The sequence below is a fragment of the Peromyscus maniculatus genome, chromosome 7 (genome assembly GCF_049852395.1).
Source record: "Peromyscus maniculatus bairdii isolate BWxNUB_F1_BW_parent chromosome 7, HU_Pman_BW_mat_3.1, whole genome shotgun sequence".
NCBI lineage: Eukaryota > Metazoa > Chordata > Mammalia > Rodentia > Cricetidae > Peromyscus > Peromyscus maniculatus.
In genome coordinates, this window is record NC_134858.1 from 67,611,567 (window position 1) to 67,755,745 (window position 144,179).

General features: G+C 46.1%; 1 protein-coding gene and 1 pseudogene across 1 annotated transcript; one reads left to right on the forward strand and one right to left on the reverse strand.

Moving 5' to 3' along the window:
• The first annotated feature begins 10,122 nt into the window (after positions 1 to 10,122).
• LOC102915876 (large ribosomal subunit protein uL29 pseudogene) lies at positions 10,123 to 10,591 on the forward strand (annotated as a pseudogene).
• A 17,816-nt stretch (positions 10,592 to 28,407) lies between these two features.
• Fam81a (family with sequence similarity 81 member A) lies at positions 28,408 to 79,788 on the reverse strand. The gene is made up of 9 exons (XM_006979282.4): positions 79,627 to 79,788; positions 63,111 to 63,207; positions 61,901 to 62,174; positions 48,377 to 48,495; positions 41,964 to 42,093; positions 40,448 to 40,554; positions 36,554 to 36,689; positions 34,386 to 34,581; positions 28,408 to 30,760 (listed from the first exon to the last, which is right to left on the reverse strand). Exons 2-9 carry the CDS (start codon positions 63,119 to 63,121, stop codon positions 30,636 to 30,638), a joined length of 1,098 nt encoding a protein of 365 aa, XP_006979344.1. The 5' UTR covers positions 63,122 to 63,207; positions 79,627 to 79,788; the 3' UTR covers positions 28,408 to 30,635.
• Between the last annotated feature and the right edge of the window lie 64,391 nt (positions 79,789 to 144,179).

The window sequence follows — 144,179 nt, forward strand, 5'->3', positions numbered from 1 at the left end:
GATGGGATCTCACTATATTGCCTAGGCTGGTCTTGTTGTGGGGAACCACCAGAAAGACTGCTTAGACATGGATGGAAGCCAATAGAAAGTCTTTATTAGCCAGGCAGCAACTACCATGGGTGTTCAGGATCCCAGTGTAGCTCTGAGCCTTTCTCAGGGGAGCTTTAAAGCACAAAAACCATGTTCTGGCCGGGCAGTGGTGGCACACACCTTTAATCCCAGCACTCGGGAGGCAGAGCCAGGCAGATCTCTGTGAGTTCGAGGCTAGCCTGGTCTACAGAGTGAGATCCAGGACAGGCTCCAAAGCTACACAGAGAAACCCTGTCTCGAAAAAACAAACAAACCAACCCATGTTTCGAGTCAACATACTTCAGGTAACAAGAACAGTTAGCCAGAAGCAGAACTACAGAGGCCAAAAAGCAAGGTTAGTACATTTAGAGACTTTTCTAGAACTATGAATGTTGATGGATTAGTCCTTTGTTTTAGTTTTGGCTGGTGATGCTGTCTATGTGCTGAGTTTTTTTTTGTTTTTGTTTTTGTTTTTGTTTTTTTGTTTTTGTTTTTGTTTTTCGAGATAGGGTTTCTCTGTGTAGCTTTGCGCTTGGTAGTCCAGGCTGGCCTCGAACTGTGCTGAGGTTTACAGCCTGAATGGCACTTTCATCATGGAGTCAGTTGTGCTAAGGTCTGGGGCCCTGTTACAGCCTTGGACACTGATCTCAAATGTCCTCTCCCTAAATCCTCTCAAATGCTGGAATTATAAGTGTGTGCTACCATGCTTGGCAAACTGGGTGATTTTTCTATCATTAAGATACTTTTGCCAGACGTGGTATCACATACCTTTAATCCCAGCACTCTGGAGACAGAGGCAGATGGGTTCCAAGTTCCAAGCCAGCCAAGGCTACATAGTGAGATCTTGCCTCAAAACAAACAAACAAAACAACACTTTTTTTAAAAAAAGTTTTTAAATTTGTACTTAAGTGTATGTGTCTTGGCATGGGTATGCATATATGTATGTAGATGCCGTCATAGACCAGAAGACATCAGATCCGTGGACCTGAAGTTACAGATGGTTGTGAGCTGTCCTTGTGGATGCTGGGAACCAAACCTGGGTCCTCTGCAAGAGCAACAAGTGTTTTTTAGTCCAGAATCACCTCTCTAGTCCTGGACAGTTTTTTGTTCTTCTCATTTTAGTGGGGGGGGGGGGAGGGAGACAGAGAGAGAGAAAGAGAGAGAGAGAGAGAGAGAGAGAGAGAGAGAGAGAGAGAGAGAGAGATTATACCTTTGTTTATGGTACAAACCTGCAGCTTTCTACACCACAGCCCTAGATTAGATTTTTATTCATTTTATCAATCAATTTTTTATCTATCTATCTATCTATCTATCTATCTATCTATCTATCTATCTATCATCTATCTACCTACCTACCTATCTACTTATTTTTGGTTTTTTGAGACAAGATTTCTCTGTGTAGCTTTGGTTGTCCTGAAAATCGCTCTGTAGAGTCAATCTATTTTTTTTAGAGTTTAATCTGTTCACATTTAGCAAAATTACAATAAAAGAGTTTCCATCTTTGTTGCTGTTTGCTTTCCATAGGCCTTAAAGTTAGTCTTTTGTCCTTTATTTCCAGCAGCGCTAACTCCTTCTTATTAATCCTTTTGGAGTGAAACATTTCAGTTCCTTTCTCATTTGCTTTTATGTGTCCTGTGACTGTTTTCTTTGTGATGACCACAGGAAGTATGTTCAGCTAAAGTTACAGCCTCTGAACTTGAGTTCCTTTCAGCTCAACTTTTGAACATGCTCTGCTCCCCTAACAACTGTTCATAGCCTCTCAGTGGTTGTTTTCCTGAAATTACTTTCTGTGCTCAAAATAGAAGCTAATAATTATTTGAAGTGCATTATTATCCTAAATTATATAAAAAGCAAAATGTGGAGTAATACATCAAAGGTAAAGCAATGCCAGGTTTTTTATTACTTTTACTTATGTGTGAGTGTGCGGGGAAGTGTGTGTGCATATGCCACCATGCATGTATGAAGAATCAGAGGACCACTTATGGAAAGTGGTTCTCTGGGTCCATCATATGAGACCAAAGGATTCAACTGAGGTCACTGTGCTTAGCAGCAAGTACCTTTACCCTCTTTGGTCCTCTTGCCAGCCCATAGTATCAGGGTTTGTTGTTGTTGTTGTTGTTTGTGGTGGTGGTGTGTGAGTGTGTGTGTATGTGTGTTTGGGGAGATTGTTACTGATATTTTTAGAGATAACTTTTATAGTGTTTGAATTGTTAAGGCTGTGGGACTTTTTAAGTTTGTAAAATGCCTTATATTATGATGTCTTTATTAATGTGTGGTCTTGGGGATGAACAAGAAAGGAATGACTTACCAGCAATGTGCTTGTGTGTCGGAGTCTTGTGCTGGCTAGTTTTGTCAACTTGACACAAACTATAGTTATCTGAGAGGAGGAAACCAAGGTTGAGAAAATGCCTCCAAAAGGTCTGGCTGTAGGCAAGCTTGTGGGGGTATATTTCTTGATTAGTGATTGATGTGGGAGGCACCATTGTGGGTGGTACCACCCCTTGGCTGGTGGTTCTGGGTTGTATAAGAAAGCAGGATGAGCAAGCCACAGGGAGCAAGCCAGTAAGCAGCAGTCCTCTGCATCAGCTCCTGCCTCCAGGTTTCTGCCCTGTTTGAGTTCCTGTCCTGACTTCCTTCAGTAATGAATGGTGATGTGGAAGTGTAAGCCAAATAAACCCTTTCTTCCCCAACTTGCCTTTTGGTCATGGTGTTTTGTCTCAGCAATAGAAATCCCAAGAAAGATGGTAATGCAATTTAGAAGCTTTATCCTTTTCTGAGATGTGTAACGTCATGAATATTCCTCTAAATGCTAAAGTTATATATAGTCAGAAGTACTGATACTATGTGTTTTAATCTTTCTTCACTTTCTATCTTCTAATTCCACTCTCGATTTTTTTCATTAAAAACTTTCTTACACTTATTTATTTGTTGGGGGTTGGGTGGGCATGCTTATGACACAGAGTGTGCATGGATGGATTAGTGGACTGTAATACCCAGATCATGGGGACCAAAAACAAAACAAAACAAACAAAAAAAAAAAAAAACCCACCACGGAGACCAAATCCCATATGTAAAAGCAAAGAGCCTTTATTTCAAGCTTGACCTTGGTCTCTCTGTCTGTCTGACACAGTGGTGAGAGCAGAGAGTGCCAAGCCCAGGCAGGGTGGGGTTTTTATCATAATAGAGGATGGGGTGAGGGGACTTCCAGGGTTCAGGACCCTGATTGGCTAACATTGCCTAGGGGTATCTGTAAAAGGGGAAATAGGTATGTGCTAGGTTCAGGGACACCTGGCGATCTTATCTAATTTTATCTGATGAAATGTTTGGGATGTCAGGTTCTTATCCTTCGACATTGGCCCATCCATGGGTGGATCCCTGGGTGGTGTCAGTTTATGGCTTTTCCTGGATCAGGGTGTTGCCCGCAAGTAAGCCTGTCATGGCAGCTGTGTGGTCAAGCTGCTTTGCCCTCCCCCCCCCCCCCCCCCCCCCCCCGGACAACTTGCAGGAGCTGGTTTATCCCTTCCACTCTGGGGGTTCCTGGGGTGGAACTCACCAGGCTTGGGAGCAAGTGCTTTACCCACTGAAACATCTCAGCTGCCGTTGATTCCTTTTTTTTTTTGTTAGTTATTTTGAAGAATGTTAGTGTCTGAGAACTTGGAGATTTTCCTGTCTTTCTGTGTGTGTGTGTGTGTGTGTGTGTGTGTGTGTGTGTGTGTGTGTGTGTGTGCTGTTTCCTTTTATTTGTTCTGTGACTCAATGTCTCCAGCTCAGGCTGGCCTTGAACTCACTCTAGCCAAGGATAACCTTGAACTTCTGACCCTCCTGCCTCTACGTCCTTCCTGAGTGCTGGGATTTCAGGGATGCACACCATACCTGGCTTATGCAGTGCTGGCCATCAAACCCATGCTTTGTTCTTCTGACGGAGATGTGTCCCAAGACTTTGTGTGGTCTTTGATCCTAGTGAGGTGTTTTGCTATTGCACTTACTAGATTGTGAGTGTGTGTGCATGCACATGCATATGCATATAGGCAGGTGCAGCACAAAGCATCTGTCCCCAGGAAATGACAGCCACTAACCATCAGGCATATGGACTTTGAGCTAATTGAAAGTACCATGAGTGAAGGGTGAGAGCACACAATATTGCTATTTGCTGTCTTACATTAGATAAGCGTGTCTAATATTTTAGATAAGTGTTTATGATCCAATATTACATGGATTATTGCCCTGAATGCTGTCAGTCATTGACCACAACATCATCACATAGTAGTGACTGTATAGATTCAATGCAATGGAGTCCAGAAAAGAAATCTCAGCAATGAAGTGGTTAAGATGGTTCTTAATTCATATGAATCAAATTCATAAGATTCAGGAAAAGGAACTCTACTAGATAAAACTGCTGGAGACCTGCTTCAGGGTATATGTCTGTCTGTCTGTCTGTCTGTCTGTGTGTTTTCAGGTACCAAAGAGGATGTGTGGAGTTGGGGGTGGGGGCCACAGACACAGTCTGAGGGTGAATCAGGATGGATGGCTGCCAGTAGTGTTTAATTGGAAAAAGACTAGCCCTTTTATTGCACATAGGATTAAAAGGGAGAAAAGGGACATGTGAGCTGGGGCTTAAAATCAGGGCTTGGGGGAGCTAGCCTTGACCTTGACAGTAGGCACCAGTCATATAAGAGGAGCCATCAATTTCTCTTGCCAGTGATAAGGAGAATGACTGCTTTAGCAAGCTGGACTCTCCTCAGGTCCTGAGGAGCCCCTGGGGGAACAGATACCCTTATCCAAATGCCTGACCTTGGGAAAAGGACTTCTGGGGAGCAGACACTTTACTATAACTTCTTAGTCTTACTTTATGGGCCTGTTCCCCTCATAATGCTCCCAAGAAGGGAAGGTCTTGATGTCTTAACTCTTTTCCCATTATACCTTACCATTCTGATTTCTCTACACTTGCTAACTCAACTCTTGCCTTTAAGGGCCTCAGGCTCTGAATCTGAACTGTAGCCATTTCCTCCTTGGGATCAGGTATGTTTAGTAAATCTCTAACTTTCCTGTTCATGGTGTAATTAGGAGAGCGCAATGGTTTCACAGTGGTGATTTTTTTCCCAAAGAATTATTTTGTTTGGAGAGGCTACCATTGTACACATTTTTATCATTTACCAAAGCCCACACAAAATTTCCAAAGGGAAAGGCATTAATATTGAGAATCCTTCGAAATGAAAGTAAAAAGTACTGGAGAAGTGTGGTCTGCTATGTCCAAATGCTGGAACTTTGTCAAGCAGCAATGGTCACCATGCGGTCCACACCATCTCCCTCCCCGGCCTTTATTTTTAATTTAAACGTTTGGAAATGGGGTTGAAGAGATCTAGTAGGGCTTGTCAGTCGCCAGAGGATGATTGGAAGGAGAAGGATGAGAATGAGCACAACAGTTAGAATAATGTCCAAAGTATTAAAAAATGACCAAAAGGTTTTTCCCATCACAAAGGAATTTAAAGATAATCCTTCTGCCACCAAGGAAACTGAGAGAAATTGTAATTTCACATGACTAATTGCAGTAATTTGGCCAGGTTTACATAACCAAAATGTCTGGATTATGTAGGTAGGGAAGAACCTCTGAGGGAAGGGTAGCCTAGCCCTTGGGCCGCAGAGTTCAGGGTAGAGGGCAGGGTAGATGAGCCATACTTCATAACAGATAGGTACTGAGGGATGATGGGGGAGCCTGGCAGCCTGGTCCAGCTTTGATATGTTCAATGGGCACTTTAGCCTTTTGTCCTGGATTTGAAACTTAACATCTCAATCTTTTTGCTGCTAATAAATGGTCAAGGACGACAAAAATCCAACTTACAAGAACCCTTTTTAAGTTCACAAAAAGAGGCAAAAAGTTTCAGATATGTTAGCATTGCCATTGTTTGTAATCTGTATTGAAATTCACACTGTAGAAAAGTCAGTTAACTGGTGTCCGTAAAACAGCTGGAGTAGATTCATGCCTTGAAATCCTAGCAAAAGCTATATAGCTTTGGGTTAAAAAGCATGGACATTTTTTCCTCTGTCCAGAGAGCCATAAAATCTTGAGCTCATGACTATGATAATCGTAGCTAGTGTTTACCAGAGCTAGATTGATAGCTTATCAGAATTCTCTATTGATTAATGTTAAACTCTGAACTTTTGAAGTCTCAATAAAACAATAGAATAGTGAGAGAAAAACCTGAGATATATATATATATATATATATATATATATATATATATATATATATATATCTCCACAAATTGTATCTACACACCTCAAAACATTCTCAGATCCCAAAGAGGATGTGTGGAGTTGGCGCGTGGCGGGGTGGTGGGGGGTGGGGGTGGTGTCACCAATGGTCACCATGCGGTCCGCACCACAAAACAAATTTAAAAGGAAAAAGTTGAAAAGCAGTATACAAGGTAATAGGTTTCCTTATAATGCTTCCATGTCTCCCAGTTATGGCTGGTTCCCCCGCCCCCACACACGCTTCGTTCTCTCCCTGGTCTCTCAGTCATCATCATACCTCCCAAACCACCCCCTTTTAGACCTTCCATCCCCAGTATTCCCTTCTACTTTGATATCCCCCATACCCCCCTCGTACAGCCTCTTCCCCCTCTCGGGGTCCCCTTTATGGTTTCCTACCCTCTGCCCACGCTCACTCAGACAGACACACTGCATAAAAACCAGAAGCTAGGATCCACATATGAGGGTGAGAATGGGGCATTTGTTTTTCTAGGCCTGGGTTACCTAACTTAGTGTTATGTTCTTCAGCTCCATCTATTCCTTCAAATTTCATCTTTCTTGAGATAGAAGGCCATCCCATTCTGTTTATGGATTACATTTTCACAAGCTGCTTAGTGCCACATTCTCATGACCCACTTGTCTGCTGACGTACACCTGGGGTGACTCCATTTCCTTACTAGTATGAATAGAGCAGTAATGAACACGGATGTGCAAATATATCTGTGGTAAGACATACAATCCTAAGCCGGGCGGTGGTGGCACACGCCTTTAATCCCAGCACTCGGGAGGCAGAGCCAGGTGGATCTCTGTGAGTTCGAGGCCAGCCTGGGCTACCAAGTGAGCTCCAGGAAAGGCGCAAAGCTACGCAGAGAAACCCTGTCTCGAAAAACCAAAAAAAAAAAAAAAAAAAAAAAAAAAAAAAGACATACAATCCTTTGGGAATATGCCCGGGAGTGGTATAAGGGGTCACACATATAATAGTTCTATTTTTAAAGAAAAAATATTTTAGAAACCTCTTCAATGGTTTTCATGGTGGCTATATCCATCCACACTCCCACCAACAGTGAATGATGGATCAGCCTTCCCCAAATTCCTCACCAGGATTTACTGTTTATTTTGTTGGTGACAGCTCTTCTGACTGGGGTGAGGTGGAATCTCAAAGTAGTTTTAATTTGTATTTCTGCGATGGCTAAGGACATTAAACACTTTAAAAACTAGTGATTGGTCATTCGTATTTTTAAAACTGTTCAGTTCATTAGCCCATTTATGGATTGACAGTTGGAATTGAGGGTGTTTATGTGGTGATACAGGGCACTGGAGGCCTTGGTGGGTTGGGCCAAGGTGCCCTGGTAGATAAGGGAGACACGCCATGCAGATGCTGAGGCAGGCTGCTGGTGTGGAGCGAGGGAAAGTTACTCACACTAGGCAGCCGCCAGCCATGCATGTAGGAAGTTTATTGGGGCAAGGGAGAAGGGAAAGGAGGGAAGGAGAAAGGGGAGGGATGGAGAGAGGGAGAGTGAGAGAGGGGGAGAGATGCACACCTCATGGCAATAGACAGAAAGACCGGGAGAGGAGAAGTTTTCTCTTAAAGTGGGCTTTATGTAAGACGACATCAGGACACTGGGTGGGTCAGGGTATTATCTGCTTATTGGCTAGGATTCCAAGAAGTGAGTCTGAATGCTAACATTTTAATCTGTGTGGTTCTTTATATATCCTTTATATAACCCATTCTTCGAAGTATATCTAGCAGAGATTTTTGTTGCTATTATCTGGTTAGCTGTTGGTTCATTCTGCTGATCATTTCTAAAGCTGGGCAGAAGCTTTTTAATGTCATGAAATCTCATTTGTCAATTCTTGGGGCTATTTCATATGGAACTGGAGTTCTAGTCAAAAAATATTGTCCCTGTGATTTCCTCTAACATCTTCAACATTTCAAAATTTTAAATTAAGGCCTTTGAGTCAATTTGAGTCGATTTTTATGCAGATGGATGTTAGTTTTGCCATGTTATTTATTGAATAGGTTATCTCTTTTCCCCAGTATATGTTTTTGATATCTTTGTCAAAAGTTAGATATCCTTAATTAGCTATGTGGGTTTATTTTGGGTCCTCTATCACGTTCTATTGGTTAACATGTCTACTTTGGCTTTAGTACTGTCTTTTGTGTTATTTTGTTATCTTTGTTGCTGTGACTCTGTAGGATAGTTTAAGGACAGGAAAGTGATACCTCTGACTCCCCAAACTTGTTCTTACATTACAAGAATATTACCTTTAATATTAATTACTTGTTCTATAAAATGCAATGACAATATATTACAACTGTCAACCCATATACTTAAGCAAGATTGTGATTACATTATGAATATATTTCTTCATTGATTTAATGGGTGTAGCCAGAGTAACAAACAAAGCTACTTAAATCAGGTCAGACATAGAGACCATAAAGTAAGGTCCACGAAATTAGTTTGTTGTTTTTATCTGTCTGTTTTTAAAGCTCTCCCCCTTCTTTGTTATCTAACCCACATTGTTACATTCTATCAAATGTATCTTGTTTGGAGGAAACTGAGTTAATAGAGAGATAATTAAACAGAACTTTCTCTCTATGCTACCATTAGTGGAAAGAGAATTTGGAAAATTTTGAGTTCTACTTAAATTTTTTTGAGATTTATTTTATTTTATGTGTATGAGTGTTTTGCATACATATATATGTATGTATACCACATGTATGCCTGGTGCCCATCGAGTTCAGAAATGGGCATCAGATCCCCTGAAACTGGAGTTACTAATCTCTGTGAGTCACCATATAGGTCCCGGGAACTGAACTTGGGTCCTCTGCAACAACAAGTGCTCTTAACTGCCAAGCCATCTCTCCAGCCCCTCTGAGCTCTTTTCACTCTTTGAATACGCCAAGTCACACCCAGGCACATCCTATCTTCAGTCTGGGGGCCACACAAGGTCAAGGAAAGCTATGAATAAAACCCAATGCAAAACTGTAAACTTGCTCAAACATTATGAGGCTTTGGTTTTGGGTTGTTTTGTTTTGGCCATTTCTTTTTAATTTTTATTATATTTTCTTTTATTTATTATTTTATTAATCAATTTACTTATGTATCACGGCACATATGTAAAGGTCAGAGGACAACATGGAGGAATAGATTCTCTCCTTCCATCCTGCATGTCCTGGGTGTCAAATCCAGGTCATCAGACTTCATCAGTTGAGCAATCTCGTTGGCTTCTTCTTTTCCTACTTCTTCCTCCTCTTCCTCATCTTCTAACTCTGTTTCACAGTTCTTGAGTATCAACTATATTGTAGATGACAATAGCACTCACTGTGTCAAAGTCTGGGCCCTGGTTGCCTCGCCTATAACAGGAAATAAACTTTCTGCTGTAGTCACAACCAGTTAAGGGTTGAAGGAGTTACAAGGCACAAAGTTTTCAAATTACTCAGTCAGGGTGGAGAAAACCCATGGTTCTAGTCCGGCATCTTCATTTCACTAGCTGGAAAGTGCCAGTCTGGGAGGGTCTGGGGCTGTAGTCAGGTGGAGACAAGATTAGAATCCTGGCTTCTCAGTGGCTCAGGGCCTTAACCAAGCTGCCATGGCACCGGCTGTGAGTGGGTCGGTAGTTAAGCTGGGACAGTTTTTCAAGCAGTCACTGGTGTGGCAGGGGCCAGGTCACAGGTGGGCTCAGGCATTGTCCATAGCCACTGGTGGTCTGCCCTGATTTTCTTATTGATCCAAGATTGATCCCGATGGGTCCATCTATGCCGTAGATGGTATGCCTTGCTTCCCTTAAGAACCTGAGAGAGCTCTCTTTCTCTCAGACCAGGCGGCCTCGGCGGTGAGCAGCTGAGCTATGGCCAAGATTAAGGCTCGGTACCTTCGCGGCAAGAAGAAGGAGGAGCTGCTAAAACAACTGGACGGTCTGAAGGTTGAGCTATCCCAACTTCGCGTCGCCAAGGTGACAGGCGGTGCCGCGTCCAAGCTCTCCAAGATACGAGTCATCCGCAAATCCATCGCCCGTGTCCTCACCGTCATTAACCAGACTCAAAAAGAAAACCTCAGGAAATTCTACAAGGGCAAGAAGTACAAGCCTCTGGACCTGCGACCCAAGAGGACTAGAGCCATGCGCCGCCGGCTCACCAAGCACGAGGAGAAGCTGAAGACCAAGAAGGAGCAGCGCAAGGAGAGGCTGTACCCGCTGCGCAAGTACGCAGTCAAGGCCTGATGGAAAGCAATAAAGCACAAGGCGGCTGGAAAAAAAAAAAAAAAAAAAAAAGAACCTGAGAGAGTTGTTCTAGAGGAAGTTTACACAGGCAGTCCTGAAAGCAATTATGTTCTAAAATGTTATCTGTTTGTTCAAGTCCTTTTACCTGCTGAGTAATCTCTCTAATCCCTAAGATATTATCAGAAGGTAGATTCTCAAATACACACAGATCTATTACCGAAGGCCATAGAACAGGCAGATTATATAAATCCCCAGCCCCATTCTTAACCCCCACAGTTTCTCAATGGCTTTCAATCAAGTTCAAATTCCTTTTCTTGACCCTCAAGATTCTGTCTGTAGTCACCAGTCATTGTCAACGCTCTGAGAACATGCCATCAACTTACTTGATGTCCTGCCCTCAGTCTGGACCTTGGTCATCCTCCACAAAGCATCTAGAGAGACCAAGATAAAACATCAATCAGATCCCATCTCTCCTCTACTGACCAGCATCCATTGATTCCTGCCCCAGGCAAAGCCTGGTGTTTGGCAAGTCATTGCTTACATAGTCTGCCTGCTACCATATATATGACCATTTCTTCTTTTCCTACCTCTCTCCCCTCATCTCGGGTCGTGGATCCCCTGGCCATTTCTCCCATACCAGCATCTCCTTCCCCAAAGCCTTTGTACTCACCTGTGTTCTCTTCTCCATGTGTATATCTTTGTCTCTGTGTGTGTGTGTGTGTGTGTGTGTGTGTGTGTGTGTGTGTGTGTGCGTGTGCACACACACATGCACATGCATGGGAGTCACTTCACGTGTACTATGTGGGACCCAGGGATTGAGCTCAGGCCATCTGGCTCTACAGCAAGAACCCAATGAGACATCTTTCTGGTCCCTAAATGCTCTTTTCCAGTGAAGGAAATGGCTGGCTCTCTCCTTAGTCTTCCCAGCATGGCCACTGGCCAATCACCCACTTTATAATCAACCCCTTTTCCCTGTTAATTGGCTGATTCCTTGTGTTTATTGTCTGCCTCCTTCCACTATGAACAAGTTGGTCTACTTTTCTTTCACTGATGTATCCAAAGTGCCTGGAGCAGAACATATCACACAGTAGGTATTTTATAAGCATTTCTTGACTGAATTATGGCCACAGGACCTCATGGATAGTAAGGGATGGAATTTGTTGAAGTACTTTATCTAGCTACCCACCCAACGAAAAGACAAGATGTAGGTAGACTGTCACGTTTCAGAGGGATGTTTTCAAAATTGGAGGAGTTTGGGAGGGGGCAGGGTGCATAAAAGTTTACTTAAGGAACTTAGGAGGAGAATCAACAAGAAAAAGGAATAGAATAATTCACTAAAGCAGACAAGAGTTTATGGGCAGGCCTGAGTCACAACGAAGCTACTCATTGTGGGAAAGGGCTGGCAGCTGTCAGGGCTCAACCCCCAATGTCAGCATCCAGGAGGAAGACGAAGAAATACTCACGCAACCAGCACACAAGGAATCAATAGAGGCATTAAAATAAATACAGATATATAGACAAGAGGGGCGAGATTAAACATTTACCTTGTGCTTCAGATAAATGTTTGGGCAGAACACAGAGGCTGGGGAGATATTGGGGAACTTGCTATGTCAGTGGGGCCAGATGGGACTCAGTGACTGTCTTTCCCCTGCTAAAGTCACCACTCCCTCCTCCTTGGCGTCATAGTGACCGCCAGGTTTACAGCTTGTGGCTGAACATGTGATTGATGGTATATGTTCTGACTAGATTCGGGTTTTCTGGGAATGCACTATCAGGACAGGTACCATCGACAGGTCATTTCCTTACTGGAACGACAGTGCATGGGTCACTGTGGGGTAGAGAATCATGAGGGGAAAGACCATTAGACACTCCCCATCAATCAAATAAGAGGAGCTATATTACCTCCAGCCCGCCATGTACACACTACCCATGGGCTCCTGGGCCACTGTGGAGAAGGCTTTCCGTTGCTTGGCTCCTCTACAGGGGGACGTGGAGTCTAGCTCTCATTTTGCTTTGAGGAGTTGTTATGTCCTCCGTTCTCCTCACAACGCTCCCTTCCTCACTGCCTCTTCTGCTCCTCTCCCCCACCCTTCCCCTCGTAGACTCCACAGGGTTTTTACCCACTTATGTTTCTCTAGTCCGTTTCCAGGGACCATCACAGGGAACACCTTTGAGTTGAAGGGTGTTCATTTGAAAAAAAAAAAAAAGTTTTTTCTTTCATCTGGAGTCTTGGCAAGTCAGTATTCATTCAGCTCCTTATCAACCTTACATCCAAGCCTCTCTTCAAATGGGGATTTCATTCAAATACCCATCAAGCACAACATAGCAACAAGAATTAAAAGCAAGATGATGGGACTGGAGAGATGGCTCAGCGGATACAGTGCTTGTTACACAATCATAAGGACCTGAGTTCAGATCCCCAGGAACCACTTAAAAACCAAGCATAACCATATCCGTAATCCATAGATGGAAGACAGAGACAGGTGGATGCCTGAGCTCACTGACTAACTAGTCTAGCCAATCAGTGGGCTCCAGGTTCACCTAAAAAAATTAAGGTAAATGTCTGGTGTGGTGGCACATGTCTTTAATCCCAGTACACAGAAGGCAGAAGCATGGGATCTCTGTAAGTTCAAGGCCAGCCCAGTCTACATAGTGAGACTCTATCTCTAAATACATATATATATGCATACATACATACATACCTTACATACATACATACATACATACATACATACATACATACATACCATAAATACAGTAGAGAGTGATAGAGGAAAACACATGATATCATCTTCTGGACTATACACACACATACACAGGCATGCACATGCACACACAAGTGACCTTCAAGAAAGCCACAAATTCAGCTCTAAATCTTCTAGCCAAAAAACTCCAAAAAGCGTGAATCCTGGGCTTAGTCTGATTCAAAATGAGCAAGGGGGTTGGAGCAACGACTCAGTGGTTAAAAACTCTTGCTGTTCTTCAGGTGCTAACCTGAGTTCCATTCCCAGCACCCACATCAGGTGGCTCACAATCACCCCCAACTCCAGCTCTAGGAGAATCCAATACCTCTATCCTGATCCCTGAGAGGACCCACACTCATGTGTGCACACACAGACACAGATACACACAGTTAAACATATTAAAAAAATAAATCTTAAAAAAAAAAAAACGAATAAGTAAAGCTGTCTGAGAAATGCATTTCTTCCTGGTGCCTTTCACCAGAAGTGTGTTTCAGCAAGAGGGGAATGGACATCTTCAGAAAGCCTTGGGTTTCATGGAGCTATGTCTACAGTGTCCTCTAAGGAAAGCACAAACTCTCACCACTGGGCCAGTTATTGACAGTACACACCCAAGCTTGCAATCCACAGAGGACTTTTGTTTAGCTAGGACTTTGTGATTTTTATGGCTATTGTTTCAAAGTCAGCGAATGCCCTTGGCAGGCAAGAGCATGCCTCAGCTCTTCATCCTCTGCTATTCTCAGCCCACCCACTTCATACATTATCCTACATGACTAGCCCATGGAGACACCCCACCACTGAGGACCCTCCATCCATCTAGTCATTCAACATATTTTGGGGGTGTGGTGCATATGGTGGCAGAGGTCCACTGAAGGGAGAGGGGGGGGAGAGAGAGAGAGAGAGAGAGAGAAAGAGAGAGAGAGAGAGAGAGAGAGAGAGAGAGAGAGAGAGAGAGAGAGAGGAAGAGACATACAGGGAGAATAAATAAGAGAATCCATCTCTTATTTGGAAAAAAGGAAACAATGAGCTATTCTTCAGGAATTTTCCCACAACCGTGGGTGGCTTCCTGCAGACTCGATAGCAGGACACCCAGGCAAACACCGGATATGGCACCATTTCCAGGAAAGCCATGGGATTCAACTGGTAGACCTGAGACCCCAAGAGCCTAAGCCGAGGAAGCAACCAAGGAGACACCAGGTCTCCTGCCTACCTCAGCCCACTCTACCAAATGTGCAGAGGCATGGGTCTGTGGGGCAGAGGGTGGAGAACTTTCTCTGGGCAGGCTGCAAGCACCTGTGGCCCTAAGGCAGGCATCCAAGGAGCCAGCGTAACAACGGTTTATCTCAGCTGCCTATGGGACATAGGTCTGAGCAGTTATTTCCTCATGCGCCCTCCAAGACAAACCATCAGCAAACCAACTGGAAAGTAACCGAAATCAATAACCAGCTTCCCGGGATTACAATAATCAGCTACGAGAAAAGCAGACTCTGTGCCAAGGAGCTTTGAACATGGTAAGAGCTTGGAGAACAATACTCTCCTTTTTGGTCCAAAGGTAAGCGTCTCCCTGTGTCCTAGTAGCTAGAAAATGCTCACCACAGGTGGCCCAAGACTCTGAAAAGGCACTGATGAAGAAAGAGGTGCCCCACCCCACCCGCCACCCCCTGCCACTCACTGGATGGGCAAACTGGGAAGTTACTGTGCTTATATAAACCATGCTCATCTGTAGTGTGGGGTCTATGGGATTATAAAGGTAAGAGACCCAGCTAGGGTCACTCGGTGTGTCTCAGTTCCCTCTCTGACAGAGGTAAGGACCCAAGCAGAACCCAGCTCCTCTCTCAAGCACAGCCTGCTGCTTTTCCTGACTCCCCTCTTTCGGGGACAGGCAGAGGAAGCCAGAGTCCTCTTGTCTGTGAGCAAGGTCCAGGAAATCTTCCCTGACTTAAGGTGCCCTGCCCATTTCTCCCCACACAGCTCCCTTCCCTGCTGTCTCCCATAGACACCTCCACCTGAGTGAGCACCCAGATGACCGCAGAAAACACTCCAGAATCTAAGCCAGCTAGGTTCTCATGAAAGCCCAGGTGCCTGGAAACTTGGAACTTGGGGAAATGATTCCCTACATCTTCCACTGAGTGTGGGTGTACACACTTGTTGTGTGTATATGTGTGGAGGCCAGAGGCTGTCATTTGTTGTCTTCTTTACACTCACTTTACACCTTTGTTTTTTTATTTATTTAATTTATTTATTTATTTTTGAAATAGGGTTTCACTAGGTAGCCCTGGCTGTCCTGGAACTCTCTATATAGACCAGGCTAGCCTTGAACTCACAGAGATCCACCTACCATTGCCTCCTGAGTGCTGAGACGTGGCCTGGCTACCACCCTATTTTTTGAGACAGTCTTCTACTGACTCCAGAGCTTGACAGTTCAGCCAGGCTGGTTGAATAGTGAGACCCGTGGGTGAGCCCCGTGAGTCCTCCCGTCTCCCCTCCATTGTTGTGATTACAGGCAGACACCACCACACCAGGATTTTTTTTTACATAGGTACGAGGGATTGAACTCGGGTCCTCATGTTTTCGTGGCAAGCACTTTATACACTGAGCTATTTTCTCAGCCCCTCTGAATGTTTCTCTACAGTAAATAAAGTAAGTGTAAGGTTGTCTAAAAGGGCCTTATGATTCAAAAGCACAAGTAGAGCAGACATTTCTTCGTGGATGAGAAGCATTTTTCTGGGTGTTTCATTTGCAAACGAAACCTCTCTTGGATAGAGATAACGTGAGTGCCCAAGGTCTCCTAGAGCTGGGAGAGGGAGGGATTGGTACGAAGAGGATTTCTGCATGCTGGTCTGGCTACACAAGACACAAGCGTTGTTGGGAACTAATGGGTAGAGAGAGGAGAGACTCAGACACATAAAGAGGAACTGAGTCACATGAACAATCCCTAGGGGCACCCCAAATCAATTCCCTCAGAAGGTATGAGCGAAGCGCCAGCCACTCTAAGGCTTCCTCGGGAGGTTACAGGGTCAGCCAGGGCTGAGAACCCTGCTTCGGAGGCTTAGTGTTCAGGCCTTACCATTGAGAGCACTGCTCAGATCAACGGGAGGCATGCTCAGTTACCTCAAGCTTCTCCAGCCAGTTTCAGGGCCCATTTGTTCTTGGCAGCTGCCTCCACCGCTGGCTCCTTTGGCGGCCATTACAGAACAATGGTTACAAATGTCATTCTGGGCTGACATGATGGCTCAGTGATAAAGGCGCTTGTTGTCGAGCCTAACCTGAGCTTGATCCCTGGAACCCACATGGTAGAAGGAGAGAACTGACTCCTGAAAGTTGTCCTTTACCTCCTATGCATGCACAATGGTACACACACACACACACACACACACACACACACACACACACACACGCTACTGTGTTTTTAAAAATTGAGTAGGAATAGAGAGTCTGAAGAGGACAAATCATGTGGATTATAAGAAGGATGAGTAGCTGGGGGTAGGGAAGGGCAGGATGGCAGCATGGATTTTGAAATGTACAATGGGTACTTGTGATGCTGAGGGAGCCTTGAGACCAGCAAGAGCTTTGATATGCTGACAGGTGCCACAGATAGCCATATGTCCCTGTAGCTGGAATTTTCTTTGGGCCACCAACCAGCTCACAAATAAAGACACAGAGACTTATTATTAATTATGAATGCTTGGCCTTAGCTTAGGCTTGTCATGATATTTTAACTTGATTTAACCTGTTTCTATTCATCCACATTTTGCCTCGGGACTTCTTACCTTTCTTTGATTCTGTATGTCCTACTTTCCTGCTTCCTCCGTGGCTGGCAGGCTGGCTGACCCCTGGCTACCCCCTGTTGTCTCTTTTTCTTTCTTCCCCAAGCCTAAATTCCCCCTGCTACTTACTCTCCATACCTGGGAGTCCCGCCTATGCCTCCTCCCTCACTTTTGGCTGTTCAGCTTTTTATTAGACCAATCAGGTGTCTTAGGAAGGCAAGGTAAAACAGCAACAGATCTTCACATAATTAAACAAATGCAACACACCTTTGCGTAGTTAAACAAATATTCTGCAACCTAAAGAAATGCAACACACCTTTGCGTAGTTAAACAAATATTCTGAAGCATGTCCCTGCTACCAGAGGTAAGGGAAATGACTCTTTGGAAGATGAGAACCAGTTTCACAAGTTCCTGTGGAATGTGGGCTTTTATCTCACTACCAGAAATCCTATAGTCCATTTTGAGCTCATTTCTAGACAAATGGACATCCTGAGACCCAATAACATGCACCTTTAATCCCAGAACTGGGGAGGCAGAAGCAAGGGGAGCTCTGTAAGTTCAAGGCCAGCCTGGCCACATAGAGAGTTCTAGGCCAGTCAGGGCTACGTAGTGAGACACTGTCTCAAAAAAAAAAAAAAAAAAAAAAAAAAAGTCACCCGTGTTGTGACTGATGAGAGAGAGCTGCAGTTCGCCACACACACCATGTAGCTGGCATTGAATATTATGTAGCCATCTCTAAGTGAGAGTGAATTCATTAATCCCAGTACCTACGCAGGAGGCTGAGACAGGAAGATTTTTAGCTTGTGGCCAGCCTGGGCCAAATAGTGAGATGTCCTCCCCAAAAGCAGGGCTTCTTTCCACAGGCCTAGCCCTGATCCAGTGTCGCTGTGGGCTCCTCATCCATCACCATCCGCTCCAGTGCTGGGTTTCTGTCCCTCTGCCCCTGAAGCAAGTGTTCCCTCAACCATCTGCGCTTCTTCCTCACCTGTGCCAGCAGAACCAAGTCTGAGCCCCACCCAGCCACCCAGGTACCCCGGATGTGCCCTTACGGTCAGGTCTGGGCTCTCGGGAAGTTTTCAGCTTCCCTTCGACTGCTGCAAACATTTATTTCGCAGTATCAGAGGCTACCATTAGTCATCACCCACTTTCTAGACTGACTCAGTGTTCTATTGCTGTGAAGAGACACCATGACCATGGCAACCCTCATAATGTTTTTGTGTATCCCTGACTGTCCTGGAATTCATTCCGTTGTTGAACGAAAACATTTCATTGGGGCTTGCTTACAGTTCCAGAGGTTTAGTCTGTTAGCCTCATAGAAGGGGGCATGGTGGCTGGCAGGCAGACACGGTATCGGAGAATTCTACAACCAGATCTGCAGGCAGCAGGCAGAGAGGGAGCACCAAGGCCTGGCTTGGGCTTCTGAAACCCGGAAGCCCACCCTCAGTGACACACTTTATCTGACACGACCACACCTACTCCTCCGAGGCCACACCTCCTGATCTGTCAAGTAGCGCCATTCCCTATTGACCAAGCATTCAAATCTATGAGCTTATGGGGGGCTGTTCCTATTCAAATCACCAGATAGACACTAGATAAGTAAGTTTGCGTTCTGAGAGGGGGTTAGTCCCTGAAGACTTGGAATTCACAGCTGAAAGAGGGGCCATCTCACTACCAGTTTTAGTGAGGGAAATTCAAAATAAAAGACCGCCTGAGAAGCTCTGCACAAAGCGCCAAGCCGCGGTGACCATTTACAGTGAATGGTAGAGGACACGTGGCAAGACGGGCAGTGAGGGAAGAGGCTAGAAGTGATACCCAGCAGGCTAGGACTTAGATGTGGGTCCACTGAGGATGGCTGCTACTGCATCTTGGTGACTGTGCCTAAAGGGCAGCTGCCTTTTGTAGCTGAACATCCTTGAAGCTACAGTTATGTTGTTCCTGCTAGCTCAGAAACCGGGACCTTGGCATTTTCCTGGTATCACAGTGTGTGTGTGTGTGTGTGTGTGTACACGCACATATGGAGGTCAAAGGACAACTTGAAAGAGTCTGTTCTCTCCACTGTGTGGTGAATCACACTCAGGAAGGCAGGTGTGGCAGCCAGCACGTTTACCCATACCCAGAAGGCTCACTTCCTGTGTTTCTGAAGGAAAGAACTAGTCAAAGCTAAGCGAAGCAGACACTCTAAAGACAGATTGGAGTGGGCTGCCCCAAGGCAAGAAGTTGTCCAGTGAGTTCTGCACTGTGGATTGTAAAGAAGTTTTTATGAATATTTATGAGGTGGGTGATATATTCATGGTATAAGTGATTATCTTTTCCTTCCCAAATCATGATGGACCAGTTCTCCCTTTTCAGTTATTTCTTCCCATGAACCTCTAGAAAAGGCTACAAAGGGGAGCACATCAACTCCACAATGCTCATGATATTGTGATGACGTCAGGTCTTGTGAGGATTCAGTCCCTCTGTTTAGCGTACAGAGGTGGAAGAACACCATCCATTCCGGCCATCAGGAGACGCGGCCACCAACATACCATTCCCTGTGTTTTTCTTCTGTCACTTCATGTGTGCCTCCCTGCCCATCTGGTATCAAAAGGCAAGAGTTTCACACACAGATGTTTCAAATTCTTTCGCTTGCAGAAAGTAGCTCTCAAGTCCAACAAATGCAGACCTGTGTGCACTGTACCACAGCACAAGGCTCCAACACAGGGCTGTCTTGCTAGAAGCTACCAGAACATCATAGATTGTGGCAGGAAACCACACAGTCTGAAGTCCAAGAGCTGGGTGCTCAGCTCCTCTTCACTCCCTAAGTACCCTGAACTAAGCTAGAGATCTCATGTTCCTATTGTAAAACGGAGACAGGAATTTCTTACTCACTGGGCCGTGAAATGAGATAATGTACTTTAAGTATCTGACGCACAGATGGCAGTCAATTAAAATAAGGAAGGTTGGGGCCACCCAGATGGCTCAGCCTATAAAGGCACTTGTCACCAAACCTGAGTTCCTAAGTTCAATCCCTCGGATCCATGTGGTCAAGGAGGGAACAGACCCCCAAAATTGTCCTCTGACGCCTCACAAGCTACAGGATGCTCATCTCCAATCCCCTGTCGCTTCCCCCTCCCCCAACAAATAAACGTAATAAAACTTTAGAAACAAATAAACAGCCTCTCTATCTGAGAATGAGAACAGTAATGCAGTGATGTTAGAAGGGCTGTGGGCGGGGGTGGGGGGGAGGGGTGAGGGGGGGTGAGTGGTTTGTGAGTCACCAAGTCTTACACCTGGATCAACCTTAGGACAGTTGAAGGAGGGAAGGGGGCGGGGGGGGGGGGGGGGGGGCGTTGGTTCTTGAAACTTTAACTTACTCTGCCATCTGGTGGTAACGCTGTGGCTCTGGGTTTATTTCTAAAACAGCTGGTTCCTGGGTCTTAGGAAATCAGATAACTCTACGTACGCTCTCTAGATTTTGAAACCTGCAAAATACATATTTTTCACATTACACAAAATGATATATGAAACAGGCGAAATGCCCCCAAAGCACTTTGGAGGGGTTGGAAGGCTTCATTCAGTGGTCCCAATAGTCTTACCTTCCTTTTGGGATTTTTTTACCCCCAAATACAGACTCTTCAAAAAGATTATGTAATAAAATTGCATTCATTGGTTCATTTTGTTCTTTTTTCCATTGCTTTTTAAATCACATGTAACTTTTTTAAGGATTGAATTCCTTTCTGTTTTATCTGTATGAGTATTTTGGGCTGCATGTGTGTCTGTGTGCCATGTGCATGTCTAGTGCCTTCAGAGGTGAAAAGAAGGCATTGGATGCCCTGGAACTTGAGTTGCTGGTGGTTGTGAGCCACCATGTGGGTGCTAGGAGCTGAACCCAGGTCCTCTGCAAGAACAGCAAGTGTACTTAGCCACTGAGCCGTCTCTCCAGCCCCAATTTATTTTGTTTTTACTTATGTGTATGTGTCTGAGTGTACGCCATGTATAAACGGGTTCCCACAGAGGCCAGAAGAAGGTAGGGCGCTGGATCTCCTGGAGCTGGGGTTAACAGCGTTCGTGAGCTGCCTGATGGAGGTTCTGGGAGCTGAACTTGAGTCCTCTGCAAGAGCCATCTCTCCGGCCTCCTAAATGACATCTATTTATTTTGTGTGCGTATATGTGGACTTGCATGTGCCGTGATAGTGGTGTACATGTGGATGATAGAGGGTAGCTTGCTAGAATTGGCTCTCTTCCTCTACCACGTGAGTCCTGGGGACCAAACTCGGGTATCAAGCTTGGCAGCAGACACATTCACCCACAGAGCCATCTCACCAGACTGTTGTAGAATATTATTTTAAGATGTGCTACATTTGATTACTATCTTCTAGGCAACAAACCTCTGGTCCTGTGTGTGAGAGAGGTTCTAGATGAAGTACATTGAAGTGGGGAGACACCTCCTAGGTATGGGTGACACAGTTCCATGGGCTGGGGGCATGGACTGACTAAAACAGAGAAAATAAGCCAGGCACCGGCATCCGTCCACTTTCCTCCTGACTGCAGACACACTGACAAGCAGCCAAGCCTCTGCTGCCGTGATGGCCTCTACCTTTATGGACTGACTGTGCTTGAGCTGTGAGCCAAGATCAACCTTCCTATCCTAAATGGCTTTTGTCCGGCATGTTGCCACAGCCGCGTATAAAGTAACTAAGACACTGTAGTATTTTCAGCTAGCATGCAAAATAGTAGGTTTCATTATGACATGTCCATGCCTCTATGCCATTATAATCATTCTAAAACTCGTCTCTCCCTCCCTCCTCACCTCCCTCAACCAATTCTCCCCCCCATAGTCCTCACTTCTGCTTTTATGTCCCACGTGTTCTACTACCCCCCCACACATACCTTAAAATCTCTTCCTCATGTCTCAATCTCTAGTTTTTGTGTCTATTTATTTATTCCCATAGTGTGTGTGTGAGGGCCAGACGACAACTTTGTGGAGTCGGTTCTTGCCTTCTGCCTTTTACCTGGGTTCTAGGGATGAAACTCAGTTGGTTGGGTTTACACAGCAAGCCCCATCCCCGCCCCCAGGAACCCCCACCCCCACCCCCCAGCCAGCCAGAGCATGGCAGACATGGCTCTGGCAGGTCAGCCCTTCTCCCCATTCCCTCTTCCTTGCTAAGAACTATTAGATCACACTCCTAAAGCTAGCCACCTGATTTGCCCACTTCCTCCCCCTAAGGTGGACTGCCCAGGTCCCCCTATCAAAGAATTGAAGTCCACTAATCAAAAGCCCCCTTTTGGCTGCCCAAATTAACATGACCAATTAAAATTAAACCCCTCATCCTATCATGGGGTTTCCCTTTTACCTTTATAAACTGCCATTTACCTATGGACCACACCTGTCTCCTCTCTATCTGAGAGGCAGTCAGTCCTCTGTTCCTCTAGGACAAATATTCCTCCCCCTCTCCCTTGTCCCCTCCCCCCTTCTCCCTCATCCTCTATCTCCTGTCTTTGTCTCTTATTCCCTTCCCTTTGTCCCTCTGGGTCAAATAAATCTCCTTTGTGCTGAGAACTTGGTATTGGGGTGTCTCTTGCCAATACCGGTCCCATGCAGGGCCTGGCAGCACTCACTTGTTTGTTTTCTGTTCCCACCACCTCCTGTGAGACTCACACCTCTGTGAGAAGAACTGTTAATCTGCAGAGCTGGTACTGTTCACACTATAGCTACCGCCCGCTTCCTGTACTGTCATGTATAGCTCCTAGAAAATCTTCTCTACCATTAGTTTGTTGTTCCAGAAAGAGCTGAGCCCCCCCCCCCCCCCCCCCCCCGCCCCATTCTCCCAGGCCCCTTCACTGAGGCAGGAATTAAGGAATGCTTTGCTTCTGCAGATTCCTTAGCAGTTTCCATTCTTGCCATGAGGGGGTAGCAAACACCTTTTCCTCTCTCTCTCTCTCTCTCTCTCTCTCTCTCCTTCCTCTCTCCTCTCTCTCTATATATATATCCTTCAACCTTCACAGTTCATTCAGATCTTTGTGGCTCTACCTAGTCCCAAGAAAAGCTGAGTCCACAAAATTTTCAAAGTAAGCAAAGAATGACAGGAATAAAAACAGACCAGAGACCATCCAAAGTGATCAGATACGCCCAAGACAAGCTAATCATATTTAATGATTGCTGCATTTAGTCCCAGATTTCCATATAGCCGGTCAGGGGCAGGGTTAAGGTAAGGCGAGAGAAGCCCTGAACTTAATGCAAAATGCAAAGGAGAGAGAGCCAGAGGTCTCAGTCATCAGGCTAAATAACACTTGGTTAAAATATGCCTAAAATTAAAAATTAACCAAAAAGCCTGACAAATAAAATATCCAGTATTTATAAATTGTTGCATGAGAGTGTGAAGAATGGCCTCAGATGACACAGACTTTATTTAAATTAAAAAAATTGTTTTATGTGTATGGGTGTTTTGTCTGCTGGCATATCTGTGTATTACATGTGTGCCTGGATAGCTAGCATCTGATCCGCAGGAAGTAGAGTTTCAGTCAGTTGTGAGCCACCATGGAAATGGAGATGCTGGGAATTGAAACTGGGTCCTCTGAAAGAGCAGCAAGTCTCTTGATGCCGAACCATCAGCTCTAGGCATTTACTTAAGAAAATTTTGTCCAAGTGTGTGTGTGTTGTGCATGTGTGTGTGCAGGCGCACTCGTGTGTGTGTGTGTGTGTGTGTGTGTGTGTGTGTGTGTGTACATATGGAGGTCAGAGGTTGATCTCAGGATGGTCTCCTCTGTCGATCTCTACCTTATTTTTCTGTGACAGGGTCTCTCCTGAATAACTTCTCTCAATTTCAACCAGACTGGCTGGCTTGTGAGCCCCTGAGATCCACCTGTCTGCCCTCTCAGAGACGGGGTGCCTGGCTTTTTCCATGGGGACTAGGGATCCAAAGTCAGGTTTTCCTGACTGTGAAGCAAGCCCTTTACCCCCCCCCCCAGAGCCACCTCCCCAGACTCTGTTCAACAATCTAAAATTACTACACATCAGTTGTACAAACCAATATGTATCATGAGATTTTCATACATATATAGAATGTACTTGGTTATATTCACCGCTCATTGACCTCTCTAATTCCCACTCACCCCAGATAGTCTCCCTTCTACTTTAGTGCCTTTGAAACAAAATTCTACATTTTATGTATAAAGAGAAAATAGGTGATATTTGCCTTTCTGAGTCTGACTTAGAGCGATGAACGTGGTCATCTCTCTGCAAATGGTGTAGCTCTGCTCTCCATCGTGGTTGGGGATTATGCCCCCTTCCTTTCTTCATTTACACATTGGTGGGCACCTAGGCTGATCCCATGACTCACTGGTGTGCACAGTACCGTCATAAACACAGAAGTACAGGCACTCCTGTTTTGTGTGGACTTTGACTGCTTCCCAAAGTAGGATGGCTGGATCATATGGAAGTTATTAACTTTTATATTGATTTCCAGAGTGGGTGAGCTAGTTCACATCCCTATAACAGTATATGTTCCTTTAAAAATGACTTATGAACATTTGTTATTTTTGTGTGTATAGATATTTTACATCCCTGTGTAGCATCTGTGTGCAGTGCCCACAGAGGCCAGAAGACGGCGTTGGATCCTCTGGGACTGGAGTTACCACCATATGGATGCTGGGAATTAAATCTGGGTCCTCTGCAAGAACAGCCAGTGCTCTGAACTGTGAGCCACCTCTCCACCCACAAGGGTTCCTTTTTACCCTCTTCTTGCTCGTGTTTGACCATGGTATTTTGTCTTTTGAGACAATTTCACTGTGTAACACAAGCCAGACTCGAACATTCCATTCTCCTGCCTGTGGTGCCATGCCTGGCTATTGCTTGGCTTCTATTTTTAAAATTTATTTTTATTATTTTTTTAAATCATGTGTGTACATGCATGCACATGCACACACACACATACATGCACATGTATGCACACATGAGTGCAGGTGCCCAGAGGGCAGAGGTGTCAGATCCCCTGGAACTGGAGTTACAGATAGTTATGAGGTTTTTTATAAGGATGCTGGGAATTGAACTTGGGTCCTCTGGAAGAGCGGGTAAGTACTCTTCGCCACTGAGCCATTGTTTTCCACCCTTTGTCTGTTTTCCTAAGAACAGCTATTCTGCATGGGGTAATATGGAATCTCAATGTACTTTTGATTTGCATTTCTCTGGTGGCTAATTGTGGCTATGAACATTTTTCATGGCTTTAGAAACCATTTATTTGTACTTCTTTTGGAAATTCTATTGAATTTTTTGATTGATTGGGTTATTCGTTCTTTGGGCATTTAAATTTTTTTAGTTCTTTATATTCTAAATACTAATTTCCTATCAGATGAATAGTTGACAGGAATTCTTTCTTATTCTTCAGGCTCCCTCCAGCATAATTGATTCCTTTGTTGGGCAGCTTTTTAACTTGACACAATATTATATGTCAATTATGTCTGTTTGTTTTTTATTATTTTTTTAGACAAGGTCTCACCATGTAACTCCGCCTGGGCCTGAAATTTCAAACTCAGAGATCCACCCTCCTCTGCCTCCTGAGTGCTGGGATTAAAAGCATGCACCTGACATTAAATAATTGATCATTATAATGAATATTATATAGATATAATAATAATATAGATATAGCTATCATAATTTAAATAATGATTTTTATTTGTTGGCGGTCACGCATGCAATTGCCCAAGTCAGAGGACAACCTATAGGAGTCAGGTTCACCCTTCCCAGTCCATGGGTCCCATGTTATTAGACTTAGTAGCAAACATCTCCTTCCTGGTGGTTAGTTTCTCACAACTTGACACAAACCAGCGTCATATGGGAAGAGAGACTCTCAACTGAAGAATTGACTTCCTCAGACTGTCCTGTGAGCAAGTCTTTGTAGCATCTTCTTGATGCTTAGATTTAATGATTGACGTGGGAGGGTCCAGCTCACTGTGAATGGGCCACCTCTGGCACAGTCCCGGGTTGGTAAGAAAGCAGGGTGAGTCAAATACAGGAAGCAAGCCCGTAAGCAGTGCATGGTGGTCTCTGCTCCAGTTCCTATCTTGACTTCCCTTAGCAATGGAGCGTGAATGACCTGAGAGCTGTAAGCTGAGGTAAACCCTTTCCTCCCTGCATTGTTGATGGTCATGGGGTTTTATCACAGCATTGCTCTTACAGGTCGGTCAAGGTTGCCTTTGCAGTTCGGGGTCATTTGTACTTCCATGTGGATTTTATAATTATTTTTCTATTTCTGTGAAGAATGACATGGGAATTTTGATGGAAATTGCATTAGATCAATAAGTTGTTTTGTAATATGACTTCTTTCACAATTTTAATTCTGCCAATCCATGAATAAGAGAGGTCTTTATACCTTCTAGTACTTTCTTGTTTTCGGTGTTCTATAATTGAAGTGTAGAGGTCTTTAACATCTTGATTAGGCTTACTCCTAGGTTTTGGGTTGGTTTGCTGTTGCTGTTACTTTGAGATTGTTACAAATGAGAATGTCTTCCTGACTTTTGTTTTTGTTTTTGTTTTGTTTTGTTTAAGACAGGGTTTCTCTGTGTAGCCCTGGCAGTCCTCGAACTCACAGAGATCCTCCTGCCTCTACCTCCTGAGTGCTGGGATTAAAGGCGTTCCCACTACCCAGCTTGACTTCCTTTTTAATGACTTAATTATTGATACACAGAAGTTAGTGAATTTAGGGCCAATGAGATGCCTCAGCAGGTAAAGGCCTTACAGCAAAACTCCCTGACCTGAGTTTGAACCCTCAAAACTGTCAGGTCCAAAGCAAATTTTAATTCCAAACTCCAAATGGCAGTCCAAATATCCAGAAATGGGCTCAACCTGGACTATAGGTGGATTTCTGACAGTTAAATAAAAGCCAGCATTCCTCAGGAACTTGTGAAGCTTCTTCGTCTCTACCAAAAGGAGTCATTTCCTCATCTCTGGTGTAAGAGACATATGGCTGCTACCCATGGTGCTTAGTAGCATATCAAAGCTCATGCTCGCTTCCAGGCTCCTTCAGTATCATAAGTACCTGTTATACCTTTCAAAGTTCATACTACATCCTAGCTCTTCTCGCCTTCTCTGCTACCTCCCTCCAGCTTTCTCCTTATAATCCCGCTATTCTCTCTCTCTCTCTCTCTCTCTCTCTCTCTCTCTCTCTCTCTCTCTCTCTCTCTCTCTCTCTCTCTCTCTCTCTCTCTCTCCTCTCTATTCCCTGCTATTCTCTCCTCTCTCACAGTTAGCCCCGGCCAGGTCCAGTCTGCTGGCCATGTTCATTCTACTTCTTTCTCTCTCTGCCCTGGATTCTTCCAGATGCCTCTGGCTGTCTACAATGAAACCTTCCCCTTCACCATACCATGGAGTGGTCACGTCATCCGTGTACACAAAACACACATAGTGGAAGGAGAGAACAGACGCCCACAGATTTTTTCTGACCTCTACATGTGTACCATCATACCCACGCACAGATACACACATGTACTTGTATATACCCACACGAACAATAAATAAAAATATAATTAAAAAATAAGGTAAGTCTGGGCATGGTGGCTCGACTTTCTAATCCCAGCCCTTCAGAGGTAGAGGCAGGAGGATCAGAAGTTCTCAGCTACATAGTGAGTTCAACCCGGGCTACATAAGACTGTCTTTAAAAACAAAGGTAAAGAGACAGGATGGTCAGTCAGGCTGTAAGTGATGGCTTGTCAGATGAGGAGGCCCGGATATATAATCCAGGTGCCTACCAGAATCCGGGCTGCCCCTGCTTATGAGCTGTAGGATTTGGGGCATGCTGCTTCATTTTTTTTGTGACTCAATTTTCTCTGTAAAATGGGGGACAAATAGCACGTAACTAGATACCATGAAATAGATGAGTGAGCACACACAAGAATCTCGGCACAGGAGCTGGGAAGACGGCACAGCAGCTAAGATCACCTGTTGCTCTTCCGGAGAACACGAGTTCAGTTCCCAGCACCCATGTCAGGCGGCTCACAACCATGGGTAACTCCAGCTCCAAATGATCCGGTGCCCTCTTCTGACATCCTAGGGCCAATGCTCATGTACACACATGCACGCACACACGCACGCACGCATGCACGCACACATACATGGGGTTAAAAAATATTTTTTCAAAGTCTCAGCACAGGTCTGTGGCATACAGCCAGGAACTGCTCGATGGTGTGACTCCGGGGGCAGCAGGGACCTGAGACCCTGGTTCCCCGTGGGTGATGCAGTCTGCAATGGCCCTGTAAGGCCTCCTGGGACTCCAGCATCAGATTTCTCAAGAAAGCAAATGGCACCTTTCCTGAGGCGGCTGGCCTGCCAAAGTTTTCACCCCGCACTACAAAACTCTTCCCATTTAAGAGTCCCATACCACACATATTTGGAAATTTTATTCTTTTTATTGCAAATCTCTGGTAAAGGAAAAGACAGGATAGCTGATTCTCCTTTAAACTTTGGCGAGAAGAGTACTCCACTGACTTCGCTGGATGGCTGGCCTCCCAGCTGCACACGGAAACACTGGGGTTGGGGGCGGAGTTAGGGGTGTGATACACACTGATGCAGGTGACTGCCTCCCAGACGCTCTGATGTAATTGGTCTGGAGGTTGTTCAGCATCAGCAGCTCCTTAAACTCCCCGAATGACCCCAAGCAGCCAGGGTGGAGAGGCCCTGCCCCCAGTTCCTTGGCAGGGTTTTGGGCAACATCTTGAGCACCTAGGCAATTCCACCAGCAGCTGTATCACCTGCTGACACCACCCCACATCACCAGAGTTGGCTGCTGTCCGCTGTCCCCCTCTTCCCAGGTGTCATCTGTGCTCATCCTCCTCCCTTAGAGCCCCCAGAGGAGAGAGACCGGGAGGGGGCATGGCCCCATCCCGAGGCTTGTGCTTAATCACTCCAAGAAACATGGTTAGCCTAGCACAAGGGGGGGTGGGGAGGACGCTTTCTGAACACCAGTGACTTCTCCTAGGTGGAAAGATCTTCCTATCTAGAGATGAAAAGATTTGCGGGGAAATGAAGAAATGCATGGATACGTATTCATCACATAACCTCTCATGAGTCCAAATGAAAATAAAAGTTGTCCAGCTACCAAGAGTGAATGAAATATTAGGAACTTTAGCAGCATACCTTACAAGGGTCAACAGTAAGAGCCAGTTAGAATCTCATTGTGATTTATTCTAGAAATAGAAAATGAGTTTTATTTTCCTGAGTCCTTGCAAACGAGAGAGGAGAGGAAACGACAAGGTATTGTTCTGGGAACTTTTAAATGCTCCTGCTCTCTCTCTCTGTCCCTCGGGGTGCCCTCACACTTTAACACGAGTGTCTTCTGTCAGCTATGACACACTCACAGGCGAGCAAACAGCATGGGCTAAAGTCTTCAACAACTCAAACACGGGGACTGAAAACAAAACATCTCCAAGGCGCCGGCACACATCTGGTATGATACGGTAGCATCATATCATGGTATGATAAATGTCACATCGGTTTGACTCTGTCCATACAAAAGTGTGTGTAGCTACTCCATGAATGATGCCGAACGCAGCCCGTCAAGACAGCGATAAAACTGTTAGGACGATTAAAAAGTACACAGGATCCCAGTCTTTCATCACAACCCTGATGTGTTTACCACACTTTCTGTTTTGTTGGTAATTTTTTTTTAAACAAGGGACAGTACGGTGACGTGATAAAAAACCAAGGCACAAATATACAGTTACAACAAATGTCTATAAACCCTAGCACTTAGTGTCTATTTGGGGAACATTAAGGTAAATTGTAAAGTCTGAAAAATTCTCACATTCATTACAATTGATGAACAATTAACTGTGCGATAAACAGACTGCTTAGCCACCATCTCATTATTAAATATATGGCTATTGGCTACACCGGCTGCAAATGGTTCCAAAAATAGCTTTAAATATTAAAATCCGGTACCTCTAGGAGGATATAAATATTGTGCCTTGTGGGATCTAGATAAATGTCGTAAGTTTCCACTTAATTTGTAATCTATATGGCAGTTATCAATTTTAAAAAACTATTCTCATTATATAAATGGCAAGGTTTTTCCCCCAGTGTTAAATCTCTTCTCTCTACAAAAGACAGGTGGTTTACAAGAAAATAACATTTTAAAAAAAATGCATAGACAACAGTAATACAATCCAGATGTGGACTAAAAGCTGAACTCTAATCTACCAGGACATTCTCTTCATATAGAGTGAGGAGCAGTACATATCTGGAACAATTCATTCATTTCTTAATTTAAAAAAAAATCACCATGGCAGCTTTTTTTTTTTTTTCCAAAATAGTCAAAGTCGTCTTGGCTAGAGCATCAAGCATTGAAAATAAATTCTTTTCATTCATAAAAGCCTTTCAAAATCCGAGGGCTCAACTGCACTTAGCTAGGGAAATAAAGTTGTAAAAATTGTATTTAAGAATTTTAAATCAAGGGTGTTTCAATACCGAAGGTAAACGTTTAGACCCATGAGAACACGTTTCTTGGCACATGCACACCCTGGATGGGATCCAGAACGCAGCCGTCATCCGGCTGCAGAGGTGTCTGGCTCTTAGCCCCACGGGCCATCTCCTGTCATGTCCTTGTCCCGGCCCTCTTCACATGGAAGTTTCTGGCTTCTGCATCTGCTGGATCTGCTTCTGTAGCTGGTCCCTGTCCAGCTTCATCTTGGCCTCCAGCACTTGCCTGAGGGATCCTATGCTTTCGTAGATGGCTGTAAACCCTTGAGGAAGAGGCAAATGTCACAGCAGTTAACAGTTTACAAGCAGTGCCCTGCCCGGTTCTACAGCTACAGTAACGGTTGTCTCCCACAAATGTTGACACTCCAGGGGTCAACCCTGGATGGGGGCCTCCACGAAAACTGCTTTTGAGTTACCAAGGGGACTACTGCAGTCAAGACACGGGGCAGATGCTGCTTTTAGCCAAGTGATCCCAGCTCACGCCACTATCACTGAGAAATCGCATCATGTACCAGAGCAGGGCGTCCATCTCTCCTGCGGCATCTCTGTTCCAGGTCATATCATAAGGAAGCCATCAACCGCCAACTGAGGAGCTTTCTGCAAAACACTGCCCTGTTGTCTAAAAAGACTAGGTCTAGGTGCCTCTGTGGGTCAAGAGAGCACCAGGCACTTAGGCCTCCAGCTCCTAAGGGACCAGACAGAACTCTACAGTGAAGTCTTCCGACCCAGTGGCCCCCAAAGGTCCATTCCGGGGCTGAGCTTTGACTCCAGTGTCCCCAGGGTCTCCTGAGAGACTGGAGTTTTGTTTCCAATCATCTCTGGGGTTATGAATGAAGGCTTTTCTGAGGCTCCAGTCCTCACTGCAGGACCTGGCATCTACACTGCTGTGCTCCAAGAGGTCACTTTGGCCTGTCACCCTAAACATGGACCCCCGATAGGAGACAGATTTCACTGAGAAAAATGCTGGGCTCAGCCAGGCATGGTGGCATATGCCTGCATTTCAGTACTAAGGCAAGACTAAGAGTTTGAAGCCAGCCTGTTCTACATAGCTAGACTCCTTTCTTCTTTCTTTCTTTCTTTCTTTCTTTCTTTCTTTCTTTCTTTCTTTCTTTCTTTCTTTCTTTCTTTCTTTCTTTCTTTCTTTCTTTCTTTCTCTCTCTCTCTCTCTCTCTCTCTCTCTCTCTCTCTCTCTCTCTCCCTCCCTCCCTCCCTCCCTCCCTCCCTCCCTCTCTCCCTCCCTCCTTTCCTTTTTTTTGACACAGGGTTTCTCTATGTAACAGCCTTGGCTGTCCTGGAACTCCCTCTGTAGACAAGGTTGGCCTCAAACTCACAGAGATCTACTTGCCTCAACCTCCTGAATGTTGGGATTAAAGTCATGTGACACCACTTCCCAGCTAGAGTTCATCTCAGAAACAAAGCAGCATCATAGAGGAACTGATCCAGATACACAGGACTGTAGTGACATATTGTGTACCCTAATAAACTTGCCTGAGGATCAGAGGACAGAGCCAGCCACTAGATCAGACGTAGAGGTCAGGTAGTGGTGGCACACATCCTTAATCCTATCACTCGGGTGGCAGAGATCAGTCTAGATCTCTGTGAGTTCAAGGCCACACTAGAAACAGCCAAGCCATGGTGGCACACACCTTTAATCCCAGTACTGGGAAGCACACACACCTTTAATCCCAGTGCCCCAACTGGACACACACTGAGAAGAAAAACCGCCACCTAATAAAGAGATCCTCACTCGGGTGCCCCCTCACTCAGGTGCCCAAGCCTCCCTTTTGTGTGTGTGTTTTCAAGACTGTCCTGGAACTCTCTTTGTAGACCAGGCTGCCTCTGTTTCTGCCTGTGCTGGGATTAAAGACGTATGCCACCACACTCAGCCTGCCTTTTTTTTTTCCTTTTTCTTTTCCTTTTTTTTTTTTTTTTTTGAGACGGGGTCACTATGTAACTGCTGAACCATCTCTCTAACCCTGGCTACATTCATATAATGATTCAAAAGGAAAAAAATTAAACACATAAACACAGAATAAAATGGCAGATACCAGGGGCATGATGTGGGCAGACAGGGGAGTAAGGAGACTCAGATCAAAGGGTAAAAACAGCAAAATACATAAAACGAACAAGTCTAGAGATCTAATACACATTGTGAGGAAAATTCAATATATTGTCTTTGGGGTTTTTGATGAAAGTGTTGACTCAAGGTACACACAAACACACATACATATGCACACATACACACCATACACATACACACACACCATGTAAACACACACACACCATACACATACATATGCACACATACATACACACACACCATACACATATACATACACACACATCTACAATACACATTCACAAATATATATACACACACACATATACAATACACATTCACAAATATATATACATACACACACATATACAATACACATTCACAAATATATATACATACACACACATATACAATACACATTCACAAATATATATACATACACACACATATACAATACACATTCACAAATATATATACACACACATACAATACACATTCACAAATATATATATATATATATACACACACACACATATATAGCACACACAACACACATATATCCCCCCATGTGAGATGATGGGTAGCTTAATTTATATGAACACAATAGCTGTTTTGTTACAGATATCAAAACATAAGCTTTAAATATACAAATGAACATTTTTTTTTTAAATTTAAAGCACGTTTGAGGGCCAAAGAGATGTGTGAGTGGCTGTGCTGGCTAGTTTTGTGCCAACTTGACACAAGCTAGAGTCATCAGAGAGGAGGGGTCCTTAACTGAGAAAACACCTCCCTATCATTTGGCTGTAGGCAAGCATTTCCTTAATTAGTGATTGATGGGGGAGGGCCCAGCCCACTACAGGTGGGGCCACCCCTGGGCTGGTGGTCCAGGGTTCTATAAGAAAGCAGGCTAAGGAAGCCATGAGGAGCAAGCCAGTAAAGAGCCCTCCCCTACAGCCTCTGCCTCAGTTCCTGCCTCCAGGTTCCTGCCCTGCTTTGGTTCCTGTCCTGACTTCATTCAATGATGACTGGGGCTGTGGAAGAGTAAGCCAAAGCAACCCTTTTCTCCTCAGGTTGTTTTGGTCATGGTGTTTCATCACAGCAACAGAAACCCTGGCTAGGACAGTGGTTAAGAGCACTTTACTGCTCTATTGGAGGACTGGAGTTCAGATCCCCACACCCACATCAGGTGGCTCACAAATGCCTGTTGCTCCTCTCCTAGAGAGCTAACATACCCCTTCTGACGTAGACACACACACACACACACACACACACACACACACACACACACACAGAGAGAGAGAGAGAGAGAGAGAGAGAATAAAATGGATCTGTTAAAAGAAATTTTGATTAGAAAAAAAATGTTTAAAGGTGGGAGAGAACCAACTCCACACTCCACACTCATGTGCCATGTGCATACTCAGCAGCAGTGCAGAGGTAGCCCTCAAAAATCCCTCAAAGGCACATTGACCCCGGCCATGAACAGGAAGAAATCAGCGGGTGGCACTAAAGAAAATGTCCACCATCCGCAGGTTAAGCATTTTGTTTGCCTGTGTATCATGGAGATGCTTCAGAGACCTGCAACTGAACTAGTACTTTAGGCCTGGGAGTGTAGCTCACTGGTGGAGGGCGTGCAGTGTAGCAACTGGGAGGTGCTGAGTTCAAGTCCCAGCAGCACTATGGTAAATATATTGCTGGGTTTTTGGTTTTTTTGTTTGTTTTTTTCCTAGCCAGCTCAGTCTCAGTTTCAGGGGAAATCTCAGTGACTAGCGTTTTAGATAACTACGCCACACGAGCTGCGTGCGCACGAGCTGCGGGCAGGGCTGGCGTACCGGCATTAACCTCCGCTTTCATTTCCTTCATATCCTCGTTCATCTGTAACTCCAGTTTGCTGATCCGCCCGTGCACCTTCTCCTCCTCCGGCTTTGTTCTCTGCCCTTCCACGTTCTTCTTCTGACTCTCTTCGATTTTGTCAAGCCTGGCCGACATCTGGCTGAGCTTCTTCTCCATGTCTCTTTCACAGGCTCCCTGAGGTCCATAATAAGAATTACACTTGGTTATCACCACAAAGGAGCATACGCCTTGTCTCACACTGGCCGTAGCACTTAACCATCTGCAGGGACCAGAACCACGATGGTTCCTTGTTATATAGCCTGCAACCATTCTCCAAGGTCACCCAGAGTAAAAATGTACACTTTCTTCTGTCTCTTGAGTTTGCTATGGCCATATGATCTAGCCAAGGGGGTGTAAGAACAGTGCATGTGACTGCTTCCAGAAAAAAAAGTTAAAGAACACTTGCTGAATCCTTAATTCTTCCCTTCCCCTTCTGTTTCTGCCTTTCAGTGGATGGCTGGAGCTCTTTCAGCCACCCTGAATGGAGGGGACCAGGGCCACTCTCTGAGCCTGGCAGAAAGCTAACCTAAAAGGATTCTGGGTCACTGAAGACTGACAATCCCTCACCTCAAGTTTCTCCTGTAAAAAAATGCACACCTGTATTTGTTTTACATGAGAGAAAAGTAAGTTGGCATCTTAGTGAATCCACCATTATCCTGGAGTTCATTAGCTTAAGCCAATGTGAAAATCAAGCTGTTAACCACAGACTCCGAACTCCACAAATGTGCCAGGATGCGTCAAGGCACACTAGTAGGTCTGAGAAAAGTAGGAGGAAGAGTCAAGGGAAAGAATCCCGAGTGTTTCCTTGTCTTTGCAGTCCACTATCCCTGTGTTTGGTGAAAGCCTGCATCCAGAGGCTTTAGGGACACCAAACCCTCATCAGGTGGGACATGACACCACTCCTGTGACGGCCTTGATGCAGAGCCCACAACTCAACGAGGCTCAGCACCTGGAGCGAGCAGTCGGACGAACAAACCGCACCAGCCACTTCTGCTCAGTCTAAACCCCCCGGGAGGAAGCTGGGCGAGAAAAGAAAGCCCAGCATAATTTGCCTGCCTCGCACCAGTTCCCAAACCTGCTGGTTTTAAATGTGATAAATGCACGACTTTTGGAAGACATTTTTTGGCAGTTCTGCAAGCCTTAGCTCTTTGAGAGAGGGGGGTGGAAGCAGAAGTAGATGGCGAAAGAAATGGATTCTGCTCGGTCTCCCTGGGAGAACGAAGGCACACTGTTATTACAGTCTGTTAGAGTGGCCTGGAGGACAGAGAGTCACTCAATACGTGAAAGCAAAAAGTAAAAGCAGAAAAACAAGATCAAGTCTGTGACTGATAGCTTTATTTAGAAATGTGTGATAGACAACTGGGTTCATTAAAGTCGTGACTTAAAAACCATTAACTGAAATGTTCAGTTTGTCCTTTGTTAACGAACCTAAATCAAAGCCCTCCCTGTCTTTATGAACAATATGAAGAACGGGGAATGGGGGAAGGGGGCACGGCTGGGTGTTAGGGTTCAAGATTAGCAGATACCATGGCTAGTGTTAGTTGTCAATGTTACAGAATCTAGAACCAACCAGGAGTCTCTGGGGTGTGCCTGTCGGGGGCTATTTTGGTTTTCTGGAGGTGGAAAGACCCGACCACTGTGGGTGGCCCCATTCCATGGCTGGACCCTGAACTGTGTGAGTGGGAAGAGAGCTGAGCAGTGGCCTGTATTCACCCCTCTCTGCTTCCTGTAGTGGAGGCCACATTGACCCCCTCACCACCACAAAGTGTACCCTTGACCTGTGAACCAGAATAAACTCCTTCCCCCTTAAGTTCCTTTCATCAGAGGATTTTCTCATAGCAACAGGAAAAGAAACTAAGATAGCAGGTATGAGAACCTGGGTTTGATCCCCAGAACAAAGGGAGGAAGAGCAAGAACTGGGGAAATGGGAGAGGAAGAAGCAGGGAGAGAGAAGGGTGAAGGGAAAGGAACAGGGAAACGATTCAAAGGCAGGAATGCCTGGACAGCTGTGGGTGGTGCCAGATTAACGAGCGCCAAGTCCTTAGGTCCTGGTGAGACGTGGCGGGCCGCCACTGAGTATCTAGTATTGAAAAACATCAATACCTACACTGTTTTCCTTCACAATCAAGGAAAGGTGGTCGATTTTCTGTAAAAGCTCTTTCTCTATCCGTTCCTGTTCTTGTTGCAGCCAGCTCCGTGCAGATAAAATCTGGTTGCTCAGCTCCTCGACTGTACCTTTAAATCTACAACAACAAAAGAAAGGAAAGGAAAGGCATGTGGACAAGTTGAATGCAAGGCAGTTTTAAGGGGCATTAGACAATGTCTATTCAATGAGAATGGCATGCTTACCTTCTCTGAGGACCACATGCAACATGAAGCTGGTGGAGGATGGAGGCACCACAGGAACTCACCTGGTGATGCTCCTACCCATAGGAGCTGGCAGCTCGGGCACAGAGGTGACACAGTAACACAGAGAGGCCAGGGGCTAGTAACCTTCGCAGCTCTAAGGGTCCACGGTCCTCCTTGCTCAGAGGACATCCCATCCTTCGCCTCTTTTTTTCGGAATCCTCTCCTTACCTGCACCCTCCCTCCTTGTATCTCCCAGGACTAGAGGCTGGCTTGCTTTCTCCCTCTTATGTTTTCTATTGCTCTTTCCCCATACAGACATAGCCTAATTTAAACCAGTAGGAAATAATCTAGGCATAATGGAACATACCCGAAATCCCAGCACTTGGAAGGTATAGCCAGGAGGATCAGGAGTTAAAGGTCATAGTGAGTTCAAGGCCAGCCTGGGTAACTTGAGATTTTGTCTCAAAAAAAAAAAAAAAATCAAACAGAAAATGGAAAGTACCCCTACAACATTTCATACTTTCCAGAATCTTTAAAATAACTATCAATGCATGCTACTTCCCTTAATCAATTTCTTCTTATTTGTATTAACATGTAATGAAAGCATAGACTACATGAAGATATAGGTAGATGTGTAATAGATGTAGCTATGTGATTTAAATAAGAAGAAGAACACTCATTAAAGTCACTAATTGTCCTGAAATGTCTACTTTTTTTTTTTTTTTTTTTTTTTGGTTTTTCGAGACAGGGTTCCTCTGTGTAGCTTTGCGCCTCTCCTGGGACTCACTTGGTAGTCCAGGCTGGCCTCGAACTCACAGAGATCCACCTGGCCCTGCCTCCCGAGTGCTGGGATTAAAGGCGTGCGCCACCACCGCCCGGCTACTTTTTGTTTTCTTATATAAGGAGTCTTCACATGTCACTGGGATACATGGCTGCCTAGCCAGAAATCACATTTACTGGCTTCCCTTGCAGCTAGGTGAATGTGATGGTTAATCTTCTGTATCATCTTGACTGGATTTGGAATCATCTAGGAGGCATACCTTGTATGTGAGGGTGTTTCCAGAGGGATTTCGTAAAGAGGGAAGATCCACTCTGAATGTGTAAAACACCATTCTAATGGACTGGGGTCACATATTGAAAAAAAAAAAAGAGGGGAAGGAGGAAGTATATTGAGCATCAGTATTCATCTTTTTGGCCTCTGACTATGGATGCAATGAGACTAGGCACTTCATGTTCCTGCTACCACATGTTCATCACCATGGTGGATGGTATCCCCTCAAACTGTGAGCCAAACTGTCATCCTCATTACTTAGGCACTTTTTGTGAGGTCTCAGCAATGAAAAAAAGTAGCAGTTACAGTGCAGTGTACCAGTAAGTCGAGTGACACAGTGCACAAAGGAGAGAAGTACATGGCTCTGGTCGAATCCTTCAAAACAGAACTGTCACCCTGGATTTTCCCTCTGTAGCAGCTGAGGAAGATCAAGGCCTGGAGCTGTAGAGACTCCACACTGGGTGGTCAGAGATGCCCTGTCTGTCCTGGAACACTGAACACAGAACACTGAGCCATCCTGTAGCTGAACTAATATAGCTATCTGTACAGATGAGACACTGGCCACCACCAGGACTTAAGAGACCCAAGTGTGCAGCCCAGTCAGTCACACTTCCCCAGAAGTTAGCATTGTCGGGACCTGCTATTCTTTACCAATGCCTTCCTCCCAGGACTCTAGTGATGACATCAGTCTTGCTGGGATGACCCACCCATTTTAAAACCTTCTTTGGGGGCCAGGGAGTAGGTTCAGTGGGTAAAGCCCTTGCTGTGCAAGCATAAGGGCCTGATCCCCAGAACCCATGTAAAGAAAGAGATGGCCTATAATTCCAGCACTCCTATGACAAGATGGGAAACAGAGACAGGAAACCCTAGAAGCTCCCAGGTCATCTAGCCTGGAGTACATGTCAAAAAACAACCACAGACCTTCTCTCAAACAAAAGAGGTGAGAACTAACACCCAAGGTTATAGTCTGACTTCGACACCTATACCATGGTATGCACATGTGTGTGCACACACAGATTTTTTTTCTTTTTCACAGATTTTTTTAAAGGCATTTTTCCCCCTAACCTATGGCCTCACTCATGCTAGGCAAGCACTTTACTCCTGAACTACATTCCAGATGAAGATGCTTAGTCACACCTGTTGCATGATATTTTGTTTGTGTGCTGACAAATAAAGCTTGCCTAGAGATCAGAGAAGCAAAACAGCAGTCACTTAGAGACCTCTTACCTCTATGAAATCTCAGACCAAATGGCTGGTCCCATCTCTAAAAATCCTCAGACTGAATGGGCCCAAGATCCCATCTCCACCCACTGTATATTTCTGTCTCCACCTCCCTGGCGCTGAGATTAAAGGTGTGAGCCTCCCAAGTGCTGAGATAAAAAGTGTGAGCCACCAATGCCTGGCTTCTATGGTTAACTAGTGGCTAGCTCTGCCCTCTGATCTCCTGGCACGCTTTATTTGTCTGAACACAAACAAAATATCATACAATACACGCCTGCCAAGTTCCTTTCCCTAAAAGTTAACAAACATATTCACATGGAGAATTTGGGGGAACCATTATTTAACTTAACATAACCACATACCTATTCCCTGAAGCACCATTAATAATAAATGATACAGAGCACCCTGTTTAAGTCCTTATCTGAAACCTGGCCATCAGCTCCCTAAACTGTAGACTCTACAGGATTAAGAACAAGGTCTGTTTTGTTTTGTTTTTCTTATGGCCTCTAGGCAAGTGCTTAACAAACACATACTAGGGGCAGGGGAGTTGACTTGGTGGGTAAAGTACTTGCTGCACAGACATGAGCACCAGAGTTTGGATGCCCGGGATCCATGTGAAAAGCTAGACATGATGGCTTGCACCTACAGTCCTAGCACTGGGGAGATGGAAAAAGAGTCTCACTAGCCAGTTAATCTAGAAGAACCAGTGAGAGACCCTGCCTCAAAAAAATAAGGTGGAGCGGGATAGAGGAGGATGCCCAATGTTGACCCTCACCTCCACACACTCATGCACCCATTCCACCTACCCCTGCTCGCACACACACACACACACATACACACACACACACACACACACACACACACACACACACACACCACATATACACATCAAAATATAACAAATAAACCAAATGCACATTGAATGAAGAGATGGACCATCATTCATTCAACTGCTAGAAGCAATAATTATGAAGAAAAAGTGACAATGTGCCACATGGAAACCTTTTCTTTTAGCTTTCATTATTGTTTACACTCTGTGTGATAAATAGAAACCAGGAGGTGGGCAGAAGAGATGGCTCATCAGTTAAGAGCACCTGTTGTTCTTCCAGAGGATGAGAATTCAGTTCCCAGCACCCATATCTGGCTGCTCACAACCACCTGCAACTCCAGCTCCAGGGGATCCAATGCTCTCTTCTGGCCTCTGTAGGTACTGCACTCATGTGCACATATCCACACAGACAAAAATAAAAACAAAAATAAATCTTTAAAACAGACAAAGTTTAGACATTATGTTTTAAAATAAAAGCAAGAGGGAGAAAATGTGAATTCTGTGAACTCGGAAAGGAACTCGAGAAAACCCTTTACAACCTGATGACTTACTTAGTGTCCAGGAGCTGAAGCTGGTGGTTGCTGTCTCTGTGGGACATCTTCAGTTTGGTGCTCTGCTCTGAAATGGACAGGTCTACTCTGCTCAAAAGCTGAGAAATCTGGAAAAGAAGATTGGATTATAAAGATCTCACATCATGTCTTCAGGGGCCATTTCAGAAAGCATGGCATATGCTCTCTCCTGGCCCGTGGCATTGAGAATCACTTTACTAATATCAAGAACTAACATTTAGGAGTTAGCCTTCTCTTTCCACCTCTGTTTTCGTGTGTGTGTGTGTGTGTGTGTGTGTGTGTGTGTGTGTCTGTGTGTGTGTGTCTGTGTGTGTGTGTCTGTGTGTGTGTGTGTGTGTGTGTGTGTGTGTGTGTGTGTGTGTAGGTGCATGTGCACACAGGTATCTATGGAAGCCAGAGGTCAACATGAGCATCCTTCTCAATCACTCTCCACTTTATTTTTTGAGGCAGAGTCCCTCATTGAATATGGAGCTCACCTATTGGCTAGCATGGCTGGCCAATAAGTTCCAGGGATCACTTGTCTCCACTACACAGTTCTTGATATTACCACAGTGTCCAGCTTTTGAAAAACATTTTTTTAGGGGCTGGAGAGATGACTTAGTGGTTAAGAGCACTGGTTGTTCTTCCAGAGGTCCTGAGTTCAATTCCCAGAGACCACATGGTAGCTCACAACCATCTCTAGTAGACTCTGATGCCCTTTTCTGACGTAAAGCCGTACATGCAGACAGAGCACTCATACATAAAATAAATATATAAAGCCTGTGAGTAACAAAAACCAAGCAAACAATAAAAATCTGAAGAAGGAGCTGGAGAGATGGCTCAGTAGGTAGTTAAGAGCACATATTCCTCAGAGTTCAATCCCCAGGACCCGTTTCTTACTTTACAGCCACCTGTAATCCAGCTCCAGGGGGAATCCAAGTCCTCTGGCCTCTGGGAGCACCTGCACTCATGTACACACACACACACACACACACACACACACACACACACACACACACACACACACATACCAAACTGGTGAAATGCTGAGTTTCGCTTTGTGAAATAAATGATGAATTTCAAGGTGAAATACCCCAAGATTCCTTGGCCAGCTTACTTGCTTCCTCTCTAGCTTTGGCCTGATTGGGTCCCTCACACAGACCACGTGATGAGTCAGCACATGCAATGCAGTCAGTAAAGAATCAGACACTGGGAAAAACAACTAGCAAAGCCACACTGGGTCACTCACCTGGGCAAAAGGTAGTTTGAGGCGACATAATTTAGAATTTCTGGGGTATATGGATTATTTTATGAATAAGGGGAAAGAATCTTCAAATTGGCACTGTACCAAAAATGCTCTATGATCTGGCTGCCAGGTTCACGGAGGCCCATTCCAGCAAGATGGGAAAGGAAGACAGGAAGAGGTGAGGATTTGCATCAACCCACACTGGGGGCTCCAGCTGGCTGCTCTAGGCTGAGAACAAACTTCCCGCCTCTAAGGTGTCTGTCCGGACCATACCTGTCCTTCTGCATCTTTGATTTTTGTTTCCAGGATCAGCTTGGCCGCTTGCTGTTCCTTGTTCAAGTGCTGGAGCCCCTCGAAGGTCGTCTTGTGCTCTGCAGAGAGTCTGGCTATGCTGGCGTCGCACCTACCCGGGGAAACAACACACAACCATTCCAGTTTAACAGCATGTCAAACAGCTGCCTTGCGATTTCATACTACAGAATGCATCGTGCGATGCAAGGCCTCCTCAGAAACCGAGCAACTGGTTTGTGGAGAAGGCTCAGACCGTAAGGCAGGAGGAACAGTCTGATCCTCAGAATGCTTGTAAAAACAAACAAACAAACAAACAAAAACAAAACAAAACAACAACAACAAAAAAAAAACAGGTGTGGTGCTGGAGAGATGGCTTTGTGGCTAAGAGCATGTACTGCTCTTGCCGAAGACCCGAGTTCAGTCCCCAGCATCCACATCAGGCAGCTCACCACAGCCTATAACTCCAGTTCCAGGGGATCCAATACTCAGGCCTCAACAGGTACCTGAACTCACATGCACACCTACACATAATTAAAAATAATTTAAAAAATATTTTTTAAGCCAGGTGAGACAGTGTGCACTTGTACACACAGTGCAGGGAGGCAGAGACAGGTAGACCTCGCGGGCTCACTGGCTGCCAGTCCAGCCTGCTTGGAAAGCTCAAGGCCAGCAAGTTACCCTCTTGTTTTGTTTGAAGGTGGCTCAGCTGGTTGAGATGGCTCAGAGGCTAGAGGTATATGTGTCCAGGCCCAAGGGCCTGAGTTCAGTCCCTGGATCCCGCAAGGTGGAGGAGAGAACCAATTCCCAATAGCTCTCCTCTGACTTCCACACTGCACCATGGTGCATGCGTGTCTCTGGACCCAAAATGCACTTGTGCACACACACTAAGTTTGGGGCCAGCAGGATGCTTCAGTGGGTAAAATGCTTACTGTGCAAGTCTGAGGATCCAAGTTCAGTCTTCAGAACCCACACAGTGGAAGGAGAGAGCTGACTCCGCCATGGTGTCTCCTCTCTCTCTCTCTCTCTCTCTCTCTCTCTCTCTCTCTCTCTCTCTCTCTCTCTCTCTCTCTCTCTCTCTCTCTCTTTCTCTCTCTCTCTCTCTCTCTCTCTCTCTCACACACACACACACACACACACTATGTATAAAAGGCTGCCTCAGGGCTGCCTCAGTGGCCAGAACACTTGGAGTTCGGGTCACAGCACCCACATGGGGCTGTGCACAGCCACTTTTAACACCAGCTCCCGGGGACCTGACACCCTTTTCTGGTCTCCATGGGCATTGCACACACATGGTACACATACATGTATGCAAGCAAAACACTCATACACATAAAATAAATCTTTTAAAAAATACAGCCGGGTGGTGGCGGCGGCGGCGGCGGCGGCGGCGGCGGCGGCGGCGGCGGCGGCGGCGGCGGCGGCGGCGGCGCACGCCTTTAATCCCAGCACTCGGGAGGCAGAGCCAGGCGGATCTCTGTGAGTTCGAGGCCAGCCTGGGCTACCAAGTGAGTTCCAGGAAAGGCACAAAGTTACACAGAGAAACCCTGTCTCGAAAAACCAAAAAAAAAAAAAAATGTAAACATACAAGGCCTCATAAACAAATATTATCAGCATATTATTTGTAATAGACAAAAAGCTGAGACAGCATATCCACCCAATTTATAAAGAAACAAAATGTGATGTCTCTTAGCCATAGAGAGCAATGGTACACCGACACCCTTTACACAGATGAACCCTGAAAACACTGAGCAAACTGGAAGAAGCTGGTCTTAAAGAACTGTGTGTTAGGTACGACTCCACTTACAGGAAACATCCAGGGGGCGAATCCTAGAGATGGAAAGAATGGACAGGGCTGGAGGGAGGATAGGGGAGTGACTGCCAGTGAACGAACTGTTCTAATGGTCTAGGATTAATTGTGATGGATGAACAGTGAATATACCAAAACCCACCCAAGTGCATGCTCTAAAGTTTTATTTTTAAATTGTGTGTGTGTGTGTGTGTGTGTGTGCGCGTGTGCGCGCACGTGCCCATGTGAGTGCAATTCCTGCAGACTTTGAAGAAGGTGTCAGGTCCCCTGGAGCTGGAGTTTCAGGCAGTTGTGAACCACCTGACATGGATCCTGGGACACGAACCTGGAGGTCCTTTGGAAGAGCAGCATCCACTCTGAAGTGCTAAGTCATCTCTCCAGCCACTCCACCCCACTGTCACTTATATGTAAATTATATATAATACAATAAATATAAATAAACTCATCTGAAAATCATATATCAGAAAATTATGTATGTCATAAAATAAACATAAATATAAAAAATCATAAAATAAAATATAAAATAAAGAACAAGAGAGAGACAGAGAAAGGGAGAGAAGGAAGAAGAAAGGGAGAGAAGGAGGGAGAGGAGAGAGGGAGTACTCTCAGGTCCACTGTGCCCTTTGTGAAGGTCCCAGTGTTATCTCACTAATTCCCAGTTCCCAGGTGTTGGGAGCTTACGCCTTGGCATATGGACATGTCCCCTCCCTCACTCTACCTCCAGGCACACCCCACAACCTGTGAAGAGAAGAAAGAGGACGTGGCCAATGAGTTTTGGGAAAATGCAGGCAATGTGCCAAACACAGGACCCAACATCCCAGTAGGAACTGGGGAGCTAAAAGTGAGACTTTCTTCAGGAAGCAATGGAAAAATCTCTGGCCACATCCTATGTGAGGTTCACCCTGCTGAGGGGGATGAATGTCCCTTGCCTTCAAAGCTAGTTCTACAAGTGAGGAACGAGGACCTGTTTGCTGTTAACTGCATTCCTAATAGATTCATTAAAAACTACACATTCAAACAGGAGATTATATGCCAGCCTAGTAATTTAGTAATATCTCTTTAAAAGCTAGACTTCTTCAACACAATTATGTAATTGATGCACGCAAACCGAAATCTTGCCAAAGAGGTTTTTGGTTTTTTGGTTTTTTTTTTTTAATCTCACATGAATTCATCTCAACAGTCTCATTAGCTTTCCAAGAGAAAGACACATATAGCCACCAAACAAACCCCAAATATCCGGTGCCTCTAACAAACACTCCGGGCAGGTCTGGAATCAAGGTGTTTGTTAATGGGGAGGAACAAGTCGGATGGAGAAGGCGAAGAGACACTGAGGCAGAATGGAAGATCCCTGAAGGTATTTCAAGAGACTGCTGTGTCTAGATACAAAGTCATAAAGATGACAGCAGTTTTTGCACTGTTGGCTGAGGTGCCGGGAGGCGCCATTTGTAGCATGCGCCCCCCCACCCCACCCCACCCCCGTCCCAGTTACACACACGCACCCTCAATCTCCACCTGCACCCACAGTGGCATGCTGGTTACTTTTGGTTATCATCTTGACTGGAGCCAGCCACTGAGCACACCTGTGAGAGGTTTACCCAATCAGGCAGTTAGAAGTGAGAAGACCCCCCCAAACGTGGGCAGCACCTCCCTGAGGCAGCCCCAATAAGCGGTGCCTTTCCCCTCACTGCCTCTGTGTCTCACTGACAAGGTCATCTGCCCTCTTGCTGCTGCTGCTGCTGCCTTCCCCACTGACATCACACTCAGGCTCCTTCAGGTTTCTAACAGGGACCCGGGACCAGTGGCTCTCCGGGACCCCTCCAGGCCTTCAGCACCAGGGTGGGAGTACTGAGGCACACAGCCTCTCAGGCTAAGTGATTACCAGATGCTTAGTCCCTCCTGCATGGAGAGGATCATTATCTGAATGTCAGCCTATGCTATATAAACCAATCTAGTCATCACACACACACACACACACACACACACACACACACACACACACACACACACACTGTTCATTCTGTTCTTCTAGAGAAAGACCTCTAACAAATATAGTGGCCATGAAGATCTCCCGCTGTCTCCTTGAGTCCCTGCTCTACCTTGTGGCTCTCAAGTCCTTCCAAGCCCGGGCTGTTTTCTGAGTTTGGGGGTCTTTTAAGAACCAGACTCCACAAACAAGGACTCAGTCTTGTTTTCAAGTTTTCAGTCCTTCCCCGGCAATGATTGTAGCTCAGTCATTCATCCAAACATGCATTTTCAACAGGCTCTGGGCACTTGACTCCAGAAGTGAATGACAGACAGAGAGCCTCGCTCTAAGACAGTCAGGAAGACAACAGAGGGACTGGATGGAGCGTTAAGTGGAGGGGGTACTCTGCAGAGTGGGGGTGTCAGGAAAGACCCTGGGAGGACAAGACATCCGCACTACCCGTCAAAGGTGGTCCAGGAGTTAGAAGAGGAAGTAGAAAGGTACTCTGGGAGAAGGACACATGCCAAGGCCCGGCGGCAGGAGAATTGACTTCTTTGGAGATGAACAAAGGTGGGGCATGGCTGAAGGTGCAAGTGTAGGGAGAGGTGAGGAGATCAGGAGGTGTCCACCACCAAGAGTCAGACTGAGGAGACTAGAGTGGGGTTCACCCTGCTGAGAACAGCAAACGACAGACGGGCCAGGCATGGTGGGACACACCTGTAATCCCAGCACTCAGGAGACTGAGGCAGGACAACATGATGCAAAGCCTGCTGGGGCTACAGAACAAGACTCCAGTTCAGTTGCAAATAAAGAAAACGAAGGGGGAGGTGGCCGGCGGTTAAGTGCGTTCACTGCTCTTGCAGAGACCAGGGTTCGGTCCCCGGCATTCACACGGTGGCTCACAACCTCCTGTAACTGCAGTTCCAGAGGCTCCGACGCCTTCTCCTCACATCCACAGGCCCTTGCATGCACGTGGTGCATATATACACTCGGGCACACATGTGCACATTAAATAAATAAAGACAAACAAAAAGAACAATAGCAAAGAGACAAGGTGGAGTGGTCACTGTGACCCTCATTCAGTCCTCCCAACCCTCCTCCAACCGGTAACGGATCTTTAACCGACAGCTGCCAGCACACATACCCAGCATACAAGACACTCGGTTTCTGCACAAATACACCCTAACATGGCTCTCTCTGCTCTAAAGATGTCCTGGTGGACCCCTGTCCTTAACCGGGTCCCCAGCTCCCGTGTGCTCATTGTCCCCCCAAGCTGGCTGGAAATGTTCCTTTGCTCCAGATTCCCATTAGCTGCATCCTTGCACTTGGCTCTCGGTAGCAGCAGAGGGCAGAAGAGGCCCATACGTGTTCTGACAACTTCATCCCAGCCCGCTAAACATAATCCGGAGGGAAGGTCTCTTGCAGCAGTTCTTAGACATCGGTGTGCCCAGTATCCAGGGATCTCATTAGAAATCGATTCCAATTCAGTGGCTGTGGCACTCGTGGACATGGCTACCAAGGTCCCAGGGTAAGGGCCAGGAGGGTGGTTCAACCCATAAAAGCATGTGCTGCCAAGCCTGGTGATTTCTCCAGACAGGTGTGGTAGAAGGAGAGAATCAACTTCTGCAATTATCCTCTGATCTCCACACATGAGCCACAGTACACACACGTGTGTGTACACATCCATAAATACAGAAAGGTAACTGTAAATAAAATACATTTTTAAAAATCCCGAGGCTCCGGGTTCATGGAACACACCCAGGTAAAGAGAAAATCAACTCTCCACGCTGACAGAAAACACCTCTTAAAATTTCCAGCCTAGGAGAAGTAAAACAGAAAATAACTATAACAAAGATGAACGTTTTAGAAAGCATACAAATAGTAAGCCCTGACTGTATTATTTGATTCAATGACTATACTATTACCTGACCAAATGACATCAGCCAGCAGAGGGCGCTCTCAGATCATTTCCTCCCATGAAGACCTGGCCAGCTTCAGAAACAAAAGTGTGTGTGTGTGTGTGTGTGTGTGTGTGTGTGTGTGTGTGTGTGTGTGTGTGTGTGTGTGTGTAGAAGACAACTTTGTGGAGTTGGTGCCTTCCTTCCACCCTCACGGGGATGCTGGTATGTACCTGAGGTCAATAAACTTGTACAGCCAACCCTTGACTCCCTGGCGATCCCAGAGTCAAGTAAAAACTGTTCTTCAGGAGTAAAGTCTCTAACATTCAAACACCTGCTGTGATGGGTAATCATCACGGACAACATGACTGAACTCAGAGTCACCTAAGAGACACACCTCTGGGCTTGGCGGTGAGGGCGTTTCCAGAGAGGTGTAACGGAAGAGAGCAGACCTACCCTGAAGGTGGGCAAAACCTTCTCAGGGGCTGGGGTCCCAGACTGAACAACGAGGAAAACAATCAGGCTTAGCTGCCGCAGCAGCAGCAGCAGCAGCCAACCCCTTCCGCTTCTTTCTTGACCGTGCACCCCACGAGAACAGTCACCTCATGCTCCTGCCAACGTGTTCCCCACCCGATGGACTGTAACCCCCAAACTGTAATCCAAAACAACCCTGCTTCCTGAAGACGCTTCCATGGGGCGCTCTGAGGGCAGTACCTGGTACGCCTACCTTGCAACTCTTCCTCGGAGATCCCCCAAACCAGAGAGCTGGCGCATCTCCAGCGTCTTTAAGGCAGAATTAGTTCCATAGCTGATGTTGTCCCGGGCACGGATCTGCTCCTGGAGAACCTAGGCAACACAAAGGTCACTCGGGGTCACTGGCAAATTCACAGATGTCCATAAAATATTTCATAATTTGGGAAAGGTCATGAGTGTTCACTTCATATTTTTCATAAGGGAGGTTTTTGTTTGTTTAAAACTAAGGGTCTCATTATTAGTCCTGGCTGGTCTGGAACTTGCTGTGTAGATCAGGCTGGCCTTGCATTCACAGCGATCCATCTGCATAAGGTGCTCTTTTTAGCAGTGAACTGATAAACACAGTTGATCCTAGAGAACCAGGTGGGCCTCAGTTAACACTCCCAACTAAGGGACCCCCAATTTACTAATAAAACTATGCTCTCTTCCCCCCTTAATACGGAAGGGGTTTTATTTTCAGTACAATATTGCTATGCCTTAAGCTGAGTGTGGACTTATTTATTTGTCCTTTGAGACAGTATCTCACTGTGTGATCAAGGCTGGCCTCCAATTTGCCTGCCTCCTGCCTCAGCCTCTGCATTACAGGAATTAGAGGCATATTCCACTATTCCAAGCCCTTATTATTTTATTTTACATGGTTTTAATTTCAGTCTTGAATTTCTCTTTGATTTAAGGATGTCTAAATATCTAAGGATTACTCAGAAGGCTGGTGTGGTGGCGCCTGTGAGTAATCCTAACACTCAGGAGGCTGAGGCAGGAGGATTATGAGTTTGAGGCTAGCCACGGCTACATCACAAGATTTTGTTTTAAAAACTAAAACTAAAAACATAATTTAAATTGTGTTTCTTTATTTCAAGCTGTTAAGATTTTGTGTGGGTTTTGTTGTTGTTGTTTGTGTTTTTTTATAATTTTTATTACATTTTATTTAGTGATGGGTGGGAGATGTGGATCAGAATATGACTTTCAGGAGTCAATTCTCTCCCTACCATGTGTGCCAGGGATCAAATCCAAGTCTTTAGGAGCGGCAGCCAGTGCCTTTTCCTGCCGATTCGTCTCGCTGGCTCTGTCTTACTACTGAAGTCTCGCTGTACTGGCCTAAGACAGTCTGTAAGGCATTTCATATTTTCAATATGCAAAGTTTTCCTTTGTGGCACATGACTGGGTTGTTAAATTTTTATTTATGTATATGTGTGGGAGCCTATGTCTCATGTGTGTGGGTGCCCATGGGCAGTCGGAATTTTCTTTGGGCCACCAACCAGCTCCCAAATAAAGACAAGGAGACTTATTATGAATGCTCGGCCTTGGCTTAGACTTGTCCCACTAGCTCTTTTAACTAAATTTAACCTGTTTCTATTCATCTACGTTTTGCCTCGGGGCTTTTTACCTTTCTCTCATTCTGTATGTCCTACTTTCCTGCTTTCTCCGTGTCTGTCTGTCTGGCCCCTGATGTCTCCCTGGCATCTTTTTCTTTCTTCTCTGAGCCTAAATTCTTCCTTCTACTTACTCTCCCTGTCCAGAAGCCTGCCTATACCTCCTCCCTCACTATTGGCCATTCAGCTTTTTATTAGACCAATCAGGTGCCTTAGGCAGGCAAGGGTAAACAGCAACACATCTTTACATAGTTCAACAAATATTCCACAACACCCACGAAATCCTTACTAGGGTGTCTGGTGCTCTGGAACTGGAGTCACAGGTGGCCGTGATCAGATGGAGGTGGGTGCCAGGAACTGAATCAAGCTGGACCACAGGGCCATCTTTCCAGCATCTACGGCCCCACTCTGCTTCTAAAAACCCATTTTAACCTGGAGCTTAGGGAACTCTTCAGACTTTGTTTTCTTCAACTCACACATAATTTCCCTGTGTAACTAATGTTTCCTCTTCTCTCCTCTCATCCCTGTTTTGGCGCTTGGCGGCACCAAAACTTGCCCTTCTGGACAGCTCCACTCTTGAACCTAACTCTCCTCTCTGGGTTTCTTCCACTTTTTCCGGGGACCCACTACACCCTCAAGTTCAAGGCGGCAGCTTCACGCTGCACTCAGGAGTCCTAAGCGTGTAAATTGCTCTTTTGTTCCTGGTCCACTGTTCGCTCTGTTGGAAGGCATGGCTTTCCTCCTCTGGTCCTTGGATGAGACGGAGCGTTTCTTTCTCTGCTCGTTAGAGGGCTTGGGTGGGTGTTCCTGACAGTAGTGGCAGCATCAGTGGGCTGGAGGTACAGCCAGTGAGGGACCGGTGCCAGGTCCTAGCCGAAGCCTGAGAGGAAAAGTCGGCCTCCAGAGCTGCCTCCACAGTGTCTCCTCGCCTCCTTCACAGGGTAAGAGACTGGCTCGGTCACTGTCACGTAGAGGGAGGCGGTGAGCCTGGCTCCCCCTCAAACTCTGAAGGCCTCACTCTGTGACTTTCCCGGACTGGGGTTTGGCTGCCACCGTTGGACCCTCTTGTCTGTGCTGTCCAGATTCTGAACCACTCTGCAGAATGCTGATAGTGGGCGTAACTGAGGGTGGGGGGCGCTGCAGGGAGCTGTGGGGACGGAGGTGCTAGATATGAACGCAGGGGCTGGATGGGCGCTTTGTCCAGGTGCCCAAGAAGGGGGTACCAGGGCTGGGGCTAGGGAGGAGGCACTGAGTGACCCGTGTCCCTCACCTCCTGCACCAGTACAGGGACTTGTCTCCCCGGTTTTGTTCAGTTTGGTGACACTTATATTTCATTAGTACTGAAAATGGAATTTGCAATTGCCAGACCCGTTATTTCCTAAGGTTCTTAATTTTTGAATGAACGAACCTGCTCTATGGAGAAGAATGCAAAGTAGCTACAGTCACCTATGAATGACAAAACGTTACTCATCTGAGCACATTCCTGCAAGGAGACTTCAGGTCTGACTAATTCATCTCTGGCACTCTCCCACTGATTAAAGGCGTGCTGGTGGAGCGCTCTCTCTCTCTCTCTCTCTCTCTCTCTCTCTCTCTCTCTCTCTCTCTCTCTCGGAAGTGGTATCTATTAGAAGCAGTGAATAAGAAGAAACACTCATGCTTTCCATATGGGTTTCTTCAGACTTTTGTTGATAATAATAAGACACACGGCCATGGTGCTCAAATGCCTCTGGGGTACATACATGTCACCCAGAAGGCCCTCTGCACATGCAGAGTCCCAGGCCCTGTCCCCAGGAAGACGAAACTAAGGAATGGGCCTGAAGGTGAATGCAAGAGAAAGACACAGGCCTCTCCTAGGGTACCACTGCATTAGATGCTCAGAAACCCAGGCTTTGCTTTGGTTTTCCAATCCCTTGATAAAGAAAATGGAAAGGAATTCACAAAAGAGGTGCTTAAAATAATGAACACAGTCAACGTTTCTAGTAAGCAGAGACACAGAGACCATGTGGTGGGGGCTGGGGGTGTAGTCCAGTTGCTAGAGGCCCGCACAGCAGAGCACCTGCAAAGCCTTGAGCTCTATCTGCGGACCAACGGCAGCGGCCGGCGCGGTGGGTCTCTATCCACAACCTGAGAAGCCCTGTCTTGACAAAAACAAAGCTCATCTTTGTTTATTATGGCTCAGCTGGTAAAGTGCTTGCCATTCAAGAAAAATAACCCCAGCTTGATCCCCAGCACCCACGTAACCACCAGGCATGTCCACACAAGCTGCAAACCCAGCACTGGGGAGGCAGAGACAGGAGGATCTCTGTGGGTTCGAGGCCAGCCTGGGCTACAGAGCCAGTTCCAGGAGAGCCAGTGCTACACAAAGAAACCCTGTCTCAAAAAGGGGGTGGTGGTGGAGTGGTAGTGTTTGATATTGAACAAGAACGGGTATAAAATAAACACACAGGTTGGTTCCTGCTGTGTGCTAAGAACCTCATAAAGTAGGGGAATGTTAACATCTTCCTTATTATATCTAGTTGGGGAGAGAGCAGATTCCTCTTTCTTGTATTTCCCACATTATGTTTATAATCAGAAAAAAAAGTATGTAGCTTTTTCTTTTACAGCTTAGAAATAAGAAAAGCTCATTTAACTTTTAGAGTTCCTATGCAGATGGATGAGGCATTGCATTAGCAATGCTTTGAAGATTACAGAAAAAAAATGTTTGAGCTTTACACGATATTCACATTACTAAAAGGTCACACGAAGACGGAAATCATTAGGGGCTTTATTGTTTAAAGAAATTCTAGAGCAAACTGCAGAAACCCGGCAATGTCAGAAACGTGCCCTGAGCTGCCATCTTGGAGCTATTACTTTAGAACGTTGCTGGCCTTTGGCAAGACATGAATTGTCCTCCATTGTCAGTTTGAGAAACTGTCCTTAGTCTGTGCAGATTACCAGACATGCCCTTAGGAGACACAGCAAAGACTACAGGGTGGGCAAGTATATGGCCAAGTCCTTTGGACAAAGAAGCTACCCACTCCAAGAGAGAAGAAGGCCAGCCATCTTGAAAAAGACACATGTCTTTTTCTCCCAAGACATGGCTTCTCACGGAAGAAGCTCCCCACTCCAAAGCCAACATAGAGTGTGGACTCTGTGGGAGCCATCATGTAATGGTGTTCATGCGCACACGGTGACAGTCCAGGCCCTCAGACTTGCTGAGGAACTGCCAGGAGAGTTCTCTACGACTCTCCATCTCCACCTCTTCTTAGATGGAAAGGGATTTAAAAACGAACATGCAACAGACAGAGGCCCCCACCACACAGGGCACCGCTTCATCAAGTGGGGCCTCCCTGCCTGGCTCTTCATCCAAGCAGAGGCTTAAAGCTCTCCGGGTCCAGCTTTGTGTGTGGAATTGATTTTCCGGTATTTCGTTCCACCTGGGATTTAGTGTCGTCATGGACCCCTCAAAACCTGCCAAATCCCAAACAGAAGTCTCTCCCTCCGGCATGCAGAAAGCTCTGGGAACCCTACCTTCAGCATAACTCCAAGTCTACCCACTACTCCCCGTGTCTGAGCGGCTCCCCTCAGCTGAACTGACACTGTTAGCGCTCTACTTGTCTGGGAGCTGCTAGCCTGCTCTGTGCTGCTGGTCTTGTTTGCTTATGCAGTTCGGGGAGGTCAGACCTAGGATTTGGGGCAAGCTAAGCAAGCACTCTACCTCTGAGCTGCATCCCAAGGCCCTTTGCTAGCCATCTTGGTCCTGAACCTTTTCTTTCACAGTCTGTAAGCCCCCCGGGGGGTAGGGGGTGTCTGTCTATCTGTTTTACTGTCTCCTAATGTGTCCTCAGCACCGTGAATATGAATGAACTGTTTTAGCTTTCAAAAATAATGAAGACAGATGTGATGGGACACAGCTATAATCCCAGCTACTTAGGAGTTGGGGTGGAATTGTGAGTTCCAGATCAGCCTGGACTACATAACAAGATACTCAACTCAAAAACAAACAAACAAACAACAAAAAGCAACTCAAAACAAAACAAAAAGCTCTACATGATGGCTTTAAAAAAGAATATATATAGTGTATGTATATAGGTGTGCCCATCATGGTAAACTTAGGGAGGCCAGAGGACAAGGTTCAGGCGTGGGCTCTCTCTTTGCACCCTGTGGGTTCAGGGGACCAAACTCAGATCATCAGGCCAGACTAGCACCCTCACCCTCCAAGCCATCTCAAAAGCCCTAGATAATGGCTTCTACAGCCCAACCCCAAACCTGCTTTTCAAGGCTTCTGAGTGGCCCCTTCTTTCACCTCATGACCCTCCAGGTTGCCGGCTGGTCCTCACTCTACCCCTCTCTGCCTCTGGCACAGGCCACCTGGGCACCTCCTCCACCCCAGCTTGGCTGTCCTCTGCGGTCTTCATCTTCAGTTGCCCTTCACCTGTTACCGTCTTTTCTAAACAGCCCTATAGTCACTCTCCATCCCATTGTCTTACGTTCACTGATATAAACTAGTGTTACTATGGTTACTTAGCCTTCACCGCCCACGTGCCCGCTGGAGTATGGCGTGGGGCTAAAGGCCGAACCTTTATCTCTAGGTAAACATGCTAGCTCCTGTCACCGGAACAGTTCCTGCCTCACCCTAAATTCCTTATCAATGAATGCAGCTCCTCAATCTATGGTTCAGGCCTGGTCTTCCAGGTGGAGGGCACAGATTATCATAGTCCCATTGGTGGGCAGGACCCCGAAGATGAACTCAGACAAACGAAAATGTACTGGAGGCAGGGGTTGGGATGTAGCTCACCTAACATGCATACAGTCCTGGGTTCAGTCCCTACCACTACAGAAACAAAGTCTGTTGACACCTACCTGTAATCTGAAGATGGCAATAGGAAGACTAGAGGGTCCTGGTTATCCTTGGTTTATTAGAGAGTTCAAGGCTAACCTGGGCTATATAAAATGCTGTCTCAAGACACATATACATATTATTATTATATATAATTATATATATGTGTTATTACATATATAGTGGGGGAAGGGAGATAGTTTGGGAGTAAAAATGCTTGCCACCAAGCCTGAGGATCTATGTTCGATTCCCAAAACCTGCATGGTAGAAGGAAAGAACAGACTCCTGAAAGTTGTCTTCTGACCTCCACACATGTGCATATATACATAATAAAAATAAACAAAATAAATGTAATAAAAATTAAAAAAACATATATGACAAAGTAGAAACCATACACTATTTAAAAAATTAATTTGTGCAACACTAAATGGACTCAGCAGGTCATATTTATACATGTATATATATGCACACATATATATGTAGCAATAATAACTGAAGAAAAGGTCACGAAGTTGAGAGGGAGTGAGGTATGACATAGGAGGAGTTGGAAAAGGGAGAAAGTGGGGTGGCAATAATATGTAAATGTGTCTAAAATTCTCTAAAGATTATAAAATGTTAAAAATTAATTTGTACTCAAAATGCTGTGTCAACAGGATGATCGGCTAGTGGATACTCAATTTTGTTTCTCTCCTCTGAGTGAGTCAAGGCTACCGGGTAGAGTAAAAGCTATATGAATCTGGGGGCTGGAGAGATGGCTCAGTGATTAAGAGCACTGGCTGCTCTTCCAGAGGAGGGTTCCATTCCCAGAGCCCACACGGAGGCTCACAACTGTCTGGTAACTCCAGTTACCTGGGATCTGATGCCCTCTTTTGGCCTCTGTGGGCACCATACACGCAGGCGAAACACCTATACATGTTAAAAACAAAACAAAAAAAACAATAGCAACACCATGAATTTGGAGGGCTGAGAACACGGCCCAGTGGCAGAGCACTTGCCTAGCATGTGCCAGGACCTAGATTCAGGACCTCAGGGTCCTCCACTTCTGATTTTTTTGTGGGGGTGTGATAATTAACCTCCAAATCCCCCTAACAGGGATTAGAATAGATCAGCTCATGAAGCTGCAGGCTGGAATTCCCTTGTCAGATAAATACATGAAGTCCAGGAGCCAAACCTCTCACCCCACTCATGGTGATGGGTGCACAGTAAGCCAGGTTCTTACCTGTCACTCAGTTTTACATTATAAAAAAAAAAAAAAAAAAAAAAAAACTACCTATGGTCATGCTTCTTAACAAAACAGTACCCAGTAAAAGTTTAGAGTGAACTGAAAAAAAAGTATAAAACACTAATAAAAAAAAAAAGCCAAGCAGTTTACAGAAGAAACTCAGTAAGAATCTAGCCCTCTGACACAAATACACAAATACAAAACAAATATTGTGTTTGAATACAATCTGAATATATTAATGTCTCTTCATTTTATATATGTAACTATCATCTTTTTTACTACGCTCATCTTCTGTATAATAATAACTTTTAAAAATTATTTTTATTTTTATTATTTGTGGGTTTTTTTTGTGTGTGTGTGTGAGTGCATACATGTGTGCAAGTGCCCAGGAGCTGGAATTACAGGCAGCTGTAAGACATTTGATGTGGGTGCTGGGATCCGAACTCCGATCCTCATGATTGAATATCAAGAGCTCTTAAATATTGAGTCATCTTCCCAGCCACCCCACCCCACCCCAATTTTACACTGCTGATAAGCAAAGAGCTCCTTTTAAGACTTTTAACATTTGTATTCTCCATCATTGTGTCCTCCTAAAACACGTACGTTGAAATCCTAACCTCCAACGTTAGGAGGAGGTCTTGGGAATACAGTTAGAGTATAGGGATGAGGAGCCTAAGGGTTAGGATTCCTAGGGACCCCTGGGCTCCATATGGACCCTGTACTAACATAACGACAACCAGTGAGCTGGGCATGTAGCTCAGTCAAGTGCTGGTCTAGCATACATGAAGCGTTAACTTGTTCCCTAGTACTGCGTACACGGGGCACGGTGAGGCACACCTGTTGTCCCAGCACTCGGGAGGAGGACCCAGGAGGACCAGGAGCTCAAGTCATCATTGGCTAGATATCAAGTTTTAGACCAGCATGGACTACACGATTCCTGACTAAAAAAATAAAATAAACAATAAAAAGAAAAGAGTTTGCTTCTGCCATTTCCCTTGACACCAGGAAGCGGGGCTTTGGACCTTGAACCTCTAGCATGGCAGGAAATAAATCTCTGCTATCTGAGCCACATAACCTGTGGTTATTTGTCACAGCAGCCCCGACTGACTAATACTGCCGTGATTTTCCTTTGAGGAAACTTGGCAACAGTGCAGCAATTTGAATGCCTCATCAAGCTGCTTCTTTTTAGATGTGTCTGGGCAGACACGCTTAGGTTAAAAATACATACAGATCCATAGAATTGGCGTTCCGCAGTGGAATCTTGAGTCTCTAAGACTTCCTTGCCGGTTACTTCGACATGATGTATAATTATTACCAGTGACAAGAAAGTAAACATTCAGATACCCAAAGTAAATTTCCTGCCCAAATTAGATTTTATTCAGTTTTCCACCTCTACAACAGAAATCATCTTTTCATTTGCAGAATGTGTATACTCTAAAAATGCGTGGAAATGGAAAAGAGTGCTTTCTGGATGAAGCAAGACATATCATTACATAAAATGTGTTTCAGATAGTGTAGAATAACAAAACTGTGATTTCAAATTCACCACATTATAAATTGTTCAAAAACTATTTTTTTTTTGAAATGGTTTTGAAATGTAGCCAGGGCCAACCTTGAACTTCCTATATAGTCAAGGATGACCTAGAACTCCTGGTGTCCCTGTTTCTACTTCTCAGGTGCTGGGATTGTAGTTTCTGTTGTGTTTGAGATCAAACCTTGGGCTTCCCACATGCTAGGCTGGCTCTCTACCAAGAGAGTTACATCCCCAGCCCTGAAAACCCTGAATTTATAAAGCTAACTCTGAAATGTTACCCTCTGAATTGGGTAGCCAGCACTTGGGAGGTGGAGGCCAGAGGATCAAAAGTTCAAGGACATTCTCTGCTATATAGCTACCTCAAGGCTAACTGGGGCTATAAGAGACTATGTCTTAAATACAAATAAACCAAAAAACAAGTTCAGGGTTCTAGAAGAGCTCCCCAGGGGCAAAATGGAAAAGGGAAAGGAGTGCATCGGGGAGTAGGTTTGTTTTTAGTCTCAGAATGGGGGTCACTGAGAAGGAGGCACGTTGTATTTCCAGCAACCCCACAGCTGCCTTCACTCTGCTGAGCATCTATTCATTTCATAAGCTTTGTTCTGGGTTAGATAAGAGTGTCCCCTCCCAAATCCATGCTGACACTCAATCCTCATTGTGGCAGTGTTAGGTCACTGAGTCACAACGACAGCACCTTTAAGAATAGACCCTAGACCTTTCTAAAAGGACCCGTGGAAACTAGGGGACGGCTCAGTCACCGCAGTATTTGTTTGAAACACGAGGATGTGGAGCTGGTCCCCGGAACCTATATGATAAATCTGGGCATGGTAGTGAGTAGCCATAATCCCGGCATTGGCGAGATGGCGGGAGGAGTCCTGGGGCTCACGGGCCATCCTGCCACCTCACCTGGGGAGATCTAGGTCAGTAAGAGACCCTGCCTCAAAGAAACAAAGAGGGACAGAGCTGAAGGGATGACTGGAATGACATCTGAGGTTGTCTTCGGGCGCCACATGCACTCACACCCATCTCCACACAAACCCATTACCACAAGCGCACACCCCCGTTAAATACATTCCTGGTCTCTAGGGAGCAACCACTCTCCAGCATTTTATCCCAGCAGCACAAATGGGCACCAACAGCCTCCCCACTCACCTTCGCCTAACACTGTGCTCGCTCGAACAATGGGAAGATGAATCGGACAAGCTTTTACTCGAGAAGCTCACGGTCTGTTCTAGTCGGTGAATGCCTCACTTCACCTCACCCCCATTTACCAAAGCTAACTCGGAGCAGGTCACGAAATCAAATATGAAAACTAAAAGTTTGGCAGAAAACTCCCTAAAAAAAAGCCTCTGCAACCTTGGGTTAGCAATCAAACAGTTTTTAGGCCACAGCATGAAAAGCATGAACCATAAAAGAGGGAAAAGGAAAGGCAGACTTCACTGATGTTAACACGTGGGCTGGGCAAGCAGCTCATGGGGAAGAGTACCAGCCTCGCATGCGCAGGGTGCTGTGTGTATCTCTCTGCTACATAATGAGTTTGCAGCCAGCCTGGAAAACACGGGGTGCTGTCTAAAGTACATATGTGAAGGATTGCTTGATGTCAGGGTGGGAGTAGAGTTCCTATGAATTTGAGGAGGGGACAATGGCAATGTCCTAAAATGAGACAGTGTTAATGGCTGCACAATTTTATAAATTTACTAAAACTCATTTAATTATATACTAGTCAGTGGATTTTTTGCAGTATTTAATTACACTTCAATAAAGCTATTTTAAAAAACCACATCAATTCAGGGTCTGGAAGATATACTTCAGTTGGTAACGTGCTGACTTACGGTGCATGAAGCCCTGGGCTCAATCTGTGCTACAAAAACTGGGTGTGGTAGTACACACCTGTAACCCCAGTACTCAGTAGGCAGAGGCAGAAGGTCAGTCCAAGGCTATTAGGAACTTCAAGGCCAGCCTCGGCTTCATGAGATCTTGCCTCCAAACAAACAAACAAAAATACAAATCTGCCTAGGGAAGCATGATTGAAACACAACCCCCAACAGGAAACAACAAGTTTCCCTGCTGGCCACCAACCTTTTGTTCATATTGCTGAAAATTACATGTGAACAATACTGACCTTGTGTGGAGATAAAAGCCCAGGCCGTGCCTGGTGGGTCTTAAGCTTTCTGAACTGAATTGCATGGCCCCTGTGGTTATTCAAAATTAGAAATAAACTTACAAATTCCAAGAATAGACAATATTGGCCTCGTCAGAACAAATAAAGAGGAGTGTGAGAAGCCATTCAAACGCCTAAACTGCCTGAATAATACAACACGCACTGTGTAATCATTTCAGCCTAGAAACATTTCATCTGGAGCAACCAGGGCTGACCCGGTAACCGAGGTAATAACCGTCTTCAAAGGCACGAAGGTTTACAGGAAAACTTTCTGTCTAGTTCTCCATCTCCACTGAGATCCAAACAAAACAAAATGATTTAATAATCAGCAAGGTAAATTTAAAATAAACACAAAGAGCACTGACAGTAATTGCCATCAAATACTGCGGTGACGTGAACGTAGCTCGGATGTTCCTGCAAGCAGTTTCCTTGGTGATCATGAAGAATAGACAAGGCAGGGCTGGAGAGATGGCTCAGCAGGTAAAGGGGCTTGCTGCTGGGTGGGTGACGAGTTCAATCCCCAGCACTCACAACGTGGAAGGACAGAATTGACTCTTGCAAGTGCTCTCTGATCTCTATACATGCGCCATGGCACATGGACCCACATATGTGAACACACACACACACACACACACACACACACACACACACACAAATAAATAAACTGTAAATTTAAAAAAAGCAAAAATGAAGAGCTAAGACAAAGCATTTTTTAAAAAAGATTTATTTATTTTTATTTTATGTGTCTGTGTGTTTTACATGAATGTGCACCGTGTGTGCCTGATATCTGAGAAGGCCAGAAGAGGGCACCAGATCCCCTGAAACTAGGGGTACTGACTGATGGTTGTGAGCTGCCATGTGGGTGCTGGGAACCAAACCCAGGTCCTCTGCAAGAGCATCAAGTGCTCTTAACTGCTGAGCCATCTCTCTAGCCCTGTGGGGTACATTCTTAATCCCAGAATTTGGAAGTAGGAAGATCAGGATTTCAAGGACAACCTTGGCTACATAGTAAGTTTGAGGTCAGCCTGGGACACATGAGACCTTATCCTAAAGTAAGCCTAGGGCTGGGATGAATCGCAGTTGATGGAATACCTTCCTAGTGTACACAAAAGCCTAGTTTGGGTCTCTCAGACTACCATGAAACCATGCATGGTAATGCACACCTGTAATCCTAGCACTTAACAGGTAGAAACAGAAGTGTAAGGAGTTTTGGTTACACAAAGTTCAAGGCCAGCCTGGGCTACATAAGATCCTGTTCTAGAAATATCTAATACTAATAGACGGGACAGACAGCTCAGATCTGGTGCCAAGTGCCTGCAGTTCTGGCATTTGGGAGGCAGAGGCAAGAGGACTGCTACACGTTGGGAGTTCTGGGCCAGCCTGGGCTACACCGTGAGCACAGGTCACAAAAAGGGGAGAAGGGCTGGAGAGATGACTCAGTTGGTAAAGTGGGTTCTGTGCAAACTGCTGAGCTTATGGGTCTCCAGCACCCATGTTAAGTGCCTAGTATGGTGGTATGTACCTATAACCCCAGAGCTGGGAGACAGAGACAGGCCGATTTCTGAGACTTGCTAGCCGGCCAATCTAGCCAAAAAGGCCAGTTCCAGGATCAGTAAGAGACCCTGTCTCAAAAAAAAAAAAAAAAAAAAAAAAAGGCAGTGTGATAGTTTAATTGTCTATTTGGCACAACCTAGAATCACACAAGAGTCTCAGGGAGGGACTGTCTTCACTGGATTGGCCTGTGGACATGTCTGCGTGGGGGTGATGTCTCAAGTTAATTGACGTGGGAAGAGCCGGCCCACCGTGGGTGGTTGGGAAATAGTGGAGAAATCCAGCTGACTGGCAAGCTGCATTCATGAACTCATTTCTCTTTGCTCTCAACTGGATGTGATGTGACTGGCTGCTTGGAGTTCTTACCTTAACTTCCCCACAGTGACGGACTGTAACCTGGAACTGTAAACTAAAATAAACCCTTTGGGGGCTGGAGAGATGGCTCAACAGTTTAGAGCACTGGCTGCTCTTCCAGAGGACCTGGGTTCAATTCCTAGCACCCACATGACAGCTCACAACTGTCTATAAACTCCAGTTCCAGACTGGACACCCTCAATACAAACATACATGTAGGCCAAACAACAATGCACATAAAATAAAAATAAATAAATTAATAAACCCTTTGTCTCCTAAGTTGCTTTTTGTTGGGTATTTTATCATAGCCACAGAAATAAAACCAGAACAGGTGGAGACGGCTAGAGGAAGAAACCAAAGTCAACCTCTGTTCATGCATGAGTGGGTGCGTACACACACACACACACACACACGACTACTTGACAGCTGAGACTCAGACGTGGGCAACTTGACATGGGCCAGGTCTAGGGAGAGGAAAATGACCCCTTACCTCGATATCCCGATTCAATTGCTTCACAATGGCCGTTATATTCCTGATATGCTCTTCCAAGAACAGCCGGGCTAAGCGGTCGCCTCCCCCTTTACTCTGCATCTTCTGCAAGCTGCTGACGATGTCGTCTTTGATTCGGAAGGCGTGCTCCACCAGTGCTGCCGTGGTTTTCTCATGACAGAGGATCCTGTCTTCCAGCTGCTCCACCAGGCTCACGGAAGAGTAGGGGGCCATGGTCAGGGACTGGCTGTGTCGGGGCATGGTCCTCACTCGCCTGCAGAAGGAGCCACATGGTTACAAGCTGCCAGTGAGGAAAAGGTCATCGTTCCAGCCAGAAGGAAATTCAAATTGTCTGTCTCCATAAACAAATGCGATTAAAGGAAATATTTCTACTCCAAAGAGTTTTCTTTGGGAGCTAGACAGGATTTTAAGGTGACTATGCCCATGGAATTAAGTGGGCTGCTGGCAGGCTCTGTGACCTCCAAGAAGCAGGAAGCTGGCAGAACAGACACACCATGGCTCCCCACATCAGTTGTGATAGCTGTGATAGCCAGATCAAGCTGACCCCAGAGGTCTGTTGACCTACTGCTTCCCCTAAAGCAGTGATCATGAACTCCGATGCCTCTAGGGGCCAGGCCATCTCAGAAATGAGGAACAGACATCAAACAGGATGCAATCAGAAGGGCCAGGGACTCTGGAGAGCTCAAATGTCCCCTGAGGTGCCATGGTTTTGTTCCACCCATAAGAAGATCATCTGAAAATGAGGTCCTTTTTAAAATTTATTTATTTGGAGGGCAATCAAAATGATACTTCAAGATGAGCCAGGAAAATCAGAGGTGGCTGTGAGATCACCTCATTCTGTAAATGGCAGCTCATTTAGAAAGGACTTATGATTTCTGTGAGCCAGTATTTCCCCACAGGCATCAAATATGCAACTTCTGATTTCAAAGGGCTAAGGGGAACATTTGCCCCAAGCTCCACGGAGATTTTACTGTGGGCTGGAAGTTCAAGTCTAGTGCACAGCCACTGTGAAATCTCTGCCTTCTGGGGTCATGGGGTGGTCCACAGGAGCCATGAGAGGGATGCTAAAATGCTTTTCTTGTCCTTAAACAAAATGACCCTTTACAATGTAATGGCCACAGGCTTCCTCAGTCATGACCCTCACACCCTCTAGCAACCCTCGTGGGATTGGTGGAAAGAAAAAGTATACCTTAGATGCATATTTTCCAGATAGTATACCCTTCCTGGGTGGCAAGAGAAGGAAATACAGTGTCCTGTTGGGCCATTTTCTTTTTAATAATTCACATCTGTTGGGGAAAAAAAAAAGGGCTAAATTATCGAACAGTTTATATCTAGGACATAAAGGACCTCACACTCTGATTGTTTAAGATACCAGGAGGCTCCTAAGCTGTGTGGATACACCAATCAGCTGTAGTTGGAAATGCTTTTGACCTCACACATGATCTAAACAGCAAGTGCTTCCCGAGAAGCAGGAACGAGCCTTGAAAACCAGAATGCTTCTGAAACAAGTGCTGCTAATTCCCACTAGACAGAGCAACAAGGACCATCAAATGGAGGTTCCAGAAGCTTCCTCATTCCCCATCTGCATCTTGAGCTTGAAAACTACTCTTCCAGAAGCAAGACCCTCACCTCAACCCCTGAAATATGGGGGCTAGAACCCAGCCCTTCCCACGTGCTAGATGATTGCTCTGCCACCCAGCAACACCCCCATATCCCCCCAAGCAATCTCCTTAGTAGATTTATTCAATCTTGTACTTCTCTGTAGAAATTTTCAATAAGCCACCTTAGTAAATCTGATTTTGGTGAGCAATTAAGAACACTTGTCTCTAAATGAATCAAAAATTAAAAACCATGCATCTTTAATGGAAGCTGATTTGGAGGAACCTATCTATCCATTAAGAGAATGGTATGGATACTCTTAATTTAAAATTTTTGTTATAAAAGATAATCATTCATACCAAATCTTACCTATGCACACTACTTGGCTGTCACAACTCATCAGAAAACTGGAGTTTTTAAAAGATTTTAGAACTTAGGTTTCTCAAGCCCGTGGGTAACTGGCTTGAAACAATGAGTGCGTGGTACCCACAAGCTGATTCTGTAATTAGTCCCATTCCGACACTGGATTGAGAAAGCATTTCTGATTGACACCATTGTTTTGGCATCAATTCTCCAGTGTTTTATTTTTAGACTTTCAAAATGTGAACATTTCACTTTCCCAGACAAAGAACTTCAAATTTTAAACAAATTACATTTAAGGAAGAGAAAAGTAACTTATGTCAAACAGGCTATGATGTTCAACGAGGTCTTGGGTGTAAAAGAGAAGAATTTCCACCATTTAGACAAAAGAGAATCAAGTCCATGTGGAAACTTGGAATCATAGAACGCTTACACTTTTAAGGTTATATGGCACTTCTCTGGGATTTTCATTAATGAAACAGCCCAATTTAAAACTCATTTAGCATCTACTAGGAACCATCCATACATGTCCAGCACCTCCAGTCGGAACTGCCAGCAATGAAGGAATTATCTTAAATTGTAGAGTTCTTTACTGAGACTGAACATCAGTCTCATTCAGTACAAATCGGTGGCCGAATGTAGACTTTGGCCATGCCTTTCACTGAGGCTGATGCCACCCACCTTCCTGAGCTACAGAAATTCCAACCAGATGAACTTTGTGAATGAGCAGAGGACACACTCTTAACTACTAGACAGGCTCTTCCAGCCCCAACACTTCCATCATCCAGCATTGACTCCATGATGTTAAATTCCCTTTAGCATGAGTTCACAAAACACACCGACAGATGCTAAGGGCTGGTGACCTTCCGTGGCTGCTGCAAGGATCTGCTCATTTGTTTAGTCATCTGGTTGGTTGGCACCAGGTCTCTTTGCCACAATAGCAGGAGGGAATCTCTGTAGCAGCTGAATTAGAGGCTGATCATCAATCACTAAAATAAATCCCTTCCCAGGTGGCATTTCCAGATCTTCCCATGGTCAACTCCAATGCACCTGTCTGAAGTTAGCATCTCCCATTAGTTTGTGGATCTGATCTCTGACAAGTGGGTCTAAAGTGTGATCAGGAAGGTCAGGGTCATGTGCTATTCTGATTGTATCGTAAATCCCTGAGGTTTGCTTTTATGGGGGACATGGGCAGCGGTGTTTTACTTTGAGTTGGGATTTTACCCAGCTTGGAAACAAATAGCCTTAACCACTGAGCTATCCCACGAACCCTCTTAACTTCAGGTTTTAAAGATTCTGCAAATTCTCCAATCTTGCTACCACCACTGCCCCAATGCCATGCCTGTTTTCCTTCAGCTCCCAATGGTGAGAAGCTGGCCTAACCTGGCCTAGCACAGATGCCTGGGACAGCAGACCCAGGAGCAAGAGCAAGCTAACCACTGTCCTGCTGTGTGCACAGGCTAACAGTTTCCTGCTCTCCTTCCCTCTCCTACCTGACCCCACAGGCCCCTTTCTCCATACACGACTTGAACAGACCTGAGGCTCCTTTGGGATCTTTTTTGTTTGGTTTTGTTTTATTGTTTTTTGGGGGGACAGCTCCATGTAGCCTAAACCAGCCTTGGCTATATAGCCAAGCATGACCTTGAACTTTGGATCTCCTTGCTTCTACCTCTGAGTGCTGACATTACAGATTTTTACCACCATGCCTGGTTTACACAGAACACGGGGATCCACCTTAGGGTTTTGTGTATTCCAGGCAAGCATTCTACCAACTGAGCTACACCCCGAGTTTGAGATTACTTTTACATGCTATGTCCCTCTTCTCTTACCTTTCACACCCCACACTGTTCCCCCTGTGCCAGATTGCTGGATTTGCCTCTGTGGTGTGTGAATGGACAGGATCTGGCTACTGCCTCTTTGGGTGAGAGGAGAAGAGCTGGGCAACCCAAGCCAGGGTGCCTCATTTCCAAAGCCAACACATCCAGCTTGACCAGACCACAGAAAGAGAACGACCAACAGCCATAGCTGTCCATGAATCCCCAACAGACCTCAGACAACAGGCTAGCACAAGAAATCAGGCCTGGCCTTCTTCTTCATAGGTAGCTTACCTGGCCCACCCCAGGATCAGAAGTTTGGAGACCAGGTGAGCCATTCCTGGGGAAAAAAAAAAAATCCTGGCCCAGCATATTCAAGGATGGAGGTGGCATTTTGGTTGTGAGGTGGACCCAGGAAAACCAATGAGCTGTCAGGACGTATATGGTCTGTGAGGCATGTGTGTCCTCACACCCAAACTTGCTGCTCTGTATATACCTGGCCAATGGCAGATGACTTACGTTCACTTACCATCCTTGACACTTTCTGGATCCTACATCACCCCCCAGAAACTCAGAAACCCCCTCCACTCCCCTGGAAAGGGCAGGACTAAGGCCTGACCACTTCAAGTGTTGTGACAGTAATCTTGCTTGCCATAGGACCTCTCTATTTAGTCCAGGCTGGCCAATAATTTGCTATGTAGCCCAGGGTGGCCTCAAAATCTCAATCCTCCTGCCTTGACTGAGTGCTGGAATGACCAGTGTGTGCCCTCTTGCCCTGTTCTGTAGTAAATTTTAAAAAATCTGTAGTGGGTAGCTGTTTCAGCTTTGACCTGGAAGTACTACCCCCATTGAGGCTTCCGGTAATTGTCATGCCTACCTATGGCCTGCCCCTGAGGTGGGGCTGAGACAGGAGCCCTTAAGACCCGGGAACCGGATGTGCCGGTCTCTTGGTTCCTGGTAATCCTGGATGTTGGATGGTAGACCGAGCGGAGTTCTCCGGAGAACACCGCTGGACTGCACTTCACCTCTCCCGGACCCTGTAACCTATCCCTTTACTTGTTGTAAGTTACTCCCCAAAATAAACCTCCCTTTTAACTACGTGGAGTTGCCCTAATAAATCCCCCAACAGAAATCTACCAAAATGTAACCAATAGCATTAAGCATATTTCTTCTATTCTGTTCTCATTTTCAAACTACTTTAAAAAGCGTGTTATTTTCACAATCACAGAAATTTGAGCAAGTACGTCTCAAATAAAACAACAAAACAACCAGCAGTAACCAATGTAGAAACTGCTCACTTTTGGCTGTAAAAACTGAGAGGCAAGCCTCGTTCTGGGCTCAAAGGATGCTATCTATGGTTCCATTGAACACACATGCTGTCTGTCGGCTTTACCTTCTCCTTCCCCTGCAGGCACGTGATGAGACCTGAGCCTGGTGCCCCTGTCACAGTCACAGCTGTGATTGTGGCCTGGATTACCTGCTCATGGGGACCTGGGCATATGGCACAGACATAGCAGTCCTAAGGCACAGCCACCCAGAGCATTTCCAGGGGCTGGGTGATGGGTTTGTAGGGTCCCAGGCAGGTACCTCCAGTGAAATAAATGGCTTGGAATCCACTGGCCAAGGCTTGTTTTCTTACCCTTCGCTCTATTACATTCACAACGAGCTAGACAGGTGAGGGCTGACTTCCATTGATGCATAACATTGCGTTTCAGAGGACTGGGGATGTAGCTCAGTAGGTGGAACGCTTGCTAAGCATGCAGAAGCTCTGGGTCTCACCAGAGCACAGCACAAACCCAGGGTAGTAGTGTTCATTGGCAATCCCCTAACTCAGGAGGTGGAGGCAAGGGAATCAGGAGTTCAAGGTCATCCTTGACTACACAGCCAGTTCAAAGCCAGCCTAGGCTACCCAAGACCCTATCTCAAATAAAGGGGTGACGGGGAGGCCTGGAGAGAAGGCTCAGCATTTGTTGCTCTGATTAGAAGGCCTGATTTCAGTTCCCAGCACCCACACAGTAACTCCAAACCATCCATAACTCCGGCTCCGGGGAATCCAACACCTTCTTTTGACCAACTAGGTCATGAATGTGATGGATATTACACACACAGACACACACACACACACACACACACACACACACACACACACACACGCAGGCCAAACATCATATACATAAAATAAATTTTTAAAATCTGAAAGAAATAAATTTTCAGGAGCTCTAGAATGCTGAACACATTTCCTGGCCTTCCAGCCAGCACAGTGAGGTGTCGGCCTCTGTTGGGTCATGTGGGTTCACAGACAAACCCCAGAGTGCAAGGCACAGTTTGGTGGTGCTGCCTTAGCCCACTCACCAGGGCTCAGAATGATGTCAGTGTTGTGAGGAGAATCCCTGCGAAAACAGGTTGGTTTTGTTCTCGTCTATTAATATCAGCTATTTTGAAGTGCTATTTAAGTCTCTGTTGTTTATTTGAACTGTTTTGGGGATGAGGGCTTTAGGGCAACAGGGACCGCACCCTATAGGAATCATACCTCTTAGGAAGTCGGGCATCATTTCTCTTCACAGATGCTAATAATACAGATTCATCAGCCTTTTCATTTCTCTAATGGGGAAAAGCCCATCTTTTTTAATTATTGAGGTGCTTGGGGTGGTTTACATAAGAAGGGCCCCCATAGGCTCATTTATTTGCATGCTTAGTCACCAGGGAGTGTGAATTGGGAGGTGTGGCCTTATTGGAGGAAATGTGTCACTGGGGATGGGCTTTGAGGTTTGTTTTTTTTTTTAATGAATTTTTAATTTTTGTTTTATGTGCATTAGTGTTTTGCCTGCATGTATGTCTGTGTGAGAATGTCAGATCCCCTGGAACTGGAGTTACAGACCGTTGTGAGCTGTCATACGGGTGCTGGGAATTGAACCCGGGTCTTCTGGAAGAGCAGCCAGTGTCAACCTCTGAGCCATCTCTCCAACCCCAGGCTTTGAGGTTTTAAAAGCCCAAGCAGGCCCAGTCTCTTTGTCCGTCTGTCTGCCTCTCTCTCTCTCTCTCTCTCTCTCTCTCTCTCTCTCTCTCTCTCTCTCTCTCTCTCTCCCTCCCTACAGATCAGGATGCAGCTCTTAGCTACTTCTCCAGCACCACACCTACCTGCTGCCATGCTCTCTGCCATGATGATACTGGATGAAGCCCCTGAAACTGTAAACAAACCTCCAGTTGAATGCTTCCCTTTATTTAAAGAGTTGCCTTGGTCATGGTGTCTCTTCACAGGCACAGCTCAGTGACTAAGACAGTGCTCTACCCCAGTGACATATGGGTGGCTGACTCAAGAGGCCCCTCCAGCGTGAGTGCGGCAGCAGCTTCGGGTCACCCTGCAGGAGACCCTTGCACTCCTGCAAGTGTGCAGCCACACCCAAAGAAATGTCTTACTATTACTTTCTCCAACCACTATATTCGGGGACTTTTCTCTCTAGCATTAGCGAAGACACATTACCAAATGTTAAAACGGGAATCTGCCAAGTGCAACAGCAAGAGCAGAAAAAATATTATTAAAAGCGGGTATAAACTCTCTACCTACACCTGCGCTGTTGCAGGGTTCACCCGCAGGCGGGAAGGCACGACTTCTGGTTCTCTTGCAGGCAGAAGGCTGGGTGTGTGTGTGTGTGTGTGTGTGTGTGTGTGTGTATGTGTGTGTGACTGTAGGTTTCTACTCTGTCTGACATTCTAACTGAAAAGCTAAGGATGCGGGCTTGGAAGAAACTCCCAGCCTGTGCCCTTGTCCCGGTACCCAGGACACCATTGATCTTCTCTGCCAGCCCGGGAACCTCCTTCCCAGAGATCATCCCATCTGGAGTGACATTGCAGCCCAGCACATTAACACTCTAACTATTTAGAGAGTGCAGGGGAGGACTCTCGAGCCCTTCCACAGATAATTAAAAAACAGAGAGAAAAGAAATATGAAATAAACAAAACAAAAAAAACAAGCTCAAGGCTCCAAGGGGTTTCTGAATAACATCTTCCCGGTTAAACAATTTTAAGAATTCCATAATTCAAAAAGCAGCCCCACACTTTCTCTCCCACACAAACACGCTCTTTATTAAGCCACACTCCAGCAGCGGCAGGATCTCTCTGCCTGTCTTCCTTCCTGCAGCAGCTTCATCCACAAAGGGTGTCATCGCCACAGCCACAAGCCATCAGGGGCTGGGAGCTGGCCACCAGTTAACAGGGAAGAGACATCCAGAGGGAGGATCCTGCAGGACCCAGTCACCTCCTAAGCACACCACCCTAGGAGCTAGGTGTAGCTTCAGGAGACACCCAAGTGTTCATTCCAGCTCTCTGATGCTTCTCAGGCAGCATATTCCCAGTAGCTTTCCTGGTGTAACAGAACCAGAATGAGATAACTACATCCCACTGTATCATTTTTTTTAAATCACCGAGAACCACATTTCTAAAAGATCAAAAGGGCTGGGGGGGTGGGGATACTCAGTGGTAGACTGCTTCCCTAGCATGCTTGAGGCTTTGTGTTCAATTCCCAGAACCATAAAGTAAGATAAGATCATATCAGTTAACTGCTGAGCCATGGAAAAGAAACAACAAAGAATCACCCAACAGTAAAAAGCAAACAAGTCTCCCCTTCCTCCACAGAATCGTCTAGTTTTATATTAGAGAGCCATGAAGATCCTGGGAACCGAGGAAGGGAAGTGAGAGAGAGCACAGATGAAAGCCAGCCATCAGGCTAGCCTGCGTGGCCATCAGCTTTGGTTTGCGAACGCTTGCTTTTGCAGCGGTCAGTGGTGAATGCAGAGACTCATAACTGGTCCAAGGGCTGAGATAAGAGGACGGCCAAATACACAGCCACAAATGGGACAGCTCTGTTTCACCCCCTCCAAGACTCAGACACCATCACCCAAGAGCTGGAGAAAAGTGGGCACCGATGTGGAGTGCCAACCTCTGGCATGACCAAGTCGGTTGCATTCACAGCAGCTGTGGGTGCCCGCACAAGGTCAGGTCCATTAACATCCTGTCATGGAAGCCCCAGGATGCCTGATCCTCTACAAGGATGGTTGCCAGGAGATGGAGATTCCTGGTAAGATACCCATCCATACTCCTGCGATCAAACCTCTACCCACACTCCTGTAAGCAACCCTAGTGAAACCCATAAGGATACGCACACATACATATATGCACACTACACACATGCACACACACGAGAAAGAGGGGCATGAATGCACAAGTGGGTCTCACTAGAAAGAGGAAGGAGATCAGCAGGAAGGGGGAAGGGAAAGATAGCATGATGGAGTAGGTGAATATGATCAAAATACATGATGTACATGTATGAAAATGCCATAATAAAACTTGGCATTATGTATAGTATGTATAATTATTACATGCTATCAAGAAGAAAGTCATGCAAAAGGGCCCCACTTTTCTGCCTCCTGTCCACCCTGACATCACTTACTCTGCCTTGATGGACAGAAACTTCAGGGTACCTCCTGAGCCTCAGGAAGCCCCCATGGAGGCTTGGTATCCCCAAACCTTGTGTCCCTGGACCTGGCTAGAATCTAAGTCTGGGATCTGGCAGAGACACCCTGAGCGCATGATGGCTCTGGGCATCGGCAACCTTCTCAGTCGGGGGGTTGGGGGGGTGGGGGCAGTATCTGACTGCCCAGAGCTCCAGATCTCTAGAAGACAGGCCTGTGGAAGGAATCCCTCAGTGACTGTCTCACCCCAAGCACTATCTGAACACAGACTTGATCAGTTGTCTAGACCAGCCAGGCCAGCGAGTTTGAACATTTCATTAAACTTCGATAATTTTCCCGAAGAAAAAGAAAACCCCATCTAAGAAGACAAAAGCTAAAACCATCCGTGTAGAGACAGGAGGAAGTAGAAATGATTGACAGAAAGGAGCTAGCAGACAAAGTGAAGGAAGGAGGAAGACAGGATGGATGATGACTGGGAAGAGGAGAGAGGGAGACGACAAAGAGGAGAGAGAGAGAGAGAGAGAGAGAGAGAGAGAGAGAGAGAGAGAGAGAGAGAGAGAGAGAGAGAGAGAGACGGTGAAGGGAGCAGGTGTCTCAGTCTCCATGGAGGAAACAGGAGAGAATCCCTTTTCTCTCACATTCAGCTGCTCATTTGGAGTGTGAAGAACCACATGGCCATTTTGAACATGCCGGTAGCTTTCTCTGCTCATTTTCCCCAACTGTACATGCTCACTGTCTCAACATATACCACAATTAAGAGGTCATGGGGCAAACACTTATTTCACCTACAGCATGGAGATACCTTCTCAAGGTCTGGGGAAGGGGCTCAGTTGAGAGAGTGCTTGTCTCCCATGAACAAAGCCCTGGACTCCATCCCCTGAATCACAGAGAACTCAGTGTGGTCCTGCACAACTGTGACCCTAGCACCCAGGTGCTGGAGGGTGGAAAGTTGACGGGCATCCTTGAAGGCAGCCTGGGCTGCATGCGACCCTTTTCAAGGAGCAGGAAGAGGGAAAGAGAAAAAAATAGGAACTGGAGTGATGGTTCAGCCTGAGGACCCGGGTTCAGATCCCAAGCTCTCATGTAAATGTCAGGAGGGCACAGCAACACCCCTGTAATCTCAGTGCTCGGGAAAGCAGAGATGGGAGATCCACAGGGCAAGCTGGTTAGCCAGCCCAGCCCACCAGTGAGCTCTGGGTTCAGTCCAGAGGCTGCCACAACATATAAGGAGATGAACCATCAAGACACCAATGACAAGCTGGCCTTCACGTGCATCAGCCCACAAGCATGCAAACACATATCCACATCACACAGAGAGAGGGAAGGAGGGGAGAGGGAGGGAGGGAGGGAGGAAAGGAGAGAGAGGGGGAACAAGCGATGCACCATTTCGCTACTGATCCTATATGAGTCAAACCCCGGCTGACTCTTGGGATGGACACGGGTCTCACATCTACCAGTCACACTGCAGACCACCTCAGTGGCTGAGAACTCGCTTGCTCAGTGACTGAAGCCAATCCTGTAGTCTGAGACAGGAAAGGGCACAGTGGCCGAAACCCTTCTCTCCCAAGCTTGAGGACCAAAGTTTAGATTCCCAGAACCCATAGAAATGCCAGCCCACTCTGATTCTGCCTCTAAAGGCAGAGACGGGATCTGCAGAGCAACCTGGTTAGCCCTATCAACAAGCTCGGAGTTCGATTGAGAGACCCTTCTCCAATGAATTAGGTGGAAAAGCAACTGAGAGTGAGTCTACCTACATCAGGCTTGGGCCTCCACACACCACACCACACACACACACACACACACACACACACACACACACACACACACACATACACACACACACACACAGAACAAATACTTTAAGTCCAGTTAACAAATATTCACTGAGCCTCCACAATGCTGAACAGGATGGAGCCCTCCTGCTACAGGACCTTCTGTTCAACAGGAAGTAACCCTAGCAAGCCTCCAGCAAGCATGAAGAGGCTGGGAAACACTACATGAGTAGCAGGAACCAGGCTAGGCCGCCAGGCAGATAGATGACAGGGCAGTGTGAAGCAGGCTCTGAGGAGCAGGCATTGGAGCTGGGTGTTCCGGGGTAGCTGAACTGAGGCAGCCCGGGGGGAAGATCCAGAGAGGACCGAGCAGAGGAAACCGTGACTCAGAGCCCAGGGCAAACACAAGGGATCTCGCTGGAAAGCAGCTGGTGAGAGGTGGGGGGATCACTGAGGTCACTGTGCAGAGGACTTCACTCTACACCGCACCGCACCAAGCAGGAAAGACATGGGATCAGAAGGATCGGACCAAAAAAGGGAGGTTGTGAAGGAAACACGTGTGGGCGTGACAGACAGCCATCCCTGGGACTGTGACACTGTGCCGAGTCAGCACAGCCCCAGGGGTTCAAGAGCTGACTCAAGAGAGGAAGGTGAGGGCAGGAAACCCCCTGGGTGGACCTGGGGACAGGACACAGTGCCCCCACTCAGCTATAACTACAGGCCCAATCATAGCGCTCCAACACACCCAGACTGGACCCTTCTTAAGGGTCAAGGTCATAAAAGACCTGGGGAACTGACCCAGATTAAAGAAACCAAGAGAGAGACATCACTGAGCCAGAGGCGGGACGATCAAAAGTTCCAGGTCAACTAGGCTACTTGGGAGACCCTCTCAGAAGGAAGGGAGGGAGGGAGAAGGGGATAGCTAGAGCCACACAACACTAACCAGAGGAGCCCGGCATGGCGGCTCACTCCTGTAATCCCAGCATGTGAGAAGCTACGGCAGGAGGACAGCTGTGAGTTTTGAGACCAGCCTGGGAATAAGATCTTATCTGAAAAAGGGGAGGGGGCAGGTAAAGGCACTTGCTGTGAAGTCTGGTAACGTGAGTTCAATCCCCGGGCCCTACCTGGTGGAGAAAGAAAAGTGGCCTGCTCAGCAAGAGGGAGATTGTAAGAGACGGAGCTTCTGGGGGGCCTCCATGAGAGTCTGCCTCCTAGTAACGTCAGAAGTGACACCCATGAAGTCTCACCAACACAACTGCGTAGACATGAGCGGAACGAGGACAACGACAACAGAGATGCTAAAGTGGACTGGGAAGCCCATGAGGCCTCAGCCCTACGCAAAGAACCATGGGCAACTAAGGAAGGCCGAAGGTGGGAGAAACAGTCTTCCCCAGGGAAGGGCACGCCAGTTGGTTATCCAATAGCAAATGGTCAGCCCTGAAAATATACATACAAGTAACAGTATATAGACTGAGCAGGTTGTATTTAAGAATATGAATGTATGAATATATGCGTATACACACACATGCACACACACACACACACACACACACACACACACACACACACACACACTACAAAAATGGATTGTTTTAAACCCTAGATTGGATCCTGACCCCTAAACCAAATCCTTTTAAAAAGGATCTTCCTCCTCTTCTGTATAAAGATGCTATTAGGATGCCTGACTAATATCTGTAGATTAGAGAATAACACTGATTCAAACTTAATTCCTTGATTTTGACAACTGCTGTATAAGAAAATGTCCTTTGAAAAGAAGATGGAAATACGTGCTTGAATATTTGGGACAGTGCAGGTACATTTTCTCCTTGTTGCTCTGACACAGTGCAGGAGAAATTACAAGCTAAGTGTGTGTCTCTACACACACATCCACAAATAGATGCAAAGAGAGAGTGGGAGAAAGTGCCAGAAAGATAAAACAAGTGTGGTTGAAAGTTAATATTTATAGAATGCAGCTAAAAGAGAGATCAGAACTTTTCAGTTTATTGTTGAAGCATTTCCATAAATCTGAATCAGTTTAAGATTTAAAAAAATTTAAAGGGGAAGGAAATTGTTAAGGAAGCCAGGGTGATAAAACAGCCGTGTCAGGGACCTGAGCCAAGCAGAGGTGGGAGGGAGGGCGGGCTGGGTCTGATGTCCAGAGCCCCCGTCTCAGCTCTGTCCCTAAGAACTGCCTTGAGTTATCCTGCATCCCCTCTACTTCAATCTCTTCATCCACAAAACAAGGGTAAGAAGTGTTGTCCTCCAAGCGGGAGCATCCGCTCCCACTGCGGCACGGGAAGGTGGGATCTGAGTTGGCACTGAGGCTGGGGGGGGGAGAAAAGAGAAGGCCAGGAAGGGAAGAGGGAAAACAAAACAAAACAAAACAAAAAAAACAAAAAAAAACAACCCAAGTTCGGACAGAGTCCCCACAGCTAGGGGCCAGCCAGAAAAGTCACCAAATGAGGGATGAGTGGAACCTGCAGAGACAGGGCATGAAGACAGAAAGAGCGGCACAGGAGGAGGGCAGCAGGGCACCAATCAGGGAGAAGGGCAGAGGGAAGGCTCAGTTCTGCAGCCAAGACTCCTCTAGGGAGCCCTGTGAGGAGGCAGTTTCCACCGAAAGATAAAGGAGGTGCCCCATCAAAGGAGAAAAGCTTACTGAGCCAACAGAGCAGCTGATCCAGCTTCAGCACCGGCTCTGCCCTCCCCACACAACAGCCAACAGCTCCCTGTGGCTATTCCAATTGAGTTTAAGTTCATTTAAAATCCACATACATTGAAGACTCAGTTCAAGCCACGAGTGGTAGAACATGCCTCCATCTTAGCCCTTAGGAGGCTGAGGCAGGAGGATTGTGAATTCAAACATAGCCCTGGCTGAACAGCAAGACCCTGTCTCAAAAATAAGTAAATAAAAGAATAAAAATCCAGGTCCTTGGATGAACTAGTCACATTCTGTGAGCTCCGTAACCGCATATGGCTGGTAACTGCCATGACTTCCTTCACTAGAGAAGGTTCTAGTGGACAGAATGGAGACTCTAACAACGCTTCTTAAAGGAAGGATGGGTTGACTGGTTGATGGAAAGACATCAGAGGAAGGAGGGAGCATAAACAGGCAAAATGAGACTGAGAAATAGAACAAGATCCCAACGTGGCAGGCAAAGCCAGTGTGAAGGAGCGGGAGTGTGGAATGGGTTTAGGCTAGACTTCGGACAGACACGGAGCTGTTCCTGAATTTCAGACCAAAGACATAAGAACATGGGAGACAGAGAAGGAAATACTTGGAGGTGCAAAGGAGGGTCCAGTGGGATTTACATTGGGGGAGGGTGGTAACGGAGAACGTGGACGCTCTCCATCTTATCTGTCAAAGGCCACTTTCTGAAAGGGAACCTGGAGCTGAAGGGATAGAGAGCCGTGGCACAGAGCCAAGTGGATGCCGTCTGAGTTCATGAAGAGTAGAATTCTTGTGTCTCATAGAAAAGCAAGCCTTTGTGAAATTAAAGCCCCCATCAATTTAAAATGGAACCAGTCCAAAGGTCTTTGGGACTTTCTCCTGGATAACTTGGCAGGCTGGGAGAAGAAAATACAGACACTGAGGCTGGTTTGGGGATTGGAGACTGGAACCCAAGGAGTCCAAGGCTGACAGCGTGGCGTATGCCTTTAATCCCAGCACTCTGGAGGCAGAGGCAGGCAGATCTCCGAATTTGAGGGTAGCCTGGTCTACATAGTGAGCTCCAGGCTAGCCAGGCTACATAGTGAGACCCTGACTCAAAAAAAAAAAGTCAGTCAACATGTCAAGACCAAACATGTGGAGCCCTGAAGATGGACTGAAGCATTACAATGCCAGGGAGGAAGGGCTGGAGTCCTCGGTGATGGGGTGATGGTTAGCGCCGGCACAGGAGGTGGACAGAATTCGTGAAGAGGGAAGAAGCCCAAGTCCCGCCTGGCGCTTTCCTAAAAGTGGGAAACCGCAGCCTCAGCACACCTGCGGTCCCAGTGGGAAGGAAAATGCAGGCTGAGCCACAGGGGTCAAGGCTGAGCCACAGGGGTCAAGGCTGAGCCACAGGGGTCAAGGCTGCCGCACTGCAAGGTCACTGAGTGGGGCCACAGGGGTCTGACTGAGGTCACTAAGTGGGTCAAGTCTTGAGGTAAACCCAAAGTCACCAGCAAGGCCAGCAGAGCAGAGAATGAATGCAGGTGCTCACGGGTCTGTGTTCATGACTTCTTCCTGACCTCAGGTGAGGTGGTTTCCCTGCCTGAGTGAGCATCAAGCCAGCTGTTTTCCCTCCTCCCTTCTTTTTTCTCTTTTTAGGCAAAACAAACAAACAAAAAAGAAAAAAAAAAGCTTTTTTGTCTTTAATTGTGTGTGTCTCAGTACATTTGTGTAAGTCAGAAGACGACTCAGGATTGTCAGTCTTTTCTTGTACCATGTAGATTCTGAGGCTCAAGGTCAGGTTGTCAGTCCTGGTGACAGACAGGTGCCTTTACCTGCTGGACCGTCTTGCTGACCTAAGCCTTGTTTTTTACAGAAAGGGTTCTGTTTGGTTGACTGCTTTGGGTTTTTAAGGTCTTAAACCATCCTAATGACTCCATTTTGACTTTTGAGAGAGTCTAAATGAGCCTGTCTTCTTCAAAATGTGCCTGGCACTTCTGAAGAACCACCAGGTTTGGGAAGGGCTAAGCCAGAAATACAAGGAGAGACTTGAGGCCAAAAAGACAGTACCACATTCTTAGAATTAGTGGCTTGGAGGTGACATCAAGGAGCCAGGACAAGGTCATCCTAGCTCTATGAGAGGACCCCAGAAAGGGGTATCCTGGGGGGAAGTTGTGTTCTCAGAGTCCGGTAGAAGGGAGAAAGAGGAGATGAGCTCAGAGACAGAAAAATGAAAATACAGAAGTGTGGCTGCAAGACACAACGAAGGAGAGACACTGAGTGGCAGGAGAGCCACATGGGTTAGCAGCCACAGAGACAGGAGGATGAGTCCTTTGCTGATGGAGGCTCTAAGGTCGAGGACTTGTGGTTCACTAAAGGGCTGTAGGCTCAGCTGACAGAATTCCTGGGTAACAAGGATTTTTGTATTTGTATGATAGATTTCCAATAGGTAATGCATTAAGCTCTCTAAGCCCTCAGGTAGGCATGCTGGCAGAAGTTTGCTCATTAACTGGAAACTTGGCCTCCCAGCCTACCTTTTTACACAGAGGAGTCAGATTCCCATGAATATCAAGAGTATCCTTGAAACACAAAGTCAGAGACATCTCAATCGTCCAGTGACAGGAATCCTGGGCACCCCTTGCACCCCCTTAGAGGCCAGAGAAGTTTATGGATGGAAAATATGGAAAACGGCCTCCTTGTCAGTTTTAGTATCAGCCAGTTCTAAAATTAGAAGAAATACCACAGCCTATAAGTCACCTCTACACACACACACACACACACACACACACACACACACACACCAAGACAGATACAATGTACATTTCTTAATAAAGAACATATTTACTCTCAGAAACCGAATTCGTTAATTTTCATTACACTTATTTGTTTAGCTTGTGTGCCTTGCGTGGGTGTGGAGGTCAGAGAACAACTTTGTGGGGGTAGGATGGTTCTCTCCTTTTACAGTGTGGGTTCCGGAGATCAAACTCAGGTCACCAAGCTTGGTGGCAAGGACATTACCCCACTGAGCCATCTTGTCAGCCCCACCAGCACCACCACCAACCTTTAAAGAGCAAATGTAAATGTTTGCCCCTGCTTCTAAGAGATTCCCTCTGCAGAACCAAACCAGTCCGGCATTATTTCTGTGAAATAATCTCTAACGCCAGCACACACCGACTTGAAGCTGAGTGCACGCATGCGCGTGACACACACACACACACACACACACACACACACACAGAGCTTCTGCACATTGAAGAAATGACTCACTTAATTTGCCACTGCCTGCCACTACTGGGTTTTGATTTTACCTGTTCAGACACAAAGTTTCCTATCAGATCAACTACAGGAAAGAAGTCTTCAGTAGCTTGAGCCTGAAATGGGTTTAGGACTTTAGGGCACCGATGGAATTTTAATCTGTGCCTTTTAACGAGCCTCTCTGGACCATCGAGTGTTCCCTCCATAATCTTCCATAAAATGGTAATATCTCTCGCCACTTTGGGAGCCAGCTCATTGGAAACCCCTTGCAGAATAAACATGGTTAAGTCTTGCATACCCAGAGGGGCCTTTCTTTCCCCAGCTCACAGTACCAGCAAAACAGCCTTGTGCTGCAACTGAAGAGAACCAGAGAACCCGCGGGGGAGCAATGTGGCTAACCCACCCAAGGTCACTCAGCTGGGACTGGGGATGATAGACTTGTCCTCGTCCTGGCAAACTCTGCACACCCCTGGCTCGCCTCAAACAGTCCCTCGGGGGGCTCTGCTGTCTGCTAGCTTGCAGCCCCCGCGAAGATGCAATGCCACTTGCGCTCTGTGCCCAACTTCAGCCCTGCGCGTCAGCATGCAGTTAACCCTCTCGCGTCCAGAGTGTCACACGGGGCACGCGCAGCTTCCCCCCCTCACCCTCCTCTCCCTAGCACTATCCCATGCCTATCCATGGAGTGGTTGCTCCAAGGTCATATCGACGGTCCCTGCGGGAGCAACCGCTGCTTGGATCCAGAGGATCCCCGGCCGCGTGGGGAGGAGAGGCACCCCTGGAGACTCACCCGCGCGCGGATCGGGCACGCCGCGGCTGCCCATGTCGTCGCTGGCGCTCTGGGTGCGGTGGCCGCGAGCGCGGGGCTGTGCGGGGCGAACCCGGCTACGGGCCCGCGCTCCAGTCAGCGCGCGCGCGGCCCGGCCCGGGGTTCGCGGCTCCCCCACCCGGGAAGGGCGCGAGCCGCCGCGCGCCGCCCAGAGCCGCTTCCGGGCGCGTTGCCTGGACGCGGTTGCCGTGGCAGCCCGAGCTGGAGGCTTTCCCCGCGCACCCGCGCCCAGCCCGCCGGCGCCCCTCCTCCCGCCGCGTTCCCACACCCAAAATAGCCTTTCCGCGGCGCCGCGGGTCCCCACCCAGTCCGCAGCAGGGAGCTGGCGGGCGGGGACTTGCTTACAGGAACCTCAATCTTGTCGTAGGGCGCGTCGACTTGGAGGCGAAGATAGGTGTAGAGGATGCTTGAGTGAGAGCCCAGCCTTCCAGGTCGCAAAGTCATCCGTCACCCTCCCCGGAATCCTAGCATCCCTTACGTGCCAAGCCTCATTCCCACCAAAATAGTTATCCGCGCTCTCCACCTCAAACTGAGGAGAAGTTAGGGGTGAGACCACAGTCTGGTAAACAGCTCCCTCCGTCGCCCCACCTGCACAGGTGATGGAACCCTCTAGGCGACCAGTGTCTATGAGGGAATCACCGTGCCTCCCGCATATCGGCCCAAGAGACAGGACCCCGGGAAGAATGCTAGCTGCACTGCTTTTCATCCCATCCCTCCTACCTTCTGTCGAGCTCCCAGAGAGTCCTGTCTCTGCCCTCCTTCCCAATCGGTGTTGGATTCTCAGCAGGATCCACTCACAATTATGCTTCCTCTCCGTGGGTGGGATTTAAGCGGAGTGGGGGATCCTACCTTTGCTCGCCTCACTGCGTCTGGTTCTTAGCTCTTACGTAGAGGCACGAGCTTACCCGGGGCAGGTGCTCCCGTCTAGCGGCCCCCTAGCCCTCTCAGCCCCCCAATTCAGGGGAAGCAGGGAAGAACTCGCGCTATGCAGCCACTTGGACAGGTCTGGTCTCGGAATCCTCGATCCTGTAGTCATTTGTGTGTGGTCTTGGGTGTTCTGCAATTTCCTCGCCTGTAGAGTAATAAGTCCCCCAACACACACACACACACACACACACACACGGACACAGACACGGACAAGGACACGGACACACAGCTAATGAATATAGCATTCATTCAGCCAACAGTATTTCTTGAATGTCTACCAAGTGCTAGAAACTATGCTTTATCGCTAAGGTGAAATGGAGATGAAGATGGAGGAGGAGAAGGGGAGAGGACTCTGCTCTTCTCCTGGTCATTACAGCCTAAAACACATTAATTAGACACATGTTTAAAAAAAAAAAAACCCTGGTGACCAAGTACTGTCTCAGGGAGATCTGACCTAACATTGTTCCTTAGTGTAATGATTTTTCTTTCCATGGTACCTGATACACAGTCGGTAAATGAGTATTGAATTCAATCCTATGGCAGAAGGATCTCTGGGAATTTCCACCATTTAAGACACGTTTGAGGAGGATAAGAAGATAACTCAGTCGATAAAGTACTTGCCTTACAGGCATGAGGACTTGTGTTCTATCCTCAGAACCCACATTTTTAAAAAAAGTCAGCACTCACGTAGTGCACAAATCCTCATGCAGGCTCCCACACAGGCACAAAATAAGTAAATATGGTAAAGCCAGACATGGGAATTTGGTGTGCACTTGTAACTCAAGAGCTGGGGAAGCAGAGATAGGCAGGTGGATCAGGGCTCATTGGTCATTCAGCCTAGCTTTCTGGGCCAGTTCGAAGCCAATGAGAGATCCGGTCTCAAAAAGGTGGACGGACAGTGCCACAGTGTCCGGAAAAACACAGCTGTTACCATGAAGTGCCGGTACCCATCACAGTGAGGCCACAGATGGCTCAGATACCTGTTCCCACAGGCTGCCTCCCAGTGTAGGGAGTGCCTTCAGACACACACAGGACAGTCTGGCCCTGTCCGTCTCTGGTTCCTCCTCCCTCCTTCCCACTCCACTCCTTCCCTATCCTGCTCCATCCCACCACACCCCTATTAGTCAAGGACTCAAGGTCCTAGGAATGAATGAAGCACTGTAGAATAGAGGGGAGTTGTCCCTTCTGACAGCCTTCAAAGTATAACTTGATTTACCACGAAACCTCCACACACTCCGGGAGAAGGAATACCCGGGAAGTGAGGGGGTTTGCCCGAAGCACACACACACCCTTACCAGATTAACATAAGACACCGAATTTTTAAGGATTCACTTGTGAGGCATGGCGACCCATGCTTGTAAATCCTGCAGTCAAGTGACTGAGACTGAGGGGCGAGGTCTGCCACAGTTCAAGGCCAGCCTAGACAGGTTAGCCTGGGGTGCAGAGTGAGCCTGTCTGTCTCTAAGAAAACAACAAATAAAAAAGATTCACTTAATTAAGCAAAACAAAATAAAAACCTTGACGCTGCAATACCAGAATACCAGTCCTAGGATTTCAAAGTGGTGCCCGATCAGCCTGTGACTTCTCACTTCACCCCACCCCAACCCCTTTTTTCCTCTCAGGAAATCTGTTTTTAATCCTCAAGGGTCAAAATTGAGCGCCCCACCATTTAAGCTTCCTCTAGTTTCTTCCCACCCTTTCACACACCTGTAAGGTCAATTTCAATCAAGAACTCAACTTTCCAGAATTGGAAAATTTGGAAATTTTGTAACTTGTTATAAGGAAATGGATTCCTTTGTAACTCATTATAGGAAATGGATTTTTTTTCTTGTGTTACTTTAATTACCAAACCATGAGTGATCACAAATTATTATATGCTGGCAGAGATTATTACTAAGAATGATTTTATCAAGGAAAGAAAACCCGACTTGACTTCCCTTCACGATAGACTACAACTGTAAAATGGTTTTTATCAACGAAAGCTCAGCAGGTAAAGGCTTTTGCAGCCAAGCCTGAGACACAAGCTGGATCCCTGGGCCCCACATGATGGAGGACAGAACTGACTCCTGTAATCTGCTCTCTGAACTTGACACTTGCACCCTGGCGCGCGCGCGCGCACACACACACACACACACACACACACACACACACAAATAGATAAATAAATGGATTTTTACAGATCAATAAAAAGGAAAATAGTCTTACAAGCTTGGTATTATAATATTAGTTGCCATGCTGGGGCTGCGGTAGCACACGCCTTTAATTCCAGCACTCGGGAGGCAGAGGCAAGCGGATCTCTGTGAGTTTGAGGCCAGCCTACACAGAGAAACCCTGTATCAAAAAAACCAAAAAATAAAAAATAAAAATAAAAAAATAAACCAAAAACCAAAAATATTTAAAAATGATATTTGTAAGAATGTAAAGCAGAGCCAGGCGGTGGTGGCACATGCCTTTCTTCCCAGCACTTGGGAGGCAGAGGCAGCTTGGTCTACAGAGTGAGTTCCAGGACAGTCAGGGCTACACACAGAGGAAAGAAACCCTGTCTTGGAGTAAAAAAAGGGGGGGAGGGCTGTAAGCAGATGAGCCAAAAACAACAGGATGATTCAAAGATGGATATATAGGATCGTTGCTTGTCTTATCCTAGACTTTCTCAACAGTATAACTCCTCAGGCATCCAGAGCTCTAGGTCATGTCACAAGCTGCTTATCCCTAGTAACAAGGGGCCAAACTATCGCCCTGTTAGGAATGGTCGCACATGGGAACAAGGAAGAAAAGTTTTCCACAGGGAACAGTGAGGAAAAGCCAGTGATGTGAGGGTTGGCACCATGTCAGAGAGGGAATGGACAAAAAGGTTCACAGGTGACCTTCATGAGTCATTGTCAGATGCCTGGGAGTTAAGGAAGCCTCAGCGGTGGAGAAAGTCAAGGAAGACATTGGTCACTCTTCCCGTGTTTTTTGAGACAGTGTCTCGCTATGTAAACCAGGTGTGCTGGTTGGATTCTTTTGCCAACTTGACAAAAGCTGGAGTCATCTAGGAGGAGAGAATGCCAATCCAGGGTTTGTCTAAAAGACTGGCCTGTAGGCAAATCTGTGGGGCATTTTCCTGATTGATGGTTGATGGAGGAGGGCCCAGCCCACTGTGGGTGGTGTCACCCCTAAGCAAACAGTACTGAATTGTATAAGATTAAGTAGCTGAGCAAGTCCTGGGGGAAAAGCCAGTAAGCAGCACTCCTCCATGGCCTCTGCTTCAGTTCCTGCCTCCAGTTTCCTGCCTTGAGTTCCTGCCTTGACTTCTCTTCATGATGGATTACCACTGTAAGCTGAAATACTTCATTTCTTCCTCAAGCTGCTTTTGGTCATGCTGTTTATCACAGAAGCAGAAAACAAACTAAGACATCAGGCTTGCCTTAAAATTCATCCCTCAACCTTTTGATTCCTGAGATTACATGTGTGTGCCATCATTGACTATTTTTTGTCTCTTGAGTCTTTTATTTATTCTTTGACAATTTCATAAATATATGCAATGTCTCTTATTCTCTCCACTCACAACCCCCCTTCCAGACTCCCCTTCAATCCCAACATGTGCACTTCCAACCTTCATAGCCTCTTCTGTTTTGTTTTTAATGTATGGGTGTATTGCCTGCATCTATGTGTGTGCGGCACATTCATGCCAGGCACCCTAAACAGGTCAGAAAAAGGAGTCAGGTCACCTGGAACTGGAGTTACAGATGGTTGTGAACCACCATGTGGGTGCTGGGACTCAGACCTGGGTCTCCAGAAGAGTGGTCAATGCTCTTAACTGTTGAACCATCTCTCCAGCCCCACGTTTTCATTAATGCCATCTACTGCGTTAATTGGACCCACAGATCTTGTGCAGGTAACCTTAGCGACTGTGAATTTATGGGTGCCCCATCCATGCCATGCAGAAGACGCATTTCACAGTACCCCTCCCCACTCTGCAGCTCTCACATCCCATCTACCTCTCTTCTGCAATGGTCCCTGAACCTGTTGGTCACTTTTTAGGTAATTTCCACAGTGTAAGGAAGGGGAAAATAACCCTCATAGGTTGATGTCCTCTGACCTCCACATACTTTCAAGAATGCACACACACACACACACAAACAAAAAAAGGTAAAAAATTAAATAAAATAAAAAATGAAATCCTCCAGCAGTTATAAGACATCCCACTCCCCACCTCAGCAAAGTGAGAATTCAAACTTTGGGACATTATTCTCTTAAAACTTTGGCTTGACAACTAATTAACCCAACACATGTGATTCTTTATGTTATGGTTTTTCTATTTTTCCTTTTTGATAATTACAACTCAAAGGACATTCATTTTTCCTCTTTTACATGTGAACAGAATGGATATTTATATATTTGAATATACTGTAATTGACTAGTTGTTTTGCTAATAATTACCCTTCATGTGTAAGCTAATTCTCTCAAATTATGTTTTATGCATGCATTTATTACTATCTAGCCATTTCACAAGTATTTTTCAAGCAACAACTAAGCAGAGCACAGCCAAAAAAAGCATAAACTATTGGGAAGATCCTTCTTTGGGGTATTTATGTCTTAACTTACATAATTGCTGGTGTAAAGAGGGCAAATTCAGCCTCGGGTGTGTTTAAATAACTCACAACTGAGACTCAAGATAGCATAATATGACTTGCTACAGAGATAAAGATGTTTTTCCACAAGCGTTTGTGGCCAGAAATTCTAAAATAAGTTCATAACAAAATGCATTCATCCTAAATTCAGTTTCCCACGAGGGAACATGATAGAAATTTCCATTGCATATTGATTTTGGAAACCTTTTCTTCCTCTTTCCAACAGCTTTCAGAAGACAAGCATCTGAGGGACACCCCCCTACTTCTAACAGTTTGGTGCTGTGCTCACTTAGTCCAGCCCAGTCTTGAGGTATTCTTGGATGAGCCTTGGCACCACAGTGCAGACAACAAGGTCTCACACCATCTGTCACTCCTATTGGACATCGATCTTCAGGGGTAGGAGAACTCAGAGATAATTTGCTCAAGAATAAAATGGAATGATGAGCTGAGGGTGTGGTTCAGTTGGTAGAGCACTCCCTAACAAGCACGAAGCCCGGGGAGCCATCTCTAGCATGGCAGCAGTGGAGATTAGTGGCTCATGCCTGTCATCCCAGCCCCTGGGAAACAGAGGCACCAGGATCAGGAGTTTAAAGTCATCCTCAGCTATCTAGGGAGTTCAAGGTCAGCCTGGGCTACAGGGGAAATTTTCTCAAGAAATAAAAATGAAAAATGTACATTCTGCCCAGCAAAAGGCATATGGAACTTCATAAAAATCTTAACAGGGCTAGCTTGGTGTGCAACTCAATAGTAGAACACTTGCCTAATGTGTGAAAGCCATGGATACAATCTCCAACAATAAATAAACTTATAGATGATAGATAGATAGATAGATAGATAGATAGATAGATAGATAGATAGATATAGACAGACAGAGAGGATAGGTTGACATATGAGACAGATATATAGAAGATTAGATAGATGAAGATAGATAGACCCATAGAGATAGATAAATGATAGACAGATGAGACAGATTAGAAAGATAAAGATAGATAGGTAATAGATAGATGAGACAGATAGAAGATTAGAATTATAAAGATAAATAGATAGATGATAGATAGATAGATAGATAGATAGATAGATAGATAGATAGATGATAGATAGATAGATAGATAGATAGATAGATAGATAGATAGATAGACAGATAACCATGATAGACAATACAAGTTAGTTATGGTGGTACAAGCCTGCTAACCTAGCACTTAGGAGGTAGAGGCAGATAGATGAGTAGTTCAAGGTCAACTTCAAATACATAGTGAGTTCAAGACCAGCCTGGCTCTCATGAGACTCTTTCTCTCCAAAGAAAAAAGACAATGCAGATCTCTTACTAAAAAGAAAATAAAATCAATAGTATACGGGTTACTCTTAAAAACATAACTTTCTGTTATAATTGCTTTGCCCAATATTTGAATTCACTGAACTTGTCTTCAGGAGTCCATATAGGTGTCCCAGGCAAGCAATGGGCTATAGGATTCCCCAGGAGGCACTGAACCCCACATAGCCATACAATAAGCTGTGGACTCAGGAATAGCTTTTTTTCTTCTCCTTGGAAACATAAATACCGAGATGACATTTTCTTCTTTGCCCTGAGGGAAGTCATGCTGTGAAGGTGTCACGAGCTACCTGTCTGTGCTGCAGCAAGTTGATTAGCCCCTCTTTGACTCCAAGTCCTCATCTTCAAACAGAGGATAACGTGGTGCCTGCCTCATAGGGCCTACTGGAGATCAGAGGCAGTGAGTCACGAAAAGAAACACTTCCATTATTACTTATAGTATTACTTGTCATGCCCAATGTAAGACTATGATGATCATTTTCTCCCCAGCCCTTGTCTGCATAGTGACTATGTAACAAATACTATGATGCTCAACAATTCCGTCCGTCATATGGAGATAGAGTTTGGCCATGAGTCTGCCTGACTCACCCTTCTTATCCTTATTTGCCTACCTGCCTGCTGTCAGCCACACCCTAGAGTCAACTCTGCCTTGTGAGTGGATGACTGTCAATGTCTGAGACAGGCATAGTTGCCACTCTCCGTATGTACCCTGGATCACTTCTGGTCTCTCTTCCAAAGCTTCTCTTCTCAAGAACAATTCCTGCCTTTAAAAAAAAACTCAGTCCTTCCTGCCCCACTTACATGATTCCGTTGAATTAAGTACCTAACAAGGCCCTTAAAAAAGGAGAGGGAAGCTAGACAAAGTGGCACATGCCTGTAACCCCAGCAGAGAGGTTAGGAGGGAATCTTGCTACTTGGTTGCAAGTATAAGGCTAGCCTGGGCTACACAGCAAGACCATCCCCCCAAAAGGGGTGCAGAGGTTGTTAGGGTTGGAGCTCAGTTGGTAGATTGTTTGAAGAACACACACAAAGCCCTGATTTTATCCTCAGCACTGCATAAACTGTGCTGCTGATTCATTCCTGTAGTCCCAGAACTTAGAAGGTCTGAAGCTCACAGACACTTCAAGGTCACCTAGGATATAGGAGCCTATGAGCTTATGACTCAAAAGGTGGGAGGGTGGGGGTGGACATATATTAGGCATGCAGAATGGCCCTGAGTTCAATCCCCAGCACTGCAAAGGGAGGGGCTTGGTGCTACTGTGCATTTGGTGCTGAGAAGGGGATGGGTTAGCATCTCTGTCCCATCACCCCGCTCCCACTGCCAGCAAGCATCATCCTTCCTTCCCCACAGTGGGTATCCCTGAGGATGCATGTGGCCAGCAGGGGCTCTAGAGCCAGTAGCTCTTGCCTTTCTCTGCTTTTGGGTGTGTGGCTTGTTCTCATAATCGCGGGGACAAAATCACAGCTCCCCGGTGCCCACACGTGGCACAGGCTCTGCCCTTTGAGGTCTTGCCTACCTACTTCTCAGCATCAGAAGAAGGCCTGGTCCTGATCAAACTGCCACCTAATCTCCTGTACTAGAATGGGCACGGAGCTTTCCCTGACTACAAATTCAATCAGAAGAGTGAAAGCCTAATTAAGCCTGAGTCAATGGCTTTAGTTTATCCAGAAGACAGAGTAGGATGATTCTCATCCTTAAAAATCAAGCCATTCTTGTATGAAGGTCTCAGTGACATGTACAAAATTATTGGTAATTCACTGTAAGTTTAGAATCCAAGCCTCTGCTTAAACTAGTTTGCAGTTTCTTACCTCAAACAAAATCAAAATCCTTTTTTTTTTAAATAAAAACTTTTTGAGATAGGATCTCGCCATGAAACTCAGGCACCCCTTTGTGGGAGCCCACAGTGAATCTAGTTTGTGGCTTGATTCCATCTTGACTTGTCAGAGAGTTCAAGCTTGTCTTTGCTCCTCAAGGCTGAATAACAGGATGTTTGGCCAAAGGCATGGTTACTAAATGTTTTGAGAATTAAGGAGGTGTTTACATGTGTTTGTTTCTTGAACCATGGTAAGGAAGTCTTTTGCCCCTGCTTACTTTGGCTATAAAAAGGCCATGAGAAATAAATTTGGGGCTGCTGCAGTATTCACTGAGAGCCCTCCCGATTCTATTGTCTCTTGTCTCTTTCTTAATGCTCATTTCCCTTTTGAGGTACTGTTTGACAGGTCGGCTGGTCCCGACAGCCCTCCAACTTTCAGTAGCCTCCTGCCATAGCCATCCGAGTACTGGGATTACAGGTATTCACCACCATAACCAACTTCTAAAATTCTCTACTATAGTGTTCAGAATCTAACATTCTCTGATCTCTAAATCTACCTAGTAAGCCAGGCACGGTGGGGCACTCCTGTAATCTCAGCACTTAGGAGTTAGAGGCAGGAGGATCATCCTTGGCTACATAATGAATTTGAAGCCAGCCTGAGTTACATCAAACAAATAAATGAATAAATTTATCTAGTGCCCCTTGTGTCACTCTTTCTGAACTCTGAACTCTTGCCACACAAACTCCTCCCTACTCAAAATTCACCAAGCCCCCCCCCCTTTTTTAACCCTGACCATCCATCCATTCTGCCTCAAATTCCATCCATTCTGCCTCTAGACCATCACATAGTTCACTTTACAACATCTGGACTGTCAGTTGGGTACCAGACACCCTTTGGGACAAATCTGCCCCAAGCAGCCTTTCTAAACTCTCACCATGATCCACACTGATTGCACCACACAGCTCGATCACTGCCTTACACTGCTTTGCATGCTTCCTGCGTGCCCCCCCCCCCTTAGATGTTACCTCAAGCCAAGCCTGGTGGTTTATACCTGCAGTCCAGCACGCAGGAGGTACAGGTAGGAGGATGAGGAGTTCAAGATCATCCCTGGTTACATCGTGAGTTTGAGGCCCTGGGCTACAAAAGACCCTGTCTTAAAACAAACAACAGCAACAAAAACGGTGGATGGGTGAAGGGAATGGTTGACAAGATGGCTCACAGAGTAGAGACTCTTACTACCAAGTCTAGTGATCTGAGTTCAAGTCCCAGAACCCACCTTTCTCTCTCGTCTCTCTCTCTCTCGTCTCTCTCTCTCTCTCTCTCTCTCTCTCTCTCTCTCTCTCTCTCTCTCTCTCTCTCTCCCTCTCCCTCTCCCTCTCCCTCTCCCTCTCCCTCTCCCTCTCCTCTCCTCTCCTCTCCTCTCCCTCTCCCTCTCCCTCTCCCTCTCCCTCTCCTCTCCCTCTCCCTCTCCCTCTCCCTCTCCCTCTCTCTCTCTACACACACACACACACACACACACACACACACACACACACACACAATCAATCAATCAATCAATCAATCAGTCAAATAATACAATTAAAGACATTACGGTCAGGGCTGGAGAAATGGCTCAGTAGTTAAGAGCCTTACTGTTCTTGCAGAGGACCAGAGTTTGGTTAGCAACACCCACATGAGGAGGCTCACAACCACCTGTAACACTGAACCCTGGGGAAAGGACGCCTTCTTCTGGCCTCTTCAAGCAACTGCACCCATGTACACATAGCTCTTCTGCCTGTCAGACACACATACACACATGTAATTTTGAAACATCATAGTAATACATCTTTTTTTTTTTTTAAATACTGTGGTCTGCTCTTGCCTGTACCCTACCCTTCACATGCACACCCCAAATGCAATCTCCACGGGAAGGCTACAGAGTGACTACTGTATCTCTCCTACCTAAGGAGGAAACTGAGTCCCAAACAGACTGGAAGATCTGCTTAAGATCACCGAATCAGTGAGAGTTTGAAGGGTTGAACCTCAGTCTTCAACTTGGAGTTCTGGAATCTACCACATTATAAGTCATGCAATGTGCTTCAGTGGATAATTATTTTAATTATCTAAAATTGTGGAAAAAGAAAAGATGTCTTTGACATTCACAGTGATTGTAAATAGCTAACTAGAGTGAAATCATTTGTCTTTCTCCCTGCTATAAAATTCATGTGATTGTTCCATAGAGAAAAAATAAGACTTTAAGTGAATGCTCTTTGTATCTGAAAAATTATTTTTATATTAATAAAATAGGTTTTACCTAGGCTCTTCTATCTTTAATCAGCTAAAGCTGACATTAAAACCATATCTTCATTCTTACTGTCAGGAAGTTGTTAAAAACATATTTGGAATGATTTGCTTTGTGGTTGATGAGTTTATGTACTTTTGAACTGAATTAGCTTTTAAAGTAGTATCTTAATTCTTCTTCTTCTTCTTCTTTTTTTTTTTTTTTAAATGTTTCCTAGTGCCGTTGTCGAGTGGAAGTGTGGTCGGTGACCTGCACAGTTGGAGTCAGCAGGAGACAGAGATGCAGAAACTGTGTCCAAAGAAGAAAGAAAGTGATGGGTTCTTGAATTAATAACAGGAATTTCAAATACTAAGTGCATGTTTTTTTCAAATGCTCTCTGATTTCCCCCTCATTACTCTAAATTTTGTTTCTTTTCATTTTTCTTGCATCAAAGAAATACATGTACTCAATTATAAAGCCAGACATGCTGGTACTGATGTTTCTTGATCTCTCCTGGTTATACATCCCTATGGGTCTCCTACCAGAGAAGATGAGATGAGAGTCTCACTGTCTGCCAGGCTCAGCCTGCCTTTGGCCGCATACACTTCTCTCTCCTTAGCCTTCTCAGTATAGTGACAAATGATTTTTGATTAAACCAATTATCAGCACTGTTTTTATATCATGACTATTGTTCATAGCTGAGTCAAGTATGATTGCCTATCCTTTTCTCAAACTCTTGGCATTAAAAATTGCCCTGGGGCTAAGCAGATGGCTCAGTCAGTAATTCACTTATTTCCAAAGCATGGAGACCTGAGTTTGTATCTCCAGAACCTACATAGAAATCTGCATAGCGGCATGTGTTTGTAACCCAGTGATGGCAAGATGGGAAGTGGAGACCCTGGAAGGATTGGAGGTGGGATCCTGAAAGCTCACTGGCCAGCTAGCCTGGCCTACCTGGTAAACTTCCAGTCCAGTAAGGGACCCTGTCTCAAATGAAAGATTCCTGAGGACAAATATGTGAGGTTGTCCCTTGGCTTCCACATACATGCCATACATGCATGCATCTACACCTGCATGTATACCCACACCCACATGGCAATACCTTCTCTCTCTCCCTCCCTCCCTCTCTCTCTCTCCCTCTTTTTTCTGGTTAGTCCTTTGTGTATCTACCACTAAGCCATCTAAGAACTTTCTGACAGAACTGAATCTCCTTACTATGGTCAAATATATACGGTACTCGGTCTCTCTTTCTCTCATTATTAGGGAGTGTCTGCTTTACTCTGGGGGTTGTTTGGAGAATGAATTCCTGGAGCAGGTGAATGAGTCTCAAGCTGCTTTTGTTGGGTATGATGATGGCTTGGCTTATATTTACGGGGGGGGGGGATCAAAGGAGACTAGAGATAATGTAGAGGACGAGATAACCAAACTTGTGATGTGTTAGGGAGACAAGAAGTGTCTTATTTTAACATGAGCACCTGGGTAAATCACAGCATCACTTATGAAGCAGAGGACTCTATGGAAAGAGCAGCTTTGGACATGTGGAGTATATGATTGTCTTAGTTTCTTAATGTGTTGCTGTAAAACTACACCTAATGAAAGCAACTTCAGGAAGAAAGGACTTATTTTGGTCCATGGTTCAAGAGTATAACCTATCATGCCTGGGAAACTGAGGCAGCCGGAGCTTGGAGCAGTCAGGAAGCAGCAGAGAGTGAGGAGCATTCATGTCAGCTTGCTTCCTCATCTTTACTCCGTCCAAGCCCAGGGAATGGCGCCGCCTACTTTTAGGATGTATCTTCCCACCTCAATCATCATAACCCCCACAGACCTGCCCAGAGCCTATGTAGTCCCTCAAGATGTGCCTGGAGACTTGTCTCTCCGTAATTCCAGATCCTGTCAAGTTGACAACATTAACTATCACAACACTTTAGGTATAACGTTTTTAATTTGTTGTTACTATGTCAAAATATCCCACAAAAGCAACCTAAGTGAGGAAAGGGTTTATTTGGCTAACAACTTCCAGTTTACAGTCCATTGAGGGCAGTCGGACAGGCACTCAAGCAGGAGCTTAAAGCAGAAACCGTGGAGGAACACTGTTTGCTGGCTCACTCTAGGCTCATGCTTAGCTACCTTCCTTATACAGCCTAGGACCACTTTTCTAGAGATGGCACCACCCACAGTGGGCTAGACCCTCCTCCATCAATTGAGAATCAAGACAATCCCCCACAGGCCAATCTGATGGAGGAAATTCCTCAACTGAGCCTTCTCCTCTCAGATGACTGTGGGCTGTATCAAGCTGACAATTAAAGGCAGCGGGGACAGGACGGAAGGCATGGTGACAAGAGGTGACTGGTCACATTGCATCCACAGGCATCATGCAAAGAGAGATGGATGCTATCACTCCACTCATTTTCACTTTTTATTTGGTCTGGGACACCAGTCCATGGGACGGAGCCCACATCCAGCCTTCTCTCTCCAGTCACACCTTCCTGAAACACCCTCATACACATCTGAGAGTTCTAAATCCCATCAAGCTGACAAGACTAACCACAATCCTCCCTAAGCAGACAGGAAGAAACATGGAGAAGGCAGCTGTGATGGTGACTCTCAGGCTTGGAAGAGAGGTGAGCAGAAGCTAGCCAGCCACTCAGTGGCCTTAGGAGATGAGGACCTTGATGCCGGAGAGCAGATGTTGTCATGTAGGGAAGATGTGCACACAAAGCAGCTGGGGCCCAGAACCAAGCCCTGTGGCAAAGAAAGGGGAACCAGTCAGGTCAAGAACCGTGAACTAAGGACTGGGGTGTAGCTCAGTGATAGAGTGCATGTTTCGCATGCTTATGGACCTGGGTTCAGTCTCCAGCACTAATTAGGAAAAGAAAAGGAGGAAAGACATAATTAAAAACCAGAAAAAGGCCAGGTGGTGGTGGCACACACATTTAATCCCAGCACGTGGGTCTCTGTGAGTTCAAGGCCAGCCTGGTCTACAGAGTAAATTCCAGGACAGCCAGGGCTACACAGAGAAACCCTGTCTTGAAAAAAACAAAACAAAACAAAAAGAAAAAAGAAAAAATGAAAGGAAGGGAAGAAAGAAGGAAGAATGAGAGAGAGAGAGACAGGAAAAGATTGAAAGAAAGCAAGCCTGTGTATGTAGTTGAAAGAAGACCAGTAATTCGGTGGTGATGACACCAGGCTGAGGGGTACTTACCTGTAATCCCTGAATTCTAGAAGCTGAGACAAGAGGGTCACAAGTTCAAGTACACACTGAATTCCAGACAAGCCTGAGTTATATATACTGTAGGTGTAAATTCTCTCTCTCCCTATCTCTCAATAAATAGATATAAACAGCTGAGCAGTGGTGGTACACACCTTTAAACCCAGCACTTGGGAGGCAGAGGCAAGTGGATCTCTGTGTGCTCAAGGCCAACCTGGTCTACAAAGTGACTTCCAGAACACCCAGGGCTGTTACACAAAGAAACCCTCTCTCAGAAAAAAAGAAAAAAGAAAAGAAAGAAAAAGAAAAAAAAAGTAGATATAAACAAAATGTAATAATTAAAAAAATATAATATATGCATTGTTTTGGAACCACATAGAGATGTAAACATATAAAATGCCATGAAACTGATATAATATGAATTTAGTTTAATAAAAGCCATAATAATAAGAATGCATTGAATATGCCAGACAGTGGTTGTGCATGCCTCTAATCCCAGCAAAGACAGATAGTTCTCTGTGAGTTCTAGGCCAGCCTGGTCTACAGAGTGAGTTCCAAGACAGCCAGAGCTGTGTCAGAGAATCCCTCTCTTGAAAAACCAAAACAACAACAACAACAAAATGGGTTGAACAGCTGTTGTGTGCCAGGCTGTGTGCATTTGCAATATTTTCCTTATGAAGATTTGGTCACATTGAACTTTCTTTTCCCTTTCTGGTCAGCAACATCAAGATAGATGTTGTAGGGAGATAGATAGATGATAGATGATAGATAGATAGATAGATAGATAGATAGATAGATAGATAGATAGATAGACAGATAGTTTTATTTATTTGATGGTTTAGAAAGTCTGTCTTCAAGGATAATAGTTTAACGACCTCAAGGTTGACTCAGGAAATGGTGGTATGACTCAGGAATGCTGTCTATGATCCCAGCATTCAGGAGTATCTGGTAGGAGGAATTAGAGTTCTGGGCCAGTCTGAGCTGCACACTGAAACCCTGTCTTAACAAAACAAAACCCTGCAAACACCTTTGACAGGACCAAAGACTCTAGCTTTGGGACAAATAGGAGATCCAGGCAGGAAGGTGTCAGGGTCAAAATCACAGTGACAAGCAGGGACTAGACTGCCAGTTCAGAAGAGAGGGAACAGCTCAGGAGGGGCTCCGGAGAGGAAGCAGGCTGGGTGCAGCCGGCAGCAGCCCGGACATGGCTCCCGGCCAGCCTTCCTACACACCCTCTCCAGTCTGGTCTTCCCGAGCTTGTCCTGCCATCTAAGGCTTATGCACCTTCTTGACCCCATCCGATCTACAGAATTGTGATATCTAATGCCGGTTCACATTAACATCTGAGAGTTAACAGCACTAGACCTTGGCAGAGCTCAGGCTTCAACAGCCTTGGTTTTGACTGTATGGCCACACATACCTGCAATCCCAGCTGCTTGAAAGGCTGAGGCAGGAAGAGTGAGCTCAGGGGTGGTAGAGAGGTTAGGCAACGTGGCAAGAGCCTGTCCCCAACTAGAAGAGCAGGGGCCTCTTTGTGAAAAACAATGGTTCTAATTTAGGAGCCCTGGCCCGTAGACTCATGGAAAAGCATCTAGAATTTTGTGTCATAGAAGAAAGTCAATTTACCACACAATGTGGCGGTTTTCAAAGAAAATGGCTCCCAAAGGAAGTGGCACTATTGGGAGGTATTGGAGTAGGTGTGGTCTTGTTGGAGGAAGTGCGTCACGGTGGAGGCGGGCTTTAAGGTCTCATATTTGCCCAAGATACTGCCCAGTGTCTCAGACCACTTCCTGTTGCCTGCAAGATGTAGGACTCTCAGCTACTTCTCCAGCACTATCTCTGCCTGCATGCCACCATGTCCCGCCATGATGATAATGGACTGAACCTCTGAAAATGTAAGCCACCCCAATTAAATGTTTTCCTTTATAAGAATTGCCATGGTCGTGGTGTTTGTTCACAGCAATAGAAACCCTAACAAGATACATTCTGTTCAAAACTTATAAGAAATTAGCAATTTTACTGTACAATAAGTCATATGAAGCCCTGGGAAGAAATGAGATTAAAAATTTAGAAACAAAACACAAGGGAAATTTCCAGGCTGGAGAGATGGCTCAGTGGGTAAGAGGTCACATTGTTGCTCTTGCTGAGGACCTGAGTCTGGTTCCCAGTACCTATATTTGATGGCTTACAGCAGTCTGTAACTTCAGCTCTGAGGGAATCTGATGCCCTCTTCCGGCCTCCATGAGCACCCACTTATACATAGACAAAAATAAAATGTAGAAGTCTAAAAAGTTAAAAAAAAAAATCTAAAAACTTCTTTCTAGGTTCTTACTCTGTATGTGGCAATGTGTAATTGCTATCCGGCGTGAGATGCGTTTGTTTGGTTTTTGCATCAAACTCATCTGTCCTCATTTAAGAAAGCCCCCAGAATAATCACTCGCTGTTTTGCTTGCCTCAGCCAAGAGAGTTAAGAGCTGTTTAATTCTATAGACAATGAAGTTAATTCTCACAACTGCAGGAGGGAGGACAGAGCATAATAAACCCACAGAAGGCTGTCTCCCACCTACGTAGGGTCACCATGCCGCTGCAGCTAAAACTTTCTCCTTGTCACATACACTTTTAAAGGCATTGCAGGAATCTCCAATCAGCATAAAATCTGCAGGTAAGCAATGCTTCCCTGCTTGTATTGCATTTTGCATCTCAATTTCCCAGCAGGAACATGTTTGCTCTGCTTCTTAGTGGGCAGTCCCTAGGGAACGAGTCTCCATTTTTATCCTGCAATGGATTCTCTAGGCCATCATTTCAGGTAGGCTAAGAATCAATCAAGCAAACACAAAGTACTTTCTCTGAGCCCAGCTCCGGGCGGGGAGGTGGGGGATGGGGGAGTGGGGGGGGTGGGGGTGGGGGGGTGAGGTGGGGGGTGGGGGGTGAGGAGATAAAATAATGAAACTTAGAATATATTTAAGTGGTATGGTTCCTACCTGTGAGCAGACTCTCATTTCACTTGGTGGAGATTTGTTTTCTTGTTTGAATGTTATTTGTTGTTGTTGTTGTGGGGTTTTTTTTTTTTTGTTTTTTTTTTGGTTTTTCAAGACAGGGTTTCTCTGTGTAGCTTTGTGCCTTTCCTGGAACTCACTCTGTAACCCAGGCTGGCCTCGAACTCACAGAGATCCACCTGCCTCTGCCTCCCGAGTGCTGGGATTAAAGGCGTGCGCCACCACTTCCCGGCATTATTTGTTGTTTTTAAGGTTTAGTTTTATGTTTTAATTATGTGCATACATATGCATATGTGCAATCAGGCGCCCAAGGAGCCCAGAAGAGGGCATCAGATCCCCTAGGTCTAGAGTTACAGGTGGTTGTGAGCTGCTCCGGGTGGGTGCTGGAAACCGACCTCTGGAAGGAGCAGCCAGTGCTAGTGAGCACTGTTTCTTTTGGAGAGACACAAAGCCAAGAAGCCACTGGATATCCATGAAAGAACAATAAAGAAGTAAGTTATGTAGTCCACACTATGAGATCTGGAAGAGAACAGGAAGGAGCATGTGTGTGCCTCCCATAGGAAGAGGAGGGAAGGGTTGGGGAACAGATCAGTTGGGAAAGTGCCTGCCACTTAGAACCCAAATTCAGTCTCTAGCACCCATGTAAAAAGCTAGGTGCATGGGTGAGTGCTTGTAATTCCAGCACTGAGGACATGAAACAAGATCACTTAAGCTCCCTAGTCTAATCAGTAAGACCTGGGTCCCAGGAAGAGACCATGCCTCAAAAAAAAAAAAAAAGATAGTGACTGAAGAATGACATCTGAGGCTGGCACATACATGCCCCCCATATACATGCATACACACCCACAAACCATCATGCCCAGCTTACACAATACTAGGATTCTAATTCAGGGCCTTGGGCATGGTAGGTAAATGCTCTACCAACTGAGCTACCTTCTCAGTCTCTCAATTTTCAATCGTCACTGTTTAGTGTTGGTCTATCTATCAGCACAGGCTTAGAGGGACCTCATGGCTGACCATAAGCCCCCAGTGTATTTACACAGTGATGCTTATGTCATAATGTTCATTGCATTCTATAGAAAAGAAAACACAGTTGGTCTGCTGAATGTCTTTGAGGTAAAATGGGTCTTTGAGTCTTTGGGGTGGGGGTCAGAAAGCTAATACTGACCACAGAGTAATTTTGATCCTTAAGAATTTAAAGAAGCAACATTAAGAAATGCAAGCAAATATAATAGGGGACGATGGGGTGGGCTGTCTCTGAGCCACTGACTCAGCATCCGGACTTGAAAGGGACTGAATCAGTATACTTGGGCTGCCAAGCGCAGCCTGGATACTCAGCGCACATCCATCTGGATATTCCAGAAGCTGAACTCACTTTCTATCTATAGCATCCTTCAGTTTGATTTTCCTTTTTAAAATTTATTTTCCAAGATCCTTGCAGAGAAACCACGGATGTGCTGTAACTATCTCACCACGACCCTGCCCAGCCTCCATCAACCTCATTATCCATCCTGGGCATATCCCCAGTGAAGATGAGCACAAGTCTAGGATGGTGGCTTAGAAAATCTTTGGCTGCTTTATTCGAAGGATGAATTTTGAAAAGCTGTGTTCCCCTTTGTATATTTTTAAGTCAGCATCTAAAAATGTTCACCATAGGTTCAAATAGTTGCAAAAGATGTCATTTCCGGCACAATGATATATTAAGACAGCCCAGTTCGGGCATTCATTTATTTTTTGATGGAATCTTATGTAGTCCAGGCCTCAAATTGATTATGTAGCCAAGGACTGCAGTGAACTTTGATCTTCCTGTTCCTGCTTCCATCTCCCAAGCGCTTGGTAGTATACACCCCCACACCAGGTTTTATTTGATGCTAGGGGTAAAATTCAGGACTTTATGTGTGGTAGGCAAGCAGTGTACCAACTTAGCTACAATTCCGAACTCAACTGTGTATGCTTGAGAATGATTCCAAGTCCTCTAAGGATCACAGCTAACAGATACTGGCTTTGTAATGCAGGTTCAAAAGTTTACTAGTTGCCTGGTGCCTGGTACATAGGAAGCACTATTTATTAGCAAGGAGGAAGGATGTCTAGAGAGAGTTGAGAAGGGACAGGATGTTATCAGGGGCTCTTAGGAGGGATTGTAGCCAGTGTTGCTATCCCACGCGGCATGCCCTCAGCTCATGTCTGTGTTCCCTCTCTGCCATGGTCTGTTTCTGCCATATTCAGGCTTCACTCAGTGGATCCCACTGCTTTTCTGCCAGAGAGCTTACTCCAGCCCACAGGAGATTGTTGACACTGTGACTGAGCCACAGAGTCAAAACTGGGGAGACCGACTCCTACTGATCATCCCTCAGCCAAGCCAGACAAAAAGCCCAGTCTCCTCTCCCTCTGGGCAAGACAGTGGTGAAGCTGTGGTACAAAGACTTCTGAATAGCCACCCCCCTCCACCACCGTGCCGGACTGAGTCCTGGTAGCCCACAGTGGTGATATGACTCTCTGCTCTTCGTTCCTTTTCTGTCCCAGGTTCTGTCTGCATGCCCTCACTAACACTTTCTGAGACCACTTCCTTTATGCTTAATATTGATTGTCAACCCGATAGACTCCAGGAGACACTGCTGGACATGTCTGTGAGGAGTTTCCAGACTGTATTAATTGAGATGGGAATACTAATCTAACTATGAGTGACACCACTTCAAGAGCTGAGGCCCAAAACTGATAAAAAAGAGAAATCAGTTTTCTAGGTAGCCTCCCTGGAGTTGTGAGTGAAAACAGGGCCCTAAGAAAGACACAGGGATTGCCCAATGACAAAGAAATGGATGAGATCTACATGAACAACCTGGACGTGAATGGCGGTAATGAAGGGCAAGGTTCGAGGGAAAGAAAGCTTAGTGGAGCGGGAGATCCCAGCTGGATCAAGAACAGAGAGGGAGAACAAGGAAAGAGAGACCATGATAAATGAAGACCCCATGGGAATAGGAAGAAGCAAAGTTCTGAGCACCCCGCATGGAGGCTCATATCAGGAACTGAAGTTCCTGGAGATCCAATGCTTCTTCCTACTTCCTCAGGCACGCACACATATGTTGTGTAAACATTCACTCAGGAACAAACACATATACATAAAATAAATATTTTTAAAATAACAAGCTGGGTAGTGGTGGCACACACCTTTAATCCCAGTACTCAGGAGGCAGAGACAGGTGGATGTCTGTGAGTTTGAGGCCAACTTGGTCTACAGAGAGAGTTCCAGGACAGGCACCAAAGCTACACAGAGAAACCCTGTCTCAAAAACAAAAACAAAAGAACCAAACAAAGAATGAGCCAGGTGCTGGGGGTGAAGTGTTTGCTCCATAAGCACAAAGGCTGAAGTTCAAATTCCCAGCACTCACAAAAAGTTGGGCATTGCCACATGTGTCTGTGATCTCACAATTGAGGGGTGGAGACAGATCCCCAAAACGTGCTGATTAGCCAACCTTAAGGGACACCTAACATCCTTCTCTCTGCATGTGCATGCATGGGTAGTGTGCATGCATGGATGCATGCATCCACATACTCTTATACATGCACATCACACACATACACTAAAAGAGAAAAGCTGATCTTGGGTACATTGGCTGTTTCTAGAAGATCTAAGTGCATGAACCCTCTCGAGAACGTCTGAACTACCAAATCTGCAAATGGTTTCTGGTGGCCAATGGGGACAGCCAGCTCTCAGGGGCTCACAAAGGCTTTGTGTTAAAGAAGCCACAGGGGATGCCTTGGGGGTCTGCAACTTCAAACAAAAGTAGGGTCACCTCTGTATTTTCACTGGTTTAGTTCACCTAAAAGAAAGAAATGTACTATTAATTTCTGTTCACAGACTGGTGTATTTCATTTGAACTAGGGTCCTGCTACATTGCCCAAACTGACCTTGAACTCTTCCATTCTCCAGCCTCGCTTTCCTGAGTGCTGGGATCACAGGTATGTGTCACAACATCTGACAAAAATTTTTAGATTTATTTTATTTTCATTGAAATATAATTACACCATTTCCCACCCCCTCCATCTCCTCTCTTCAGTCCCTCCCAGTTCCTTCCCTCCAATTCATGGCCTCTTTTTCTTTCATTATTATTGTTAGAAATAAATATATAAATACAACCTGCTAAGTCATCTGAGTGTGGTTTGTGTGTATATGTTTTAGGGCTGACTGGTTGGTATTAGATAATCAATTAGGGGGCTCATCCCTGGGGAAGACTAATTCTCCCTCTCTCCCCAGTCATTAATTGCCTTGAAGCAGAACCCCATGAAATGTCCTCCACCTACATTGCGTGTTAACTGGTGTTGCCATTGCTCTGGTCTTGTTCAGGCAGCCATATTGTCGAGATTTCTTTCTTTCTTTCTTTCTTTCTTTCTTTCTTTCTTTCTTTCTTTCTTTCTTTCTTTCTTTCTTTCTTTCTTTCTTTTTTAATGGTTTTTCGAGACAGGGTTTCTCTGTGTAGCTTTGGTGCCTGTCCTAGATCTCGCTCTGTAGACCAGTCTGGCCTCGAACTCACAGAGATCCGCCTGGCGCTGCATCCCGAGTGCCACCACCACCCAGTGTGATTTTTTTAAATGATGTTTTGATTTAGTTTTGAGGCTTTGACAAGAGGTGGTCACTTTCTCTTTGTGAGCAATCAGTTAAGTCCATATCCCAACCACTCCCTTTAGTGAACTCTCCCATGGCCATCTGAGCACTATGTGTGCTGGCCAGTTTCTATGTTAACACAAAAAGGTTTTCTGTAATACATTTCTCTGCTGATGCAGTAAGCCAGATCAAGCCAAATTGGAATAGTAAAAGAACAGGTTTATTTGAGCGCTGGTTCAAATCTGGCTACTTCCTGTTGGTATGAAATGATGTGGATGTGGGTATCGGGAGTTGGGAGTCGGTGGGCTCATACTCAGCAGGAGGTATGGGTGAAGAAGAATTTGGTTAACTGCCACCCTGGAGACCTCATGAATCAGTTCCTGGAGGAAGCGGAGAAAGCAAATTGCTAGGGAAAAAAATAGATTGTTACCACTGGCCCTATGAACAGGGCTAGCCATGGGAAGAGTGAAGATTGCCAGAACCGAATTAAGATGTGCCCTGGTTGTTTTGGCAAAGTTCTTCAGACAATTTGTGGAATGACTCGATATTAGTTTCCACCAGGCCAGATTTGTCAATACAGTAGCAGCACTTTCCCCCCAGGAACATGCAGGTGTCTGTTAAGACAGCTGGAATAGATTTATACCTTGGTGTCATAGCAAAGACTATGGCTTTGGGTTAAAAGGTATGAACATTTTGAGGGAAAAATGTTCCAAGAAGACAAAAGAGACAGAGGTGAATGAGCAAGACTCAAGAGCAGATAGGCTTGACCATCATGGTGCCTCATCAGGGGCATTCTGGAAAACCAGAGGGTGGAGGGTCCTGGTTGCTGGACAGACCATTCATCCTTGGTAGGTGCCTGCTTGAGCCTGAAGAGGTGGCACCAGCACTGATGTCCCAGGAGCTTGGGCTGGAAGGTGGTGGTTGAGGAGGAACAGCCTTCCACAAAGGAGCTCAAAAGGGCTCAGGCCTGTAGGACAGCAGTGGCCTGGAGGCAGGTAAGGGCAATGGGGAGGAGGGAGGTCCAAGACATCCTGAGTTCAATAGAGAGCTTGGTGCATTGTTGTTTGACAAGTTCATTGGCCCTCTCAACCTTCCTGGAGGATTGTGGGTGGTAGGGGATATGGAGTTGTTGAGGGCTTCGGACATGAGCTCCATGACCCTGGAAGTGAAAGATGAGCCGTTGTCCATTTGGATGGTCTGTGGCATGCCAAATCAAGGGATGATATGTTCAAGGATTACCTGAGCCACCACACCTGCTGTTTCCCTGGAGGTGGGGAATGCCTCTATCCATCCTGTAAAGGTGTCAACAAGAGTTAGGAGATAGTGCAGCCTTTTATGAGTAGGCATGTGGGTGAAGTCAACCTGCCAGTCCTTGCCTGGTTGGTGTCCTTGGAGCTGGTTCAAGGGCTGGCATATCTGGAGGATTCCCTGAAGGATGGCCTTGGCACAAGTCCAGCAGGAGGAATGGACCAGAGGCCTTCCTGGCCTCATTTGAGACAGGCCCCTGGCAGAGTTAACTTTGGCTGAGCCCTGGCAGGATGGAGCTTTGTGGACGTCTCTTGTTCCCTCTGCGGGGAGTACCGATGGCCTCAGGGCAGCTGCCGAGGTGTGAACTTGGAGCGTGGCCTTCTGTTGCGGTCCAACCTGCCAGGAAGATTCAGCTGCCTCCTCTCTAGTGTTAAAAACCTTAAAAGCTATTTTCATCAACTCCTGTCTGGGGGTTCGGGGACCATCCTCAGCCTTTTTTAGTTTCTTTCTAATATCTGGTGATGACTGAGAAATGAAATGGGTAGCCAGGACCTTGGCTCCCACTGGGGAGGCTGGATCAAGGTGAGTAGAGTAGGTGGGATAGGATCCCAGCATGGTAGGGTGGAAGAGCAGACAGAAACAAATAGAGAGATAGGACTTGTTGCAAGTGGAGTGGGCAGGTAGGATCCCAGCATGGCCAGGAAAGGCTGCTGTGGGATAATGCTTTTGTACATTGGTTTAATAAAACGCTGATTGGCCAGTAGCCAGGCAGGAAGTATAGGTGGGATAAGCAGACAAGAAGAATACTGGGAAGCAGAAGGCTGAGTCAGGAGATGCCAGCCCAACGTCCAGGGAGCAGCATGTAATGACACACAGGTAAAGCCACGGAACATGTGGCAACATATAGATTAACAGAAATGGGCTGAGCTTAAGTGTAAGAGCTAGTCAGTAGAAAACCTGAGCTACTGGCCGAGCAGTTTTAATTAATATAAGCCTGTGTGTGTTTGCTTGGGTCTGAGTGGCTGCAGACAGGGCGGGACACAGGAAAACTTTCAGCTACAAAAGGCTAGTGAGTAAAAAAGGCAAAGTGGGTACCTTTTGGCAGGTCCTTCCAAGGCATGCCACTAAGAGAACACACCACAAACAAAAGAGTTAGTGCAAGAGGTTTATTGGGGAATGGGGAGAGTGAAAGAAGAAAAGGCATCTCAGAGTGGAGACATGAGGGAGGCAGGTAGACAGACAAACAGAGCAGGCAAGAGACAAGAGGAAGAAGAGAGGTGGGGGGTGCCAGTGACTCAGGCAGTCCAGTCAGGGTGCAGGGCTGGGGGTCATTTCCTGGGTGAAAAGGCCCCTGGAGCCACCATAACCCCAGCCAACAAAACCTGGGCTGCTAAGCACTGGCTCCAGAGCGGCGGGTGTGTGTGTGTGTGTGTGTGTGTGTGTGTGTGTGTGTGTGTGTGTGTGTGTGTGTGTGTCTCGTGGGTGAAGAGCTCAAAAACCCTGGAACAGGGAGCTCAGACCATTTGTTTTGGGTGTATGGTGTGAGGCAGCCCCAATTTGGATACATTTTGCAGCAGACACCCCAGGGTTGACCGAGGATTGGGTTTAGACCCAGGGTTGCCCATTTTCAAGCCTGTGCCAGAGACTGAAGACTAGGGCAAGGCATCCTCCAAGACAGCCTGGGATTGAGCAGTGGGGTGGGGGTAGCCTTTGGGAAACACGTCTTCTAATACAAAGGTCCCCAGAACAGAAAATGTCTCTGCTCTGGAAATGGATCAGGCTTGTCCCGGTGTGGCCACAGCTTGGAAGAGGATCCCAGGGGTCCTGGACCCAGAAAGAGGTGCCCAGTATCTCTGTAGGCAGTATCTGGGAAACAGGTGGAGTCAAAAGTTGATCATGACTGGTGAAGAGGAAGATAAAAGAAGAGGAGTGCCCCCCCCTCCCCCAACCCCGCCCCAATGTGGCTGGAAGACCTGGTCCACCTGTCGAGAAGGATCAAGATAACGGGTTTTCTGTAGTCAGATAATAGGTTTCTCCACTGATGCAGTAAACCAGATCAAGTTGAACTGAATAAGCAAAATAACAGGTATGTTTGAGCAAAGCAATTCCTAGGTGAGTTCTCCAGTCCCAGAGATCGAGGCCAGACAAGTCTCACACCTGAGCTAAACCAGGAAGCTTATATAGCTTATAGGTGAAGGGTGATGACGTGTCTGCCACAAGCTGGGTGGTTTATACCTAAACGCCGTCAAAAGCTGAATGCTTTAGGAGGGACTTGGCTGTTGGCAACTCCAGGGCAGGAGATTCCATAGCCACCAAGAAGGCGGAACCAGGCTTTTTGATGCTTTCCCTTTGCTGTGGATTCTCGGAGAGGGCAGGATTTGGAGCAAGAAAGGGGGCGGGGATAGGGCTTTCTGGATCAAGCAGGAGTGAGCTGGAGGTTCCAATCAAACAAACACAACTCAAGCTAAGGTCATCTGGGAAGAGGGAACCTCAACTGAGAAAATGCCACCGTGACATCGGTGTATAGGCATTTCTGTGGATCACTTTCTCAATTAAAGATTGATATGAGAGAGCCCAACTCACTGTGCGCAGTACCACCCCTGAGCAGGTGGTCCTGGGTTGTGTAAGAAAGCAGGCTGAGCATGCTATGAGACTCAAGCCAGCAAGCAGCATTCTTCCATGGCCTCTGCTTCAGCTCTTGAAGGCCTCCAGGTTCCTGCTCTGCCTTCTCTCAGTGATGGAGTATGAACTGAGAGTTATAAGATGAAATAAATCCTTTCCTCCCCAAGTTGCTTTTTCCTGTCGGGTTTTATCACAGCAACAGAAACACTAAGACACTAATCATCCTTCTTAATTGCCCCAGGGTCACCAGGCCATCTGGGACGGCTCCTGGCCCAGAGCCCAAAGGCTATTCAAATGAGCAAGTGATAAGCCTTCTCATCTAGCCTCAGCTACTACTTCCCACCAGACCATTGGCCTGGTGCCTAACCTGGGTGTGTCGCTTGAGCAGCCTTGCACAGGGCTGTGGCTCCCCAGACACAAGTGGATGGAGCTCCTTCCTGTTTTCTTGACCTGCATCTGGTCTAGCCACAGGTCACTGATATGGGGTAAGTGTGTTTCGCTGGCTTTCCTTTTTTAAATTTTTGATTGGTTTCCCTCTGCAAAGGGGTTTAGGAAGGACTTTTCTTGACTAGTTCAAGGCTAGTTTTAAGGATATATGGGTCCTTTTATTGAAGGCCAATAGAAGGCACTGGGAAGACTGCTCAGCTGTTAAAAGTGCTTGCTACTTTTTCAGAGGACTGGATTCCATTCCCAGCACCCGCATGTGGAGGCTCCAAACTGCCCGTAACTCCAGCTCTAAGGGATCTGATGCCTTCTTCTGGCCTCCATGGGTATCTGCTTGCACACACACACACACACACACACACACACACACACACACACACACACAGAGTCATACAAGTAAATTTTTAAGGCCAATAAAAGCAAGTCCAGGGAGGCCTGAGGTCCTGTCTGCATTGCCCAACTCACCACACACGGTGCCATTCCAAGCAATGAAGCAGGTACCTGAAGGGTCCCGGTTGTGGCACTATCTCTAGGGAACTGTCTCTAACACAGCCTCCAGGATGGAACATAAATTCTGAATGGAAGAAACAGCTCCCCATCACGGGCTCCAGGTGTTCCCATGGTGTTCTCTGTTCCTACGAGGCTTTTGTACCTCCTTGAGGCACCAGGAATGTCAAACTGGATGCACAGGCAGATTGGAGTTCCCCTTTCAGATAGGAGCCTGCCCACTTCCCGGCATGCTCCCCACCCAGGGAGAGCAGAGGACACACACACACACACACACACACACACACACACACACACACACACACACACACACACACACACGGCCCAGTCTCATTCTGCTCCTCTCACACACTCCGGGCTCTTGAGGTTCTTTTCTGGATTTGTCTCTCAGCTTTTCAACACTCACTTAAGCAAGAACTACCACGGATTCCAAGGGCAGAAGCAAGCTAGGAAAGATGCAAACCCAAGTTCCTCTGGACGGATTAGAGGAGTTCCCATGAAGGGGGAAAAATGAAATTGTTTAAAAATAAATTTTGAGACACCTACCTAGCCCAGAGAGGCCTTGAACTCACTCACAGCCAAGACTGGCCTCCCACTCTTGGTCTTCCTGCCTTCTTTGCCTCCAGAGTGCGGGATTTTCTGTATCTCGCCATGCTGGGCTTTTTAACCTTCTGTTCTTCCCTTGCTCTGGAGAGGCGGATGCTGGTTGTAAAGTCTGGTGCTGCGTGTTTGAAGGATGCAGTGCTGACAACTTTCTCCTTCCCAGCCTGTGCTCAGGCTTCTGGACAAACTGCTTTTCCTTCCTTGGTGGCCCCTCTAGCGGCATCTAAGGAAAGATGCCCCCACATTCCTTTGTTTCTGCTTCCGGTGTGAAGGGTCTATCTTCTCCCAGCGCCTGGAATGCAGCTCCGGGCTCCCACCAACTCACATCGAAAGCCTTGCCCTCTATTGTTTCCCTCCCCAGCAGCTGTTCCTAAATAGTGCCCAGTCTGTACTCAGCCATTCACGCTGGCCCTTCTGACCTGTGAGGCTGCAGTTTGGGCTCACGGCTGGATCCAGCAACAACAGCAACACTAACATAACTCAGTGTAACTGTCAGCGCTGACTGAGTAATGTGATAGGTCATGTTCCCTGTCAGCTTGGCAGAGTCTAAAACCACCTGGGAGATGGGGCTCTGGGCTTGCCTGTGGGTGATATTTTGATTACATTATTTAAGGCTGGAAGACCCATCTTAATCAATGAGACCATTGCCTGGGCAGAGGACTTTGAATTTTATAAAACAGAAAAGACAGGCTAAACATGTATTCATCACTCTCTGCTTCTTGACTGTGGATGCCATGTGACCAGCTGCTTCAAGTGCCTTCTACCCAGACTTCCATGCCGTGAGGGACTGTACCCCGCTACCTGAACTTCCATGCCGTGAGGGACTGTACCCCGCTACCTGAACTTTCATGCTGTGAGGGACTGTACCCCGCTACCTGAACTTCCATGCTGTGAGGGACTGTACCCTGCTACCGGACTTCCATGCCAGGGTGGACTGGACCTTTGAGCTGTGAGCCAAGGTAAGCCCTTTCTCCTCTAAGTCACTTTTATTAGAGTGGGCTTTGGGAGTGGGGGGTGTTTGTTGTTTATTGTTTTTTTTTAAGATTTATTTATTTATTATGTATACATTGTTCTGTCTGTATGCATCCCCACAGGCCAGAAGAGGGCACCAGATCTCATTACAGATTGTTGTGAGCCACCATGTGGATGCTGGGAATTGAACTCAGGACCTTTGGAAGAGCAAGCAGTGCTCTTAACCTCTGAGCCATCTCTCCAGCCCCCTATTGTTTTTGTTTTTGAGACAGAGTCTCGCTGTGTAGCTCTGGCTGATCTGGAAGATGCTATGTTGATCAGGCTGTCCTCATAGAGGACTCACAGAGGTCCATCTGCCTCATTTGTCAGTGGGTTATTTTTGGGGCGGGGCACGTTGAAACAGTGTAGTTTTGGTGCCTGTACTGGATCTTGCTCTGTAGACCAGGCTGGTCTCGAACTCACAGAGATCCACTTGCCTCTGCCTCTCGAGTGCTGGGATTAAAGGTGTGTGCCACTGCCTGGCTTGTCAGCGTTTTTAATCACAGCAACAAGAAAAGAAAAGCCTAATGTAGACATCTATGCTGTAGAAATACATGTTGCTTGAGCTTGGGCCAAATACAATATTGTTCCAATCATTCCTAACTTTTCAGAGGGTCTTTCTGCAGGAAAACTTCCCCCAGGTGGGTTATCCATTTTTACCATGGCTCTGGATGACCAGAAAGGACCTGGAGTACTTCCTCCTTCAGAACTGGATTGTTTCTCATAGTCCTAACAGAGGCAAGTAGGGTTCAGTTTGTCCCTCCATGGTTAAAAAGTAAATCACGCTGGGTAAAAAGTAAATCACGCTGGGTATGACGTCAGCGGTGGCCAATGCCTTTAATCCCAACACTCAGGAGGCAGAGTGATCTCCGAGAGGCTGAAACCAGCCTGGTCTCCACAGAGAGTTCCAAGCCAGCCAGGGCTACATACTAACACCCTGTCACAAAACAAACAAGCAACTCACTTTATGTGATTGGAAGGAGCTAGTTCACAGCTGACGCTGTAAACTTTATTTAAAGACCTTAGTACATGTGCACATGTGTGCATGCACGTGTAGAGGTCAAAGGACAACTTGTGAGAGTTGGTTCTCTCCTTCCACCACGTGTTCCAGGGGTTGAACTTGGATCCTCAGGTTTGGCCACAACGTCTTTACCTGCGCGGAGCCCTTTCTCCAGCCCTAACTCTGCTAACTATCTGGTAGATTAGCTCCAAGTCTGTAAGACTTTTCTGGAGGGAGAGGGAACAGAGGCAGTAACAGTACCTATACTGTTTTTCTTTCTCCAAAATGTTGTTTAATTACATTTATTCATGTACCTATTCATTGATTTGAGTGTGTGTGTGTGTGTGTGTGTGTGTGTGTGTGTGTGTGTGTGTGTGTGTGTACGCCCAGCACATGTGGGCTGAGTGCCGTGGTACCGTGAGGACAGCTTGTGGGAACCAGTTCCTTTTTTCACACCATATTAGTTCCTGGAAATCAAACTCGGGTTTTCAGACTTGGCAATAAGCACCTTTACCTGCTGGGCCATCTTGCCAGCCCTGGTACAATTTTTCTGTACTCGTTTTTATACTAAATTAGTATTGATGTCACCAGTGGACTGATCATTTATACACTATAATTATGGCACAATTATGCCGATTTCTGTACTAATACTGTCTGTGATGTAACAGTTCTGACAACGTCCTCTCTCTCTCTCTCTCTCTCTCTCTCTCTCTCTCTCTCTCTCTCTCTCTCTCCCTCTCTCTCTCTCCCTCTCTCTCTCCCTCTCTCTTTCCTTCCTGCTGTTGGGTTACAGTAGCCAAGCACCCCACCACTAAGCTGCACTCCAGCCCATATACTTCTGTGTGTACTCATGATTTCTGCACCTTAATAATACTTTCTATACCTGCAATACAGATATACTTAGAGGTCTCTAGTAGCAATAACCCCAAAATGATACTCTGTGTAACTTTGTGCCGTGGCTCCTCTTCTATAATACCAATGACGCCTTGGAAAATGAAGCTAGCAATACTGCTAGCCCGAGGGAGCTGTTCTAAGCATTAAGGGGCAGCGGGAGAGTGGTAAATCAGAGAAACTGAGGCACACAGGGAGTTCTTAAAAACTGTGAGTGTTAGCCGGACCCGGGACCAGAGTATGGTTTTTCAAGTTTTGGGAGGAGTTGAACGGACTTGACCCCATATTTTCTTGTCCTCACTTTCTCCTTCAGGGAGGCGCTTTCTTATTGGCCTGGGGCAGGCTGACTCATTTCACTTTGGACCTTAGTATTATGTTTTGAAAATAGATTTTTAGGACTTCCCTTTGCAGTTCAAATTTGATTTTATGTGTGTGTGGGGGGGGGTGTGGTCTTGCTATGCAGTCCAGGCTGACCTCAAATTCCAGACCCTCCTGCTTCCAACCTCTGAGTGCTGGGATTGCAAGCATGCTCCACCAAGGCAGGAATGGAGCCATTCCTGGAACCGTCTGGAGGAGAAGCCAATGGATTAAGATAGACTGTTCCATATGGTTTGTGAAATAAATGAACAGAAAAATCGGTATGTGTGAGGATTCACGATTCTCCACTACTACACAGTGCCTAGGATGGTGTCCTCAGAAGCCCCGAGACTTCTGCAGAAGGAGAGGGGGCCATGTTCCCGGCTTCCAATGTCGCGCCTCTGAGCGGCAGGTTGAGAACTGAACCACACAGGCCTCAGAAAACAAATGGAATTTCTGTAGTAAAGTGAAAGATGATACAGCCTGGTTTCATTTATGTCAAGTGTCTGGAAAGGCTAATTTACAGTGACAGAAAATAGATCAGTGCTTGCCTGGGGCCGGGGTAGGAGTGCGGACTAACCAAAAATGGGCGTGAGGGAACATTTTGAGGTAGTGGAAACGCTCTAAAACTGGATTGCTGGGGATAGCGTTACCACTCCTTTAAGTTTTCTGAAACCATTCAATTGTGCATGTACAATGGGTGACTTTCTATATAAAGGCTGCTTTTTTCTTTTTAAGTTAGTGTGGGTAAGTGAATTAAATCAGTATGCCAAATAGAGATTACTATCTATGTTATAATTCTGACAGCACCACTGGCACAATGAAAAAAAAAAAAAAAACCAAAAAACTTTACATCCCATCCCCGGGCTCAGTTTCCTCACCTCTTCAGCGGGTGATGCTAACAGGCAGCTAAAATGAAACACCATCAAGAAAACACCACTTAGCACACCATCATGACTGATAAAGCTATTGCTGTTTCTTTATTTTTCCTTTGTTGTTGTTGTTTTCAATTATATGTGTATGAGTGTTTTCCCAGCAAGCATGTTTGTGCACCATGTGCATGCAGTGCTTGTGGAGGCCAGAAGGGGGCACCAGATCCCCCTGGGACTGGAATTACGGAGTATTGTGAGCCACAGTGTGCCTACCAGTCCTTTGCAGGAGCCACAAATGCTCTTAACTGCTGAGCCATCCCTCCAGCCCCCCAGTACTTCTTAAATTATCGATATTTTATCCTTGCCATAAGAATCTAAGAGATGGGGAGCCAATTATTTCTTGACTTGGGAGGAATGCTCTTTCAATGCCCTCATGCTCGGTGGTTTCACAGTTCCTCTCTCTAAAGGTCCTTGACTATAGCCTCTCTTTCTGAGTCAAGCTGGGAAGATAAAAGGCAAGTCATCTGCTACGAGGCAGGTGGAGCAGTTTGTGGAGCGGCAGGAGCTTTTGGCCGCTAAGGAACTGTCACAGTATGGCTGCCCCTAGGGGACGGCCATGGGTAGATGAATCAGAGGGCTGGAGAGATGACTCCGTACTCAAAATCACTTGCTGCTTTTGCAGAGGACCCAGGTTTGGGTTCCAGCACCCACACGGCGGCTCTCAATCACGTGACTCCAGTTCAAGGGGATCTGTTGCTCTCTTCTTCAGGCACCAGACACACATGTGGTGCACATACATTTGTGCATGCAAATCAATTTTTAAAAAAGGACAGCTAGATGGGTGAATTACTCTTACCACTGCGGTGACCAATGCTTGGCAAAGCAACGTGAGGAAGGAAGGGGTTCCGCTCATACTGAAGGTCCAGTCCATCATGACGGAGAAGGTGTGGTTGCAGGTATAACACAGTCACATTGTATCTGCTGTAGAAAGCAGAGAAGTGAGTGCTGGGGATCAGATTGCTTTGGCCTCTATATTCAGCCTAGAACCCCAGCCCGTGAGATGGTGCCCCCCACATTTAGATTAAGGTGAGTCAGCCCTCTTCAGGAACGCCTTCAAAGACAGGTTTGTCTCCTAGGTGATCGTAGATGTGCCAAATTAACAGTCTGTATTAACCACCAGGGTAGACATGATCTAGACAACTGACTGTATGCCTGGGTCCATGATGTCCAGAGGAAAGTCAAGGCTGCCTCCCAGAAGGAAACTGTATTGTGTTAGAGTTCTCTAATATAACAGAACTGACAGAATATGTATATATATTCATGAGTGTGTATGTACGTATGTGTGCATATACATATGGAATGGAGTTTATTAGCGTGGCTTACAGGCTGTGGTCCAGCTAGTCCAACAATGGCTGTCTCCTGATGGAAAGGGCAAGGATCCCATACTTGTTCAGTCCATGTATGTCTCAGCCATCCTAATCTTATCTTAGAGTCCCGAAGGATTCCTAGAGAGCTGCTGGTCTTCGGTCTCTGTTGGAATCCTAAACAAGCAGGTTCTAATACCAGCAAAAGAATGCCTCAGCCACAAGAGAGATAAACTTGCCATCAAGAGTGAAGCAGGCAAAAACAAACAAACAACAACAACAAAACAAAGCTTCCTGTCTCCATGTCCTTTTCTAGAAGGGGTGGCCCAGATTTAGGGTGGGTCTCCCCATCTCAGATGATCCAGTCAAGAAAATCCCTCACAGGTGAGCTTCGGTTTTAGTTGATTCCAAACGTAGTCAAGTTGATGACCAAGATTACCCATCACAGGTAGAAGCCATGACAGAGGAAGGGGCGTGGTCCCAAGGCCTATGGGAAGGTTTGCTAACTGCTATGTGCAAAGGACACTGCTTTCTGAAGTTAGCAAGCAAGGATGGACAAGATAAGTAGCAGGATTCTGGAGAGAAGAGGCCTAGAGCCGTCCCAGAGCCTTGTTCCACTTTGTCTTTGACTGGTCAGACTGAACATTCAATGTATCCCGTTTATATTCACCCAGCTCCTGCTGTGTGACCAGGCTATCCTGAAAGAGGTCCTGACCCTCACGGACTCCATCTTCTCGAGGAAGATGCAAACATTCAAAGTAGCCTATGATGTAACTGCTAACAGGGGAGGGGAAGCAGCTACCCTTGGATGACTTAGGTCAAGACGTCAGCCCAGACTTTTCAGAGGAAATGACATCTTAGCAGCAGCTTGAGAGGAAAAAAAAGAGCAAAATTGCCCTCAGCCATTCCCCTGAAAACAATCCTAATGAAACTCACTGGGTCACAGACACTGAAGAACCCCAGCATGGAAGAGGAAGGGGATCCAGGAGTGAGAGGCTGTATTAGCTACTTTTCCGATACTGTGATAAAATGTCATGACCAGAAGCAGCTCATAAAAGGAAGAGTTACTTTAGCTCACGGTTCCAGAGGGAGCATCCATAATGGCAGGAGAGGTACGGTAGCAGTCAAGTTCCAGAATCTCAACAAATAGTACCACCAATGCAGAACCAAGTGTTCATGCAGGTGAGCCTATGAGGGGCGTTTCTTATTCAGACCACCACAGAGGGGCACAAGAAGAGGTCATAGGGTTGATTATGATCAAAATACATCATATACATGAATGAAATGTCATAATGAAACCCATTAGTATATATTTATATACATATTATAAAACCCATTAGTATATATTTGTATATTATATGACCTATTAGTGCATATATTTAGCATATAACTCATTAGTCTATGTTTACATATATATCTAAACTCATCAATATATATTTATATATACAAATATTACCCATTAGCATATATTTATATATTATATATAACACATTAGTATGTATTTATATATTATATAACTGATTAGTATATGTTTATATTTATATATACATATAAAACTCATTAGTATCTATTTATATATATATAGATATATATAACCCATTAGAATATATTTATATATATTATATCCATTAATGTATATTTAATAGAATAAAAACAGAAAAATTGAAAATGAGCAAAGATTTGGAGGGGGGGCTTCTTGGCAGAGAGGGAATGAATGTCCAAAGAGCCTGGGCCAGGTGTCGCTCTGTGTTCAAAGAACAGAAGAAGCCAGCATCTCCGGAGCAGAGTGCAAAGGAGGCAGGTGATGGACGCTTCAGTAGTCAGAACCAGACTTTGGTACTAGCCTTGGGAAACACACTGACTTCATCCTGGGTACCTCTACTGAGAACCATTAGTAGAGTGATGAGCAGAGAAGCCAGTGACCTGATGTGTAGATCATTCCAGCCATTGTAGAGAAGACACTTTTGGATGCAGGAATGCTCTCATTCAACTGTTATTGGGAACACAGGCTTGAACATCTTCTACCTAAGATGCTCTTGGGCCTTGTCTGAGATGCAGGAAGTCAGGGCCAGGCCTTCCCATGGTACTGCTGGTCTGAGGAGACCTTCCCTTCAGGTAGTTTTTTCTGTTTAGGCCCGGCTCTCAGAGACTTCTCCCATACCCAACCCTGACAGTTCGGGGTCTGCCTGCCTACGGAAGCCTAACTTCAGAGACACGGCAATCCCCATCAACTCTCATAGGCAACATTTAAAAACACAGGAGGAAATGGTAGGAGTCTAAGAGAAGAAGGAAGATTTGGAGGGAAGGGCTGGGGGCTGGGCATGTGGCTCAGTTGGTAGAGTGCCTGCCTAGCATGCCCCAAACCCTGGGTTCTATACCCAGCATGGCAAATGCTGGCCTAGTGGCTGAGGCTGGCTATCCCTGCACTCCAGAGACAGAGGCAGGAAGAGCACAAGTTCAAGACCATCCTAAACTACATAGCCAATTGAAGCCCTGTGGTGATATTTTATTTGTGCTGAAATGTGATGGTATTTTATTTGTGCTTTGATAAATAAAGCTTGCCTGGAGATCAGGGGGAACAGGCCAGCCATTTTAAGTAAACAAAGTCAGGCAGCACATGCCCTAAATTCTATCACTTATCAGGCTGGGTCTGTGTGTGTGTGTGTGTGTGTGTGTGTGTGTGTGTGTGTGTGTGTTCAAGGCCACACTAGGGAACAGAGCAAAGTGTGGTGATACACACCTTTAATCCCAGTACCAACCATAGAGACAGACAGTGACAAGGAAGTGAGGTAGCCGGGCTAAGAGCCAATGAGAGGGCAGAACAGCAAGGCATATAAAGGCATGGGTAGACAGGAAGTAGCTCGCATTTGGAAGCTGCAGAGTTGGTGAGGTGAGGTTGGCTGGTGGCTTTCCCTATTTCCCTGATCTCTCTAAGGCTTTCACCCCTGTATTTGGCTCCATGTTTTTTATTTAATAAGACCATTTAGAAATTCATCTACAGAGCCCAGCCTGGGATACATGAAACCCTGTCTAAAAAAACAAATACATATATAAATTTTTCCCCAAGAAACCTCTTCGAAGCTCCTTGAACTCTGTTATAACCTCTTTCATCCTTTGTAGCCACAGATATGTTTTACTGTGTAAAGTATATACTATGTGCTCTGACAGTTGATGTTGGTAGTTATGACAGGCACAGGAGAAAAAACATATATGTATACACACAGTAAATTGGAACTGAAAAAGAATATTAAAGTCTGCTGGGTGGTGGTGGCTCATGCCTTTAATCCCAGCACTTGGGAGGCAGAGACAGGCCAATCTCTGTGAGTTAAAGCCAATCTGGTCTACAAAGCAAGTTCTGGGACAGCCAGAACAAAGAGAAACCATGTCTCAAAAATCCAAAAACTAAACAAAAAGTATAAAAATTATAATAGGAAAAATAGGCCCAAGAATTTACCAAACACCAGACTGAGGAAAGAAAAGGGCCTAATTTCCTCACCTGGACCCCATAAAGAGGACACAGAACCCTGGGATCAACCCCTCACTGACTTGTCCTGACCACCCAGTGGATGTGTCAAGGGACAAAGAACTCTCTCAAGGTTTTCAGTTTAGCGTCCCACTGCCGACTCCACTTCCCTGAACTGCCTCCCTCTGCGCCTTGATCCGGATCCTGCCCCCTGTGGCCCCACACCTCACACTTCTGAGGCTCCACTCAGCTCTCATCCAGGAACCTGATGCAGCAGCCGCTGAAGCAGAAGCAGAAGCCTTCGATTCATTTTTCTGACCCCCCGCAGAGACTTGGTTGACATCCTGTCCTCTTCCCTCTCTGGCTCTCGGTGGGTCTCTTTGAACCTCCTTGAACTCTGCTGTGGACCCCTTTCATCCTCTGTAGTCGTTCTGCTTTACCGTGTGAAGCACAAAGTGTCCTCTGACTGTTAATATTGCTAGTTAAGATCGGAACAGAAGAACCTGCTGCCTCGGCCAGCTATTTATGGCATCAGGGCTTCTTGACAAACTGCTGCTTGCAGATGCTACGTACCTTGTGAGTTTATCGTTATTTAGTGATTCTGACATCCTGGAAAGACACAAGCGAGTCTGTTTCTGACCTAGCCTGTCTAATTTCCTTTTTAATTTCTCCCAGGGGTAACACCCAGGCATTTGTGCAGGTTAGGCAAGTGATCAACCATGGACATCCCATCCTGAGCCCCTCACCTAACCCGGACACCCTCCCCCCCCCCCCCACACACACAACGCTTTCAGGGCCCCATCTCTAAAGACTGACACCCAGGTCATTAGGGTTTCAATATGTGAACTGTGGAAAGGAACGCAACTCATAACAGCAAGACGGGGGTAAACAAATAGAACCGTCTGGAAGCCCTGGAGCTTTCTCTCGGAGCTCTCTGAGGGAGCGTGAGGCAAAGATTAAGTGTCTCAAACAGAGAAATTACAGACTCATAAACTAAATGAGCTGGAACTACCATAAATCAGAAGTGATCCTGTACACGAGCAAAAATTAAAAATCAACTCACGTGCGAGCGACAACCACAATAGCTCAAGTTTTCCCTAACAAAGAATGTATTATGAGGAACATTTAGAAATACCTGCCAGGCACGGCGCTTAGAGGCGTTGATCAACAGAATTGTTACTGACGGTTTGGAGCTTAAGAGGGGCCTGGGGCCATTGCACTTTGGGGTAATGGAGATTTATTGAGACTTGTCAATGCCACGGACGGGCACACACACAGCTCCATGGTAGGAGCCCCGTGGAGAGTTTGTGCCCATGAGGCAGAGTCGGGGTCCCTTTTGATAGGTTTCAGAGCAAGGGGGAGGTTTCCTGTCCTTAGACTGTCTCTTACTTCCCGAGCATGGCAGGGGAGGGGCGTCTCGCATTGCCGGGAAGGAAGGAATGTGGGACTCTGGGGAAATGGGGAAGTGAGAGGGGACACAGGAAAACTTCCCTGGGGAAGTGAGAATGGTACCTGCCCCTCCCCAGGATCCCAGCACCTGCGGAGTCCAGAGAGCTAGAGACTCACGGGAAGGTGGGTCAGGAGTGTTCTTTTACGGAAGAACCAGGTGGGCGTGGCCTGAGCCCCAGCCCTGTCTGAATTCTAACATTTTATACCTGAAAATTATATATGTAAGTGAAATTTCAAATATTTAGTGAGTTTCTCCCCGCTTTCTTTTCTTTTCTCTCCCCCTGCCCCAGTTGTTTTAATTTATGAAGATGTTATTTGCCTGTCATACAGGCTGGCCTAGAACTCACTATGCGTAGCCAATGATAATCTTGGAACTTCTGATCCTGCTGCCTCTACCTCCAAGTGCTGGTGGAATTATGGGTAGGCACCTCAGTGCATGGGCCAGCAAAATGTTTCTGCAGGTTAGTTCTACAATTTAACTGGAGAGCTAGAAATCTTTGAATAGTTAGGAGAACTTCTAAAAGGGACTGAGGAGAAGTTCACCTACAACCCTGGCGAGAGACGTTCTAAATAGATACACTTGGGCCCCTCCCTTTAGCTATCAGACTATTGAATGGTCCCCAAGGAATTAATATCTCCCTCCCTGACAGGAGTCTCATGATAGAAGGAGGAAAAGGCTGGAGCCAGCTACCAGCCAGAGGAGGAACTTGTCCCCCATGAAGAGACTCCAGGAAGTTCCTCCATGTTGTCAGACTCTCTTCCGGGAGAGAATGAAGCCAAGGCTGTGATGGGTAGTCAGTCGATGGGGGAGACCACCCCTTCCTTGACTAGGGATGGTTTAGTTATGCACACCTCCTACTCTCTGTTTAAATCCAAGTCTCAGGTAGAACGCTGAAGGGGGAGGTGGGGGAGGGGTGTCACTAGACCTCTCCCTTCTTCCTCCCGGTGTGGCCACACTGAACAAACAATTCCCCCTTCCTGATTCTTACTGTCCTTTTGATGGGCACACTGAGGCTGTGGAGCATCCCTAGCTTGTTAGGGATGTCTTGAGCCAGACATCCCTTGTGGTTGTTAGTGACTCATGCAGTCCACCCTGGAAGGAGATGACAGATTGCATGGTCCCAGGAAGCTGCTGGAAGGAACCTCTCTACTCCAGGGACTTTCTTATCCTCCCGAGTCAACCAGCGTCAGCACCCTTTTACCTCTACTTGGTAAGGCAGAGAAGCAGGTGTTTGGACTTTGTGTTGGTCTTTGAGAGCTACAGTGAGACACTGGGGATCTGCTCAACCATTTAAGACAGAAACAAAGGTTACAGAGAGGTGGAGGCAAGAGAATCGGGAGTTCAAAGCCATCTTCAGTCATATGTTGTTTGAGGAAGCCAGCCTGGGCTACGCATGAAACCCTCATTTGGTTTGAAACAAAAAACAAGCCGGGTGGTGGTGGCGCACAACTTTAATCCCAGCACCCGAGAGGCAGAGCCAGGCAGATCTCTGTGAGTTTAAGGCAAGCCTGGGCTACAGAGTGAGTTCCAGGACAGGCCAAAGCTACACAGAGAAACCCTGTCTCGGGGGAAAAAAAAAGAAAGAAAAAAAGAAAACAAAACAAAACTCCCAAAGCAAAAAACAAACAAACAAAAAACCAACTTGCCAGGCATGGTGGGTCCAGGTCTTTGATCCAAGCACTTTCGAAGCAGAGGCAGATGAATCTCTGTGTGAGTTCCAGCCCAGCCTGATCTTTTCTTTGAATGGATAAATGATAAAAAGACCTTACATAAAAGATAAAGTAAAAACTAACAGAAGAAAATAGAATATTTTTGTGACTTCGGTGGTAGAAGACTTTCCTAAACAAAATCTGTATGTGGCTATGTGCATTCGTGCAAGTACCTGAGGGCATCACTAATCAAAGAGGCTAGGAATGTGAGTTCTATCTCAAGGACTCAGCTGAAACCCTAGACTTCTACTCTGTCCTCTCCGTGATTCACCTCAGAGAATAAGGTCGTTTTTTTTTTTAGCAGAAGTCTTTGAGGTCTGTTCAGGGTCACTGTCATGTTAGTAGACCATAGTGTGGCTCAGAGTGTGTGGGGTGGGGTGGTATGGTAATATTTTATTTGTACTGAAATGTGATTTTAATTTATGTTAATAAATAAAGTTGCCCTGGGGTCAGAGCTATTAGAGCCATAGCAAGAGCGTGGTGGTTAGAAGAGCTAGGTAGATTTCTGTGTGTTCAGGGATACAGCCAGTATTAGAGACATACGCCTTTAAGACCTGGAGGGCGGTACTTACAGGCAGTGACGAGGCAGTCATGTGTTTGGGTTTACAACCAATGAGAAGGCAGAACAGAAAGACTATTTAAAGACAGACAAACAGGAAGAAGCTCTCGCTCGAGGAAGCTAGGAGCACTGCAGAAGGTAAGATTTTATCTCTGAGCTCTGACCTCTCGGCTTTCTTTTTTACATTGGTTCTGTGTTTCTTATTTTAATAAGACGATTGGTTACATCTACAGGGTGGGGTGTAGGATTCTTATTTTTATAATGATACCTTTGTTCTATATTGATAGGAAGTAATAATCTGGATTGCTCTCCTGGGCGTGAATGAACAACTGTGGATATGAGAAAGGTATCCCAATTTGGGGGTGAAGGGGTGATAGTATTATCTTAATATCCCTTCCCTGTTTTCTCCAGTCCAGTCTATTTGTGCCTGCATCTCCAACAAGGGCTTAGGAAGGCTGCCCACGGGGAGAAGAGGAGCTGAGGACAATGGAGTGGGGAAGGGTCCACTCCCATTCTCTTCTTCCACACCCCTTGATTTAGTAACCAACCTAGCCAGCACTGAACACTTCATCTTCTCACGGTATCGGAGAGGAAAGATGGGAGAGACGACAAGTCAGGTGACTCAGAAGCCTTTTTAAAAACGTATTTTTGTTTTATGTATGGATATTTGGCTTGCATGCATGCCTATGCACCATGTGTTCCTGGTGCCCAAAAAGGCCAAAAGAAGGTTCAGATTCTCTGGAACTGGAGTTACAAATGGTTGTGAGCTGCCGTGTGGGTGCTGGGAATTGAACCACAGTCCCCTGGAAGATCAGCTACCACGGAGCCGTTTCTCCAGCCCCTCAAAGGCCCCGCTGTGTCTCGTCTCCTACTTGACATACCCACAGCTGAGATGATTCCTTTCATTTTAGTCTCAGGAGACCCACACTCCGTGTCTTGACAGGTAAGACAACTGGGAATTGAACACCTTCCAGCAGATTCCAGGGACTTAATACACCTGAAAAAAAAAAAAGAATTATTTTAGGACCCTAACTTAAAATAGTCCTCTTACCTGTATACATCAGAAAAGATGACTTTCCCTCTAAATGTGCAAAGAGGAAGTTTCTGTTCTTACATAAAACTTTACAATCCTTTGGCTGGAAGCTAGAGAGATATTGTCTTAGTTACTTTCCTAACTAAGAAAGGTGTTGGCCAAAGAACCTGGAAAACCATAAATCAACACATGCATTAAAGGGAAGAAACGCAAGCTGGGTTCAAGGAGGATTAACAGAATCCTGGAAGTTTGGGGGAACCTCTGAGAGGGCAGCTGGGGCTGAGATCAAAAGATGCCCGGGATTCGCCAGCAGGGAGGATGCCTTGCGGCTTGTGGGGAAGCCTTCATCTTGCATCACAGACCCTGGACTTCTGATCCTCCTGCCTCCATCTCCCAAGTGCTGGGATTTCAGGCATTCGCTGTCACCTGTGACTTCTGTGGTACTGATGATTAAACCCAGGGTCTTGTGCATGCTAGACACGCACTCTACCAACTGAGCACATCCCAAGCCCTGCCATGTGTTATTTCCATAAAACACATCCTGCATTGCCAGTTACCTATACACGTGACACAAAATCTGCTCTGCCAGAATATGAGCTCTTCTCCCCAGGCAGATGGTTCCAAAGATGTCCCTGCAACACCAGTGACTCCTACAAGTGCTCAGGAAGGGACCAGAAAGCCAGTCCAGTTAGCCACAAGCAACACTGTGGAGTCACTTCGGATGCCACTCCCCAGCCTGGAGTTACAGTGTCTGCTGGTGCCATGGGAAGTTAAGACTGCATCCACTTCCCCCCAGTGTTATTTGTCTCCGATTGAAGAGTCGATTAACGATGCCAACAAGCCCACAGCAAGCAGCAAGACAAAGAGGCACACACCATACCCGTCTTAACTGTCATCCCCCAGTCTACACGTCCAGCCTTATGTTGCTGCTGTATTTGGATGATGAAAAAAAAAATAAAAATAAAATAAATAAAGATTTAAAAATTCTGATGGTTTGGCATTTGGGGTATCGAAAGCAATCTGGAGAAGCCCAAGATCCCAGCATGTGTATCTCCATCATTAGCTGCCTGGGACAGATTGTCAGCCTGAGTTTCTGCGGGCTCAGAGGAGTGAGCATATCCAGTGGGTTGCTTCACTGGGAGCAGCGTTAATGAGTTTCAGTGATGTGCCTTTCCACGGAAACCAGCAGTGAGTCAGAGCTAATTAGTTCACTTCTTGCCCTAGAGCCTACCAGGGGTCAAATTCCGTGTGATGGTGCTTCACAGCCTTGCGACAGTTTCTGCTTTAATTGTTGTATCTGTGATTAATAATGGCTCAAAAACAATATGCGCAGGAGTGACGATGGCAAAGAATCAGAAACATAGGACCTAAACAGTGTCATAGGTATCAGAAATAATTGATAATCAAACATTAGCAAATGTCTGGACAGATCTGGTCGTCTTTAGAGTTGAAGCCCCAATCATGCTGGATTTTTGTACTTAAATTGGTCGATAATGCAGCTATGACAGTTAATTTTGTTTGTCTGATGTGTACATATGTGTCAAACACTCCCAACGGTGCCACACCCACAACTCTTGAGTGCACACTCTTTAATATGACCATCCTCTACCTCCTTGCCTCACCCCTCCTGTATGTCTTCTGTAGGAGTAGAGAGAGACCCACACCGTGGGACACTCCCAGGAAACAGACTTACATTTTGAAGACAATGAGAAGAATGCGGTGTGTTGCAGTGTGGGTCTGGAACAGTCTGAAGACCCAGATGCTGAAGGCTTGCTGGTCTGCATATGGTGTTGGAAGAGGGTCTAACGGAAGGAAGCTGTGCTATTGGAGGTGTGCCTTGGAGGTGTGCCTTGGACGAGAACACTGGGAACCCCCTGCCCCTTCTGTGTGTGTGTCTCTCTCTCTCTTTCAATTCCTGGCCACCATGAGGTAACCGCTACTTGTTTTATTTTTGCCTTTGACATGGTCTCACATAGCCCAGGCTAGCCTCAAACTTCCTAGGCTGCTGAGGATGACCTTGAACTTCTGGACTTCCTAGGTGCTGGGATTACAGGTTTGTACCACAATGCCCGTCTATGCAGTGCTGGGGACCAAACTGAAGACCTCATATATGCTAAGCAAGCACTCTCCCAACTGAACTATGTTCTCAGCCTACAAGACATGTTCTTAAAATGATGAACCATGCAGCATGGCCTGCAGTCTTTGAACCCATCAGCAAAAGAAACACTTCTTCCTTTTTGTTTGATTTTGTTTCATTGCTGGTGATCTGGCACTGCCCCTCCCCTTCTATGCAAATCCTCTGCCGTGGAGCTTTTAGCCCCAGCCCTTTTCCCAGGCTGTGTGTGTGTGTGTGTGTGTGTGTGTGTGTGTGTGTGTGTGTGTGTGTTGAGAAGTTGACTAACTCAGTTGACTAAATGTTTTTCTGGGAGACATCAAGGGTTGATAGCAAGCTTTAAGAGAGGTGCAGAGTTTTAGTCCACTTCTTGGGACTTTGGGGAAAATCATATTGCAGAAGCTGTAAGGAGAAAGTGTGATGGCTGACGTGTGTCTTAATTCACCATTTCTCTTTCTAATCTTGAACTTGCATTGTAGTGAAGTGAGGAACTCCATCTCCTAAAGAGAATCGGAGGTGTTTGTACCATATGACAACAGCCAGTTCTGCCATATTGGTTTGAGGTCAGGTTTGCCTTTGACTGGCCAGGAGTTTCTTGTGATCAGTGACAGCCAAGTGCTCCCTGCGGATAGAATTGAGATGGCTTTTCCGAGGCTGTAGCACGAATCCTAATTGGTCTTAATAAAAGCCCAGAGTCAGATATCTAGGTAAATGCTGAAAGATCAGAGAAGCAGAGCTAGCCACAGGCACAACCTCTTACCTCGCCAACTCCTCAGCCCAAAAGAGACAGAGCTCCTGTCTCCTCCTGCCTTATATTCCTGTCACTGCCCAGCCACATCACTTCCTGTCTCCACCTTCCTAGTGCTGGGATCAAAAGTGTGTGCCACCACTGCCTGGCTCTGTTTCTCTTTTAGACTGATCAATCTTGTGTAGCCTAGGGTGGCCTTGAACTCACAGAGATCTGTCTGCCTCTGCTTCTTGAGTGCTGGGATTAACGGTGTGCGCCATCACTGCCTGGGCTCTATGGCTAACTAGTGGCTTAGCTCCACATCTGATCTTCAGGCAAGCTTTATTTGTTAGTTCACAAACAAAGTATCACCACACAAGGCTGTTTTCCAGGCTCCATATCAGCACTGCAGCCCTAAGCAATGTATTGCTTATCTATGCTGGGTATGGTGATACACACTTGATCATCTTAAGACCAACCCAAGTGACATGGGGAGATGTTGTCTCAAAAAAACATAAAAACATGTTTTTTCAAAGTTGAAATATTAAATTTGCTGGATTCAAAGTGGGGACTCTGGTTGACCTGAAACTGGCTGTTCAAGGCTATGCAAGGCACTAACTCCATGAACTGGCAAAGTTATTTTTGAAGTTAATGTTTCAGGAACCAGAGTCCATAAATGGTTCAATAACCCACAATAGGTGGAAGGGAGTGGGTTCTGGAACTCAGACAGAGCAAGGGACTCAGACACAGTATTGACTAATGGTAGTCAATACTTGGAGTTGGAAACCAATAATGAATGTTTCTCCTCTCCCTCCTCCATCCATCCATCCATTCATCCATCCATCCATCCATTACTATCTCTATCTATCTATCTATCTATCTATCTATCTATCTATCTATCTATCTATCTATCTATCTATCATCTGCTGTGGGATGGTCTATATGTCAAATTGCTCTGATTGGTCAATAAATAAAACACTGATTGTCCCGTGGCCAGGCAGGAAGTATAGGCGGGACTAACAGAGAGGAGAACTGAGAGAACAGGAAGGCGGAGGGAGACACTGCCAGCTGCTGCCATGGCAAGCAGCATGTGAAGATGCTGGTAAGCCACGAGCCATGTGGCAAGGTATAGATTTGTAGAAATGGATCAATTTAAGATATAAGAACAGTTAGCAAGAAGCCTGCCACAGCCATACAGTTTGTAAGCAATATAAGTCTCTGTGTTTACTTCGTTGGGTCTGAGCGGCTGTGGGACTGGCGGGTGACAGAGATTTGTCCTGACTGTGGGCCAGGTATAATCATCTATCTATCTATCTATCTATCTATCTATCTATCTATCTATCTATCTATCTATCTATTATTTTGTGTCTTATGCATGTTCAGGTAGGTGCACTTGTATGTATACATGTTTGGAGATCTAAGGACAATCTTGGGTACCATTTTTCAGATTCCCAATGAGCTCCAGGGACCCCCTGTCTCCACCTTCCGTTTTGCCATCATTGAGATTTCAAGTGTGTGTCTCCAAGCATGACTTTGTAAAAATTTTTACTTAAGATGCCTTTTGCTTGTTTATTTATTTATTTTGAGACCAGGGTCTCAATATAGAGCCCTACCTGTCTTGGAACTCACTGATGTAAACCAGGCTGGCCTTGAAGTTACAGAGATCTTCCTGCCTCTGCCTCTTGAGTGCTGGCATTGATGGTGTGTGCCACCACCCCTGGTCCATCCCTGACTTTTCATATGGGTTCGGAGGACTGAAGTCAGGTCCTCATGTTTGTGAGGTAAGGGCTTCACCAAATGAGCCATCTGCCCAGCTCTTATTTGTTTGTTTGTTTAGTGCTGGGGGCTGATACCAGGCACTTTAGTCACTAAACACTTGTCCTTCCACCCAGATACACCACTTTAAATCGGCTTTAATGAGAGTTTTGAGCCAAAATAGTGAACATAGCATCCCCAGGAGACTAGCTGGCACATAATATATTCCTGACTAGTATTAGGAGTCTTCATCATCACTGGCGGGATCTCCATCTTCATCCCTATTATGCCAGCTCTGCCAACGCACCAGGTATGTGACTGGGGGACACAACCTAACATTTATAAGACTTCTATTCCTCAGTTTTTCATTGAAGCAGGAGAAAGAGTTATCAGGGATATCGTGAGGAAGAAAGGAGATGGTGTACATATAATACGATGCTTAGCAACTAGGCAAGGCTGAATAAGTGGGCGTTATTATCTCCTGGTGTCGAGAGCTTGTCTTCTTGATGGGTAGTCAAAATAAGTATTCTGATATGGCATCATATGACTGGAAGGAAATCGCCAAGTTCCCTGAATGGAAACAGTTTACTGTACTGAGGCAGAGGCTCCTGATTGTTGCCGCTGCTGCCGCTGCCGCTGCCGCTTCTTCTTCTTCTTCTTCTTCTTCTTTTTCCTCCTCCTCCTCCTCCTCCTCCTCCTCTTCCTCCTCCTCCTCCTCTTCCTCCTCCTCCTCCTCCTTCTCCTCCTCTTCTGTTTAAGTGAAACATAAAAATTGTACATGTTGGGGGATAGAGATGGGGTTCAGCAGTTAAGAATGAGTACTGTTCTTTCAGAGAGTCTGAGTTCAGTTCCCAGCACCCACAGCAGGCAGCTATGAGCTGTCTGTAACTCTAGCTCCAGGGGATCTGACACCTTCCTCTGGCCTCTTTGAGCACATGGTACACACACACACACACACACACACACACACACACACACACACACACACACAAACACACACACTGCTGTGGGATGTTTTGTATGTTAAATGTGTTTTATTATTGGTTAATAAATAAAACACTGATTGGCCAGTAGCCAGGCAGGAAGTATAGGCGGGACAAGGAGAGAGAATTCTGGGAAGTGAAAGGCTGAGGCAGAGAGATGCTGCCAGCTGCTGCCATGAGAAGATGTTAAGATAATGGTAAGCCACGAGCCACATGGCAATTTATAGATTAATAGAAATGGGTTGATTTAAGATATAAGAATAGTTAGCAAGAAGCCTGTCACGGCCATACAGTTTATAAGTAATATAAGATGTAGCATGAATCTTAACAGTTCTTATTAATAAGATCAAACCCGGGGCCAGTTATTGGGGTGAATACTGCAAGATCAGAGAGACAGAACAAGCCACAGCTAACCTCACCTGGCCAACTTCTCAGCTGGTCCTATTTTCTCAGACTGGAAGCTTCTGTGTCCTCATCCCAATGGCTCTCAGCTGAACTGCTGCTCGAAAGCCTGAAGCTTAACCAGCTAAAAGCTTCTAGTTTCTGGTCCTCACACCTTATATATCTTTCTGCTTTCTACCACCGTTCCCTGGGATTAAAGGCTCGCTTTCTGGGATTAAAGGCGTGAGTCACCGTGCTTGGCTGTATCCTTGAACACAAGGATTTCTGCCTCTGGGATGCTAGGATTAAAGGTGTGTGCTACCACTGCCTATCCTCTATGTTTAATATTGTGGCTTTTCTGTTCTCTGATCCCAGATAAGTTTATTAGGATTCACAATATTTTGGAAAACACAATATCACATACAGAGAGACAGAGAGAGAGATGAATAAAAATAAAATATATTCTTAAAAAAATTGTGCATGTCGCTGCTCTCCTGCAATCCCACAACTTGGGAGGTGGATGAGAAAGAATTGGGAGTTCAAGGCTAGCCTCAAATACATAGTGAATTCAAGAGTATCCTGGTCTACATGAAAAAAATTGTACATGTTTATGGAGTGTTTCAAGATATAGTCTCACTACTAGCTATTTCTTTTAAGGTGTGTTTGTTTTAATTTCATGTGTATGAGTGTTTTGCCATATATATATATATATATACTCCATATGAATCTGGTGTCCACAGAGGGATTGAAGACTTGAGGACACAGATAGTGTCACCAGACTTAGCAGATTAAAATACAGGTGTTATGTATTGTCACCGACACTGCTACACCGGTGCCCTTTTACCTCTGCAATCCCAGGATGCTAAGGCAGGAGGATGGAAAGTTAAGGGATATCCCTAGGTACACAGTGAATTCAAAGGCCAACTTGGGACACATAATGAGACTATTAACAAAGCAAAACAGCAAACAAAACAAAACAACCCTAAAGCTAGAGTATGATATGTTCTGCGATTTGGTGGGATCTTACAGAATACAAGTTTAAGAGAGTGAGAAAGAGGACATAAAAGCTTGGGTTAGAGTCTCAGGCCAGGAGGCTCCAGAGAGAATCTTCTCCTGTGAGTCAGGTCCGAGGGACCTGAAGCAAAGTGAATCCTGGAGGCCAGACTCCAGTAAGAAGACCAGGTTATCATCTTTCTTTCCTCCTTCTCTCATCCTCCACCCTCCCCCTTTCTTTGCTTGTCTATGTGTAAGGAACATGTAAGACCTAGGGTGAACAACCCTGGTCAGGAGTGATAAACAATAGGATGATGTAAGTAAACCACAAATGGAGTAGTGATAAGCTATGTGTGGAAGTAGGGATAAGACCAGAAGCCCACCCAGAAAGGAGTATAAAAGATGAAGCCTCAGACACAGTCAACAGAGCTCATCAGACCCTGGAGTGAGATGACTTCTCCTCCGCCAGAGACATGAGATCCTGTCCTTAGTGCAGATGAGGTTGACCACAGGAAGGCTGACCCAAGATCCAGAGGAACAGACACGGTGAGTCCGGACCTGTACACCCGGAGAGGTACTCCCGCTTCCACTTGGAAGATGGGATAAATATTGCTTGTAATCTCATTGTGTGAATAAATGAGTGTTATACCAAGTCTGAATCAAGAGTGATTATTCCTCCCCCATACCGGGGTATGTGCTCGCCACACTGTGTGTATGCATGTTTTTGCATGTATGCGTGGATGTTTGTGCATGCTGGTGCATGTAGAGGCTCACACAGTTGATGTCAGGATTCATCCTTGATCTCTTTCCCATCTTATTTGCTCCCAATCAAATTATTATTGTCTCCCAATCAAATTCAGAGCTGCCATGCCATCCCCAGCACCTATGAGGGTTATGGGGATTCAAAGTCCAGTCCTCACGCTTGGGTGGCAAGCATGCTTTAGCCACAGAGTTGCTTCCCAGCCTGCCTCAAGGTGTCTTGTTTCTTTCCATCAATATTTCCTATTACCATCGGGAGACCGCTCACTGATCCTCTGCTCCAACTAGCCCTTCCTTAACCTTACAGCTTTCCTTCTCCAGGGACCAGAAGCCCTGCGGGCTATCCACAGTCTAAGGGTGATGTAATAGAACCTAGGCAAGCCTGGTTGGGCTTTATTTATTCAGCCCAAAGCTTGAGGAATGGCATGATTATTTGTTTTGTCAACTTGACACAAGCTAGGGAAAAGGAAACCTCAACTGAGAAAATACCTCCACCAGCCGGGACTGTAGGCAAGTCTGTAAATTTTCTTGATTAACGATCAGTGTGTGGGGGGGGGGGCTGGCTCACTACAGGCTGTGCTGCCCCAGACAGGTGGCCCTGGGTTGTAGCCAAGCCATGAGGAGCAAACCAGGACCTGGTGCTCCTTCACGGCTTCTGCTTCAGCTCCTGCCTCCAGCTTCCTGCCTTGAGCTCTTGTCTCACGTCCTCAGTGATGGAGTGTGACTTGAGAGTTGTAAGACAAAATAAACCCTCTTCTCCCAAGTTACTTCTGGTCAGTGCTTTAGCACAGCAATAGAAAGCAAGGCTGGCTGGGTGGTGGTGGCGCACACCTTTAATCCTGGCACTGGGGAGGCAGAGTCAGGCGGATCTCTGTGAGTTTGAGGTCAGCCTGGGCTACAGAATGAGTTCTGGGACAGCCAGAGCTGTTACACACACACACACACACACACACACACACACACACACACACACACACACACACACACTGTCTCTAAAAAGCAACGAGAGAGAGACAGAGAGAGACAGAGACAGAGAGAGAAGATGGTTAGGTTGCTTCTTGTCCCAAACTCCATCACATTCCTACTTACTGTCTTCTGAGATGAAAACACAGAGATATCAGAGCAAATATCAACTTAATGACTTTGAACTCAAACCCAGGCTGACATATTTATACCTATCATTCCTTTTAGTGAGATGAAGAGCCAACCCCTGGGAAAGGTCAGGCTTCAAATTCCCTGTGACATTTCCCCCACCACCTCACCCCCAAACATTTCTTTTTGAAGACTAGGCCTGACACAAGGCTACTGGTGTGTGCTCACCTGTGTTTATCACCCACTTCAATTTTCACTGGCTGAAACCACATGGTGCTGTCCTTGTGGGAGGCTTTTAGATCCTGGAAGCCTAGATAGGACAGGAGAGAGGTCTTGACACCTTCCCTGACTTCAGGACACACTGTTTCCCTCCTAGCCTCTATTACACTGTAATCTCAACCCGCTCTGCTCTGAGAGCAGCTACTGAACCATTAGGCCTTCTGGTCTACCATACCAGCTGAGCGCGTCCACCTGCTGACCACTGGCTTCTCCTCTAACAAGCCTGGCTGCACATAAGCCATAGGTGTAGAGAGAGGATGGCCAGAAATTCTAAACTCTTCACCACCCTTTTGCTTCCTCTCCTGAGCAAGACTGTTGGTTACCATCATTTCTCACCCCCACGTTCTGTCAAGGAACTCTAAGGAGTCCAAGAATTATAAATCGCACCTGGGCTTCCAGGTTGTTCTAAGGCATTTTTGTTGAGGTAGGAGGATGGAACATGTTTCACATTAATTTTTTTTAGCTTGAGATATATATATGTGTATGTATATGTATATATATATGTATATATATATATGTATATATGGGTATATATAGATATAGATATATATATCATATATAGATATAGATACAAAAAGAGAGACAGAGACAAAGAGAGAGTAGCCATGTAGCCAGGCTGACCTTGAACTTGTAAGTGGTCCTCCAGTCTCTGCAGGAAGCAAATGTGTGGGTGATTTTCTGATTAATGATTGATGTGGGAGGGCCTGGCTCACTATGGGCCATGCCACCCCTGAGCAAGTGGTCCTAGATTGTATAAGGAAGCAGGCTGAGCAAGCCAGTAAGCATCACTCCTCCACGGCCTCTGCCTCAGCTCCTGCCCACAGGTCCCTGCCCTGACTTCCCTGGATGATGGACTACAAACTCTGAGCTGAAATAAACCCTTTCTCCTCTCAGCTTGTTCTTGGTGGCATTTTATCACAGCAATAGGAACCCCACTAAGACAGTTAGATTACAATCTGGGTGTCAACTGGACATTTGTACTGGGTTGTGTGTGCTGGGTGGGATTCGGGAGAAGGTAAGGCTCTAAAGGCTGTGGAGCAATCTGGGTGAGGGAGAACAGACACTGAGCAGCTGCTGAGAGGGACTTTAAGGAGAGAGCAGAGCATGTGCAGGCTTTTAATTCACTTGTAGGGTTTTACTTTGTGAGCCCGGCTAGTCCAGAACTTGGACTCCTTCTGCCTCAGCTTTCCAAGTGCTGGGATTACAGGAGTGCACCACCATATCCAAATTATGCAGTTGTTTTCAGGGATGCTTGACTATGTTTTCCTTTGTTTGATTTATTTTTATCTTATATGTGTGGGTGCTTTTGCCTGCATATGTATCTGTACACCACATGTGTACCTGGTACCCATGGTGGCCAAAAGAGGGTTTCAGATCCCCTGGAATTAGAGTTACACACAGTTGCTAGCCACCATGTGGGTGCTGGGAGTCAAACATGAGTCCTCTACAAAAAGCTGTAGAGCCAGCCCTCTGTTTCTTTTGTTAAAGACAGGGTCTCATGTAGCCCAGGCTGGTCTTAAACTAGTCATGTAACTGAAGATGCCCTTGAACTTCTGATCTTGCTTTCATCTCTTGAGTGCCAAGATTCCAGATGTGGTCACCATGCCTAGTTTGTGTGATGAAGGGGATTACACCCGGGCTTTCATGTGTGCCAGACAAGCGCTTTACTAACTGAGCTACATGCACGTTTTGTGGAATGAATCTAACTTCCTGAAAGGAAGTCAGTAAACGCTACCTTCTTGGGGACTCATAGAAAATCAGATTTCTTTGCTGGTTTGGAGGAAGGTGATCAAGGCTCAAATAATGAGCCCACTTGAAGGTGACCTTTGCAGCAGCAGCCACAGAGGGCCCAGGTGCAGCTGGGTTAACCAATTTCATTGGCTATGGAGACCTGCCTCTCTCTTCCCCAGAACTTGGGACAGAAGACATTGAGGATGTCACAATTGGCTCCCAGATCTCTGCAAATGACCAAATGACACAGGGCTCCTACAGCTGCCACAGGCTCCTCAAGGGCTTCCTAGAAGGTGAATCGAGAGAGAGAGAGAGAGAGAGAGAGAGAGAGAGAGAGAGAGAGAGAGAGAGAGAGAGACACGCACTGCATGCTGGGTATTCTGGGCCCACCGAGCTCCTTTTAAATAACATTCTTTGGCTGTTTCCTCTTCTGTTTTTCTGATGACAATGTTTTGTGTTCGTTAAATAATATTTAGAAAATGAAGTAAACACTAAAAGAAGCCAAGAAAATCCCTCTGTGGTCTCACTGTCCGCTCTAAACATACTTCTTTCAAAGTGGATTTGTTCTTTACATAGATTAGGGGAGAGGAAAAAGAGGAAGAGAGGGGAGATTTTAACATAATTGGATGCACTTCCCTGAAGCGCTGTTTTCAAGGCATCAGGGTTAATGTGATTTTAAAATGCTAGGATGACTCATCCTAGAATTATTGAGCAATTTCATGATTTTGGTAAAAACAAAGTTCACTCTCCTTTCTCCTGTCATTAGGAATCACCTACTTTAACTCGAAGCTGCTCCTTTCAGGGTCCATGCTTAGGGAGAAGGAGAGTAAAATAGACATCAAGATACATAGAGTGGCTGCTGGAGAGATGACTCAATAGAAAGATGCTGCTGGCCAAGCCTGGAGACCTGAGTTTATCCTTGGGACCCACATGGTGAAGGAGAGAACTCCTGAAAACTGTCCCCTGACTGCCATGTTCGCACTGCGGTACACAGGTAAATCCCCACCCTCAACACACACACACACACACACACACACACACACACACACACACACACACTAAAATAAACACTAGTTTGGTTTTTTGTTTGTTTTTTTTCCATGAGAAAGGGTTTCTCTGTGTAGCTTTGCGCCTTTCCTGGAACTCACTTGGTAGCCCAGGCTGGCCTCGAACTCACAGAGATCCGCCTGGCTCTGCCTCCTGAGTGCTGGGATTAAAGGTGTGCGCCACCACCGCCTGGCCTAGTATTTTTTTTAACTTAAAAAGATATGTAAAGCCATGGGTATGATGATATGCTTATGAGGCTAAAGCAGGAGAATGGTGAATTCCAGGACTGCCTTGGTTGTATTGCAAGATTCTGTCTTGAAACAAGCAAAAATATCCATTAAAAATATGTGTAAGTCCATGAACTATGAACCAAAGGCTGAGGGGCCCCCAGCTGGATCAGGCCCTCTGAATAGGTGTGATAGTTGATTGACTTGATCAGTTTGGGAGGCAACTAGGCAGTGGGACCAAGTCCTGTGCTCATTGCATGAGTTGGCTGTTTGAAACCTGGGGCTTATGCAGGGACACTTGGCTCAGCCTGGGAGGAGGGGACTGGACCTGCCTGGACTGAGTCTACCAGGTTGATCGCAGTCCTTGGGGGAGGATTTGCCCTGGAGGAAGTGGGAATGGGGGGTGGGCTGGGGCTAAGGGGAGGAGGTGGAAGGGGGGAGAATAGGGGAACCCGTGGCTGATATGTAGAACTGAATAGTATTGTAAAATAAAATAAATAAAATTTTAAAAAAAAATTCACGTTTCTTAGTCAAATAGACCTACTTCTTATTAAAGCTAAAAGAGGTTTAAAAACATACTACAGGCGTAATCATTTAAACTTCCTAATAAATTTTCTCCTGTAACAGAGCCGGGGTGGAGCTCGCTGGTAGCGTGTGCTGAGTATACACAAGGCTCTGGGTTCAGTTCCCAGCACCAAAGACATTCACACCTTTAATCCCAGCACTTAGAGGTGTCACAGGCAGGTGGGTCTCTGTGAGTTAGGCTAGCCTGGTCTACATAGTAAGTTCCAGGCCAGCAAGGGCCACATAGTGAAGTAAGGCTCTATCTCAAAAGAAAAAGAAAACCCTGTTCTAAAATGGATTCAGATTTTTACACAACTTTGTATTTAATAATGACTTTTCTGAAAGATTACAGATGGGCGAAATCTGAGGCAGGACTATTGACAAGGAACAAGGAGTATTTTAAGTCACTTGTCTCGATTGAGCAAAGATGGAAACAAGCTTCATTTTGCTGCGGAGAGCAAGGAGGACTCAGCTCATTTTTCTCAATGCATTTTAGAGAATATTCTCTGGGGAATCATTAATAGTCACAACTGTAAGCTTTCCAACCTTTGGGCTTTTGATAAGAATTTCCTGAAACCTAAAAGGCCCCATCATCTCCCTAACAAATCCTATCCCATAATTTTCCCCCTAGCTATGTGTGGAGTATGCACATGTGTGTGTAGATGCCTATGTGTCTGTACGTGGAAGCCAGAGAAGGACGTCCGGTGTCCTGCTCTCTCTCTCGCTCTCTTTGCCTTATTTCTTTGAGGCAGAGTTTATCACTGAAACTGGGGTGGGGTGGAGGCCAGAAAGCCCCAAGAATCTCCCTGTCTCCACCTCTGGGGGGGAGAGGGAGGGTTACATACAGGCAGGAGGTGTGGCCCTGCCCAACTTTTGATTGGAGTGCTGGGATCCAAACTCAAGTCCTCTTACTTGTACGGCCAGCATTGTTTCCCACGGCGCCTTCTCTTCAGCGCCAGGCTTTCACCTTCCGAAATAACCTTGACAGGTGACCCGCTCAAGAGCGCCATACTAAGCAGTTCTCTGTGTGCTCTCAGAACCTGAACTGCGTGACCCCTGCTTAACCTCTGTATCATTCTGCTCCTGCAGCCATCTCCCTGGTTTGATAATGGTGTCCTTGCATTTCGAAGCTAGGAAGATGGCTTAGTCAGGGAAGTGCCTGGCATGCGAGCATAAGGACCTGAGTTTGGACCCCCAGCCCCCCTGTAAATGCTGAGCACAGCAGCAAGTGTCTGAAACCCCAGTGTTGAGGAGGTAAAGACTGAGGGTCCCTGGGGGTTCGCTGGGCAGCTAGCACTAGCCAAGTTGGTGAGCTCCAGATTCAGCGAGAGACTTGTCTCAAGAAATAATTTGGCTCCGTTAGTAGAGTGCTTCCCTAGCATCCACAAAGCCTTTGGTGTGATTCCCAAGACCCATTAAACCAGGCATGGTGGCACACACTGAGAATCCCAGCACTTGGGAGTTAGAGACAAGAGGATCAGAAGTTCAAGGTCATCCTAAGCTAAAGAATGAGTTTGAGGCCAGTCCAGACTTCCTGAGACCCTGTCTCTGAATAAATAAGTGTTGGGGAAACAAGGAAAATGGACCCAAGGCACTGTCTTCCTTGGGTCCCTCAGACACATCCACAGACAGTTCTCTGAGTTTCTTATCTTTTCCCAAGTTTTTGCCATGGAAACAAACACCCACCTACTGATGGTTCATCTCTGGCTCTGCCCACCCTGTGTTGGTGATCAAAGCCAGGGCCTCATGCATGCTGGGCATGTGCTCTACCATGAGCCCCAGCCCAGGCCTCACCTCTGTTTTCGTATACAGGACTTTATATATGTATTATTCTGCACTTCATTCGTTTTTTTTGTTTGACCTTATCATATGAGTCTTGAGAATCATCCCACATTGGAAATCATTCTGCTTTTAAAGCTTTTTAAAATTTAAAGAACTCTATTAAATGCTGCCTCCTAATGTACTCAGCCAGTTTTGCTTGTGATGGACATTTGGGGTGTCTGCTGTCATTTGCTACGCCGGTGATGCTTTGTACAAATGCCAGTTTGCATTATGCCTGTATGTCTTTGGAGAAATTCCAGAAAATACAGATGGATGGCTCGGAGATTGCATACCCTAGTGGCGCTGAGAGGGAGCAAGGATGTGCTAGCCAGACTTTCATCGCTGGGACAAAACACTTGACGGAAACAGTGTGAGAGGGAGGGTGATCTCTCTCGGCTCAGGGCACTTGGTCTGCTAGCTTTCACCACCTCCCCCAATAGCCCACCATCTGGGATCAAGCCTTCCACACAGGGGTCTATGGAGGACATTTTGAATGCCAACCAGAACATTCCATCCCAACCTCCAGAGGCTGATGACCATCTCATAATGCAAAACACATTTCATCCACCTCCAGAATCCCCAGCACCACTCAGAAGTTCAAGTCCAAGGTTTCCCTGATACCTCAGATGAGTTCACAGCTATGACTACCCATCAAGAACAGAAAACAAGTTATGTACTGTCAACATACAACGGTACAGAACGTACATGCCCTTTAAAAAAGATATTCAGGTCAGGGAGTGGACTCAGCAGGTAAAGATAGTTGCGGCCAAGGTGGAAGACCTGAGTTTCATCTCGAGGACCCACAGGGTAGAAGGAGAGAACCAACTCCTGAAAGTTGCCCTGAGACCTCGACTCCTGTGCCATGGTGAGTGTAGCACACACAAACACACACACACATAAATATAAATAATATGCAATAAAAAGATTTAAAATATATTCCGTATTTGAGAGAAACTTCTCTTTTTGTTTTTAAAGCTTTTTAGCATTACATTTTGTTTGCATTTTATTTATTGTCATGTGTGTATGTATGATGCAGGGCCACAAGTGTGCATGTGTACAGAAGTCTGTTCTAGTTTGCTTTTCTGTCTTTGTTTTTCGAGACAGGTTTCTCTGTGTAGTTTTTTTTTTTTAAAGATTTATTTATTTATTATGTATACAGAAGAGGGCGCCAGATCTCATTACAGATGGTTGTGAGCCACCATGTGGTTGCTGGGAATTGAACTCAGGACCTCTGGAAGAGTAGTCAGTGCTCTTAACCTCTGAGCCATCTCTCCAGCCCCCCGTGTGTAGTTTTGGTGCCTGTCCTGGGTCTCACTTTGTAGACCAGGCTGGTCTTGAACTCACGGAGATCCGCCTGGCTCTGCCTCCCGAGTGCTGGGATTAAAGGCGTGTGCCACCGCCGCCCGGCTTCTGGTTTGCTTTTCTATTGCTGTGATAAGCACCCTGATGAAAAGCAACTTGGGGAGGTAGGGTTTATGTGACTTACACTTCCAGTTCACAGGCCATCATCAGGGAAGCCGGGGCAGGAAATGAAGCAGAAACCACAGAGGGATGCTGCTTACAGGCTTGCTTTCTCTCAGACGCTCTGCCAACTTTCTTATATAGCCCTGGCCCACCTGCCCAGGGATGGCACCACATATGATGGGCTGTGCCCTCCCATATCAATTAGCAGATAGGAAAATCCCCCTAGAATGTCCAGTTTGATGAAGGCATTTCCTTTTCAGTTGAGGTTCTCTTTTCCAGTGTTTGTCAAGTTGATAGCCAGGTAATCATCAGGAGGTTAGAGGCCAAGTTTCAGGAGTCAGCTCTCTCCTTCCTATGGGTTCTAGGGATCAAACTCAGGTTGTCAGGTCTGCATGGCAAGTCCTTACACTTGCTGAGACACCTCATCAGTACCACAGTACCTTTTTTTCTAAAGACGTGGTTCTTGTTTGTTTGTTTGTTTGTTGTTTGTTTGTTTGTTTTGAAGATGTATTTTATTTTTAATCGTTGACATGTGTATTTATATATGGGTTCATGTGTGAGTGCAGGTACCCTCAGAATCTAGAAGAGGGAATCAGGTTCCCTGGAGCTGGAGTTATAGGTAGTTGTGAGTCACCTGATGGAACGGCTGGGAACCGAACTTGGGTCCTTGGCAAGAGCAGCAAGTACTCTTAACCACTGAGTTATCTCTCCAGCTCTAAGTCCTGCTTTTTAAAAATTTATTTGAAGCCAGGCAGTGGTGTCACATGCCTTTAATCTCAGCACTCAGGGGGCAGTGGCAGGGGGAACTCTGAGTTTGAGGTCAGCCTGGTCTACAAAGCAAGTTCCAGGACAGCCAGAGCTGTTACACAGAGAAACCCCATCTTGAAAAAAATAAATAGAATAAAATTTTACTGGATGTGCATGGGTGATTAGCCTGCATGCATGTCTGTACCATATATGTACCTGGGTCCCAAGAAGGCCAGAAGAGGAAATTGGGTCCCCTGGAGCTGGAGTTACAGGCAGTTGTGAGCCACTAAATATAGCTGGGAACAAAACTCAGATCCTCTGAAGAACAGCAAGTGATCTTAACCACTGAGCATCTCTCCATCCCTAAGTCAATGTCTTTATAGACTGGTCCTGATCATCATTTCCTGACACTATGCTCATACTTCCCACTTTTTCAATCAAAAAAAGGAAGTGGGGGGCCTAAAGGCAGGTACTTGTAACCTCAGCCTTACAGAACACTGAGGCAGGAGAGCCCTGGAGTCTAAGAGATCAGGACTAGCAAGAGCAGCAGAGTGAGACCATCTCTATGGAAACCAGAGGAAACTGAAGTAAAACAGGAGAGGACTAAAGCTGAGAAGTCACGGGAGCCAGGACAGTATAAAATCCCAGACAGGATTTTAGTTTTCAGTCCTTTTACGTGTTATAATGTACCTTTTAATCTGTCACAGTTCAAAATGTAAAAGTGCACGGATCTATCCATTTTATATAATTTGGAGCAAAATTTACTACTTTAGAAGCTTAGAATTGTTACAGCTGTTGTACTAGTGACCCCTTTCCCTTGTTGCAAAGTAATACAAGGCTGGAAGGGTTTATTTTGGCTCACTGTGTAAGAAAGGACACCACGGTCCATGATGGTCGGGAAGTCATGGCGGCAGGAGCATGGGGCAGCTGCTCACATTGCCTTTCCACTCAGGAAGCACAGGAAAGGGGACCAGGCTGCAAAACCTCAAAGCCCTCCCTCAGTGACCCACCTCCATCAGTGACCCACCTCCATCAGTGACCCACCTCCATCAGTGACCCACCTCCATCAGTGACCCACCTCCATCAGTGACCCACCTCCCCTCAGTGACCCACCTCCATCAGTGACCCACCTCCATCAGTGACCCACCTCCATCAGTGACCCACCTCCATCAGTGACCCACCTCCATCAGTGACCCACCTCCATCAGTGACCCACCTCCCCTCAGTGACCCACCTCCATCAGTGACCCACCTCCCCTCAGTGACCCACCTCCATCAGTGACCCACCTCCATCAGTGACCCACCTCCATCAGTGACCCACCTCCATCAGTGACCCACCTCCCCTCAGTGACCCACCTCCCCTCAGTGACCCACCTCCCCTCAGTGACCCACCTCCATCAGTGACCCACCTCCATCAGTGACCCACCTCCATCAGTGACCCACCTCCATCAGTGACCCACCTCCATCAGTGACCCACCTCCATCAGTGACCCACCTCCATCAGTGACCCACCTCCATCAGTGAGGCTCCATCTCCTAAACATTTCACAACCTTACATATGGTGCCCCCAGCTGGACACCAAGTGTTCCACGGGGGTGGGGAAGGTGGGGGGTGAGAGGGGATGGAGGGGATGGGGAGTGGGGACGATGAAGAATGGGGGGGGTATTTCCCAAGCAAACCAACCAGCTGCTTGTAGAATCCCACTGTTAGTAAAATCATAGCTCATCTGTTACTCTTTAGTGAAGCATTCCTCTTGGGAGAAACAACCAATAACTTTGTGGTGTTTGACTTTATTTTGGGATTCCTTTGAACATGATAAAAGAGGCCTTCTCCTGTTGGTGGCAGCCTTGGTTTATTTGCATTCACACAGACATCACCCAAGAAAGCCTCTTAGGCACCTTTCCCGAATAGCCTCAGGACAATCAGGCATGAAAGGGACATTCCTTTGTGTGCCCGCCTAGCCAAGGTCCACCTGTATCACCATCCTTATCAGCCCACAGTACTGCTGAAGTTTGTTCATTCAGGGTGACACTTGCTGCCTTAGCGGGACTAGTGGATTGTGGGTGGTGTGGCTTGGGGAGAGGGGTATGAGTGCAAACCCCAGGGACAGGGAAGTGTGCTCCCTGAAATGTAAAATAGTCGAAGCAAAGGACATCCTTAGGTGTACAGAAGGTGGTGAATGCTCAGCATCTGTGATGGCAGCTTCTGCGGAGAGCCTGGCAAGCTCCAGTCACTACTCCAGTTGTGTGTGGTGTGTGTGTGGTCTGTGTGTGCGTGTGTGTCACACGCATATATAGTCAAAGGGGAAAGCAATAACCTGGAAGCCATGTTATCAACATGCTAAGCACCAGCAATAAGAAATGTTCTAATTAAAATGTTCTGATCAAGGCTGGAGAAATGGCTCAGCAGTTAAGAGCACAGGCTGCTCTTCCAGAGGTCCTGAGTTCAATTCCCAGCACCCACATGGTGGCTCACAACCATCTGTAGTGGGATCTGATGCCCTCTTCTGGCATAAAGTTGATAGAGCACTCATATACATAAAATAAATAAATTAATTTTTTAAAAAAAATGTTCTAATCAAAATAAATCCCAGGCTGGGGTTCTCATCTCCCAGGCTGGGGAGATGGCTCAGAACCGATGTAAAGATGCAGAGTGTGGCAGCATGCTCTTGTAACCCCAATGCTGGGAAGGCAGAAACAGAAGCAGCTCTGGTGCTTGCTGGCCACAGTCTAGACTAGTTGGTGAGCCGCAGGCCAATGAGAGACCCTGTCTCAAAGAAGGTGAATGGTGTTTCTGCAGATGATACCTCTGGTCTCCGCATGCACACACATATACTCAAGCATGAAAAAAGTAAATTCCTCTGAGTATAATATCCTCTGAGTGAAATATGCCATCCCAAGCACAGGCATGAACATCCATCTGGTCTAATATATGCAAACACTTATAGGCATGTATACATAAGACACAGACACGTGTAAATACATGACAATGAAGTTGAAATGACGTCACTTCTTACATCTGCTGACATATTTACAGGGGCACGACAATGAACATGAGATGCTGAGGTCAGAGATTTTGTTTTTCCACTAACAAGATGGACGGAACTAACTGAAGCTTTGCCAAGATACCATATACACTAAGACAGTAGACAGATGCAGTCGGCACATGCTGCATGGCTTAAATCTAGAGTCTCTGTCCTGCCTGACCCCTTCTCAGAAACCGTAACCTCGTGGCTTATCATTATCTAAAATGTTCCACATTTGTGTATGTATATATGTGTGTTTGTGTAGACGTCAGAGGACAGCGTGTGGGAGTCGGTTCTTTCCTCCCACCCTGTGGGTCCCAGGGATCGAACTCAGGTCATCATGCTGGGCAGCAAGCGTCTTTACCGGCAAATCCAACTCTCTGGTCCTATTTTCATTTGCTTTTTGATGTGCTGGGATTTGGACCCAAAGTCTCACATGTGTTGGGCGGGCAGGCATTCTACCAGTGAGTTCATACCCTTGCTGTGTGTGTGTGTGTGTGTTCATGTGAGGGGTACAAACATATGTTCATGTGAATGGAGGTCAGAAGGTAACCTGAGGTGTCTTTTCTCCAGAGCCTTCCATCTCTGTTTTGTTTTCGAGTCAGGGGTCTCCTCTCCTGGCTAGCCACATCAGCTAGCCCAGCTTCTCAGCAAGCTCCAGGGTCCCACTTGCCTCTGCCTTCTCAGTGCTGGCCTTACAAATGCATGCCACCACACCCAGCTTTTGTTTGTTTGTTTGTTTGTTTGTTTGTTTTTTAAATGTGGGATCTGGAATGAAGCTCTCATCCTCACGCTTGCCCGGCAACACCTCACTGACCCGGCCATCTTTCCAGCCCTACAGGGTGTGTTAAGGCAGGGACTTGCTAAATTATGTAGACTTGCTTCAAACTCAAGATCCTCTGCCTCGGTGTCCCAGGTAGCTGGGCTCACTGGCATCCCCCTACCTCTCTTAAATAGGATGTTGGGCTGCAGGGGACCATCTCTGACATCTACGGAGAATGCAGCTGGACAGACACCTGGTCTGAGCACAACCTTCTGGGGCCTGACATGACCTATGACCTGGGTGGTATGATATGACAGGCTAGGACAGTGAGTTGGGCTCTGGAGAGCACCCCTACCCTCCCCCGCTTCCTCCCTGAAACTCCAATCTGGAGGCTAAGAGAGCAGTTTCCAAAGAGCTTTGGGTAACCCCGCTGACCTTGTGCAAGCTGAAATTAATGAAGAAGGGACATTCCTGAGCTAAGTGAGGGATGTTGAAATTGATGGAAAGAGCATCCATTTATACAGGGAAAAGCTATGAGGCTCCAAAGGCAGAAAACGGGCTTATTCCTCTGCGATGGTTGGAAGCAGAGTAGCAAAGTCATGTCATTCAGTGGTCCCCAAGGATTTCAGTTCTGTGCAGCATGCAATAAAGCAGTATGGGCAGCACTGACCTTGAAGTCTTCAAGCAGAGACGCCTGACATTCTGCATTTTTAGAAGGTAGTGAATCGTGAGCTCACTTCAGGAGTAGTTTCCCTTTAAGAAAAAGAATGAAGTTTTTGGTGCTTTAAAAAAGACAGGGTTCATTCAATGATTTTGGGTTTTTTTGTTTGTTTGTTTGTTTGTTTTTGTTCTTAAAGTGGCTCCAGGCCTGGGGATGTGGCTTAGTTGGTAGGGTGCTTACTTGGCATTCTTGAAGCCCTGGGTTTGATCCCCAGCACCTCACTAATGGAGGATGGTGGCATATACCTGTAACCCTAGCACTGAAGGATGGAGGGTAAGACATTCAGAGCCAGCCTGGGATACAATGAGACGCAGCCTCAGTCAGTCCAGCTGTGGAGTTTCAATGGGTAAAGGCTCTTGCAGAGGTGGGTCTCCAGTCCCCACATGGTGGAAGGCTCTAACCTGTGAGCAACTGTGTGGCCATCACGCTGGCATGTACTCCCCCTCCCCCACATATGAACACAAAAACAAGTAAAAAGAATCTTAAAGATTCAATAAGAAGGGGCTGGAGAGATAGCTCAGTGGTTAAGAGTATTGACTGCTCTTCCAGAGGACCCGGGTTCAATTCCCAGCACCTATATGGCAGCTCACAACTGTCTATAGCTCAAGTTTCAGGGGACCTGAAATTTCCCATGGCAAAACATGAATGCACTTTGAAAAGAAAAATTCAGGAAGAAAGCAAAACCTTGGGACTGGAGAGATGGCTAGTGGCTAAGAGCACTTGTTCCTCCAGAGGACCTGCACTCAGTTCCCAGCACCCAGATGGTGCCTCACAACCATCTGTAACTCCAGCTCAGAGACTCTGATGCTCTCTTCCAACCTCTGCAAGCATCAGGCACACCCATGGTACACATCCATACATGCAGGCAAAACACTTGTAAAATTAAGTCCAAAATTTTTTCTTTAAAAAAAAAAAAAGTGAAGGAGAAGAAGAAAAGCAAGCGATAGACACAGCGGGGCTGGAGAGGGGGCTCAGCAGTTAAAGCACCTGCTGCTCTTCCAAAGGACCTAGGTTCAGTTCCCAGCTCCCAAGTCAGGTGGCTCACAGCTGTCTGTGACCCTAGCTCCAGGGAATCACGATCCCTCTTCTGGCCTCCACAGGCACCCATACATATAAATAAATAAATTTTCAGGGGCTGGAGAGATGGCTCAGGGGTTAAGAGCACTGGCTGCTCTTCCAGAGGACCGGGGTTCGATTCCCAGCATCCACACAGCCGCTCACAACGATCTGTAACTCCAGTTCCAGTTCCAGGGGACTTGACAGCCTCACACAGACATATATGCAGGCAAAACACCAATGCACATAAAAATAAATAAATTTTGAAACATAAATAAATAAATTTTCTACACAGAATGGATCCAAGAGGCTTGGCCATTTGCAACACTTACCTCTGTATTAGACTAGATGAGATTATTGTTTACTACTTCTAAACACTGAAGAAGGGTGGGTATGTAGGTTAGTGGTAGAATGCTAGACTTTTATCTGGAGTATTGTTTGATCTCCAGAGTCAGAAAATAATGAGAAGAATATGACAATAGTGATGATGGTAATAATAATAAAGAAACATCTAGGGAAAGACCATGTTTAAAATATATATACATATGGGCATGGTGACACATACCTTTAATCTCAGCACGCTTAGGCAGAAGCAGAAGGATCTCTGTGAGTTTGAGGCCAGCCTGGTCTACAGAGTGAGTTCCAGGACAGCCAGGGTTGTTGCACAGACAAATCCTGTCTTGAAAAACAAAAACAACATCAACTGGGAAAAAAAGGAAGAAAACTCGTATTGGTTTAAATCAGAACACTGTATAACTAGGATGGCAAAAGGTCTCAGTGGCTAACAGAGCGTGTCGTCAGTTCTGAGGACCTGAGTGTGATGCTCAAGGTCCACGTGGCGGGAGGAGAGAGCTGACTCACTTGGGTTGTTCTCAGACTTCCATGCTCACACCATGGCATGTGAGGGCACACACTCATCCGTGTGCATGTGCACACACTCAGATAAGCACAAATGCACTTTACTTTCAACATATATATACATTTCCATACATTTCTTTCAATAGTTACTACATATTACATTGTCCTACTGAAATTCTATTCAACATCACACTTTCAAATCATCATCCAAATATTTAGGGGAAGAACAATGTATAAAGTTGAGTTAAACTTTTTATGCAGTTTTTTTCAAAGGTTTATTTATTTCATAAAGTGTTCTGTCTGCATGTATGCCTGCAGGCCAGAAGAGGGCACCAGATCTCATTACAGATGGTTGGGAGCCACCCTGTGGTTGCTGGGAATTGAACTCAGGACCTCTGGAAGAACAACCAGTGCTCTAAACCACTGAGCCATCTCTCCAGCCCACAGTTGTGATTCTTATTTCCTTTAGTTTTCTGTGGTGCTGGTGATCCATCCCTCATGCATTCCGAGCATACACTTCTCTGTTCAG

Excerpts from the sequence above, each read along its gene's own strand:
- Fam81a (XM_006979282.4), bottom strand. Across the intron at positions 48,496-61,900 it reads AATTGAATCGGGATATCGAG|GTTCTCCAGGAGCAGATCCG; the intron begins GTAAGGGGTCAT and ends TGTGTTGCCTAG. Across the intron at positions 30,761-34,385 it reads GAAAGCGGAGGTTAATGCCG|GGTTTACAGCCATCTACGAA; the intron begins GTACGCCAGCCC and ends CTCTTCCTCAAG.